Here is a 144,179-nt window from a genome sequence, read left to right as displayed (position 1 = left end):
CCTCTCAATTCTGGCCCCTCTCCCTAGGATTGACTCATTTCACACAAAGGAAGCCAGGCAGCAAGCAGCAGCAAAGGGCGGGTTGGGGTGTGGGGACTCCATGGCCTCTGGAGGTCCAGACCTAGGGGCTTTGACAGGTACTGTTCTTTCTGCCTAGAATGCTCCTCCACCCTCTCCCCACCTGACCTACTTCAGTTCTCCTGCAGGTGTGCCTGAGCTTCTTGGCTAATGTTCACCCTGATCCCCTCCCCGTCAGAGGTGTCCACTGGACTCCCATCCTGTGCTCACCAGCCCCAGCTCCTATTTCATTGAATTACACTCCTGCAGGATTAAATGTCTCTAAACACGGAGCACTTCTAGTAGCAAGCAGAGTGTTCACTAAACTTTAGCTAAGATTTGTAAGATCCTGAGCCTTCCTGGCTCTGAAGAGACACTGAGGGGCAGTTACCAGGGCCCCCCATGTAACCTTGTCAAATCCTGGTGATGGCTTTAGTCTAACCAAAAAAAAGTTTCAGATGGTCTGTACCAGCAACCCCCTTCCCGTGGGGACAAGGGCAGTTATGAGGGGACAGCTACGGGGTGTAGGAGACCGTTCTGCGTGGTGTGGGCCCAGCTCCCACTCTGAGATGCACAGGACCCATGCTCACAGATAGGTTCTCCCATGGGGAATCAGTCCTGCAATGTACCTACGCCGCTTTGACTCTTGCTCTTGCTAAAAAACTCCCTCACCCTGAATTGAGGACATTTACTGCAAAGTAACTTCCTAAAATCCTTCCAAGGATGAGTGTAACTGGTTCAACCACTTTAGCCTTTTCATTTGCAAATATCCCTTTTCAGCATTGGCTCCTTTGTTTTCTGTAAAAGGTAACCACCTAAAGTGAACCTGTGCATAGTAAATGAGGACCATCATGTAATGGGCAGAGAAACCCAATAAAGGCCTGTCATGGCAAGGGCCAAGGCTTTTGCTCCCCTTGAGAGAAAAGCCATGCTGTCCCTTGTCCTCCACCAGACTCGGTTGTCCGTGTGAATGTCTCATTTCATCCATAATGACTCAGACACTGCGGGCCGGTGTCTGCATCAATGGGGCACCTATGACAGCTCTGGCTTCCATTCCATGCCTCCACAGCTTTGTATTTGCCCAGGACATTACCCCAGGTGGGGCTGACACCCCCCTCTGGTGAGGGCACTGAGTGCTCTAACCCATTCAGCTCCTGGTGTTCCCTGACCTGGACTTGTGACCTCAGACAGCCAGGTCAAAGCAAAGGCCAGGACTTTGGAATACGATGGAGAGGAAAGAAGCCCCTTCTGAGTGAGCTGCATGAATCTCATGAATCTGAACACAAGAGTGGAACAGTCACAAAGGAAGCCAGATGACCCAGTTAGAACTCAGATGGAGAGAATCCCAGAGAAACGGCCAGAATCCTGATCAACCTCTGGTCCACCTAAGCCAACCTGCTCCATCCAGAGGTTTAGATACATGAGCTAATAAGGAGTCTGTTTTTTAAGCTGGTTTGAGTTGAGTTTTCCTGTTATTCATCACTAAAAGCATCCTGACAAATATGCATACTTGGACTCCCTTTTCCTCATTGTGAAAAGTGATCGGAGGCAGCCTGACTTGATGACAGGATGACTCAGAAGCTGAGTGTGAGCAGAAACCATGTTTGTGTTGCTCACTCTGCTCTCTCGGGTGCCTAGAATGGCACCTGGCACACAGGAGGCACTCAGTGCGTGTCTACGGAGTGACTGAATGCATGAACAAACAAGTGGTGTTAGAAAACTGAACCCCATCCTGGCTCTGCCACTTCCTCTGCAGTGTAACTTCAGGCAAATAACTTCCCATCTGTGCCTTGGTTTCTGCATCTGTAAGTGAGGCTGACTCATAGGAAGCACTGCTGTCCCCTCACAGGCCTGGGGTCTCTGTGGGAGGGAGGACCAATGGGTGGGAGAGCACAACTCACTAGGAAGTGGCAGGCGTGTTGTTTGAAATGGCTCTGCTGGGGGACAGTTTTCTAAGCCTAAGAAGTGAGGCCACTTCTTGGGTGAGGGGGGCCTGGGGGTGGAATAATTTCATTTGGAGTTCTGAGAACAAGGCCAGAGCTTTCTGTTCCTTCCTGGAAGCTGCCTTCCCCTGGGGTGCCCTGGGGAGAAGAGGCTGCACTCCCCTTCCTCTCTGGCCTTCTCAGGTATCCGAGCAATGCAGCTATACACCCAGGCTTCGGGGCTGGCTGACTCAGAGGAGGGCAGCCAGGCAGGGGCTGGGGCAGTATCTCCAGGTCATTAGGGTTCTTGGACTTCCTGCTCCTTCCTCCTCACTGCACTGGCCTTACTGCCTCCTGCCACGTGAGGGCAGCCATGCTCCAGACCTCTGGGCTCAGGTCACGGTGGGCTGGCCAAGGCAGTGGGACACCAGGGACAAAACCTTTCCCAGAAGAGCCCAGCATGTTCTCCTTCTGTCTCAATGTGTGCTCACCCCTGATGTGGACCATGGGTCTCTGTCCCTGAGATAAAGGGATTGCCACCTGATCCCTGTGGGCAGAAGGGAAGAGGGGAAACCCTGTGCCTCCTCCCCCAGGCCACACACGTAGGTGAGGTGCCCGAAGCCTGGGAGGGCAGATGTCCACCAGGGCAGGTTCTGAGGAACACATTCAGCATTCCACACCCCTGGCTGTGGCTCAGGGGCAGGCCTTCTGCTGGGGCTGGCACCCTGTTGCAGCACACCCGTTCCCAAGCCACACAGTTTTATGTGTCAGTCAATGGAGAAACTCAGGTCTACGATGAAACTGCACAAGGTATCATCAGAGGGGTCCTCTCCCATCGGTTCCGGTGACATCCTTCATGCTCCTTAGCATGGGTGAACAGCTTGGTCACTGCTGTAGCTCCATTCCCTGCCCTCGCCCAGTTGGGTGCATGATTACCATTTACGGCTGGGGCCTTCAAGATTGTCATGGTTCCAACATAGGCTGTCACGCCCCCTCTGGACTTGAGTTTTGTCATCTTTAATATGTGGCAGTAGCAGTTCCAACACTACAAGGCTGTTGTGAGCAGTTAATGCCTGTCAGTTGCTTACCTTGGTGCCTGGCACACTTAGCTATTCTTGCAGTGACACATCAAGGCATGGTCCAAGCACCCTTCCTCATGAACCCCTTCAGGTGACTGACTCTGTCTCCCTCAGTGCTTTTCACACTGTTTTTGCTCAGGACCACAATGATATATATAGTGACCTAGTACAAACCTCTGTCTGTATCTGAAACATAAGTATTGTGAAACAATACTTTCTTAGTACATGTAATACACAATCTGTTATTTTCTTGTTTCATTTTTTTAAAAAAATGCGTCATGACCTACTAAATTGATTTTTACAACCACTAATGGGCTTTGTCGATTTGAAAAACACTGCTCTAGATCATTCTTCCTTTTCTGGGCTGACCTAGTGTATTAGTTTCCCATTGCTGTTGTAGTGATTGCCACAAAGAGGGCTGCTGTAAGCGACACAAATGGATTGTCACAGCTATGGCCAGAAGTCTACAACTTGTCTCAGCGGGCAGGTGGCATTCCCTCTGGAAGCGACAGAGAACTTGTTTCCGTGCCTTTCCCAGCTTATACAGAGGCCCCCTGCATTCTTGGATCCGTGGCCTTGTGGCCCTCCAACCTACGATTCCATCATTACATCTCTGATCCTCCTGCCCCCCTCTTGTAAGGATCCTTGTGATCATATTGGGCACCCTGGATCACCTGGGATACTCTCCCCATCACATCTTTAATTTAATCCCATCTGAAAAATTCACAGGTTCTGGGAATTAGGACGTGGACATCTTTGGGGGGAGGGATTATTCCACCTACCACACTTCATATAAATTATGCACTGACAATAACTTAAATAACATAACCTTATGATTCATACTGATCTGTACTGACTATTCCACATGGGGTAGCTCTCACACACCTGGGGGAACCCTGGGACTTCACATCATTGCCTCCAGAGTTGGGGCACACGGTAACTACTCCACTGGTAATGGGTGTTGGGCAAACTGAAGAGTTATGCCTAAGCAATTGGGTTCTGAGGTCCCCAGTTTTCTAAGCAAAGTATTCTGGAAAGAACTAGTCCATTTTTTTTTTTTGTTAGCAAAATCCTTCATACACTGTTCCCAGGCCTACTAAGGGTCTCCAGGCCTATTATAGGGCCAGTGCTAAGCCTGAAAGCAAACCCGGGCTTTACTATCTAATGGGAATTACTAATCCTGTATCACCACTTTATGGGTAGGGAGGCTGAGGTTCAGAGATGTTAACGATCGCTCAAGGTCACACAACTTGGCAGAACTATAATTTGACATGAAATCCCACAGCTTCGAATCAAAGGGCTTTGGTGGTCACCTGGAAGCCCTCCAGATGGGCAGTCATTGTGGACCCAGGCCTGGCCTGAATCTCAAAGGTAGGGTGAGAGGAGGGCGCTTCCACAGTTTTAAGACCCTAGCTGCCAGACTGGGATGGGAGTCCTCCCATGGCTGAGAAATGACCCAGGTTTACAGAAAGAAAAATACTCTGTGGCTATGAAGTTCTTGGTAACAAAGTTCATAAATTACACTTTTTATTGCTGTTGTTTCTTTAATGGAATAAACTGTTTCTCTAAGAACCTCTGGGCTTGCTAATTTGTAATTTTGGTTTGCCTTTGTCTTTCCTCTCTCTTGAGGACAGCCTTGCTGGTGCATGGGGGCGGGGGGGGGGTGGGGCATGCATACACGAAGGACCTCCTGCCATCAGGTCGAGAGAGAACACAACAGCAAACAGGGAGAGGCAGGCCCACCGAGCTGGTACCTCAGGAGCTGGATTCTCTCCTGGAGGGGAGTAATGTGTTCACGAGTCACCAAAAGGGCAGCATAACTCTTCAGAGAATATCATGACGTCCTCTGAGAAGCACTGTTACCAGTGTCCTAAAACTCGAGTTGGGTTTCATTCACTGCTCTACTTCTCCTGGGCCAGTGAGGTCAAGAACATGGCCATGCTCGAGGGGCTACTCTGTATTTCTTCACTTTGTTATTCATTTATATTTGCATCTCTCAAGAGTCTCAGCCTTGGAATGTCAAACTCCATGTTTAATTATGATGAAAATAACCTAGCTTGGGCACAGTAATCACTACACCAAAATGATAATGTGTTCCTTTCCTCTTCCTACCACACACACTCTCCTTGCAGTATGTGCCTAGAGGTGCCTGTTTCTGTGGTTATTCCTGCTGTGGGCCCAGGGCCCAGGCCATGGGGTCTACGAGTAGCTCCCATTTGGGCTTGGCTGCTTAATGGGGTGGGTATCTTTGTTTCCTCATGTGCAATGTGGGGACAGTACATCTGCTTTGCGAAAGTACTGCAATGCCAAAGATAGCATTCAATAAATTGTTCTTTTGGCTGAAGAAAAAACACTTGTATTCAATTTAAGAAACTAATAATCTAAGATTTTATCTAAAAAAACTGTCTAAAGAAGAGCTGGCCCAGTTTTTCTACTAAAAACAGAAATATTTTAAGGAAACAAAACCAAACACATTCAGTATTTTTATTTCATTTTTTTTTAGCAATTTACATATCTCTCCACCTTTTTTTTTAAGTTAGTGTGACAATTTGCCATAATAAACTACTAAAAGAGAAACTTTGGTCAAAAAAGGAATGAAATAGCAAAAACAAAAACCAAAAAAATAAACAGACAAAAAACCAAAAAACAAACAAAACCCAGTCACTGCTTTTAAAAAACCAACACTTTCACCAATTATATTCAAACAAAACCACACAAACAACATTTTCGAGATATGTGTCTTCAGTGTTTCCTTGTGGCTGGCTCTCCTCACCATCATGCAAATGGTGGAGCTGCCGTGGGCAGTTTGTCAGTTTGTCCCGCTGAATCGGGGAGGCTCCCTCAGCTTCACATTATCCGAAGGCCCTGGATGGAAGACTCTAAGGTCTTGACAATGGCAGGAAGAACACTAATGGTTACTGAGGGTTGTCCATCCTGGCATTTTCCCTATAGTGCCATACCACTCCCCCTCCCCTCCTCAGCTGAGGTGCAGGCTCCTTGACCCTCCCCCCGCCACCCCAAATCTGAGACCCACTCTCCCAGGACTCTGTCCAGCAGAGATTCTCTAGGACGGCTGGCTGTTCCAGGCCATGCATTCCCTGTCCCCACCACCCCAGCCCACAGGCTCTAGGCACACTCCTCTGTGTTCCTGGGACACACACCTCCTTATCTATGTCATTGGTCTTTAATGATTAGGGCCATCTGTGCACACATCCCTTGCCTCTTCACCATACTCTATATGCCCCAATGGCAGGAACTTCTATGTTTCTGTAGGCCACACAGCAGCCAGCTGGCTGCACAACACAGCAGGTGCTCAAAGGAGGATGGATTGAAGAGAAAACTGCACTGGGACTTGCTAGCTTACACAAGTGCATCAAGAGAGAAAAGGACATGGCCTGAGGGATCAAAGAATAAAGGGCAGAGCTGTAACCACCCACGTGGTGGGAACTACACAGGAGCCACAATGCCTAGGGCTTAAAGCGTATGAAGGTAAAAAGTGGGTGAAGAGACTTTTAGAGAAAGGCAGTTTGTTTCTCCAGAATATTCTGGAAGCTTTTCCATACTATGTATTTGACCCAAGGAGGGGGAAAAAATATAAAACATCATGGAAATGCACAACAGCAATATTCTGTAAAGCTGGAACATACAGAGTCCTCCTGGATTTATCACTACCCCCTTCTATCAGGCCTCCTCTCTCTCCAGTCCAGAGCTTCCTGGCTACAACCCCTACCACAGCTGCAGTTCATATCCTCATCACTTGTTTTCTGGACTCAACAGCCTTTGCCTGGAGCCCTCAGTTTCCTAGGCCACTCGTGCCTTATAGCCGGGTGCTTTTACTTTGACTCTGGAGACGCTCCTAGCTGTCTGCAGACAAAGCCCAGCTTCCTCTCCCTGACCATGCCACAGCTCTCTTTTTCTAGTCCCACCTTCTGCTTCTGTAGGACTCACACCACAATCCAAACCCCTGGCAGTGCCTTTTACTCAGTGTGCACACTCTGAGCTCTGGGCCTGACCTGCACAGGCTGCTCTTGCAGCTTGCAATGCTTGTGCACTCCCTTCGTCCCCAACCATGTGTCCTGAAATCCCACTGCATCTAGAGATGTGGCTTTCCCCTGCAGCACTGGCAGCCCATGCATCCTCCAAAATCCCACGATGCAAAAAGGGAGGCACTGAATTCTCTGCTGGAGCTCCACTCAATCCCTTCACCTTCCTCTCTCTCATACCAGACAAGCCCCTAAGGGACTCCATCTCAATATCCTCAGTGCCTCGCACCATGCCTCACACACAGAGGGCACTGGATCAATGTTTATTAGATTATTTAGTGTAAACCATGAAAATATATCTATATAGTGAAACTCAGACTGGTGCCCAACACAGCCTGCTACAGAAACAGCACGTAATACTTCCTCCGTGAGTAGATGGGCATCTAGCAGAGTATGTATTCTATCTCATTGGGAAAGTGTGGTTTCCTCCTGCTAATGACTTTTAGGTTTTTAAAGACAACTACAGTCTACTGTCCTACATTTCTGATTTGCATTGGCTTTGATATTTTGTTTCAAGAAATGAAAAACATTTTTCTCACAGGAAGAGTTTTAACATGAACAAGATTTGTTGTAAAAGGCAGAAAATACCTTGAAATCCCAAATAGTCATGGCTCCATCGATGCCAGTAGTGCAAAACTTGCGACAATCTTGCTTGTCCACCTCATAAATAGATACTTGACTGAAGAAAGGCAAAAACAAGAGATTGTAAGGTATGATTGTAAGGAGTGTAAGAGATTGTATGTGGTAGAACTGAGCCCCAGCCTTCCTAATAGTGTAAGGGCATTTTAAGGAAACTGTCTATTAACTCCTGAATACTAAGTTTCTGTTAATATTAGGCTGCAGAAATCTGACTTAGAAAATATGCATATGGCTTTTGATTTCATTTGATTCCAATGAAATCAAAGTTGTATACATGAGGCAGGGAAGTCGGTGCCACATCTGTCCTGGCCCCAAGATCACCCCTTCCCTGGGCCTGTCTCCAAAAAAGGCTGGTGATGATATCATCAAAGCAACCAGTGATTAGAAGGGTCTGAAGATTACAGTGAAACTGGCCATTTGGAACAGACAGGTCGAGATTGAGGTGGTGCCTTCTGACTGTGCCCTGATCATCAAAGCCTTCAAAGAAAAACATTAAGTACAATAGAAATACCACTACTGATGAGATTGTTAACACTGCCTGACCGATGTGGCACCAATCTTTAGCCAGAGAACTCTGTGGAACCATTACAGATCCTGGGGACTGTGGGCTGATATGTTGATGGCTGCCACCTTCACGGCACCACAGATGATGTCAACATGGTGCAGTGGAATGCCCGGCTAGTTAAGAACTACAAAGGAAAATATTTAAAGATCATTTACCCACCAAAGGAAAAAAAATGAAATACACAAGTGTATTTTATTACCAGGTGCCCAGAAAAGACTGAAATGAGGGTAAAGTTAGGAACCTGCATTAATTAGTGACATGGAGAAAAGACAATCCAGAGCATGCAAACTGCCCAGGAGTGGGGGTGGGGATTGGGGTGGGCAGGATCACAGCTATGATTGAAATGGAAACTAATTTAAAAAAATTGTAGAGGCAGGATGAATTACAACCAAAATCCAACTGGTGTCAAACAAAAACTCCCAAATCACTCTCCAACAGTCAGGGCACATAAGCCAACAGCTCTCCTTGCATTTGAAATTAATCATTATAAATGTTAGCAATAGTCAGACAAGCTGTAAGATTCCAACCAGGCAAAGCAGAGGAACAGATAAATGAAACAACTTGTCTCAGTCTAGTTATCTGAAAGACTTCCAAGAAAATCAATTCTATAGCTTAGACAATATTTTTTTTCTCCTCTTAAATGACTAGAACATTCCCTCTAGGAAGGGGTGGCAAATGGCAAATCATCTGTTTCTGTACAGCCTGAGGTAAGAATGGATTTTACAATCTGAAATGACTGGGGAAAAATCACTATTATTTCATGACACATGAATATTATATGAAATTCAAATTTCAGGTCCATAGCGTTTTACTGATATACAGCCACTCTCATTTATTTACACATTGTCCATAACAGCTTTTGTACCACACTGGAAGAGTTGAGGAGACTGTCTAGCCCCAAAGAGCCTGAAATATTTACTATCTGGTTCCTTACAGAAAAAGCGTGCTAACCTGCTCTAGGGCAAAGAGGACTTAGTACCTGCAAATAAAAGTAAACATGTCAATCTACAAGGGTCTATCATCTTATTTTTGCCTTAAAGTATCAGAGAGGCAATGAGAGCTGTTTCCTTTCTGATACACAGTCTGCAGAGGAGCATAAGAAAAATTCACAAGAAAGAACTTTGAAAGTCATTCGAGACAGAGAAGCTTGAAAATGTGAAGAAAGTTTTGCTATTTCTTCAAGTTACTACTTTTCAGTAGGGCAGACATATTCAGCCTACTTTAGGTCCAGTGGTCCCTTCCACTGAACATGATGAAAAGCAAAACCTGAATTGATAATTCTCTCAAAGAGAAAGTGTAGAGGTTCCCATTATTCTTCCTGCCATCATCACCACATTAAAAGTCTCTCAATATAAAAAGTCTAGTCAAAAAGAGAATATCCTATGGTACCTCACTGGCCTGTGAACCAAAAAGTCACCGGTTCAATCCCCGTCGGGGCACATGCCTAGGGTGCGGGCCAAGTCCGCAGTTAGGGGCATGTGAAAGGCAACCAGTTGTACATCGATGTTTCTCTCCCTCCCTTCCCTTCTCTTTAAAAATATGTAAATAAAATCTTTTAAAAAAGAATATATTGCATTTCCTGACTAGGTTTAAAAAATTTAAGCTTTTTGGACAAAACCCAGTTCTATTGTCTTATATAACCACATGTCCCTGATGAAAACTAAGACACTCTTCAGCTTGTCATAATGATGCTAAGAAATTCTGTTTCTCTAATTAAAATATCTTACTTCTATATATCACTTGAAATTCATGGTTGAAATGGTAGCTAGAATTACCTTTTCAAACAGGATGTAACTAACCTTCCTGTTATTTTCACTACCAGAGAAATGTGACATTCAGAAAGGTCTTTCATTCTCTTTTTGAAAATTTTTTATTGAATTTATTGGGGTGACATTGGTTAATAAAATTATATAGGTTTCAAGTATATAATTCTATAACATGCTATCCGTATATTATATTGTATGTTCACGGTCCAAAGACAAGTTTCCTTCCTTCACTGTTTATTCCCCTCCGTACCCTCTTCCACCTCCTCCCACTCCCCTTTCCCTCTGGCAGTCAGTCACCATGCTGCTGTCTGTGTCTATGAGATTTTTTTTGTGGCTTAATCCCTTCACCTTTTTCACCCAGCCCCTCAACCCCCTTTGCTTCTGACAGCTGTCAGTCTGTTCTTTGTATCTATGAATCTGTTTCTATTTTATTCATTAGATTTCTTTTATTCTCAATCAAGTTTCTGAGAAAGCAAGCTCTGGGAAGAGACTGTACCGACAGCCCACACCAGCTCACACTCCTCCCATGGATGCCTTGTGCTGTTTGCATCTTGAAGGACAGAATGACTAGGTGGGTATAGTTCACTCCCTATCATGAGCTGAAAATAAAGAGCCTAAATTTGGGAAGCTACAAACTTCTTGCTCTCATTCCTGAAAGGATGTCTGGGCATGCAGTATACAGAACTTTCAGAGAGATCCAGTCAGGAAACAGAGGGAAAGAAGGGCATCTTGGTCCCTAAACACTTCTTTCCAGATGGCCAGGGCCCTGACTACAGGTGACATCCAGGAAATCAGATCCCAGCCCATGGGGCCCCAGGTAGCTGGTGGCACCTACGTGATGCTATTCTGGTGCAGCGTCTCCAAGGCTGTATTGCGGTCCTCGGTTGTGGCCCTCTTGTCCATGTTGCGGAAGCGTTCCATGGCAGACATATTGCGCTGGATGCTCTGTTTTGGAATATCTAGCTTGGAGACGAAAGTCAAGCAGCCACGGTCATCATAGTTAAAGAGCATTGGGCAGCAGTCATGGCCCTGAAACAAGATATTAGTCAGTCTCTGGAGAGTACACTGCCTACCTACCAACCCCTCAGCAGAACGTTCACCACCACAGCCATCTCTTACTCCTAAAGGCTAGCTCTGTTTCTTCTAAGACGCTATTCCACTTTGTGCTAGTGCTAGAGAACACACTGCTCCTGTTCTGGAGAATTATATACAGTGTATTACAAGGAGAGATGAAGGGAAATACTTACAGCAGCTACGACGCTGTTCTCTGAGACAAATGACACACTCAGGAGGGGCAGGAACTCTGTTTTCAGAGTTGAGACCCTGAACACAAGAACACTTGTTAAATGGAGCTAGAATAAACCATTCAGTTTCTTTATAGGTACAGAAGATGACAAAAGACCCATTCTCACAGGGACATTGGCAGTATAAACGACTACTTATGTTTAAAAGGAGCCCTATGTCCTAGTCTTTCAGGAATCTCAGGCATGAGATGGCCCTGAGGTAACCTGCAGGAACTGAGGCCTTCCGCTCTCTTTATCTTTAGCCTATGCTCCCCTCCTCTCTAATGCCCCCCAGTCACAACAAACTGGTCTACAGCTTGGTCCCCCGCAGGCCCTTGTTCTACCCTATCTCTACCTTTGCTCCCACACCCCTTTACCACATGTTTCTCTGCTCCTCTTGGTTATCCGAAGTCCACCCCAGTCTCTGAAGCTCAGCTCTGATTTGATCACCTCCATGAAGCTTTCCTGGGCCATATCAGTCTAAAATGGCTTCTCCTTTATCTGACCTCCTAAAGTTCTTATTGTCACTCATGACTGAATGCCTTATTCTGCTGTTTTATCCTCGCCTGTGCTCACTGTGGGTTCCAAGAGGGCTGGGACCACAAACGGTTATGAATGCCTATACTCTTTCTTCTGCCAGGCACTGGGTTAAGAGCTAGGGCTACTGATGAACAAGACGAAGAGTCTTAGTCAGCCAGGAACATGCATACAAGAGGTGTGTGTATTGACATACATGCAAACTTAGTACAAGTACTCAGTATATAATTTAGTAATCTGCTCCAGTAACCCGCCAAAAGGTTATACAGATATGGCAGGAAAACACACTGGTTGATGAATTAGGATCATATAACTTCATGTAAAAGATGATGCATTTTGGAAACTATGTCTCAAGAGACGACCTCTCTACCTCATATACCACTGATATTGGATCAAAATCTTAACACCTTGTCTTAAGGCCTCACTGTGGCATACCTGCCTTTTACTATGTGAAATATTTACATTTGAGAAAGGGAAGGATGGAAGACTTAATCTGACTTGCAGGACCATAAAAGCCAAATATAAATCAATACAAGGGTAGACAGGGGCTTGTAAGAAGCAGCTTATTAGGCATTATAATAAATTATACACAAATTAAATAACTATAACATGAAAATATTATTGAATGACAAAAGGCAAATTACTGTACAGAATGTATAGCATAATTCCATTCATGTTAAAAATCAAAAGCTGTATAACTATCTATACATGTATAGAAATCTTCTAGAAGATTGTCATTTATAATGAGGGGGTATTTTAAAGAAACATAAAATTTAAAAATACAATTAAATCCGTTATGAAAAAATATTCTTTCTTAAGTGTCACTTTGTTGTCACTGGACAGCAGAGGGAGCCAGAGTCACCTGATGTAACTGGTTCTCAGTATACAGGTTAAGTCAGGAGACTTTTTAAAAAAATACTCAACCGAGGAATGTGTTTATTAATTTTAGAGAGAGAGGACGAGGGAGAGAGAGGAAGGGGGGGAGAGAGAGAGGAGGGGGGAGAGGAATGGGGAGAGGGAAGGAGGAGGGAGAGAGAGAGAGAGAGGAAGGGGGAGACAGAAAGACATAAATGTGAGAGGGAAACATCAGTCGATTGCCTCCCCTATGTGCCTCGACCGAGGATTGAACCTGCAACCTAGGTATGTGCCCTGATTAAACCTGCGACCTTTGGGTGTATGGTACGATGTTCTAACCAGTCGAGCCACCTAACCAGGGAAAGTCAGGAGACCTTTAAAAGTAGGTTACCTTTGGCTGTAAATGGAAAAGGATGTGTGAAGAAAGGAGATTTTCCCTCCAACATGTGAACAAATATGAATTCTGATGTCTAACAAGGTATCTACTGCTCTCCTTAAGGCTGAGCAGGCACAAAGGAATCATCACAATTCCAGTTCTTCTAGACTGTTATCAGAGGAATTGGCTTCACAGTTTTAGTATTACTGAATAAAGTCCCAAACTAATGGAGTCATTATTCACCGACTACACAGAGCAAGAACACATAATCTATTTAAGGAACCATTATCAGCATTTCCATTAAGAATTTGTTTATGGAAGTGAGACCTAACTCTTTAAAATTTCTCTGAATGGACAATCGAACTGTGTGTCTGTGACTTTAAAGGCCTCCTTGCAGTTCTCTGTCAGATTTTTATGCTTGCATCCAGCATAAGTACCCAGGGAAGGGCAGCCTTAGTCCAGCTGATGAGAGATTCTATCCCATTTCCTAACTCAAAACAAAAGGTGAATACTCACTGCACACTTTTTGAGGCATCAGCAACGGACACGGTGCTGTCATGGCTGACCCAGGCCAGGCGGCTCCCACTGGCCGAGAAGCTGACGCCATGCACCCAGCCACCAGTGCCACTGCCACCAAACTCTGACATCAGCTGACCAAAAGGCATTTTGCTGCCCCAGGGCGTACTGGCTGGCTTCTCATCCACTTCTTTAATGTATGCAGAAAACACTCTGTAGTTTAAGGGGCAGGGAGAGAATGAAAAAGTAAATGAAAATACACGTATATAGAAATAGGCCACAGGCAGCTGCCATAAGGTGTCCCAGGATACAAACAGCAAAATATGATGGACAGGTTCAGGTACACAGATGTCTTATGACACAGAATGGTTCCAGGTTGCCTACAGGCCAATCCAAGTTTGGTAAATCCATACTCAATCGATGTGTATTCACAGAGTACTTATGATGCCTCAAAAGAAGTAATGAATACCCAAAGCCCTTCCCTCTGGGAGTGTACATTCTGGGGGAGGATTGTGCTGTCCTGCCCTTTGCCCCTGGGATATCTGGCTAAATGAGCACAGCACTCTTTCCTGTCTGTCTACTTCACCATCATTTTCGACACAGTAGCCCAGGAAGCCCACACAGTCAAATGGTAGGAGAAAGGAAACTAGTTGCCACTCTGTGATAAACCAATGGTATAAACCCATTTAAAGGGACATCCAAAGAGAAAGCCAAGGGAGGCTGTCGGAAGAGCAAGCAGGCTTTCCCTAGTGCTGTCAGGCAGAGGGCTGTGCTCACTTGACTGAGGCCTACTGTCCAGCCTTTGTGGCAGGTGTAGTCTGAGATGAACGGGGTTCCTTTACAGCTTGCTCATCAGTCTCTTTCTCTAATTCCTTGAGGTGGGAAGCAAAAGGGATGAAGAACAGCTAGGAATCTATCCTTTTATTCCTGTTTGCTCTATCTACTTTGTAAAGTTTCTCTTAAAAATTTCTGACCTTAAAGACTCCCTAAATGATCCAGAATATTTCCCCCCAAAATGACAATGGCAGCAGCAGATTTGGAAGAGTCAGGGCATGAAAGAGGAGAAGGGTGTAGTGAGCTATCTGTAAGTTTGATGATGTGACCATTTTAGAATCACTGTGCTTTACGTCAGCATCACAGTGGCTACTATGTTAGTCATCTGAGTCCAGGAAAGAACAGGTGGTTCTCAGCTGCAAACTCAAGAGTGTGAACTGAACAGACCCATTCTCAAAGGAGCACAAGTCAAAGCAAAGTTTATTTCTGGAAATTATTGTTAACAAAGGAATTGTAACCTATTTTCACAACAGATTTTTAGACACAGCCAAATGACTCAGGTGGTATGGATCATTAACACTTAGCTGTCCTCTAAGGGACCTAGAATGACTCGGGGTAACCTGACAAAAACAGAACTTTTAAATATGAAAAACTCTAGAGAATATTTATGTATCTTTTCTGTTACACTGGTTCTTTGGTAGAAGAACCAATATTTTTCTAAAAAGTGCCTTGACACTACTGAATCCCCTTTCCACAGTCAAACTGCCACATACATTAAAAAAAAAAAAACCAAAACAATCCAAAACAAAAAATTCTTGGGTGTTCATGGATATAAATGACTAGCTAGGTTTTTGGGATATTCTCCATACTGCCTATTAAAGAAAGATGCATCCCATCTCCCAACCCACCACAGAGTCAACATGAAGCAGCATTTATTTGCTTTCCTTTTGGCTAAAGGGGGAAAAAAAGCCTTGCTGATAAAGAATAACTTTAAAAAAAGCAATTACTTGTATGATCCTTAAAGCTCTTAGCCAAGTGGCTGTGTTTCTTTTAGCCTCATGCTACTAACAAAAAGCTTTAACTGAAAATGAATAGCACAATAACAGCTCAGCAGTATACTGTTCAGCTATGTTTTGTTAATTTTACTTTCATACTGGCATTTGCAGAGTCTGCTGCCTGCGTTATAAAATGAGAAATAACATTGTAGTTGAGGCAGGGGGAGAGGAGAACACTGCCCCCATTCCAAACCATGGATGTTTTGCTTAAGGAAAACCTCCTTGTCCCCACCCTTGCATCTCCCTTCTACCAAACTTCCAAGTCTACTTCTTTCTACGTCAGTGATTTATGCACTTGCTTTAAGTTCCTCTTCTAGATTATAAGCTCCTTTCATATCTCTGAGTCCCTCATGGTGCTTGGTAGAGTACCTTGCAAAAAGGGACCTTAAAAATATTTGTTCAGAGATGAATCATGAACAGCTTAAGTGTATCTGTTCAATTCTCATGTTCCCACCTGCATTTGAAATCACATGATCCTGCTGCCAGCAAAACATTGTTGGGATGCCAATCCAAGCTGAGGACCGTGGAGCGAATCGGCTTTTTAATGTGCTTGCTTACCCACCTACAAAAGGAGAAAATCCATTTTAGTTTATCCACAAATCAAACAATCCCCAAATGACCTACAAATATGTCAAGTAAAAAACACCAATGCACCCTGGCTGGTGTGGCTCAGTGGACTGAGCACCAGCCTGTGAACCGAAGGGTAGCTCGTTCAATTCCCAGTCAGGGCACATGCCTGGGTTGAGGGCCAGGCCCCCACTAGGGGGCACAAGAGAGGCAACCACACATTGATGTTTCTCTCTCTCTCTCTCTCTCTCTCCCCCTCTCCCTTTCCCTCTCTCTAAAAATAAATAAACAAAACAAAACACCAATGCATGGTTCTTATGTGGCTACCATGTCTCCTGCCAGAAAGAAGGTGCATTTATAGAGGAAGAGAGGAAGAATCACAGATAGTCCCTTCCATTTTCCTGTCTTTTAGGTTTCGACATTCTCATCAGGGAAACCAGTTCTGAACTTTTCCAGTTACCAGGGGATCCTCTTTAGTAAGCTTATTTATGGATAAACTCCCATACTGCTCCATGGAGTTTCAGATTTTGTGAGACTTTAACCATTTTTTTTTAAAGAGAAGCGGGAAGAAGGGGTGGGAGAGAGGGAGAGAAACACTGATGTGGGAGAGAAACGATCGGTTGCCTCTTGCATGCCCCCAACTGGAGTTCTGGCCCACAACCCCGGCATGTGCCCTGACCAGGAATCAAACCAGAGACCTTTCAGCTTACAGGACAACATTCCAAACAACTGAGCAACACTGGCCAGGGCAGAAATTACTTGAATTTTTATTATACATATTCAGTTATTTGTTATTTCATTTTAGGTTAAGTTTGGGTTGTAAGATAGTTTAATTTCCTAAGTTTCCAATGTTAACTACAATAAACTTCCTGAAGCTGCAATTTTTTTTTAACTTTTTTTTCACAGAGAAAACACAACCAAGAAATCAGCAGAACCTCTTTTTGGAGGTTAACCTGTAATTCTCTAGCTTCATTTAAAGAGTTTATTTATGTCTAAAACCAGTCATTATTCTGGCATAAGTAAATCAATTTCTGCCCTTAAATTGCTGCTTAAAAAATCAGTCATGTTCTGTTGTTCAAGAGGAGAGACTTAATATTGTACCAAATACCCTTTCTTGAAAGCTTTTTTTCTATAGAATCTTTTTGTTAGGAACCCATCTGAAAAATTTCATTCTGAAAAACAGACAATATTCTAACTTATTTAATAATAGTTATTTTAAATTGAAGACTTAGAGGTTGTTTATTTTTAAAATTCTCACCCAAGGACATTTTTTTCATTGCTTATTTTTATAAGAAAATTCTATTTATTGCTTTTAGTTCTTTCTTTATTGTTGTTCAAGTTGTTTCTATTCCCCCCACCACCATTACCCCCAGCCCCAGCCATCCCCACTTCCTACTTTTTCATTGCTTTTAGAGAGAGGGGAAGGAAGGGAGAGAGGTAGGGAAGCAGGGAGGGAGGGAGAGGGAACAGTGGGGGCAGGGAGACAAAAAGAGAAAGAGAGAGAGAGAGAGAAATATTGAATGGCTGCCTTCTTGTACATACTCCAACCAGGGATGGAATCCACAACCTGGGTATGAACCCTGACCAGGAATCAAACCCATGACCTTTTGGTCTACAGGATGACTCTCCAACTAACTGAGCTACACCAGCCAGATAGAGGTAGTTTTAAAGTAGTCACATCATACCAGTAAAATATTGTTCCCTAGCTGAAAAACTCACCTGACAGCTTGTTCATATGATGACACTGTGTACTACAGTAAAGCCCAATTTACCTATATTTGATACTACTTTTTAATGAATAAAAGTGTAAACAATCACTGACATTGGTTACTTAGAAAGAAAAATTGTTTCTTACCTATTTGTTATAGTGAACTTTCTAAATGATTTTTAGCAGGCAATATTTTGTTAACCTTAATTTTATACATGCTTGAAAGAAAAATGCGTATCTTAAATTCATAATTCAATGTTGCAGCAAATTCAGACTTTCTGTTCAAAGAATCAACATTTCCAAGGTTTTACTAAGTTACAAAGTGTAATATGATAATCCCTTTTCAGCAGAAGGCAATCAGTAACACTAACACAGACAGTAATGTGTACTCTGCTATTTTTAGTACAAATCCACACTACCAGTTTTGTACTGACAGTTCCACATAGAAGGGTGGTAACTACCCTTTCTGAATGCATGTCAGGCAGAGCAGTGTTGTTTTCTTATTAAAGTAAGCAGGAAGGAGTAAAGTAAGTTACTTAACCATAACACAAGCCTCTGCATTTTGACTGGCTTAGCTACATGTAATTTATAAAAAAATGCACAAAAGGCTGATTATATTTCCAAGGTCCTGGCCAATTTTTACTTCCATAGCTTAAACAAGTAAATCATTATACCAAGGAACAGATTTGGTTAGGAAATAAACTTTAAAGAAAGGAGAACACTGTTGTTTGTAAGAATTCTAGATATTTTAAGTGAACAGAGATAAAAAAAATTGTATCTCAGGATACTAAGAATCTTTCAAGTTTATGATTTATACATCAGAGTAAGAAAACACCAATATAGACAGCAGAGAGTTAGAAAAGTAGTAATAGCTTACAGAACAAACAATTTAGGGGATCAGAACATGGAAACCACAGCTCTCTATGAGAAAGATGGAGATTTGACTCAAAGTGCATATAAGAAGGAAAAATGCTCAATTAGAGAGAATGGAAAAGTTTAGAGGAAAAAAATCCTCTAGGTGAAGTAAAACTGAAGTTATCCCCTTTACCCAGTGTCTCAAAACGTCACCAAGAACATAGCAGTCTAAATGTATGATTGTATAGAGAAATAAAAAAACACTCAGATGTTGCTCACCAGTCATTTTCAGACTCAAAGTAACAAACCGAAATGAGTCGTGCTCCACTTCCCACAGCAAATTTGTTCTCTAGTGGGGACCACTTGACAAAAGTCGCTGCACGATTAATTCTCAGGATCACCAGGGTTGGCTTCCAGACACCATCTTTCTGACTCCAGACATAGGCATTGCGGTCTGCTCCACAAGTGACGATGCGGTCGCTCTTGGGAGCCCAGTCAATACCTGAAAGTGAGACATGGCATCATCTGCTTTGCCTGGGTCAATGAAAACTGACATGGCACAGGCGGGTCGGCACTGGTATGGCTGGGACCAATGTGATCATCACATCACAAGGGCAAGGATGTTTCTCTGCAAAGTTCTCTAACTTGAGATCCTCCATGAGGCTAGGCAGAACAGAACCGTTTTATAACTGCAGAGGTTGCAAAACTAAGCAGGGGCATTCTTTCCACCCATTCACAGGTCTAAAGATATCTGGTCTGAGGACCTTGATCTTTCCTCTAAGATCTTTTTCTTTTGTCTGAAAGTATCTTTATTATTCATTAACACACCTAATTCAGTAACATTAACTGAAAGTCTGCTATATGACATCCAAATAAAACAACATACAGAATAAAAATACTTTTTAGTTTTTAGAGGGACAAATATATGTTGTGTTTCATTATATATTCTTCTGAAGGTCTCTGTCATTTAAAAGAACCTAAATACATTTTCTGTATGATACAGGTTGTATGAAAGAATCCTTGAGTATCTTTGTATCTAAAACTAGGAAGAGACCTACATATATATCTAAATGTAAAGTTTATATTTCTTTTTTGACTAGACTTTTACTTACTTGGTACTTCTGTGAAGGATCCCAGAATCAGTCAGTTTGTAATATATCAAGAGTAAAAGCTGCTATGATTCAGTCATTTTATAGCTACTGATGAGGTATTTTCTATAAATATAATTTCACACTGAAGTTATATAAATATTAATAATAAATTTTTATTACAGATATCTCCCTAAAAATAATTAACATTCTTAACATTTATATGGGAACAGGTAAGGTGAATATAAATAAAAATCTCCATTAGTCATATATTGACTTAGTAGTATGAACAGTTTATTTATTCATCTACAGGAAATGCCAGCACAGTTATCTGCACCATTGAAGGGAAAAAGACATGGAGGAGTGTGCTCTGAGTGATGTGTATTTTCATTATAAATCCATTCATTGCAGGACAGTTTCACAGCCCTCTTTATTAGATTTAAAAGTTTATTTTTAACTACAAAAGCAAAACCCATACATTGTTATGAAACAATCACAATGGAACATTCAGAAAATCAATAAAGCCCTGCCCCTGTTCTTTATGTCCCATACATTCCGCCAATATTAATATGTTGGCAAATATATTCTCTTGCTTTTTACAAATTAGCAGTGATTATTCATCATTTCAGAACACTGATCTTATCATAATAATTTCCCCAAAGATCCCACAGTTGAACATTTTGCTAGTTTCCAATCACTTATTAAGATAGATAAAATAGGAATAAACATTTAGGCACATATCTTTTTGCTCTGGTTAAAATTATCCCTGTATGATAAAAATCCCAGAAGCGTGACTCAAAATGTTATTATTTTTATGAATGTATTGTTTCCCTAACTTGATTATAAGCTTCTTGACCACAGGAAGCCAGACTTTGAAACTACTATGGTAGGCAGACCATAGGGTGGTCCCCGTGACCTTGCCTGCTGGTGGGTGTTCATGCCTCTCTGCAGTCCCCTCTCCACATGTGTGGGCAGGACTTGTAACTTGGTTTTAATCAACAGAATTTAGAAGAGGTGATAAGATGTACATGATTACTGTATAAGATTACATAAGGATGTGCCCCCGCTCAAAAAACCACCCCCCAAAACACAATGTGCCACCCCTCTGGCTAGAGATACTCACACTCATTCTCCATTGTTGACTTTTGAAGAAGTAAGCTGCCATGAATCTTACAGTTGCAAGGAAATGAACTGTTCTATCAACAACCTGAAGGAGCTTGGAAGTGGACCCCTCCCTGACTGAGCCTTTGAGGAGAAATCACCCCTGATTGACATCTTATTTATAGCTTGTGAGACCTAAAGCAGAGTCCCAGAGAAGCCAGGCCCTCACTTTCTTTTTTTTTTTGTAACTTTTTAGAGAAACATTGTTGTTGCCTCTTGCACACACCCTGACCAGGGAACAAACCCACAACCCAGGCATGTGCTCTGAGCACGAATTGAACCCCCAACCTTTTGAGGCATGGGACAATGCTGCAAACAACTGAGCCACACTGGTCAGGCCAGGCCCTGCCTCTTGACCCACAAAAACTGAGAGATGATAAATGTATGACTTAAGCAGCTAAATCTATAGTATTTGTTACACAGCAATTAAAAACCTAATATATCCTCTAGTATCCAGAATATTGCCTTGTAAGAGAAAGCTTATTGATTTTGCCAATCTCAAATTTCACCCCTTATTCCATATGACCACCACTCTAATTAAACACATATGTGTTTGATAAGAATTACTGAGGTGCTTAAACATGAGGTACTTAATTAAAAAAATCAGTATACCCTTACTATTTCAGAAAATTATAAGGAACTGCCTTCTGCTGGGTTTTATCGTTCCAAGTCTACTGCTATAGCCACATCTTTCATTTGAATTTGAAAGCTGTAAAAACAGTCATAGCCTCGAATTGTCATATTTTAGATGAGAATTGCCTTTAGCTCTTTAAATACACATTTGTTAAAGAGATGTGAAGAGCAAATATTCAGTAAAAGGCAAATTTTCATCTTACTGATTTAGCTTTGCATCTTTTTTTCCGTTTTCCTGCTATTAGAAGACTTGAAAGAAAAGGAGGGAAATCAAGCATCTATCCTGTCTTTCCTATACTAACTACATCTCAGGCTAACTAAACAGTAGATGAGATAGCATTTTTCATAAATGTATTCCAGCTGATAGAAAAGAAATGATAGTTTTAGAATATTATTAAGTTGCAGCCATTACTAAATTAATAGATATGGCACTGATCATCAATAGTTCCTAACATCACAGAAAGAAAGACAACTAAACACTGTGTACCTCCTTGATGGAAGAACCTACCATCATCTGACTCAACTAGCAATTTATAGGAAATATAGAGGACAGAGAATCTGTAAACCACCATGGGGTTGCAATCAGTAGAATCTAGGCTGTGGAGAACACTATATAGGACAAACAATCTGATTTTCAATTTTGTTAACAAATAAATTGCAAAGGAAAAGAAAGAAAGGGAACCTATAAACAAAAGACAGATAAATCAACTAATCACAACCATGTCTGTATCTTCTTAGGATCCCAATCAAAACAAAATATTGTATTGGTTATTATTGAAGAGTCCTTATCTTTTAGAGATACAAACTGAAATATGAAATGATACAATGTCTGGGATGTGCTTCAAAATAGTACAGGAAGGGAGTTGAGAACAAGCCTGGCTGTGAGTTAATAATTGTTGAATCTGGGCGATGAGTATACATGGGCTCATTACAACTGTTGCCTATTTTTGTTATCTGTTTAAAACTGTTCATGGCAAAATGGTGGTGGTGTTTTTTTTTAAGAGAGTGATTAAACATTTAACACAAAAGAATAAACCCACGGAAAAAAACACTAGGACTCTGATATCCCTTTGATGTTTGTCATACTCTTTTTCTCTACAGTACCGACTAGTCTTTTCTTCTAGAAAGCTTTAGGAGATAGTTTTTCTTTTTCTGTAGTTAACTGTCTTTCTGAGGAAATAAGTTTGACCCTTGGTCTCCCGCCACAGAATTATATTTAGATTTTTCCAACAACATTTTTTTGTGTGACCTAAAAAGAGTATCATTTGAGCATTTAGACAGAAAACAGGGCCAAGTTCAAAGGATTCCAAAAATGAAGCAGGGAAAAAAGGACACAACTAAATATTTCATTTTTTTTTTTTTTGGCTATCTCTTTGGTCACTGGCAAAAAGACTAGTGAAAATAGGCCAAACCAAATAGAAATAAAGATGTGGGAAAGCAATAGCAACAAAAATAGAAATTATGTCTTTGGTGCTGGTTTGGTAATATAAAATCAGCCAGCTCAGCATGCTTACTAGCATTACATATAAATTCTGGTAAAAGCAAAAAGGGATGGTCACAAGTTTTCGCTGGGAACAAACGATCCAGGTACACCAACGTAGAGCTCAGAACAATGGGGAATGTAAAAGCAAGCTGCAAGAGTTATATGATATGATGTTATTTTGGTAGCATTTAGAAATACTAGCCAATAGTACTATAGATTGCTTATGAACACACACACACGTATATAAAAGTATTAAACATGGGACAATGTCATACTAAATTATAGGCTACCTTCTTTTTTTTAAGTGTATTTTACTGATTATGCTATTAAAGTTGTTTGTTTTTTTCCTCTCCTTTATCCTCTTCCGCCCTGCACCCCTACTCCCTCCAGCATATCCCTCCCCCTTAGTTCATGTTCATGGGTCATACATATACATTCTTTGGCTTCTTTATTTCCTATACTATTCTTAACTTCCTCCTGTCTATTTTCCACCTATCATGTATGCTTCTTATTCCCTGTACCTTTTCCCTCTATTCTTCCCTTCCTCCTCTCCACTGATAACCCTTCATGCAATCTCCATTTCTGTGATTCTGCTCCTGTTCTAGTTGTTTACTTAGGGTTTTATTTTTTAGGTTCCATTGTTGACAGTTTTGAAATTGTTGTTATTTTACTGTTCATAGTTTTTATCTTCTTTTTCTTAGATAAATCCCTTTAACATTTCATATAATAAAGGTTTGGTGATGATAAACTCCTTAACTTGACCTTATCTGGGAAGCACTTTATCTGCCCTTCCATTCTAAATGATAGCTTTGCGGGATAGAGTAATCTTGGTTGTAGGTCCTTGCTTTTCATGACTTCAAATACTTCTTTCCAGCCCCTTGTTGCCTGTAAAGTTTCTTTTGAGAAATCAGCTGATAGTCTTATGGAAACTCCTTTGTAGGTACATGTCTCCTTTTCTCTTGCAGTTTTTAAGATTCTCTCTTTATCTTGAATCTTGGGTAATTTAATTGTGATGTGTCTTGGTGTGTTTCTCCTCAGATCCAGTTTCTTTGAGACTCTCTGGGCTTCCTGGACTTGAATGTCTAGTTCCTTCGCTAGACTGGGGAAATTTTCCTTATTTTTTCAAATAAGTTTTCAATTTCTTGCTCTTCCTCTTCTTCTGGCACCCCTATGACTCAGATGTTGAAATGTTTAAAGTTGTCCCAGAGGTTCCTCTCCTCATTTTTTTTTTGAATTCTTGTTTCTGTATTCTGTTCCAGTTGACTGTTTATTTCTTCCTTCTGGTCCAAACCATTGATCTGAGTCCCGGTTTCCTTCTCTTCACTATTGGTTTCCTGTGTATCTTGCTTTATTTCACTTTGCATAGCCTGCACTTCTCCCTCTATTTTGAGATCCAGCTCAATCAGTTCTGTGAACATCCTGATTACCAGTGTTTTGAACTGTACATCTGATAGGTTGGCTATCTCCTCAATGCTTAGTTCTTTTTCTGGGGCTTTGATCTGCTATTTCATTTGGACCGTATTTCTTTGTCTCGCCACACCTGTTACGTTGTAAGGGGCAAAGCCTTAGGTATTCGCAAGGGCGGCGCAAACCACTTCAGTGTGCTGTGGCCCTGTATGTGGGAGAGGGGTCAGAAAGGGAACAATTCTGCTTGCTTAGCTCTCGCCCTGCTTTCAGTCACTTCCCCTGCTACCCACAAGTGGATCTGCCTTTTTAGGTGCTGATTCCCATGTCGGTGGGTACATTCTAGTATCCCATGGCCCCCTCCAGTGGACCTTCCTGTGAGACTGGGAGTTTCTCCCGCTGCCGCAACCCCTACAGATTTTACAGCCAGAGGTTTTGAGGTTTTAGTTTCTTGCACTGGAACCCTGGTTTGAACAGTCTGTCTCACTCCCTAGTTGTTCCTTCCAGCTTATCTCCATGCTAATATGGGATATCTGAGTCTGCTATCTGCTGCTTTGCCTGCCCTTGTCCACCAGCTGCACCCTTGTTGGGCATCCTCATTGCCCTGGCTTCCCGTCTCCACCCCTCCTACCAGTCTGGGTGATTGTTTCTTTAACTCCTTGGTTGTCAGACTTCCGGACAGTTTGATATTCTGGCAGTTCTGTTTTTTTTTTCTTTTAAATTGGTTGTTATCCTTCTTTTGATTGTGCAAGGAAGTGAAGCATATCTACCTATGCCTCCATCTTGGCCAGAAGTTTATATGATCTACAGGCTACCTTCTGAGGGACAGGAACAGGAGTGGTAGTGAGATGGGACTTTACCATTATCTAAAAATAATATTCGTTGTTATTAAATCTTTGTTTCCTAAGTTCTCTGGCACAGGAAAAAAGACAGTTATCTTTTTTGCTGTTAATTCTGGGTGGCAGAAAATGGGTGTTTGTTATATTATTATTCTTTGTCCTTTTCAGTATTTTGGAATATCTTCCTTGCCCCTAAAACAACACAGAAGAAACTTGTGGAAAACACTGCATTCCTGCAGCAGCTGGGAACACAGTTTGGCTTACATTTTCACACAGCTGACATGCTCTCCAGTTTTCACTTTCATGCCCCATCTCCTAATCTAAGCTCTTAGTCCTGATACTAGGTTCAGTGTTTTCCACAACACTAATAGAGTGCTGTGTACCAACTAGACTAAAATAAGCATGTAAAAACTGAGATCACTCTTATGCTATTTTCTCAAAATTTCTAAGGAAAATTCAGCAGATGCTGTACAACTTTGAATATTATGGCAGATTTACTTATTAGGCTCTTTATTAAACAAAAGAGTGCTAAATTTCAAAATACTGTGCTAAATTCACAGTTCTCTTCTTTTACCTGTGATATGTCCGTTGTGCTCCTTAAGTTCATGAGCTTTCACCCACTGGCTCCCGTTCTTCTTATAAATGTGGACTTCATGATTGTTGGGGCTAAGGGCAATCTCTAGAGAGCAAAGTCAATAGTTAACAGCTGAACTTGAAACTGTTACACAAAAAAGGGATACATTACAATTGGCATTTAAAAAACAGAGTGAAGAAATAGAAAAGTTGTTTTAAAACATGGTTCTCAATATTCACCCCTGAAGAATTCCTTTTATTATTTTTACCTTTACTTGGACCCCATAATTTAAAATGTTTTGTAGGAAAGCTAAACTTAAATACTCATTCAATCAGAGACATATACAACTGGCAATTAAAGATTCTAACTAGTAAGAAATCAATAATGTTGCTATACTTAGCTGATATACAGTTGACTCTATAACAATACAGGTTTGAATTATGTACGTCCGGTTATATGTGCATTTTTTCCCCAATATATACAGTCATCCTCCGTATCCACAAGTTTCACATCCATGGATTTAACTGACTGCTGACTGAAAACACTATTTTTCATCTGCAGATGTGGAGGGCTGATGGTATGTATTGTTCCACACCCTTTTAGATAAAGACTTAAGCATCCTCGGATTTGGGTATTCAAGGTGGGTGCTGGAACCACCTCCCCTTCCATACCAAGGGTTAACTGAAGTTATGTCTTTGGGGGTCAAAACTCATACATGAATTTTCAGTTGCATTGTCAGGGGGGTCAGTGTCCCAACCCCTGCATCGTTCAAGGGAACGATGTAGTTTTACAGGGAAAACTGTAATTTTAGTTCATGGTAAAGATATTTGACATTTTAGCTCCCCTGTACAACATTATTTATAATAACAATTTATTTTCTGTTAGATTTTCAGAAATGCTGAAAATAGATCATAGGCTTTCATTACTGCTATCACAGACCCATGTTGGTACCACCATAGTTTGTCAAAAAAACTTGATTCTGCTGATAAACTATATCAAAGCTTTCCTTTAAATAAAGACAATATAAATCACAAAACAAAAACATGTTTTCAAGAGAAATCTCTTAGACCAATCCAAAATATTAAGAATACATATATGTATATGAATTTTTAAATTTATTTTGATATTTTCCCTTTCTAGTTGATCCATTAAAAAATTATTTCTTAAAATTAAAATTAAGATCTATGACTAAAATTTTAGGTTATTCTTTAAATAGTTTCCCCATCTATTATGTTACCTACCCACCCCTCCTTAGGAAAGCTACTGTTTTACAGATGAACTGTGGAGCTAGATAAATATCTAGCTCTAAAATCCTAAGACTTTCAATGCTTTCTAGAAAATAGCTATATATTTCTAAGATGCATACAGAGATTTCAAAAGTCAAATCCAAAGTTAAACCTGGTAAACATTATAAATTTCAAATTATAATGTGGCATAACAAAAAATAATGTTAATGACTTAATATATTGAGTTTATTAAGTAGTTTAAATGAGGGCAATAACAACTTGCATTCTTATTAAAAACTGGAACTATTTAAAAAACCTATTTTTAGACGGGAAAGTGGAGATAGAAGATACAGGAAACTCAATTAGGAAGCTCTGAATTCATCATCTTGCATGTAACATATTTTCAAATACTTAATACACAGGCTCATATCTAGATTTTCACTCGACAATACCCTGCTGTGTACTGTTTATGTACCAAAGATTTATTTAAAAATATGAGAAACATGTCTGAACTATCTTTTAAAAGGATAGTGACTCTACAGATTCAAAATCCAAGCTGGCTTCTTTGCAGAAACTAATAAGCTGATCCTAACATTCATATGGGAATGCAAGGGACCCAGAAGAGCCAAAACAATTGAGAAAGAAGTATAAAGTTGAAATTTATACTTCCCAACTTCAAAACTTACTACACAAGGCTATAGGAAGCAAGACAGTGTGGTTCTAGCATTAGGATAAACATAAAGATCAATGGAACAAAATCGAGAGTCCAATAAACTTACATTCAATTGACTATTGACAAGGGTAACAAGATAATTGCATGGGGAGAAAATAGTAACAAATGGAGCTGGGACAACTGTTTATCTATATGTAAAAGGATGAATGAAGTTGGGTTGCTACCTTACAAAAGTAAGGGTTGCTATCATATACAAAAATTAACACAAGTGGATCCAAGACCTAAATGTAAGAGCTAAAACTATGAGGCTCTTAGAAGGAAACACAAGTATACCTCTTTGTGACCTCAAGTTAGGCAGTGGTTGATTAGATATAATAGTAAATGTATAAGCAACAGAAGAAAAAAATTGGATATTTTTAAAATTAAACACTTTGTACTTCAAAGAACACTATAAAAAAAGTGGAGACATTCTACAGAATAGAAGATTCTGCAAATCATATATCTGATAAGGAACTTGTATCCAGAACATATACATATAATAAAGATTATATATTAAAAAAAAACTCTTACAACTTAACAATAAAAAGACAACCCAATTTTAAAAATGGGCAAAGGATGTGAACATATATTTCTCCCAAGAAGATATACAAAAAACCAGTAAGAGGGTATACTACTTTATATCCACTAGGATAATAATAGGTATAGGACTATAATCAAAAACAGATAATAACAAGCGTTGATGAGGATGTGGAGAAACTGGAACCCTCTACTAATAAGAATGTAAATTGTTGTGGTCACTTTGGAAAATAGTTTGGCAGTTCTTCAAAGTGTTCAATATAATTACCATATAACCCAGCAATTCAACTCCTAGGTATACACTCAAGAGAAGTGAAAATATATGTCAACATAAAAACTTGTATGTGAATGTTCATATTAGCAATATTCACAACAGCAAAAAAGTACAAACAATTCAAATATCCACTAACTGATAAACAAAATGAGGTTATGTCTATATATTACTCAGCCATAAAAAGGAATAAAGCTGCAACATGGATGAACTTTAAAAACATTATGCTCAGTGAAAGAAGCCAGATGCAAAAAGCCACATATTTTATGATCCCATTTATACAAAATATCCACAATAGGCAAATCCATGAAAACAGAAAGTAGATTAATAGTTGCCTCTGACTGGAAGTTTTGAGAACTGAAGTGACCACTAATGGGTACCACTTTTTAGAATGATAAAAATATTCTGAAACTAGACAGTGATGATTGTTGTGTAACTGTGAATATACAAAAAAAAAAAAATCACTTAATTGTATACTTTAAAAAAAGGATGGATTTTATGTTAGGTGAACTGTATCTTAATAAAGCTATTCTTTAAAAAGCAGAATGAATATAATTCAAACTTTTAAAAATAACTCATGGGTCTAACACTACACTTGTTTCTAGATTTTTTTTTTTTAGACCTTCTCCTTGTCATATTATCTGTCACTTTGCCTACTATGCCTACTTCTAAGAGTCTTCTCCATCCGCTTCTAGTTTGCTGGCACTAGACAACTAAAACTCAAGCTTCTTATGAGTAACAGTAAATACCAGTTACTACTGCTCTTAGTACCTCAAGAATAAACCATATTCTCTGAAACAGCTTATTTTTATGTCCTAGAATTCTGACTAAATGCTGGGTTAGTGGGGTATTGCAGAAACCACTGCAGACACTGGATTCTTAGGGCAATGAAAGATGTCTCTGATATAAACTGTCTATTAGTAGTATAGAAAAAGAAGTGGACAAGGAGCCAGAAGGCTTGAGTGCTAGCAATGGCTTTGACATAACTAGGTATATAGCCACTGGAAAGTCCTCCTAATATTCGAGGCCTCAGTTTGTTTTTTTTTTAAGATTTTATTTATTTATTTTTAGAGAGAGGGAAGGGAAGGAGAGAGGGAAAGAAACATTAGTATGTGGTTGCCTCTCACATGCCCACTACTGGGGACCTGGCCTGCAACCCAGGCATGTGTCCTGACTGGGCATCGAACCAGTGACCCTTTGGTTTGCAGGCTGGCACGCAATCCATTGAGCCACAACAGCCAGGGCTACATAAAATTTCTTGTACCATAATATGTTAAAAAATAAATGCTAAAATTCCTTTATAATACAAAAAAAGTATTTAAATATAAATAAAAAATTGAATTAAAGAATTAAAAGATTTTTCTCAAAAAGTTTGGGCCAAAAATGTGGGTGTGCATTATACATGGCAAGATACAGTATGCAATCCTTAAAAGTGCCTATATCTAAAAGTACTGTAAGTACTAAAATAAAGGTGCAAAATTAATAGCATACTTACGGGTACGATCCCTGTTCCAGGCATGACAGGTGATTGGCTCAAGTAAAAATTGATGCAGGGACATTATTCTTAGTGTTTTCAAAGGATAGAAATCTGCAATGAGCAACAAAAAGCACTTAATATGGCAGGTAACCAATATTTAAGTTGTCTGGGGATCTTGACATGTTTGGGGATAAATAAAAGATTATTTTCCTATAATAACCAAATCAATCTCAATATCTTAACTTAATCAAAACTTAATTATTTAAATACAACTAGCATTCTAACCATCAATATATAATTTACTCTGTCAAGGGTCATCAAGGGACTCTAAAACCATGGGTTAAAGATTGTTGGGTACAGGATATTCAGTTTCAAGTGTTCATCCTACAGATCACCTATTAATTACAAAAGGAAAAACATATCTTCACAATAAAAAAAATCTGGCAGTCACCACATTAATTGAGCGATCAAACTTGGTATCATAAACAGTGGAACAATATAATCTGAGGGGCCTCCTGATGGGAGGCAACATGAAGCGTACATCATCATTTATAAGTAGTGACCACTTAATTTATCAATTTTTAAGAGTGCAAAAAGGGGCACTATTAATAATTATGCTGTGACAATAGGTCACAGGACTATCCTGAAGTAAACTGGTAACACGGCCAACCTAGCTATTAAGTATTTATGCCAAACATATTTAAATACAGACAAGATCCAGGCCCAATTTCCAGCTTATAGGAAGTATGGGAATTAAAGAACACGAAAGGGAAATAATTAAAACCATAATGTATGCCATACTATAAAACAATTGGCCTGGACTATTCAAAAAAGGCAAGTTGGGGGTGGGGACTGTTCTAGATTAAAAGAACTATGAAGATCAATTTTGCTATAAGAACCTTGATTGTAATCTGTATTTTATTTACTGATTTTTAAAAATTTTATTTATTTATTTTTAGAGTGAGGGGAAAGGAAGGAGAAAGGGAGAGAAATATCGATGTGAGAGAGAAACACTGATTGGACCAGGGATGTGGCCCGCAACCCAGGTACACGATCTCACTGGGAATCAAACTGGTGACCTTTTGGTTCACAGGTTGGTACACATTCCACTGAGCCACACCAGCCAGGGCTGTAGTCTGTATTTATAAAATGGCCATACAAAATACATTCTATACAATAGGGAAAATTTGAATTTGGGCTGCATATTATGTAACGATATGGAATTATTTTCAATTTCTTAACTATGATGGCTTGCACTTAGGTAGGAGAATGGCCTAACTCTTAGGCAATAAAGATGATGAAGTGTTTAGGGGTGAAGTATCATGATGTCATCTGTAACTTCTTTTCAATTCTTTAGAACAAAGAAATATAAAAGAGCAAATGTGGCAAAATGTTACCTGGTAAATCCAGGCTAAGAGTATACAAGCGTTTGTTATATTACTCTTTAGACTTTGAAGCAGGAATCTGTGAAACATCACTGACTTAAAAAATCAAATAAAATCCTCTATTTTATAGGTACCCAAATCTATATCCATTGAAAAAGCAATCATTACTGTAAATAGGAGAACATTTTTCAAAAAGCACGCCATTTTATCATTTCCAAGAGGCACACTCACAACTCCCTGAAGTTTCAATACACTTAAGTACAAGTCATGTTAACCTAGGGTGGAGACTGAAATGTGAGACAGGAATTCTGATGTAAGCAGGAAATGAATGGAAGGGCCACCAGAAAGTTGTGATGTGAACAAAGTTCAGCAGACAAAGCAGAAGTCAACCTTAGTGGAAAGCAGGAAAAATGTCTCTGCTAATTGTTATAAAAGGAATCCAAAGGTCAAAGGGAGATAAGTGAATTAAACATCTGATATCTTGACCTAGCCAAGAAATGTCAGTGTTTCACATTTTATCCTAAGGGTGAAGACGTTTAGGTCATTCATTTTTTACTTTTATATGTTCTAGAAAGCAAACTGCAACTCACAAAGAAAAAGATTGAAAAAATTTTTAAAAATTTTAAATAAATTCAAATAAGACTGCTAATTTGTTGTGTTTTTTAAAAATAAACTTTCAGACTTACTGCATGATTATCTTTGATATCAATACTTACCCATTACAACAGGTTTTGCTTACAGTAACTCAAAATAACATATAATGTCACAAATATCTCAATTAAAAGCAATTTAGTTCAAAAGCCACATTTTATAAGCTCATTTGTTAACTGAAATAAAATTGGCCTGCAAATGAATAATTCAATGTGAAATCTATATGCAATAAAAGCACATATTTCACATATACATAACAGAGGAGAACTGCAGACACAGGTTTTCTCATTCTTCAACTTAGTTTTATAAGCTATGTGACAAAGCCTTTAAAAGAGGTAAACATTTACACAATGGCATAATTATTTCTAAAATTGCATTTTTAATTTTGTTATTATTATTCAAGCCCCATATTTGGACACATACTCACACCTATTCTTTCACAGTCATGTGGCTATTTCAAGTCTGTAGGCCAAAACAACACTCATATTTTTGTCAAAAATATAAGACACTCAGTGAACATAGCCTGTATTCATGAAACTCAGTGAGTGAATAATAACAGCTTGATTCTTATATCAAAAACATACTCTCTGTCACAGAGTGAGAATTATAATTTCTAAACTGTGATTAATATTTAAGTGAAATCTGAAAACCTCTGTTTTAATGGGGGTAGAGAGGAAAGAAGGGACAAAAAGGTGACATTAAATTTAACAAGCTTCTACTAATGACCTTTTATTGTCCAGCACAGAGAGAAAGAGAGATGATTTATATAGCATAGCATGATTCCAGGAATTCTTCCTCTTTTCCAAACTCCTTTCTTTACCTGTCACTTTGAGTACAGAATCATTCTGATGTTTGGTTTGCCATGGGCTCTGGAGCCAAGGGAACCTAGGTTTGAATCTTGGCTTTGACACACACTAGCTAGGAGATCTTGGGAAAGTCACTTAATAAACCTAAATCTCACTTTTTTATCTGTAAAATGGTCACATCAGACATATCACTGACATCCCAAAGCTGTTGGTACAAGGATTAAATAACATGTGAAGGAATGTGGTATAAAGCCTAACTCAAAATAGATGCTCCATGAGTTAGATCCCTTTCTTCCTTTACCAGGTGCTTTTGAATCATCCCAAGAAGTTACACCAGTTAATATCCTCTGAAGCACATTCCAGTTGGTATCCATCTCCTGAACCTGGCCCTGGAGCTTGTAAGTATTTGTACAAGTGGGAATTTCAGTTCCGTATTTAGAGTCAGTTTTCAAGGCTGTGATTCACCCTGTTTCTAATTGCTCTCATTACCCAACCCGGCAATACCAGGTACTCCAATAAGGTCACCACACCCTCCACAAGTTCAGAGACAGGTTCCAACTCCTGGCACCAGCCTTACCAGCAGAGCATTCTGAACTTCTTTATGCAGAATCTGTCTCAGCATAGGATTAGTCAATAGATCAAAATACTGCCACTCTCTCTCTAAGCAGTTTTAATTTTTCCAAGATGATCCCCTCCTTAAATTGTGATAAGTAGGTAAATTAACCTCAGAAATTCTCTGAATCCTTTCTGTCAGGAAGGAGCCATTTACACTCACTCCCTAACTGGGCAAAACCACCCTCCTGATATCCTCTCTTTTGTTTTACATACCTGAAAAAACCAGTGCCTACATGAAACCAAAAGGTTAGATAAAATTGATAAAAGAGGACAGAACTAGGATAATTTACGCAATGAGTTGAGATAGTCAAAAGAAGGCTCCAAAGTCATGGTATGAGAACAGATGGCTTTATAATCAGAGTCTAGGCCACAATTTTTTAAGTGCCTACATGTTCCTTCCCAGCAGTGTACTAAATACCAGTTTGGGGCCAAAAACTTAAGTCTATCTGACACTTTTCTGGTCTTCAAGTGAGGAGAGAGGGCGGTTTAGGAGAGGAAGCGAAGATTAATATGAGGGAATGCCCAGAAGCAGTAATAATAGCTAATATTTATAGCTAATAATTTCTGGTCCAGAGCACCTACTGATTCTCCAGAAAGCCCTAAAATGTTCTTACTGCAGTCTTCCCAGGGTCATCCAAACGAAGTGGTGGTGCCAGGATTAGAATTTTGGCAGTCTGTCTGGAGGATTGAAATGTGACAGGTGCTGCTACATCAAGGTCCACGGAACCAATATGAGCAACTTTGATCTAGGGGACAGGGGCACTTGAGAGGGGGAATCTTAAGCAACTCGGGAAAAGGTTTTCCTCTAGTTTAGAAGGGTCCTCAATAACTGAGGGATTGAGGGCTACCCTAGATAGAAGTTAGATGTTCCACAAACGCTGTGTGCAGGGACCTATTCCAGAAGCTAATGAAAGAAACGAACGGTCCCTAGAGACACCCAATTAGGATGAGATTATTCCATTCACCAGTTTTACAGACTGATAAATGGCCACAATAGAGGGGAATACAGGGCTATGGAAGTTCAGGAGAAGGAGCCGTTAATTCTGGCAATGGAAGGCTCTTTGCGCTCGAAAATTTTGAGAGAAACAATCTTTACGGGGACCCAGGGGCTCGGCGGGTCCTATAGAGAGTGAGGATCCCCCGCCCCTCAGGAGGCCAGCCAGGGGTACGCGGCCCCCACTCAGCCTCTGGGCCCCGCGGCCTAAGCCCTCGCCTCAATGTCACTGCAGGTTTAAGGCCAGACCCACAGGGTCAGAAGCTCGCTCCCACTTCCTCTTACCTGGGTTCGGGGTGGTGGGACAGGCTCGGAGCGGAGAATTCGCGGACTCTGGTCAGTCGACGCGAACAGGCTCCAGCGGGCGCTGGCGGAGGACCCGAAGCCCAGAGGGAGCGGCTGACAGATCCCGGAAATGGTCACGGCGCCTGCGCAGGGTGGCTGCGCGGATAGTCCGCGCTTGCGCAAAGCTTGGGTGCCCGGCGGGTCCGGAGCTGCTGCGTCCGGGTAGTGTTCATCTTGAGTCGCTGTGTCAGTCCTTTAGAAGGGGCGTCGCAAAGCAGTTAGAAGGTGGTGACAAAGCAGCGTAGACGTCTTACTCCTTTCCTAGAAAACTTCAGACTTGCAGACTGAAAGAGTGGGTCCTTGTGGGTTTCACAAGAGCTTCTGTCAGGCAATTACTGAGATTTGGGGCCTTTCCAGCCACAGAGACCCAAGGAACGACTGTTTCTCTCGGTTTAGAGAGCCTCTCACCAACAACCCCGCCAGTTTCCTCTGGAAAGCAGCGGAAGCCGGTCCTGGATCAGAACCACTTGTTCCCTGCTCCCAAGATGGCATCTTGGGACGGGGAAATTGGGGGAATTCAGCGACCCTCCTCCCCTTCACGGAAGACAGTGCTTGTTGTGCAGGTGCTTCCTCAACTTTGAAGAAAAAGGGACGCTGTAGTAGACAAGAGAAGTTCAGGAGGCTACTTGGCAGGCCTAGCAAGCTCAGTGCCAGAAAGTAACCACACAAGATGGTATAATAATAAATCCTAACGGGGCAGGTCATGGTGGATAAGCATGTCCCAGGCCTATAGCTTTCTTAACAAAGGTCAATTTTTAAGTGAGTCCTGTGCATTGCTCTTACGCACCTAGGATAACATACCTTTGAAATGTCAGAGTAAATTTCTTTTTCAGAACCCTGGAAAGCACAACTTGCAGCACCAGAACACGACACTACCAAACTTAACTGTTGTCTTGTTTCCTGCATACCATAGCTATGTGCTATAACTATCCTGTACCCATTAATGTAAAAGAAGTATGTACTCCAGTTTGCTTTTTATCCAATCTCAGACATTTCTCTGCTTTGCTTTCTCCTGCTCCCTTAATCTACCACCAATGGATTTCCTGTAATCTTCCTTACATTTCCCCCTTTGATTTTAAATATATAAACTGAGATGCAAAACTGCCCTTCTCTGGAGCATTTTCTCAATCTATTGAGATTCATTTTCCAGGCATGTCCCCAAAATTTTTGCCCAAATGCATATAAAGTTTTTCTATAGGTTCAGACATGCTTGCCTCAACATACAAATGCCCTGGACTTCTATCTAGACTTGCTTTCTTTGAACTAAAAAATTTAGGAGCAGCACTCCCATTCTCCAAGTCACTGCAAATTGCTAATCTGCTGCCTATTTTGCTCCTTCTAGTGATTTGTGAATTTGACCCTAATTCTTGGCTTTAAGGTGATGTTCACAGAAATGAACTTGTCAATTTCACAATTTCAGAGCCACACTGTGTTCTCTGGGGTTAGTTAATCCAGTTGATCATGGAGCACTAATGTACTAGAAGTAATTGGTTTTACTCTGTCTCATGGCTACAAAGTCTTTGGTCCTAGGGATTTTGAGGACAGACTGAGAGAGTGGAACGATCATGTTAAAGTAATTCCTCCCTCCTAGAAACAATCTTGGCAAAGGGAGCATAGCATGTGAAAGCAAGGATTCCTGTGCCTGCAAGTTACCTGAACCAACTGGAAGTATGTAGAATTGGTACCCAGAGTCAAAATACCAACAGTGTTTTATTTAGATCCCACCTGTTTACAAAGAATAGTTCATTCTTTGAAGTTTATCATCTGGGTAGATGAGACTAACACATACAACTCAATGAGATCAGATTCTTTATAATAAATGACAAAAAAAGAAATAACTTAGCCTCATAAAAGTAACAGGCACTTAATCTCTGGTTCTATCTTTCAAGTTAGTATTTTGCATTTTAGCTACCATTTGATTCATTTCATTTCATTTCATTTCATTTTTACAAGTTATTCCTGATGGTAGCACCTCAGTTCTAAAGGGAGCCCTTTAAGCGAATCCACCTTATGCTGTAACTGAGGAAACAGGACCTGAGAATGCCAGTGGCAGGTCTGGCATCTTGATGTCTAGTCTAGAGCATTTTTCATTATCCCAACATGCCCTTGTATAAGAGCCACTGGAGTTCCAAAGAGGAACACTTTTTAGTGTTTGTTTTTTAGACTTGTATAATGACACTGATCTAGTATCTAAAATGAGGACTCCGTCTTACAAAAATTAGTTCAAGGGAAAGTGGTACTTAGAATGGTAAATGGGAGGAAGAGAAGGGTTGAACACTGCCTTTGGATGATTTTGTTGGTTTTATTGATTTGACTGGAATTGGAATAGGATTGAATTAGAATTTGGCCAAGCTTCAAGTTGTCAGATATTTAGGGAGTACTCACCAAGTACCAACAATAAGCCATTTTGTGCAGTGTACATAAGAGTTGAGTAAGATCCCTCGGTCCTCAAGGAACTTAGAGACTGGGATAAGATCTGTTCACAAATAATTTTAAATATACAGTCAAACCTCAGTTCTTGAATGTCTCCCCCCTCAAACCAAGTTGTTCATAATAAAAATTTCTCAGTTGTTGAACCAAACTTCAGTTCTCGACCTGATACCCCTTTTATGCTGATACATGTATGATCAGTCATGCGTCTCTCAGGTGACAAAGAAGTTTCGGTTTTTGAACAAATTGCTTTTCAAACATCCCTGAGAGTAAATTAAGTTCCAGAACCAAGGTTCCACTGTAGGGAAATGCACAGTGCCTCAAACCAGGAAGGGTCAAGTTAATGTTTGGTAAATGATACTATGAGTGAATGAAGGACATAGTCTAGGATTGCAAAAAATGCAGAGGTTGCCACCAGTTGCTAATTGGTGTGGGAGCTTGTACAGATACATCAGAATATAACCAATCATAGGTTGGAAAGATTACATATTTTCAAAGGCCTAATGATTTCCTTCTGATCAGGAGAGCTTTGATTTAGTATGTAGAAAGTGGAGACTAAGAAGATTGGTTCTAATTTGTGCCAGTGAACACTTACTGCCAGTCTCCCATTTCTGTTTCTTTCATGGATTAATGCTTGCCACCTACTTATCACAAATCTGTTGGAAATGTCATTGAATCAATGCTTATGAAATCTGGAAGCAAACAAAAGAACAAAAACATAAATGATAATGCTTAATAATCCTTGTGTTTTAGTTATTGTCCTAATTGTTATAGTATGGTCCAATGAGGAAAAGATTCCTCTAGAAAGGATCCAGTACAATTCAGTGCCAGAGGAACTGAAAAATGCTATGGATATTTCCACTCTAGGCTGCCAACCCAGTTCATTTCCATAGCATGGAGATAAGATCAGTGTATGGGGTATGTAGGGGCATAAGGTAGTCACAGATGGTATATAGATAGCATACTATCACAAAAACCATACTTACAAGGCAAGCACTCAAACATACTTTTGAATACCGGGTATTGTTTTCCTAATTTGATAAGTGAAATCTGTAGTCCTCTAGGCTATAAATCTTTTGGAGGTCAGGGCCCCTTCTTACTACACATTTTGTTTCTAACACATTTTTCCGTGCTGTTATGCAATCTTCGATTATGTTCTAAAATTTATTTTTATTTTTGGTTTTAGAGGGGGGAAATGAGCGAGAAGGAGAGGGAGAGAAACACTGATTTGAGAGAAAAATATCGGCTGCCTTCTGTACATGCCCCAACTGGGGACCAAACCTGCAGCCTAGGCATGTGCCCTGACTGGGAGTTAGCCAGTGATCTTTCCATTTGCGGGATGATGCCCAACCAACTGAGCCACACTGGCTGGGATGGATTTTACCACTGTTTTAATAAAAATATGATGGAGTGCTTAGGAAAGTTTATTGACTTTGGTAATAAATCGAACTGAGTTCAAATTCTGACTCTGAAGCTTACTAACTTTGGGCAAGCCAGTCAACTTTTTTTTTCCAGTCAACTTTTCTAAGTTTATCTGTCAAATGAGGATAATAGTTCACACATCTTAGGGTTTTTCTAAGGATTAAGATAGACAATGTGCAATCCGCTTCTGGCTAAGATGGAGGCATAGATAGATACACTGTGCCTCCTTGCACAACCAAAAGAAGGGAAACAACAAATTTAAAACAAAAAATAACCAGAACTGACAGAAAATCAAACTGTATGGAAGTCTGACAACCAAAGAGTTAAAGAAAAAACATTCATCCAGACTGGTAGGAGGGGTGGAGATGAGCAGCCAGGTGGAGAGGACTAGCAGCAAGGTGGGGCTGGTGGACTGGGCAGTCCCCTATTTGCATGTGGATAAACTGGGAGGAACAACTGGAGAGTGAGACAGATTGCGCAACCCAGGGTCTCAGTGCAGGGAAGTAAAGCCTCAAAACCTCTGATTGTAAAACTCTGTGGGGGTTGAGGTGGTGGGAGAAATTCCCAGCCTCACAGGAGAGTTCATTGGAGAGACTCACAGGGTCTTAGAATGTACAAAAACCCATTCTTGGACCTTCTGGTCCAAACCAGAAGGAAGAAATAAACATTCAACCAGAACAGAATGGAGAAACAAGAATTCAAAAAAAAAAAAAATGAGGAGAATCTTAGGAACCTCTGCAATAACTTTAAATGTTCCAACATCTGAATCATAGGGGTGCCAGAAGGAGAAGAGGAAGAGCAAGAAATCAAAAGTTATTTGAAAAAATAATGAAGGAAATCTTCCCCAATCTGGTGAAGATAATAGACTTCCAGGAAGTCTAGGAAGCTTAGAGGGTCCCAAAGAAGTTGGACCCAAGGAAGCACACACCAAGATACATCATGACTACACTAGCCAAGATGAAAGATAAGGAGAGAATCTTAAAAGCAGCAAGAGAAAAGGAGACAGTTACCTACAAAGGAGTGCCCATAAGACTATCAGCTGATTTCTCAAAAGAAACCTTACAGGCAAGAAGGGGCTGGAAAGAAGTATTCAAAGTCAAGAAGGGCAAAGACCTATATCCAAGATTACTCTATCCTGCAAAGCTATCATTTAAAATGGTAGGGCAGATAAAATGCTTCCCAGAGAAGGTAAAGTTAAAGGAATTCATCACCAAGCCCTTATTATATGAAATGTTACAGGGTTTTATTTAAGAAAAAGAAGAAGATAAAAACTATGAACAGTAAAATGACAACAAACTCACAACTATCAACAACTGAACCTAAAAAGAAAAAACAAACAAAAAACAAAAAAATAAACAAACTAAGCAAACAAGTAGAACAGGAACAGAATCACAGAAGTAGAGATTACACGGAGGGTTAACAGTGGGGAAGGGGAGGTAGGAATGGGGGAGAAGATACAGAGTTTAGTAGCATAAATGGCAGGTAGAAAATAGACAGGGGGAGGTTAAGAATAGTATAGGAAATGTAGAAGCCAAAGAATTTATATGTATGAACCATGGACATGAGCTAAGGGGATAGAGGATGCGGGTGGGAGAGGGTGTGCAGGGTGGAGGGGAATAAAGGGGGGGGAATGGGAGAACTGCAATAGTATAATCAATAAAAATATTAAAAAATAAAATAGACAATGCAAATAAAGTGCTAGACAGTTCTTGACATATTAAAAGCACTCTGTAAATTGTAGCAATTATTATTTGAACATATTATACCAAATTGATTTTTATAATTTATTACAGGCATACCTCATTTCATTATGCTTTGCTTTATTGCACTTTCCAGATACTTCATTTTTATCAACAATGAGGCAAGGCACTCCACCAGCAAAAAGATTACAAGTCTCTAAATGCTCTTGGATAATGGTATTTTATTGGCAATAAAGTATTTTTTAGTTAAAATGTACATTGTTTTTTTTAGACATAATGCTATTGCACATTTGATAGACTACAGTATAATGTAAACATCACTTTATTTCAGCATTTGCTTTACTGCAGTGGTCTGGAGCAGAACCTGCAATATTTCCAAAGTAGGCCTGTATTTCCCAAATATTTTCTCCCAGTCTGTGGCTTCTCTTCATTTTCTTAATGTGTTTCAAAGAGCAGAAGTTATTAATTTTGAGGAAGTCCACTTATCTGGTGTCATGTTCAAGAAATATTTGCCTAATTCAAGGTTATATAGATTTTTTCCTATTTTTTTCTAGAAGTTTTATAGTTTTTACATTGACTGATTTTAGAATGGTAAACTAATCTTGCATTGGTAGGAAAAGGCCTATTTGGTCTTGATGTATTATTCTTTTTATACATTATTGTGTTCAGTGGCTAAAATTTTGTTAAGAATTTAACAATTTAAAATCTAATGTAAAATCTTTGCATATGAAGGGTTTGTTTTGTAGTTTACTTCTCATAATTTCTTTTCTAGTTTTGGTATCAGTAATTCTAGCTTCATGAAATGTATTCAGAGGTATTTCTTTCTCTTCAATTTTCTGGAAGAGTTTGTATAGAGTCAGCATTTCTTAATTTCTAAACATGGAATTCTAAGTTATATTTTTGTCATTAATTTCTCCCTTGATTGCATAATTTCCAGTTTACTTACCAATTTGTTTTTGCTTGCTTATTCTTTTAGTTACTAAGAAAGGTGTTAATATCTACCAAATGATTATGGATTTGTCTATTTCTACTCTAACTCTGTCATTTTTTCTTTATATATTATGGCGTTATAGGTACCTCTATATTGTAGAATTATTTTGTCTTTTGATGAATTGAATGTTCATTATAAAATGTTCCTTTTAATAGTGCTTTTTGTCTTAATGTTTACTTCTCTGATATTAATATAGCTACACCAGCTTTCTTTTGGTGTTTGACTAGTATATCTTTCTCTTCTTATTTTAAACTTCTGTATTAGCTTATGTTCTTAGATGTGTTGTTCATAAAATGTATGGTTACATTTTATATTCATAGTATGCTTATCTTTTAACTTAAATATCCAGATCATTTACATTTTAAGTAATTAGTGATATATTTGAGTTTAACTGTATCATGTTATTGTATGGTTCATTTTTGTCCTGATTATGCTATTTCTTTTTCTCTCCTTTCTTGCCTTCTTTTGGATTGATTATGTTTTATGATTTTGTTTTCAAGAACTAATTTAGAGATGTGCTGGAGCTGTCTTATACTGGCTCAGAAGAGCTGACTGTGCCCATCTCTTCACAACTCCATGTTCAGTAACCTCCTGTTGGTAGCTTGAAATCAGCCATGGTGAGAGCATTTACATGATAGAGAGTAGCAAAGGCTACAGAGCAGGGCTTTTGTCCTTTGAAGAAATATTTACCGGACCAGCAATGATCAGTATTTTCTCTTTATGGATAATACAGAGGCCTTAGAGTACCTTAACTCTATTATTATCTTTCTCCCTAGTTATATTGTTTTCTTGTCATGCATTTTAATTCTATAGTAAATATAATGTATTTGCCATTTTTATGAAGTTTCTGTGGGTTATGTCTATTACCAACATGTCATTATGACTGGTTCTCATTTATCTTTTTGTCCTCTCATATGCTTGGTTATCAGTGTTGTGTTAACACCTAAGAAAGGTGTTAATATCTATCAAATGATTATGGATTTGTCTATTTCTACTCTAACTCTGTCATTTTTTCTGAAAAGATATTTTTTATCTTTTATTTATTAAAAGATATTTTATTAAAATATATTTTTATTTATTTTTAGAGAGAGGGGAAGGGAGGGAGAAAGGTATAGAAATATCAATGTGAACCCCTGGCTGGCGTAGCTCAGTGGATTGAGCGCGGGCTGCGAACCAAACTGTCGCAGGTTTGATTCCCAGTCAGGGCACCTGCCTGGGTTGCAGGCCACGGCCCCCAGCAACCACACATTAATGTTTCTCTCTCTCTTTCTCCTTCCCTTCCCTCTCTAAAAATAAATAAATAAATAAAAATTAAAAAAAAGAAATATCAATGTGAGAGAGAAACATCAATTGGCTGTCTTCAGTATGCACCTGGACTAGGGACTGAACCCAAACCCAGGCATGTACCCTAACAGGGAATTGAACCGGTGACCTTCTGGTTTGTGGGATGATGCTCAACCAACAGAGCCACAATGGCCAGGGTGTGTCTAACTTTTATTTCTAGAATTATATAGAAATAATTTGAGAACTAAAATGATTGCATCTTTGCCCAGGTAAGATTTTCATTTTTATTTTTCCAGGTTCCTGAGGGTGTCAGCAATCTGGGATCACCTTAATTTAATTTTAGAATTTAAGATTTTACCAGGCCATTCAGATGACTCACAGTTGGGCTCTAGTACTTGGGAAGAATGTTCATCTTCTAATTCATCCTTACAACTAGAGTCCTAACCCCAAGCACAGGTGTGATGGTTAATTTTATTTGTCAACTTGACTGAGCCATGGGATGCCAAGATATTTGGTCAAACATTTCTGGATGTTTCTGTGAGGGTATTTTTGGATGAGATATTGGCATTTTAATTGGTAGACTAAGTAAAGCAGATACCCTCCATAATGTGGGTGGTCCTCTTCTAATCAGTTGAAGAACCAAATAGAACACAGGCTGATGTCCCCCAAGTAAGAGAGAATTCCTCCTGCCTACCTTGGAACTGGAACATTGGCTCTGCTAATATCTCATTTGTCAGCCTACATAATCATGCACAGCAATTACTTATAATCTCTCTTTATAGCTACTTGTATATCTCTCTGTCTCTAACTCTCTAATCCCCTATTGGTTCTGTTTCTCTGGAGAACCCTGATTAATACAACAGACATTTACCAGGACTTTTATTCTTGGAGGGCCCTGGGAAAATTTTGTCTCTGTAGTTTAAGGCTGTTAAAAGTACTGCTTGGGCTCTGAACAACCTGTTCTGGAATCAGGAAATAGCCCTGGGGGTAAGGTAGCCCTAAAATGCTGGGCTCACTCTCTGATGTTCTCTTTTCTCTTAAATATTGACATGGTATTCACTACCTTATTAGTTCTCTCTTATCTTTGAGTAGTTGTTTTGTATGATTTGTCCTCTTTTCTAGTTATCATTGGTGGGATACTTATTTGTCTGTTGCCCTAGTCTTTCATTACCAGAATCATTTGCTAAGTAACAAGAATAATATAAAAGTCACAAGAATAATATAATGAATATCAATATATGCATTTATGCAGATTCACCAACTATTAATATTTTGTTTCTATCTCTCATATATGTAATAACAATAATAATTATTATTGTTTGTTGAACCATCTGTAAGTCACAGACATTATGCTTCTTTACCCCTAAATATTTTACTATGTGTGACTGAAGAACGAGAATCTTCTCTCACATAATCATAAGACAAGGATCAAATTTAGGATATTTAACATTAATTCCATATTATTTACTATAATAATTAATTATAAAACTTAATTATATAACATAATTACACATGTAAGTTCATATACAAATTTTCCTGGTTGTTCAAATAATGTCATTTCTAGCAATTTTTTCTTGATCCCAGAGCCAGTTCAAGACCATTTATTGCACTGAGTTGTTGTGTCTCTTGATTCTGATCTGAAACAGTTCCTCAGGCTGTTTTTCTTTGCCTTTCATGGCATTGATAGTTTTAAAGAGCCCATACCAGTTATTTTATAGACCGATCTTCAGTTCGGGTAGACATCACCATAAATGACTGATTAAAATTAACATCACAAATTATGGCACAAATTGACATCATGTTCTTTTGGTGTGATGCAGTGGGTCCAAAATGCATAACCTTAATAGATTCATGACAAACCTCTTTTGCCCTCTCTCAATGGTCTATGCTCCATAATAAATCATCCAGGTCTCTCATGCTGTCAATTTCATCTCTTACCATGTCCTCTGTGTGTAATCTGGCTATCCTCACATCACCTTTCCTACCTTGGCTCCCCTACTTTTGTTCAGGTGGCTCTTGAGGAGGCAGGGCCCTTCCAGGGAATGAACCACAATTGGTCCATGCCTTATATGCCAACCCCATTGCTACATGCTACTAGTTGGTTTAGGGATGTGTGTGTGACCCATTTTTGCTAATCAGGACTGAAGAAGAGGTCTCCTAGAGAGCTTTTGGGGAAAAAATATGCTCCATGATAAAAAAGATGCTGAGAAAGTCTTTATATTTTTCCTGTCTTGAATGTGGTTGTGAGAAGATATGATGATTAGAGCTGTGGAAACTGTCTTTACAGACCCAGGGTAAAGTGGTATGAAAAGGTAGAGAGCTAGGTCCTTCACATTGCACTAATTCTGAAGCTGTGACTGCAGGGGTTGATGTGTAAAATCATTAAATTTCTCTGTAGCACCACTATTGGCTCATGTGCTGCTAATTGTCACTAAGCATGCTCTTAGCTGGTCCTCCCTCCTCTGGCCTTTCATCTAGTATGCTCTCCGCCACTTTATGCCTGTTACTTAATTTCCTCTGGAACAGCTTCTTTTATCTTCCAAGACTGGGCTGAATTCCTCTCCTGTAGCATTCTGCACTTACCCCCCAGAGGCCTTCCTAATCCCTAATCTAATTCTCATAATACAACTTTCCCCTTGGTCTACATGTCTGGTTACTATTTTTTGCCTATATTTAAAAGTTGGCTTTTTAAATGTAAAGAAAAGTTTTATGGAATCACTGCCTCAAAGCCACAGGATACATTTTTGTCTAGCCTAATTCAGAGTTCAGGAAGTAGAGGGAAGAATAGTTCCTTATGGTAGCCAGTAGGTTACCCCCCAGTCTTGTGATTCTGTCATAACTAAAGGTTGACTTTTTCACAATGGATCTCTAGTCCCAATTTCTGGTAGCTTGTGGGTGGAAGGGTTGGGGTCTTTGTCATGGTTTTGTGATTTCTGGAAACACTTAATGATAAGCTCCATGGGAAAGACCCAGAACCTGTTGGGTTCCCTACAAAGATCCAGGGTTGTTTCACATGTGAAAGAAGGGAGTAGGTAATTGGTGTTTTCAAATGTACCCAATATTTGTTTTAATAGGGTATGGTAAGACACACAGACATGGAAATGATGGTCACAAAGGAAGAACTCTTTATATTCACAGACACATCCCTAGAAGCAGGAGGCACAGTATGGCATGACAGTGCCACATGGGAAAGCATTGGGTTCATCAGGAGACAGGAGTGAGGGGAGAGCATGGGCATGAACCTTTATTGTTGGTTTCTGTGGGGAGGACTGGATGAGGCAGGTTTAGGATTTGGCTAGTTTGACTAATTTCAGTGGGTTCTGTGGCATAGGGGCTATCTCCAGTTGTCTGGTACCTTGCTTTGTGAGCAGGGAAGGGAAATATTGCCTCCTAGAGTATAAGAGCTAGGTAGAAGAGGTGGTTCAGAGTATGAGCTGTGGATTGGGTTAGTCTGTGTATCAAAGTTGTTTGCTATCTCCAAGAACTGACAGTGTCTCCTCAGTCAGGGAGGCCCCAGATGCTGGAGCATGAAGAATATAAAAAATAAGAAGATATAGTTAATACAATCAGTGATATAAAATTTAGCAGCTTTGAAACTTAGCCCAAAACATATGGCAAAACTATTTAAATGGTCTTAGCTCCATTTACTCTGGAGAGCTTGGTGCAAGTGCCCTGATATTAATTGTTGTGGATACCAACTAATGTGTTATTTTGAAAGACTGTAATTATATCATGCTAGTCCTTCAAACTATTCTGAAATTATATGTCCTTAGGCAAAAACAGAATATATGACTAAGTGAAGTCCATTTTCCTACAAATATTGGGTCAGAAACCTCACCTCATCTCATGCGACAAAGAATTTGTAGCTCTGCCATTAGCTGAATGGTCTTGGGCAAGCCACTGAGTTGCTTACATCTCCTTCTGCCCCTCCCCTCCCCCAAATAAGGAGCTGCACTGGAATTCTGTGAGTGTGGGGGACTACAGGGTGGACTAACCTTCAGAAAACAATGATGAAGTCTTAAAACCTCATGGAATACTATGCAGCAGAAAGAAAGAAGGGACTCCTACCCTTTGCAACAGCATGGATGGAACTGGAGAGCATTATCTTAAGTGAAATAAGCCAGGCAGTGAAAGACAAATAAATACGATATGATCTCACGTATAAGTAGAACCTAATCAACAAAACAAACAAATGAACAAAAAATAACCAGAGACATGGAAACAAAGAACAAACTGGCAGTGACCAGAGGGGAGGGGTGAGGGAGTAATGGGGGAAAGAAGTCGAAGGGTCAAGTCAAGGAACATGTACAAAGGACCCATGGACAAGGACAATGGGGTGGGGATTGTCTTTGGGAGCAGGGCTTGGATGAGGCAGGGGAGAGCAATGGGAGGAAAAATGGGGGCAACTGTAAGTGAACAACAATACAAAAATTTAAAAACTCATGGAATGCCCCTTGCATTTTTCTAGCAAGACACCTGCTTCTGTCAGCCCAGCCAAGCCTCTCTTTGGAGGTCCAGTGTTGCAGTCCTATGGAATGCTAGACGAAACTTGGCGAAAGTCCAAGTGTCATGCACAGTAGGCTCTCTGCCAAGTTATCTTGTTTAGATTTCACATTCCTATGAGGCAAATGCTGTATTATTCCTTGTTTAATAGTTGAGAAAACAGGAGGTGAGGTAGGTTAAACTGCCTGAAGTCATACTACTGGGAAAGGTGAAACCCATATCTGTCTGACTTTAAAGTATAGGAATGAGCCTTAATTACAGAGGTGAATTCTAGATAAAAATAAGGGCAAAATAGAGGGAGACATACTCTAGTTTAATATTAGGTGGGACTTTTGACCCATGGTTGTTGGTCAAAATTGCAGTAGACTACATTTTTTTCACTGGAAGAGTTCAGGTGCAAATTGGATTACCCTTGTTTTGGAGATGTTATGGAGGGGAATCCCCAACTGCCTGAGAGTTGGACCAGACACCCTCTGAATGTACCTTTGAACCCTAAAATTCTAACATAATGCTTAAGATTCTGTGAGTTGGTGTCTCCCAGGAAATTCACACACAGCAATTAAAGATATCACCACTAGAGGGCAGTGGCTTCACACTTGGTCCATTTTTCACAGAAGGAACCAAACAATGTTCTTTTCTGGAACTTCCTAGAAAACAACAAATTCGGACCCATTGTAAGAGTGATATGGGTCCATATGAATACAGAAAGGGACCCACCAATAAAGTACTACTATCCCTTCTTCTAGCAGCCCAAACTGTGATTTCTGTCTGCCAGTGGATTAGAGAAAGGTCAAAGCAGTAATTGTCAATGGGGAGACACCATTTCCAGACAGCTGAGGAAAGGTGCATTCTGAGGGCTGTGAACCGGCAAGGAGCCCTCAGAGTGTTGCCCCCTCCACCCCTGCACACTGAAGGCTGGGAAACTGAGGAGAGGAACAGGGTCGAACAGTGTTAGAAGGTGACAGCAGAAACTCTGTTACACTTGGAATGGTTGAAGGACCCAGGAATATTCAGCCTGGAGAAGAGAAAACCTGGAGGGATCATGAAAACTGTTTTGCATTAAGATTGTTCTGCAGGGTCCTAGGTATCAAAACCAGGGTTAGCAAGGGGATACCACCAGGAAGCAGGTCTCAGCTTGATTTAAGGAAGAACTTTCTGGCCAAAGTCTGGAAGGACTACCTTGGAGGCAACTTGTTCTCCATCCTTTATTCGCTTCCCATGTATTTACTGAGTCCCTATCCCATACCTGGTGATCTCTAGCTGCTCAGGATATAGCAGTGAGTAAAACACACACAACTACCTGCCTCCATGGAGCTGACCTGCCTGTGTCTGAACGTTCTGGAAGATGCTGAGGTGGATCACTAGGAAGCCTTGTGGGTTATTGGCCTGGATGGATCTTAACATCCCTTCAGTGGATTCCATAACTTCCTGGACTTTATAAAACCTAGGTTTTCTTCATATCTCTGAGAATACTCTTTCAAAATTTGCAAAGAATTGCACTAAGACTGCATCGTTTTCATGGTTTCTATAGAAACAAGTCTGTGAATTAGGATATAGAGACACAACAGAACTCTGATATATTGTAAAAATTGTCTTTGGATTTGGAAATCTTAGAAAAATAAAATTTCTTTACTTAAAAGCAATCTCCAGTCAGTCTGTTTTTCATATTTATTTTATTTAAGCTGCATTGGGACAAGGCATTAAAATTGTCCACATGAAGAATTATTTCTAGGGAACAGCCAAGTCACACGGGCTTTACATATTCCGTCCTTGACATGAACATGTACGATCTCAACAGAAACAGACCCACTGTTATTGTTTCCCAAGGGCTTACACAGCTTGATGCAGTCTCAGAGAAGCCATGCTAATTTTAATCCCTCTAGTGGCTGGGTATTCACTTCCTGAACCCATTTCCCCCACAGCTATCATTATTCTTTAGCACCTGTCTCTTTCTGGCTTGCACTTTCCTTTGTGTAGTAAACATTCTCAGGAAGACCTAGTTTTCCATTTTCATATATTTTTCCTCTCAGTGGTCTGCTGTTGGGATCTGTATTACCCTAGAAGGCAAAAGAGAGAGAGGGTGAGACAATCCTTGTGGGCCAGAGCTGAGAGTTCTGACATTTTTGCCCTTTCTTGCTAGAAAAATGCCAGGGCTGCTTCTATAGGCTTTCTTCCTTGTAATGGACACCATTGGGTCATAACTGGCTCATTCTGTGTAAGGTTGTGATGGTTTAGGGGAATTTTCTTTGGGCTTAGTGTGCTCAAGCAGGTCTGAACTCTACGTAGGCCATTGAAAGACCAGAGAGCAGTCTCTGGGATACAGTGCTCACCATGAGCTTGCCTGTGTTGTCTCATGAGGGCCCAAGAGGCTTGTTTTGCTGTTGTGATGTGTCTTCCCAAGAAAGAAAAGTTACTGCTCACTACATGCCACAAATGGATTTTGAAAATTAGCAAGATTTCCTTATGTAGATTATAGAATACTTGCAAGCAACAGAGCCTTTCACAGCCTCACCCATGCCTGTCCCTCTAGCTCCATCTCCCACACTGGTCATCACTCTTGCCTCATCATGAGGACCTCTTCCCCAGTCATGACACACCCTTGTGTGAATCCCACCCCTGCACTGCTGCATCTGTCGGGCCTTTTGTCTGGAGTTCCCTTCTTCCCTTCTCTACCTGGTATGGCATCAGTTTTATTTATTTTTAATTTCCATTAAATGTTTTTTCATTTTCATTTATTTTTATATCAGAGACATACACTTATAAAATACACTGATCATGGCCTTGGATGTCATGTAGCCTCAACTGCTATAAAAATTTCTAAAAACTTCCTCTCCGTTTCTGTACTTTGTTGTCTTGGAAGGTAAAAAACAGGCCCTGCCCAGTGAGTGGCATGCTCTAGATTCTTGTACAGGTCACATCCACCCAGCCTCCCCACGTTAAACCAGTCACTTTTTCCCTGTGATCCCTTCCCATGAGATGCAAACACCACATCACAGAACATTTGCTCACAACTTTATGGTAAGTGATGTGTGTGTCTACCTCTCTACTGGATTCTGAGCTCCACAAGGGAGGATGGTCTTTCTTATTCATCTCAGTATTCCATAGTACAGGCCTAGCCCATATTCACAGCTTCATAGATATTTGTGGGACTGAATATAATGCCACTTTGGAAAACCAGACTCTGTGGCATCTTGACTCAGTGCTGACCCATGTACTAGTTTGCTTAGGACATCTCATGGCTACAGATGGCATATCTGGCCCTATGACCAACAAGGGAAAATGGGATGGGAGAGTACAGATGAATTAAGACATGGAGAACAGACCCCAGGTATCCCAGCTTTATAACCTCTGCATGCTGTTGGCATAATCATGTGGAGAGAGAGCAATTGGACCAGTTCCAGCAGACCGCAGGAATAAACAATCACCAACCCAAGGCAGGGGTTGTACCTTACAAGGTGTCTAATTCTAGAGGCTAAGCTTTAACAGGTGGAAGGAGCTGAAATGCCTCCTGACTCTGTTCCGTGCAGGAAGCCTTATGAGTAACCCTTGCCAAGGTGAGAAATTCACAAGAGGAACTCTTTTCAGGTTTTTTTTTTCCTGAAAGGAGATGGTTACACATTAATAGTAGACTCATCCAGAGGCCAGCCTCTGGTTTAACTTAATTTCCTGGACTAACCATTATTTAAGAGTTAGAAAATTAACAGAAAGATTCTGTATACAATTTTTTTGTTTCCTCCCTACGCAGATGGGAAGAGCAGGCTCAGCTTGAAATCAGATGTCAATGGGGTTGCGGCTTTTGGCTAAAACCCAAATTGACCCAGTCCTGCAAGTCTGCTATAAGTGAGTGAGGAATCTTACTCTTATTGAGGGCTAATTCCACCTGATGCTTGAACACAAGTCCAGAAAAAATTCCCAGAATCCATGGAGATTGAACATCGTTGACACATCAGCACTGAGACTCCAGCCCCCTGCCTCTCCCAACCTCACTCAAGTCCTTGATCTTGAGTTGTCCTGATTAATCCTAAACAGAGAACAGCTTTTTTAATCTTCACAGCAATTAAGACAATTTGCCTTTCCATAGCACAGGGCTTGGATGACCACGAGCAAGCCACTGAACATCTATGAACTTCTTTATTCTTTTCCTCACTTGAAAGAGATATACCTACTTCACAGGGTAAATAAGACTAAAAATATATATACCATGTGCCTGGCTCCTGTAAAAGTAGGCAAAACCTCTGTTCCCTGCCTCAATATTTTTCTAAGGGACAATTTCTGCCATAGTACTTGGTTCTCAAACTTGATCATACATCTGAATCACCTGGAGGGCTGGTTAAACCACATGTGCTGGGTCTTCCTCTCGAACTTCTAATTCAGTAGGTCTGAGTGAAGCCCCAGAATTTGCATTTTTAACAACTCCCCAGTGATGCTTATGTTGATGCTTGTCCAAAGGACTACATTTTGTGGACCATTGTTCTGGAATAATGTTTGCCTCTCTCCTCACCTTTCCCTTTCTTCTCTTCTGGGAAGAGGAATGATTTATCTTATATTTGGAAGAAGGAACCAGGAAGTCAGGAGTGAAACCCATCCAGTCTCTTCTTTTGGATCTACCTGAAGGGCTGATGAATTCTGTTTATCCCTCCCCTTGGAATGTGGGCTGCTCCCCAAGGAGCAGGGCTGTGGTTCTTAAGTTCTTAAGTCCTGCAGGTACCTTCAATTCTGGGGGTGAAGTACAAGAATGTGCATGATGCACACCCATTAAATTCTCAATCTAGAACCATAGCATAAAAGCTTTTACATATTTGTCTCCTGCATTCTTTTTAAATGGCTCTGAATTAAGGAAGATAAGAATGAACTATTTTAAATTGTCCCCTAAAACCCTGCCTACACCTAGTGCTCAAGAAGTGGTGCTGTGATTATTATTTCCTTAATGTTAGAAATCTAAATTCAACCAGTATTGACAAAATCTTCAAGAACAATGACATTGTGGGGGATATGAAAGGTGAATATACATTGCTTATAAGCTTGCGAATATCTCTGTGATCATCCAGTGAAAACAAGCTGGTATTTAGCACCTATTCGCCAGGCCTACTGTCATGTGGCATCATCAGACATGGAGCCCATTTTCAATGAGCTTCCCCTCAGATGGGGATGCATGATGACTACCAGCACCTGTGGTACAGGTAGACAGCATCACATCTGAGAGCTTTCAGATTCTAGAGAGGGAGTGTTGCAGATGAAGGGACAGAGGAAACTTTGGGGTTCCCAGTGTGTGTGATCAGGGCATGGCAGGCTGGAAGCCAGGAAGCACAGAAGTCCGAAGGAGCAAAGCAGGAGCAGGAAAGGTGAACTAGGAAAATGATCATCGTGAGTGGAATCCACACCTACCGGCTGTGGGCTGGAACGTGGATAACTTCATTCCTCAGAAAGGGTTTTGGAGGAGCCTGTCTTGGACACCTGGATGATTTCCACGGAGGTGATGCCTTTGCCAGCCACACGGTGTCTGGTGCGCAGTTTGTTCAGAGCAGTCTCCGCCATGCCAGCCCGCTCCTCAGCATCATCTAGCTCATGCACAGTCTTCCTGTAGCGAGCCAAGGTCTGGTTGGCCTGCTCCTCCTGTGACAAAGACACAGAGGAAATGGGTGTGAACCTGGCTTTTTCTGGTTAATGGACCCATTCTACAGTGTCATCTAAGAATGTAATTGTTGTATAAGGCTTGTTACAAAACATAGCAGTCCTGGGTTGGCGTCATCCTCCAGTTTACCACAGACAACCATCTTCAACAGTCTTAGTTGATTCTTTTTGGCTTAATATCCATATTTCTAAACCAGATGTGCTCTGTTGTGGCTTCTGTCCTTTGTGGTTTTAAGCAATAGTCATTGGGCCCCCCTTTGAAGTTGTGGGTTTAGTGCTTCTCCTAGCCCTTGCTGTACATTTCCCATCTCCTCGTCTTCCCAGTAGAGTCATAGTTGTTTTGTTTAGACCATATCTACTATATGCCTGGACTTTATCAAGCATTGGGGAAGGGCATTGGGTGGATGGGTGGCTGACTGATTCAATGTGGTGGCTTCAGAACATGCAGGAAATGACAGCAGAGTCCAATATCTATGTCTTGGGTGATGGTGGTATAGGATTGAGAACTGAAGCCACCATTTGCTAACCATTTGACTTTGACTTGAACATTGAATAAGATAGCATAAATACCCCACAGTGGGCTGTTTACTCACCTGTGAAATGTACTAAAAATATCAGCTTTCCTGTCCCGCATCAAGAGGATTAAATAAGGGTGGGTCCTTGTGTTTAACAGTGTGACCAGGAGGGAAAGGTTATCTTGGCAGAGGCCACAGGGGCAGTGGAAGCAGGACAAAGGAAATTAAGACCTTCCCCAGTTTTAGAGCACACCCTGCAGAGGGCACTTCAATTAACACAGGTGTTCTTAAAGGATAAGTTGGTTTTTACATGTTCTTATTGCCAGTCCACTTTCAACATGATATTGAGGATGCAGTGCCATGGACATGGAACTCATGGGAGTTGTCTTGTGGCCAATACTTTATTCCTTCCCTGTGGTTAATTCTAATCAAGCCTAGAGACCTGGGCTGGGAAGGGAGGGGGAATTAGGGACACGTGGGAACCACCTACCGCCTCTTCAATCTGCCGCTTGTAGACTTTCAGCTTGTTCTGCAGCTTCTCCACCAGCTCCTGCATGCGCTGGTTAGTCTTGTGGTCCTCCTCTGTCTGGAAGACCAGCTCTTTGAGGCGACGCTCATTCTTGCGCAGCGTCTTGACCGTCTCCACATGCCGTTTCTGCTCACCATCCAATTCTGTCTCTAGTTCCTTGATCTGAGGAAGGAAGAGAGGAATGTGACTAAGGGAATGTATGTTTTTGAACTTCAGAGGTCAATGACGTTGAATAGCGGTGTTGTGGCTACATCGTCCACTTCCTTCTCAGAGGTGAGCAGATGAGCCCTGGACAGGTGGGTAGGGCCCTGATGTAGCTGTCAGATGATGACCGTTCCCTGAGCCTCAGGTTTCCTCCTCTGGGAAATGGAGGAGGCAGGGGTCAGGAAATGTGACTGAACCTCTTGGGCTCTTCCAGCTCTTAACATTCCATGAAGTAAATACTAAGGTCTGTGCTCTGACTGAGAGAGCTCAGTTGGTTGGGTGTTGTTCCACAAAGCAAAAGGTCATGGGTTTGATTCCCGGTCATGACACATGCCTGGGTTGCAGGTTCAGCCCCTAGTTGGGGTGAGTATGAGAGACAACTGATCGATGTTTCTCTCTCTCTCTCTCTCTCTCTCTCTCTCTCTCTCTCTTTCTTCCCCCTTTCCCCTCTGTCTAAAAATAAATACATAAATAAAATCTTAAAAAAAGACTTGTTTTAAGTAAGTAATAAGAGAGGAGTAATGTTGGAAACTGAGACTGGGAACAAAGAAGGAGGAAGACTATTGGAAACTGCTCTGCTTGGGGCCTAAGGACATTCTGAGGGAAAGATGACAGGGAGAGGAGACCTTCGTATAAATAAATGAAAGCTGTGTCTCAATTTCCTTTCCTTTCCTAGCTCTGGAATGACCCAGTTCCTCATCAAATGCTGGGCACATGTTTGTGGGGAAAGACCTCCTCCCTCCTCCAGGCTGGCCACGTCTCCCGTCTCTCTCTCCTGGCTCAGCGCTGTGCTGCCCTCACCCTGGTTTCCAGCTTCATGATTGTGCGCTTCCCTCCTTTTAGAGCCAGCTGCTCGGCCTCCTCCATCTTGGCCTGCAAGTCTTTGATGGTGATCTCATAGTTCTTCTTGATCTTCTCCAGGTGCATGCAGTGGTCCTGCTCCTGTCGGAGCTCTTCTGCCATGCGGGCGGCCTGTGGGAGACGAGGAGAAGAGCACAAACTGAAGCTGGGTCTCCATGCAGGCTCCTAGCACCTTTGAGTGACAAGGGACCTTGTCTCCCAGTCTCTAGGAAACCAAGTGGCTGACTTGTAGAACCTCACTGACACACTGCTGGGGTTTGGTAGAAGGGTGCTCCATGCTCCCATATCCTTCCAAGTGCATGGGGTGGAGGCAGGCTCCTGCATTCACAACTAGGCCTTCCAGTCCTGTAGACTCCACCAGCCTTATCATGTGTAGTGTGTAAGTATTCCCCCAGATGTTGGGCTCCTCAGAGCAGGGGCCATGTTCCCACTGGCAGGGCGCCATGACTCCACAGTGACTCATGGGGCGGGGGCTGGCCTTCCCTGCCTATGGTAGCTGGGTCCCCAGCAAGTGGCCTGGCGTGCCCAGGCCCCTCCCACCAGCAGCAGACAGTGCACACACTTACATCTGTCATGGCTTTCTTGGCTCTCTCATCGGCTGATCGGAACTCACTGATGAGCTCCTCGTGCTCGTTGGAGATGCGCTGGACATCTGATTCCAGCTTGCGCTTGACCACCAGGAGGCTTTGGTTCTGGAGAGGGAAATGAAGGAATCACTGTGAGACAGGAGTCCACACAGCCCTTTTGCTTCCAGGAAAGAAACTGACTATCTCCCAGATAGGCTTGCCAGACCCCCTAACAGGTGATAGTTCTGGGACCCTGCTTGGGGTGAGGATCTCTCCCCTGTATTCTCTGAGTTTTAGAGTGGAACATGCATCATGAGGAGCCCAGGAATGACATTATTTAGGCCTGGGGAGGATGGAAGCTGCAGAACAATCCTGAACTCAGAGGTGCAAAAACTCAGGTTCAAGGTTGGCTACTTCCACCTATGTGGATAAGTTCCTTACCTCTAGGCTTCAGTTTACTTGTCTCTAAATGGGATAATTCCTATATGTCCCATGTACACTTTTTTTCTTTTGGTGAATTCAAATGAGATCATGAGTAAGAATTAAGCCATGCCCGCAAAGGACTGCACTGTGAGTAGTAGTAAGCTGTACTGGTGTTATCACTAGTAGCCAACAGGTGTCCCCATGTCGACAATGGATAAACCACTCAACTCTATGGGCCATGTTTTTTCATTTGTAAAGGAATGTGAGACTTTGGAATATTTTTGATCCTTTTTAGTTCTGAAGTTCTAGCCTCAGCTATACTGGGGGTTCTTAAAATTGGCTTAATAATCAGAATCTTCTGAGAAGTTTCTAAAAGTTTAGCCTTCTGGGGTCCTACCATAGACCCACTGGCTCAGAATCTCCAGGGAAGACTCTGAGAGTCTGTCTTTATAAGCTCTACACAACAGTGTACATGTAGTTAACACACTGTGCTGTACACTGAAAAATGGCTAAGATGGTACAGTTTATGTTATTATTATTATTTACCGTAACAAAAACAAGTGAAAAAAAGCTCTGCAGGTGAGTTCTGAGGCCTTGACGAATGAGGACACTAGCTGCCCCTGAGTTCTGAGGGGAGCCCGTTAGGTTTGGGCACCATTCTCGGCCCAGTGTGGGTTTGCATGGCACTGCCCAGGGAGCCACTGTCTTACCTGGACATTGACCTCGTTGTGTCGCTCTGTGATCTCCACCACCTCCTGCTCCAGCAGCTTGCGAGAGCGCTCGCTGCCCTCCAGGGCTGAGCGCACCTCGTCCAGCTCCGTCTGCAGCAGGCTCAGGCGCCTCTCCTGCAGGTTGTACTGCTCCCGCAGCTCCTCGTGCTGCCTGGCATCCTCGTCCATCTGGACCTGCAAGTCCTGGGGGGGCAAGAGGACACGACCTCAGTCCATCTCACAGCCTGGGGATGGCCAGGATTGAGGTGCTATGCCCTTCACAGAGCTGGCTCAGGAGGGTGCCAGGACTGGGGTGGTAGGGAAGTGGAGGCCACAGAGGAAGAGTGTGAGTGTGAGGTATAGACCTGCCCTTGGGGAGTTCTCAGCCTAGTTGAGGTGTAGCTGGGTCATGGTACAGGTGACCAGAGGATTTGTCCAGCAGGGAGTCAGCATGAGGTCAAGGCTTTACTGATAACAGAACATCTGGTGTTTACAGCAGGACCTTCTCAATGAGGCCTTTCTCAATGACCTTTGACAATTACACCCTCCCTTGGCTAATCACCATCTTCCTTTCCCTGTTTTATTATCTCTCCATAGCACTTACCATTTTTTAATACTGCAGTTTTATTTATGTGTTGCTTATTGTTTATCTGCTGAGATAGTTTTTGTTTTGTCCATTCTCCTGCTCCTAGCACTTAATACAGCACCTGGGCAGGGGAGGTCTCCAATAAACACGTTTTGAATGTGTGGCTTCAGGTATGCATGCTTTAAAGACCAGCCTGATGACAAAGAGTGACAAAGGATCTCAACTCTATTTGTGTTTATTTCTGAAGGTGAGTAAGTGGTGGGTGCATGGGTATTTATATTTTTTATTTTTCTATGTCTGAAATCATTGATAGTAAATAAAAAATTATTTAAAAAATCAAGACAGGTCCAACTTTTGTTTTCCTCCTTTTTTCTCCTATTCCAGTGGTCCAGGATATGGACTTCATATCCTGGGGGTTCTTAAAATTGGCTTAAGAACCTCTCATTTACACAGTCTCCAATCTCCGGCTCCCTGGATTGCCAGCCACCCCACATTCTCACTCTCATGCCTTTATCCTGGCTGAAGACATGCATGATGTTAGCTTCCTACAAGTCTGTGGGCTTGGGGTTGGCTTGATTTGTGATTAGTTCTTCCCCCTCCCAGATCACTACCTTGATTTGCTGTTGTAGCCTTTTCAGTGTCTTCACAAGTTCGCTGTTGTTCTTGTTGGCATGGTCCAGCTGGATTTCCATCTCATTTAGGTCAGTCTCCATCTTCTTCTTAAGCCGAAGTGCTTCTGCCCGGCCCTTGGCTTCCGCCTCCAGGCTGGCCTGCAAAGACTCGATAGCCCGTTGGTGGTTCTTCCTGCAAGTCCAAGCAGAGAAGGTGTTGGTGTACTGGACCAGTTCAGTCTATGCTATATATATCTCTCTTCAAAACAACAGTCATTGTGATTGTATTTATTTACATATTAATTTTGTTGTAATCAACATAACAAACATTTCCATAAAGCCCTCGTATAAGCTGTATTAATCTCCTTTTATAGGAGGGGACCAGAGGAGATAATTTATATGTAAAAAAAATTTGTCTCATTGAGGCAAATAAATGATTAGCATGTTAAGATCCTGTCCCCTGCCCCACACTGTTTTCATCTCCACTGCACCCACGAACACCCACTATGTTCACTCACATTGCTGGATTTGCAGCCCCTTGAGGTGTATTCAATTTCCAGATATGGGCAAGGGTATCATGATATTCTCAAAAGTGAACAAAATCAGGATTAACTTTGACTTAAGAATAAATACAAGCAAAACCCAAAAACGTGTTGAAAAAATCAAAGAAGATCTAAATAAATAGAAAGACATTCATGTCTTAATATTGTTAATATGGGATTCAATGCATCCAGTGACAAAGGACCACATATTATAGTATTCTGTTTTTATGAAATGTCCAGAATAGGCAAATCTAAAGAAACAGGAAGTACATTAGTTGTTGCCTAGGGCTGGGGATAGTGGTGGTAGTGGGGAGAAGGGGGGTATTACTGCTAAATTGATGTGAGATTTCTTTGGGGAGGGGATGAAAATGTTTCAAAGTTGTAGTGATAGTTGAACAACTAAAAACCATTTAATTTTTTCCTTAACATGGGTAAATTGTAGAGTATGTGAATTATATATTTTTTAAAGATTTTATTTATTTATTTTTATAGAGGGGAAGGGATGGAGAAAGAGAGGGAGAGAAACATCCATGTGCAGATGCCTCTTTGGTATGCCCCACTGGGGCCCTGGCCTGCAACCCAGGCATGTGCCCTGACTGGGAATCGAACCGGTGGCCCTTTGATTCACAGGCCAGTGCTAAATCCACTGAGCCATGCCAGCCAGGGTGGTATGTGAATTATGTCTTAATAAAACTGTTGCACACATGCACAAATATCCCATTTTACACGCACACACATGCCACATAGTGGCATAGCTAGAAATTTAGGATGAGGTTCAGGTTTAGCCTACTGGCTATAGAGTCATCAGGCTTCTCCTCACAATATACTTTCATACATATACTTTCATTTAATCTTTATGACATATCTCACAGATTTTTTTTCTGATTTTTTTACTGTGGCAAAGTACACATATCAAAAGTTACTATCCTAACTATTTTTAAGTGTACAGTTCAGTGGTATTAAATACATCCATAATGCTGTGTACCACCACAAACCATCTCTAGAACTCTTTCCATCTTATAAAACTGAAACTCTATACCCATTAGACCATTACTCCCTCATTTCCTCCCTCCCACCAGCTCTCAGCAAACACCATTCTACATTCTGCCTCTATGATTTTGACTACTCTAAGAACTTCGTATAAATAGAATCACACAATATTTGTCCTCTTAATAAATGGTTTATTTCATTCAACATAATGCCTTCAAAGTTCATCTATATTGTATGATATATTAGAATCCCCTTCCTTTTCAAGGCCAAATAATATTCCATTATATGTATATATCACATTTTGTTTACTGATTTGTCAATGGACATTTGGGTTGCTTCCCACACTTTAGCAGTTATGATCAATGCTGCCATGAATGTGGGTGTACAAATATCTCTTTTAGACCCTGCTTTAAATTATTTCGGTATATATCCAGAAGTAGAATTGCTAGATCATATGGCAATTCTATTTTAAATTCTTTGAGATATGTCTATTCAAGTCCTTTGCCCACTTTTGAATCCCCTTACTGTTATCCACAGCAGCTGTACCATTTTACATTTCCACTACAGAGTCCAAGGGCTCCAGTTTCTCCACATCCTCACCGACACTTGTTATTTTCTATTTTTTGGACAGTAGCCTCTGTAATGGGTGTGAGTTGGTATCTACTGCATTTTGCCATATATAATGTGCATTTTTTTTTGCCCAAAATTTTTAGGGAAATGTAAGGATACCCATTATACATGGGTATAATGATTACATACCATGGGTATAATAATGGCTATAATAATCCCATGTATAATGCACATAAAAATGTGGGTGCTCATTATACATGGAAAAATACAGCAATTAGAGTTTTGATTTGAACTTTTCTAATAACTAGTGATCTTGAGCATCTTTCCACATGCTTAGTGGCCACCTGTATATCTTCTTTGGAGAAATGTTTGTTCAAGTCCTTTGCTCATTTTTGAAATGGATTATTATCTCATGGAGTTTTGTGATGAATCACTAACATACAACATTTCAAAGTGTTTGTAAACCCCATCTGCATAATTACTATTTAACAGATGCAGAAACTGAGGTTCAACTAAATTGCCCAAGGTCACATGACTAGTAGGTGGCAGAGACCAGGTTTCTGGGCTCTGCTCCATTATGCTACCAAAGTCAGCCTCCCATCCTTTCAGTGTCATACCTTGTAGCTTCAAATTCTTCTTCTTTCTCATGAATTCTTCGGTCGATGTCAGCTTTAACCTGAGCCAGTTCCAGCTGAATTCGAATCACCTTGCTTTCTTCAACCTGCCAGGAATGTAAACATCAGTCTTTCTGGCTAAGCATGTGTGTGGTCCCTGGCCAAATATTCAGCCCCCAAAGATCCCCAAACAGCTACGAGGTTACCTCTAGGGAAGACTCAGCTTCCTCCAGGGCCACTTGGAGTTCTTCCTTTTCAATCTCCAATTTTTTCTTCAACTTCTGCAGCTCATGTACACTCCTTCCTCCCTCACCCAGCTGATCAATCAGCTCCTTTATCTCCTCTGAGAAAAAAATATTCTTGTTAATAAGGCACATGAGGACCACGAGCAGCCCAGGGTCGTGGCATGTGGCACAGACATTTCTACACTGGGGCCAGAAGCAGGCACTCCTAGCCTCACTCTATCAAAAGAGAAGCCATACACTTCAAGTCCTAGATTCATGGAGTATCAGGGCTTGAACATTGGAGAACAGTGGATCCAAGCTCCTCTTTTTATAGATGAGAGGCTGAAGCCCAGAGAAGAGTAAACAAGCACGGAGTAGCTTTAGGGCCAGTGCCTAGGACTCCCAGGGTGTGTCAGTTCTATGTGCAAGGCCTTCCTTTCTTAGAGACACTCTCCACACAGTACCCCCACATCTCAAATTCCAGCCCAAAACTCATACGTAATAAATAATATGCATATGTATATTATTTACGTATGACAGATGTCAGGGCTCAAATAAAATTTATTGAGCTCTTATTTGTGCCAGCTACTCTGCTACATGAAGACTTGACATATTTCATCATATTTCATAGGCACAACAACCTTACAAGGAAGGCAGTATTACTCTCCCATCTTACCGAGGAGGAAACTAAGGCACAGAAAACTTAAGTAACTCACCTGCCTGAAGTTATATTACTGAATGCACAAGTGCTTCTACGAAGTGCATGCCAGACAGTTAACAAACATTTATTGTGCATCTACTATGTGCCAAGTGCTAACCCATGATGTGCTCTTTTGGGGGGAGGAAGCAGACCCTGCCTGTAGGTTTGCACCTGCAGGCCCACCCGCCTGCCCTTAGATTCACCCTGTAGAGTCTTGTTCTCCTTCTTCACTGACTCAAGGTGCTCCAGGGACTCCTCATAGGCTGTCTTGATCTTGAAACTCTCAGTCATGTACATGCGGCACTCTTTCTGGGAACTGTCCAGCTCCACCTGCAGCTCCTCGCACTTCTGCTGCCACTCAGCCAGCATCTTGTCAAAGACCCGCTGCTTCTTGTCCAGGGCGGCAGCTGCAGCATTGGCCTAGGGAGAGGTAGGGATAATCTCTGAGCGTCTGACTTTTTTTCTGCCCCTTTCCCCTCCTTCTGCCCCCTCCCATCTTTGCTCTTCTTCCCCAGGGACTCTGATGGCCACAGACTTCTTGGGTGCTGGGATGTAATTCAACATTTCTGGCACAAACACAGACTAGGGAGACAGGAAAGAGCTACATGCCAGTTCTGAAACTTCTGCTACTAGATGTGGCCTCAGGTGGTCTACCTTATCTTCCTAGACTAGAATTTTTTTCAGGTATAGAATGAGGAATCTGGGCCACAACATCCCTGCCCGATTTATGGCATTCACCCAATTCCCTGCAATGTGTTTCTCTCTCAGCCCCTCACAGCTGGCATGAAGCAATGGTCCTGTCTGGACCCAGACCAGGTTGGTGTGTGCACTGAAAATCTTAGTTCGGCTGGAGACAGGCAAATCAGTCAGAATCAGGGATGCAAAGAGAAATATTTAGCCATACAAACTGTGTGAGATGTGGTTCTGTGAGAGAAAAGGGAACAGGGAATATATGTTACATGACTTACTGAGACTGTTTTATCCTTGTCATGGATCTGTTTAAATAGTGGCTTGTTGAGTGTTAAGATCTTAGAATTATGAGTATATATAAACACATACTCAAGCAGGAGCCTGTGTCTAGTGAGCCTGTATACAAACCCTGTGTTTCATCCTCTTGGGCCACTGTTTCTTCCTGATCACCCCAGACACGTGCTAAGTCTCATCCAAATCCCTGTGGGCCCTTGCACCTGACAAATAGGCAGCCTTTGAACTTTTGACCCTCTGACCTTTTCCAAGTCAATGGTGAGGTCCTCAACTTCTGCCTGGAGTCTCTGTTTATTTTTCTCAAGGGACGCGGCCCTTGCCTGGGCAGCTTCGGCTGTCTCTTCTGCTTCCTGGAGCCTGGCGGCCAGTTTCCTCCTGCAAATGAGGGCAAGAGGGGCTATCAAGGAAACATAGGAGCCCACAGGCAGGGGGGCCCGGGGTGTGGCGCTGAGATCTGGTGTCACGATGGAAAAGATGCAGACAGAATGTAGAGTGTTTAGAGGAAGCAACCACTGTCCATTCATTATTTCAACAAATACTTCTGTGCCAACTATTGTTCTAGGCCACAGGTGGCAAACACAAGGCCCGTAGGCCAAATCTGACCCTTCACCTTGTTTTATCCAGCCTGGCACCTTGTTTCGACCTGGCAGCAGCTCTGAGCTCCTTGCCCCTAGTTAAGGACTAGTTACGTTTATAAGTCCTAAAATTACATTTGACCCTTTAAAGGCATCCGTGATGTTGATGTGGCCCCTGGTGAAAATGAGTTTGACACCCCTGTGCTAGGCACTAGGGAAGTAGCAGTGAATAAAAGACTCCAAGATCTCTGTCCTTATGTTAATTCTGTTCCAGACTGAGACAGGCAGTACACAGGGTGTGGACATAGTACTATGGAGAAAATAAAGCAGGGAAGGGGACACGTGAGCAAAGAGGGAGGGAGGACAATGGCCCTGTGTGTGTGTGTTTGGGGAAGAAGTACCAGACAGAGCGAGATGAGGGACGGAGATTTAGGTTTAGCCCAGAGTGAGAGCAGGCAGCTTGCAATAGAAAGTAGAAAAGGGCTAGAAGGCAGGAGGTGGGAGCTATAGGAAGGCAGATTTAAGCTCAATATATGAAGAGATTTTAGATAGAAGATTTGCGTCAGCTGGAAGGCACTGTGGTTATTGCTGTCCTGTCACCACGAATTCCAGTGAGTGGAAGGCACAGCAAGCAGGCTGGGGTCCCCTTCGTGCCTGGCACAGGGTGGCTCACACATAGGGCTTCCCTGGGTGTGTGGGCCCCTGGGCACCCAAGCAGCCTCTTCTTATGCAAGAGGGCAGCTGAGGGCCACATTCACAGCATGTCCACTTTTATTTCCTCAGGCCCGTCAAGCAGAGTGTCCACTTCTCTAGTTTGTGGATGAGGAAGAAAGCCCAAAGGACTTGAAGACATTTACCACAGAGCTGAGGGAAGGCAGAGTGGAAACCTTTGCCACTGAGTGTGGTCTGTGTACTGCCGGTATCACAGAGAGTCCACCTCCCGCACCCACAGGGGACTGTGGAGGGTTCCTACACATTTCAGAGGCAGGGAAGCCCTGCCCGGACCAGAAGCCCCTGCTTCTGACTTCTCTGTCTGAGCCTGAGCACTTCAAGGCAGAGAATGTAGGTGAGAGAGCCCTTGAAGATGGTACCCGAAGGCTGGCAGTGTAGGCAGTGGGCTCCCCTGTCCAGACACTCATCCCCCCTTTAAGAGGAGCCAGTGAACAGCCTTCTCCTGGGCACAGCCCTGGCCTCAGCTGTGGCTGATGGTGAGGTCCCCAGCACCCACCCACCCACTTGGCCTTCCCCCTGTCCTGGCACAGGGTGAGCTCACTTGGTCTCTTCCAGCTCCTCGGTCCTTTGGATGGCATCAGTCTCATACTTGGTCCTCCAGGTGGTCACCTCAGTGTTGAGTTTGGACACGAGGCGCTGCAGCTCCGACTTGCCTCCCTGCTCCTCCTCCAGCTGTTCCTTCAGCAGGTCCAGGTCGTGCTTGGTGTTTGCGAGACTCACCACAGCTGCGCTGCGAGACTGTGGGCACCACATGAGCCCGTCAGAGGCCCACTGATCTCTCCATGCCCCTGCCCACCCCCGGGCCAGCACTTAGATGTTTGCAATGCTGGCTCAACAGTGCAGCAAGTAAAGGGGAAAAGACACATGATTCCATAACCCTAGTAGTCATCAGGGGGTTTACTTTCCTTGTCTTTTTCCAATTACCATCCACAAGATATATCATTTCACTTTGTCATACACATAGCATACTTCTGTTTCGTAGTTAACTTTTTTACTTGCTAGTGGATCAAATATTTTTTATGTTCCTTCTATATCTTCATAATCGATAACCTTCTCCAAGGAGGCAGCTCCCCCACCCACACCCCCAAACAAACCTTGGACTCTTCATCCAGCTGCCTCTTGTAATCATCCACCTGCGATGTCAGCGAGGTCTTCATCCGCAGGATTTGATTGAGTCGGCTCTGCGATTCTTCATATTCCCGGCTCAGCTCACTGTTTTCAGCTAGGTGAGAAGAAAATGGGAGAAATATTGGATGAAGGTCTGGCTCCCCAGCCCAGATGCTAGGGTCCTCCAGGGCAGTGCCCCCGAAGTACCCAGTAAGTATGGCAATGTGGCTGACTGAGCTGGAATGGGGAGCTCAGTGACCACCACACCAGCCACCCTAATTAAATCATCCCAGGAGTGGAGCAAGTTCCCCAGAGTTGCCAGCATCCTAGTGACTTGCATGGGGTAAAAGGCTTCTTTTAATGAAGACCTGATCCCTGGCTGGAGATACAGCAGAGTTTGGAGAAGACAGTGGGGTAGAGTGTGTACTTTCTAAACTGTATTTGTCACAGTCCCAGAGCCTGCCACACTCCTGTCATTTGTGGGCTGATCGCTGGGGCCAGAGGCCAGGAAGAGGTGCATGAGTCAGAAAGGAAGATCAGGGCTTCTGGTTCTGCTCTGCAAGTCATTAGTTTTGTCACTTCATCTCACTGAGCTTCACTTTTCTCATCTGTCCAGTGGGGATATTGATTTTCACATGTGTTCAGGATGTGGGAAAGGAGGCTGAAGGATGCCCGCAGGTTCTCTGCTGTCACAGTGGAGCTCGTCTAACTGGCTCCCCCAAGGAGCGTTAACTTCTCTCAGGGAGTGCACCTTGGTTTGACTTACTGTTCATGCTGGTCAAAGCCAGCCTCTGCAAAGTTAAGTATAGTGGCAAGTTCCAAATTATTTGAGTCCCAGAGATGTGAAAGATTTCTTCTAATAGAAAACCAAAACCAAAACCAAAACCAAACCCAGAGGTTGCAGTATTGTTGTCCTGTAGGACATTGACCAGTTTTGTATCTAACTTAGCCAAGTTTCTTTAGTCTTCCTCTCCCTGCTGACTATGTATCAGGAAACCTCAGCCCCTTGTGCTCTTCAAAGGCAACATTGTTCTTCTGGTTCCCTGATTAGTTACACATGTTTGCTTTACATTAGTAAGAGGGTCATGTTTTAAAACGTTTATAAAGTGTCAGTATGGCTGCTTCTCCTGCTGATCTCATAGGATGCTTGGGAAAGGATACCCTATTTTACCCTGCTTGGTTCCCTGTCTTCCCCTGCCTTTGGTTCCCTATCTTCCCCTGCTTGGGAGAACTGCTTTGGTTCTCTATTTTACCCTGTCGAACCGTGACTTGGGACACTCAGAGGGTAAAATAAAATCTCCTCGTCTCATCAAAGAGGATGTGAGTTTTCCAAAACCAAGAAAGCTCTGGGGAGATGACATAGGTATTCTTTCAGTTTGCTTGCAGATCTCTCTTCCATTCCTTGCACTCTTCCTCAGGAAGCGGCAGTGGGGACTGGACTCACCTTGGAGGCGGGTCCTGATGGCATTGATTTCTGCCTGGTTTCTCTCCAGCTCAGCCACCTTGGCATTGGCTTCTGATAAACTGTCTTCCAACTTTCGGACATGGGCCTCGGCGTTCATCTGCTCAGGAAGAGTGCATTTGGTGGGGAAATGGGGCCAGGCACCATGTGCTAGGGGAACCCAGGCCAAGCTCTCCCTGCTTAGTTCCCCTAGTGCAGCCTCCTAGGTTTCCAGCTCCTTGAGGATATATTCATAGTAATGTAATGGTAATCTTAATAGTGTACATATATTGAGTTTTTCTTATGTGCCAAGAATTTTTATAGCCCTCCCAACAGTGCTATGAGGTAGGAATTATTATTATCCCCATTTTACATAAGAGGAAACTGAGGTAAAATTAGATTATGTGACTTGGCCAAGGTTATAAACACAGTCGGTGGGGGTCTGTGATGGGTTCACCTTGGTTCTGACTAAAACATGACTGGGACCTGCTAGGAGCTCAGGAAATATCTGTGCAGGAGCCAATGCCTGGGCACCTTCCTATGGCTCTGGGGGCGGGGCTTCCCTCACCTTGGACTTCTGCACAGTCTCCATGCTGGCATTGAGGTCGTCGATCTCCGCCTTCATGACCTGCTTGTCCTTCTCCAGCTTGGACTTGACCCTCTGCAGGTTCTCCACGTGCTCCGTCAGCTCGGCCATGGAGTCCGTGTGCTTCTTGCGCAGTGTGGAGGCCGTTGCCTCGCTCTGCAGGGCCGCCTCCTCCAGCTCCCGCCGCAGTTTCAGCAGCTCTGCCTCTCGCTTGCGGTTCTGTTCAATCTGGTGTAGAGCGGTAATAAGGCTTAGCAGGACTGGCTGGCACTGGTCTCCTTGGGGTGGATACTGCCTACCTGATCAATGGTCCTCTGACATTCTTGCACCCCATTAATGAGATATTCTGATTGAAATATCAATCCTAAGCTTCTAGGTGGGCTGCCCATAGGATTTTAGATAGTGTTGTGTGTTGAAGATATGTTCAAATCTCAACCCCAATAACTTATGTGACCTTATTTGGGAACAGGGTCTTTGCAGATGCAAACCAGTTGAAATGTCGTACTGGATTAGGGTGGGCCCTAATCTGATGACTGGTTGTCTTTACAATAAAAGGGAAATTTGGACCCACAGAGACACACAAGGTAAAGGCCATGTGACCACAGAGGCAGAAACTGGATGATACAGCGACAAGCAAGCAGCAGCAAAGATCGACTGCAAACCCTCAGGATCTGGGGGAGAGGCCTAGAACAGTTCTGTCTCAGAGCCTTTGGAAGGAACCCACCAGGCAGCCCCTCATCCACAGCTTTTGCTCTCAAGGCTCCCTGTTGTGCTCTTAACTCCCCGCGCTGCTAGAGGTAGTCCCTTTGTTAAAGCCCCTCATTCAAACTATCTGGCACGACTTTGTTTTCTGCCAGGATCCAACCACAGCTGGCTACCTGATTCAGACCAGCTCCCAAAGGAGCTGACTGTGGCTAGGATGGTGATGGTGCAGGACGTGGAATCCAGGGGCCCAAGGAAAAGATGATCAGCCTCCCAGTGATGAGACTCTATTTCTGCTCTCTGCTCTGACCCAGGGTCCACATTTGCAAGATAGCTGACTATATGAAACTAGGAGAGTATCATGTGGCTTCTGCTGGTCCCCATGATGCCTTCGTGTGATTGGAGGAACATACATTCCCCTCCAGGAGGCACGGTCCAGATTCCACCCCCCATTTGCCTGTTGGTGGGTGCTCTTGGAGGAGACACCCATTAGTAATAAAGAGTAGGCAAGAGAGGGGCTGGTTTGGTCCACTTCCTTTTGGGGCTGCAAAAGTGCTGGGTGATGAATTGCTGGCCTCAGGAATTCAACAAAAACTGGCTGGTCTTTATCCCACTATTCATCACCCAGCACTTTTTTCCCTGTAGGCAGACAGGAATTGGGGTTCCTGGGGCCCCCAAGGATGGTACCTGAGCAGATGTGGCTCCCCCAGCCTCTTCTAGCCTGTCGCTGAGGTCTTCCAGGTCCCGGGACAGGTCGCTGCGTTGTTTCTCCACCTGGGGTGAGAGTGAATGACATGGGCTGAAGCCATCCATGAGCCCCTTTTCCTGCATGTGTCTGTGACGCCAGGGGCCTGCACTAGGGGGAGCTCCGCACTCTCTCTGCCACCTACAGGCTCAGTGAAGGAGGCTGTCCGTCCTTCTCCCTGCACTGGGTGGACCTTCTTGCCCATCCCACCCCCCAGCCCAGTTTGGCTGAATCTGGAGTTTAGGTGTCTTATGATTTTTTTCCCACCAGCTTTCTGACCTCATTACTGTAGGATCTGTGCCCTCAACCCTCCCTCCACTCTTTGATTTTCCTTTTACATCTTTGTACCTGTGCAGGTAGGTGGTATTTCATCCCCTCTTCCTAGAAAACCCCCTTGCCTCAGTCTGTTGAATTCAATCTTCGAGTCCTCAGGCTAATGTTGCCTCCTCTACCTGCCCCAGGCAGAACCAGCCTCCTCTCCTTGGTCTCACATCACATGTTATAATCAATGTCCATGTGTAGCACAGTGCCTGGCACACAGTAGGTGCTCAATAAACAATGAAGCCTTTCAACTGGAAACCTGTCCTCTCTGTTTTTGCTTATGGTTGGATTGTAGCTGACTTTAGGTCCTTTGACTCAAGAAAGGTAGAAGAAGCATATTTCTTACCTTGGCTCTCATTGCCCTTTCAGCTTCCAGTTCTTCCTCCAGTTCCTCAATTCGGGCCTACCAGGCAAATAAACAGAAGAAGAGCGTTGAGGGGGATCATCTTTCCCTGTGAAGGGAGACACTTAGCCACTTGACCTTTTATTTATTTATTTATTTTAAGATTTTATTTATTTTTAGAGAATGGAAGGGAGGGGGAAAGAGAGGGAGAGAAACATCAATGTGTGGTTACCTCTCACATGCCCCCTACTGAGGATCTGGCCCGCAACCCAGGCATGTGCCCTGACTGGGAATTGAACCAGTGACCCTTTGGTTCACAGGCTGGCACTCAATCCACTGAGCCACATGAGCCAGGGCCCACTTGGGCTTTTAAAATGGAGGTAATGAAAGGGAGATAAACATATAATGGACACTGTCAAAAGCAGAGGGAACCAACGGCCCCAAAGCAGGAGGGAGGCATGTGTGAGTCCCCTCAAGGAGCCAGCATGGTGTGGGGAATGGTGGGTGATGAGGTCAGTGAAGGAGCAGGGGCTAGATTGTGGACAGCCTTGTAACCATTGCAAGGACTTTGAGTTTAACCCTGAGTGAGGTGAACATGGGTCATTTTCCGAGGACTCTCTGTGGCAGTCGTGCTCCTCAGGAGAGCATGGCAGGTGATCAGCTGATGAGAGCAAAGGGGACAGGGAAGCAAAGCTCAAACGGTGAGTTCAGTCTTCTCTGTCCTGTGCACACCTGGTGTTCCTTTAGTTTCCGCTGCAGTGTGGAATTCAGAGACTGCTCATCCTCGTATTTAGAGTTGACAGAGTTGATTTCCATGTCCCTCCTGCAAAAGAAAGTTTTACCTCCTGAGGAAAAAAGGGCCTGGAGGATAGACTGGCAAGCTGGCCAGTGAACAAAGACGGGGCTGCTAGAGGAGGTCTTAAACTTGCTGAAACTACTTGCCCCCTAACCCCTAGCATTTGGGGGTCACAGAAGGTCTTGTCCTATAGGGTCCCACAATCTATTCCATGAGCTTTTCATTCACTTATTATTTCACTCATGCATTTATTAATTTGATATATGTTTATGTCAGTGAACAAATTAGACAGAAATCACTGCTTTGGTGCAGTTTACATTCTAGAGGCTCCAGAACCACATTAATGCTTTGCCTTTTTAGGGGAAATTTTCCTCCAAAACCTTTCCACAAAAGGCTTTTTCCTTCTGAGGTGTGAGTTCCATGTGTCAAGGAGCCACATATGAACACTTAAGAGGACAGACTAAGTGGGTGCGGAGGGTGGTCAAGGTCACATGCACCTTCTGGGGATGCCCAGAAGAAACGTGCTGAGATGCAGATTTTGTTGCATTTGTGCCTCATGGTGGTCTGTGACCCTTTAAAACTGCCTTAGAAAAATATACTTCGAAGATGCATTGTCCAAATTCTACTCCTTTTTCCTTACCTGACTCCTTGTCTCCATCCTCTCAGCCTCTTACTTAGTTCAAGTTTATGGCTGGACTACTGCAGTAGCTTTCCCATTGTTTTCCTGATTTTAGTTTTTCTCCACTCCACCTTTCCTCCATGCTATTGCCAGAGCGATATTGGTAAAATATCCCCTTAACTTGTGATCTTTGAGAACCCAGCATATAGATTTCTACAAACTTTCTACCCTCTGGGGTGCATGCATTGCTTCATAACAGTCTCCTTTTCATCATCCAATGGGCCCTGTCTGAGGCTGGGTGCTCCCTGCAGACAGGCCAGCACCTACCCCTTTCTCCCTATGTCCTCCATGCTGGGCACACTGCCTGGCACATAGCAGGTGCTGGTGACAGGCACGGATACCTGTGAAGCCCTCAGGACAGTGCCTGGTGCCTGGCACCATCTACAAAGTGCTAGATATTGCCACTGTTGTCACAGATGAAATGAATGACTACATGGGCATACTTTTTCACCACCTCCTCGAGATCTAGCTTGGACCGCTCCATCTCATTGAGATTGTCAATGGTCATCTTCAAGTCACTCTCAGCTTTCCGACGAGCCTTTTCCACCTCTGCCCGGATTTTCTTTTCCTGTTCCCAGTTATCCTCCAGCTGTGGAAATAAGAAACGCAAGAGAAAGTAGAGCAGGGGGGAGTCTCAGGTCAGAACACAAGAAGGAATGAGCCTGGGCCTGGTTCCTTAGCTGTGGCATCAGAAAGGCCCACACTTCTGGCAGGGGAGGGCAGGGACATGTCAGTCCAGTTCCCAAAATGTATGTGAGGACCCTGTGCTCCCATATGGACTTGGCCCTTAAGCTGTTGGCCCAGCTGGGGCATTACCTCGTGGATCTGGGTGTTGAGCTTGCTGTTGCTCTTGGTCAGGTGGTTCACCTTGTCCTCCTCAGCTTGCAGGTCGTCGAGGGTTTTCTGGAAGTAAAGATATGGATGTGTGTCCCATGATGCAGGAGCAGCTGAGCAGACCTAGTTCTCTGCCATCACTTCTGAGCTGAGCTGAGGGGACTGCAGTGACTAGCTACTGAGCACCTGCTCCCGGGTGCTGGGTGAGGCCAGGGCAGACCCGAGCACCCGTCAGTAGCAGGTAGGCCCTCGGGTCAGTAGCAGGGCTCTGGTTCTCCACAGGCCATATGAAAATCTGGGTGGGGGGCCTGCTGGTTGTCGCAGTGACTGGGGACCACACTGGCCCTAGTGAGTAGTTCTAGGCACGCTGGACATTTTGCCTTGCTCTGGACAATCCAGCACCACGAAGAATAATCCAGCAGCCCACATGCCTGACGTCCCACCTAGGCTTTCATGTAAATAAAACAACCATTTATCCTTTTCTGAACCTGAACCCACCACCACTTATTACCTATAACTCTAAAAGCTTTTTCATTTAGTATACACTATATTCTTACAGAACGACATACCATGAAAACTGAAAAAGGATTTATGTGCTGTTACCAAATGTCCCCCAGAGTTATTCACCATTTGGTTAAACTGCATGAATGACAGCAGGCACACTTTGCCATCTGGGTCACCGGCACCCCCTCCAGAGCCGGGCACAGACGGGCTCCAGCAGACAAGCCACTGCTCATATTTTCTTCTGCTTGAATCTGCCTGACCTTTCACACATGTTCAACCCCATTATTTATCATACATTATTTTCCATTTATTTCTCCTTTATATTAAAGGGTAGGCACTCTATTGATTATTTGAAGTTATGTATTATTTATATCATTATAATTTTTATTTCGGGATAGTAAGAGAGCCTTCCAAAATAGTTGATCTTATTATTTGTGGATTATCTACCTGCCAGTTTACCTACTTGCTAAAATTTATTTGTAGTCCCGAAATCAATACTCATGGTGCTTTCACAGTCATTCACAGACATGAGCAGATTGGTGAAAAATTTGAGTCACCTGCGGTTTTCAGCTGAGGCCAAACGACATGACACACTGCCTTCTTGTTCCAGCTCATGCTGCCAACACGTGTTCCTTTCAGTCTACCTAGTATCATGTTTTTCATGTTTGTGCTTTTTGGGGTGATTTCACTGTTTAAAATGGCACCCCAAAATAGTGCTGTCTAGTGTTTCTAAGCACGAGAGCTTTGATGTGCCTTACAGAGAAAACTGTGTATTAGATAAGCTTCATTCAGGCTTGAGATGGAGTATAGCTGACTGAGGGTTCAATGTTAAGAAATCAACAACGGGCACTGAACAAAGCATCTTTAAACAGACACATACACAACAACCTAATGTATTGATTATATTGTACAGGTATGTATTGATTGGTTGGCAAAGTGTTGTGATCAGAGGCTTGCAGGAACCGAACAAACATCAGTATTTGCTAATTTGGTGTATGTGATGTGTTTATAGAATGTAACTCCCTCAAACAATGAGAAATGGGTGTATTTGTTATAGAAAGAGGCTCTGGGTTTGATGGAGGCGAGAATCACAGTCTAAGAGCAGGTATTTCCAGAGGACGTGTTGTGGATTCAGGAGTCAGCAAACATGGAGATGAGGGTCCACTGTCTGGTTCTGAGCTTCAACTCGCTCTTCGCCCCTGTGTTTCCGGAGCTAGGAGGCCCCCTGTGCCACAGTCAGTGCTGGTGCTGGTCAGAGCTGGCTCTGTGTTTAGGAGCCTGAGCCCATAGCAGTCGGTGGGTCTCCCCATGACCTCAAGACCTCATGCATGTTGTTGCAGCAATATGTCAGGGTTCACTGGTGCTTTAGAGCTCAAGGACACTTCCACATGCTTGATTTCACGAGTTCATCCTCGTGACTCTGGGGATCACACCTCCCAGTGTGCCTGGGGCCATCCTGACTCCTGCCTGCTGCCCGCCTTCTACTCTCAAAACTGTCTTAGTTTCGGTGATAAATTATATGGTTGTGCCACTTACATAAAACCTGGAAGAAAGGCACCAACATGTGACCATGCCCACTGCACTGATGAGGGAACTGAGATTTAGGGAGTCTGTAAATTCCCTGAGGGCCTCTAGCTGAGGGGTGGCAAAGCTGGGATTTGAACCAGGGTCTCCAGTCTCTGAGCTCTGCCTGCTTTGCCAAGGGGAGGAGTGGGCAGTGCTTACCTGATGCAGCTCCTCCAGGGCCCTTTTTTCCTTCTGGAGCTTGGCGATGGAGTCTTCTCGGAGTGAGAGGTCCCCGGTCAAGGTGCGGACCTTGTGATCTAGGGCCTGGAAACCCGGGTGGGGGAGAGACAGGTCTTTAAGGATGGGAACACCCTCTGGTGGGGGGAGGCTCTTGTTCTGAGACAGGGTGCTTGGCTTGCTATACTCTAGAGTCACCTGGGAGCCTGAGAAATGCCAACACCCAGGGCACACCCCATCCAACCAAGTCAGAATCTTGGGGTTGAGGAGGAGAGCAGTGAGAACTGCCAGTTCATGCTTTTGCTACTCAGAGCCCTGTCCTTGGATGTCAGCTGTGGCATTGACCAAGAGTGTGTTAGAAATGTGGATCCTGGGGCCCTGCCAGACCTACCAACCCAGAACCTGCATCTTATCAGGATCCCGATGGTTTGAGTACACATCAGAGCTGAAGAGGCATGGGTTTGATCACGTCTACCTCCCTCTGTTCACAGACCCCACCCACCTACAAGGGTAGGAAGTGGGCCTGGGGGCCAAGGGCCAGCCAGATGGTATCAGGAGCCAGAGGCTCCCCCTGGAGCCACTTGGAGGGGCAGCAACTGCTTGTCTGGGCAGAAATCCAGCAGCAGCAGGTGGCCCCACTATACTGATAGGGTTGCTTCTGGGAAGGTAGGAGGGGTGAACATGGTGCTGTAGGACATTCTGTGAGGGCCCAGGGAGGCCATGTGGGCAGCAGGCTAATGCAGATGCCTGGAGTCCCGGGCTTGAGGAGAATAAATCAGGGCTGAGTCTGGATGGCACCATGACAGGAAGAGTTCTCAGACTCCTTAGCTTCTCTGTCTAGCTTCTCTTTCTATAACAATGGACATTTTCTCAGTTTGCTTCATCCAACAAGGTAGCACTGGCCATGTGTAGCTGATGAGTACTCAAAATGCAGCTACGTTGACTAGCCACATTTTGAGGAACCACATTTTACATTATATTCAATTAAGTTAAAATAACCCCATGTGGCTAGGGTCCCGGGAAGCACTGCTGTGCAGGCTCCAGTGCGGCCCCTGCAGGTTGAGTGGACTGGGGGTTCCTTGGCCCTGAGAGGAGCATGGTTGCACCCAGGGCTTCCTCACCTGCCTCTCCTTCTCTGTCTTGGCCAGTGTGGTCTCAAGGCCCTCCATGTCGCGCTTCAGGTCACTCAGCTCCCCCTCCAGCTTGCGCTTGGTGGCACTCAGGGAGGCAGCTGTGCCTTCCTCTTCCTCCAGCCGCTCCCGCATGTCCGAGATCTGGCTCTCTAGGTCCATTTTGGTCTTCATCATCTGGGTCAGGCGTTCCTCAGCATCCATTAGGTTCTCTTGTTCCTGATGAAAGAAAGAGCCCCATTTGAAGTCAGGGGTCTAGGCACCTGCAGGGGACCAAGATGGCGGACAATCTTTGGCCTGACAGGCCCCAAACAAATGTGTCCTGGGGCTGTGCTGGGCCAGCTCTGAGCTCCTCCGTGAGGTGTACGACAGAGAGTAGTGTAGGAGTGCAATCCCTAAACCAGCTACAGCCCCTGAGAACCGGTGAGGATGCAAATCTTCTGAGATCTGCCTGCATCTGAATCTGCATTTTAACAAGATCCCAGGTGATCAGATGAACCTTAAGGTTTTAGCAGAGGTGGAGCTGTCAAAAGTCACATAGGCAATATGTGGCAGAGGAGGGACAACCTGGGTGTATACTAGGTTCTCCTAGTACAGATGGGGTCAGTGGTATAAAACAGCAACTGGCCACAGAGGCAGAAGACCAGACTAGTCGTGTGACTTTTGGTTCACAGCACAACTTTACTGAAATTCACATCTTTGTCTGCAAAATAAGGGAAACAATCACTGTGAGGTGTAAAGGGATAGGGCACTGAGGTGCTTCTGTAAATGGCAGGTTCTTTTATTATTGCAGTTTTACTCAGTCCCAGTCTTCCCAAACATAAGATAAGGGTCTTGGCTTGAGAAACCTCTCAGGGGTGTCAAGAGGATGTGAAGAAACAATGTTGAGGAGGAAGGACCCAAGACAGAATTGGATCCCTCCCAGTTGTGGGTTTTCTGCTGATGGGCTCGGACCTCGATGAAGTCTCTAAATGTTGGTCAAACTGAGTTTTCTACCCTGCAGGATACATGTGAAAATGGGGCACCTTAAGGGGTGGTTGTGAGGGTAAAATCGGTGAAGGGCCCTTGGTGAACTGTTCATGGAAGTGACTGCAGGCACCATGTTGGGATGCAGGGGTGAAGGAGCGTTGAGTCAGGCACCCGTGGAAACTGGGTCATTTGTTCTCCCTGCCGTTCTTTTACTTGACAGGCAAGGAAAAGGAGGGAAAGAGGGCAAGTTCCCACAGTCCCTCGGCAGAGCCATGCTCACTGCGGGGCCTCTTCCCACCGCATGTTGTGGCCCCAGGTCTGGACAATCCCCGCAGGCCCAGCGTGTCTGTGTGTGCACAGTCGGCTGCTGTGGGCAAATAAGAATTTAATGGAGACTTTTTGGTAGTTGGGACAAGGGTGACATTACAATGAAGAAAAGAGAGGCTGGGAATTTCCTGTAGTCTGGAGGCCCGTAATTCTCAGAAGGCTCTTTCTCCCTCCAACTCTGGGGATCTGGACAGTTGCCAAGACCCCCAGCTCCCATCCTTCCCCCAAGGCCCCACATACGGCCTGAAGCTGGATGTTGAGGTCGTTCTTCTCCTGGCTGAGTGTGGCCATCTTCTCCTCCATCTCCTTGACCTTGTTTAGCAGCTCCTGTGTCTTAGACATGGCATTCCTCAGCTCCTCTTCTTTGGCCTTCATCTCTTCCTCTTGCCGGGCCACATTCAAGAGCGGCTTGACCTGGGTGGTGAGCAACACCATAGAGTGTTAGGGGGGTGGGCTTTGCTAGGGGGCTGGGAGGTGGGCTGTGGGTGCTCTGACAGACTGGTCTTATATCCCCAGTGGGGTCTGGTTGCAGCTGTGAGGAGGAGCCCTTCTCCACAGAGGTCAAAGCATCTCTGGCCTTCACAGAGAAGGCTCATCCTTGCTTAGGATCAGTCCCCAGGATGTTCTTTGATCCCAGGAGTTAGATTGATCACAAAGTTAGATTGCCTTCAGCAACTAGGTGCACCCAGTGTTTATATGAGTTCTATAAGTTGTGTGTGTGTGTGTGTGTTGTGTAAGTTGTGTGTATGTGTGTTCTGTAAGCTGTGTGTGCTTGGAGCCCTGGCTACACTCACAACCTGCTTTCCCTCAGCTTTCTCCCTGATTGAGCATATTCTTTCTCTCTGTCTCTGTCTCTGCCTCTGTCTCTCTGTCTCTATATTTATCTCTCTCTTCCTCTTCCTGTCCCCACCTCTCTGTTTCTCTATCTTTTTATGTTTCTTTGTCTCTCTTGTTCCTGTTCTCCAAAGTGGCAAAGTTCTAAAAGGGTTCTAGTAAGCATCACAACTTGAAACTACATCACACTTTTTATTCAGTGAAAGCCTACTAAAAAGTGTGTTTTTCTCCATGGACTCATCCTACCTGGCTTTGTTAAATAAGACTAGCATTTAGTCTTTATACTAAGAGTGAAGGATTTTTATTGTATGTTATTACTCATTGGAATAGGACCTTGCCCTGCACGTTTAATTAGAGAAGTTTTACTTTCTAGTAAAGAACAGGGCAGTCTCCAGGTTCTGTGTCCTTGTCATCTGTAGTCACTCGTGTTCTGCATGAAGGGACCATAAGCGCTGTTGGTCTGGGATCTCCCGAACAGTAATGAGTACACAAAGGGGGCAGGTGAGAAGGATTCAAGCACTGCACTGAAACCCTTTGATTTCTATTGTTACATAATTACTTTGAAAACAGTTTTAACAATAATAATTTATAAACAATTTTGAAAAAAATTTGTTGAATGAAAAAGAACTTAAATCCATAATTTTATGGATAACTTTTTCTTAGGATGAGATTAAAGCAGGTTAAAGAAATGAAGTTTCCTTTTAAAATAAAAATTTCTAAATAAAAAAGTGAATTGATGTAAAGAATAAAGGTTAGTCATAGAACAGGTGCGGAAAGTGTCGGTGCTGACTGAGAAATACTCACCTAGAGCCCTCTGCAGTCTCAGACCCTTGAGAGGACTGGCCTTTGTGTGGGAAAATTTGGGGATGCAGAACTCACTACTGTCCCTTTAAATCTATTGTCAGCACCAGTTGTTAGAAAATTCTTTATCTATGGGAGGGGAAAGAAGCTTCTGCGTAAGCTGTGGGGGCCCAGAGCTACCAGGGATGACCTGGAGCCTGTCCTAATCCCCCACATGGTTGCCCCCTGAGACAACCATTCTCCTGTCTCCTGAATGTGGCATCCCTGCATCCAGCCTCCTGTCATGCCCCTTGGTGTTTCCCTCTCAATGTGGGCCTCCATGGGATGCCATGACCCTGTGTGATTCAACCTGCATGCAGTAGGATGGTTCATGGCCTCCTGCATTTGTGGAGGGCAGCCTGGCTGCTTGGGGCGCCTGCAGTCCCATCACCTGGCTGACTCACACTGCCCTCACTGCTATCTTGGAAGAGTCTGGGAAATGAGACGTCAGATCTCATGATTTCCTGAGGTCACTCCAGCTCTGAACCCAAGGACTTCACTAACTTCACTAAAGGAGTTGAAGATGCCTCCATCCCCAGGGGTGAGACACTGATAGCCAAGCCTACTTTTTGCAGGGGCAGGGGGCCCTCTCCATTCTAAGTGCATTTTATTTTGAGGAATGAAATGAAAGGTGGGAAGACACACTATGATTTTTCTGAGGGAGTAATTAGTGCATCTGGAAGGAAGCTAGACTCCTCTGTCTCCAAGGCAGTCTCATTTTTAGACCGCCCCTGCAGCAACCCATGGCTTTCCACCCACAAGAGGCACCTCTGTCTGCCTAGGACTGAGGTTCCCAACCCGCAGACAGCAGCAGTCCTGGCTGGCTGGGCTCTTAGCTCTCACCTTGTTGTAGAGCTTCCACCAGCCCCAGAAACGCAGCTCCAGGAACTTGCGTGTGTTGCGCTGGATGACTTTCAGGCCAATTCTGCAGAAGGGAATTTGGGGTTGCGTGGGTTAAAGTGCAGGTGTCAGGATGGTTCCTCCCAGACAGAACGAGGCTGAGACAGACTGCTCATTCTCCTGCATTTCCCCTCCTTCTGTCCCCTCACTAGAAATCACCCATTCATCCCTAAATCCCACATATCAGTAGTCTTTGGAATCAACTCTTTCTTGTCTCTTGCAGTTCCCTTTGTTTGTCATTGACTGATGACTTCCTGTGCACCAGGCCCTGGGCAGGCTTGTGTCGCCATCCACCACCCAGCCCCTAACTGATGACCCTGTCCTCAGCTGGGGTCACAGAGGGCCTGCTGCTGGATATAAAAACTTCACTACTGTTTTTATTTATCTATTATTATTATTATTATTATTATTATTATTACAATTCTATGACTACAAGAGTTAGCCACAGGTCTAGCAGGGAATCCTGAACTACTTTCTAGTTGCTATTTTAGGGAGATGGCTGAAAAACAGGATTCTGAGGGCAGGGGTTTGGAATGAGGATTTCTGGGTTCTAATCCTGACTCTGCATAAACCTGCCCCAGTTCCTTAACTCTTCTGACCTCAGTTTTCACATCTGTAAAACAGGGATACTGGCCCTTCCCCACCCCTTTACAGCATCATCATTATATGGATCAAGTAAGGGGACAGCTGTGAAAGTGGTTTATATACTGTAGAGAGAAAGGTTTATATTTGGTGGTCCCTGTTATGAGTTCAATTGTGTCTCATCCCAAAAGATATGCTGAAGTCCTAACCCCAGTGCCTGTGAATAAATATGACCTTATTTGGAAGTAGGGTCTTCACAGATGTAAAATTGCTGATTTTAAGATGAAGGAATAGAGTGGGGCCCTAACGCAAGATGACTGGTATCCTTACAAAAAGAAAGAAGATGATCTGAAGACACACAAACGGATAAGAAGACCTTATGAAGATGGAGGCAGAGATTGGAGTGATGCAGCCACAAGCCAAGGAATGCCTGGGGCTACCATGGTTGGAAGAGGCAAAAAAAGTTCCTCCTCTAGATCCTTCAGAGGGAGCATGGCCCACCAAAACCTTGATTTCAGACTGTTCACCTCCACAACTATGCAAATATAAGCTACTGTTGTTTTAAGGCATCCAGTTTGTGGTGCATCCTTATAGCAGCCCTAGGGGACTAGTATAGCCCCCAAACAGGGTTTTTTGGGCCAGCAGAGACTTTGGCTCCTTCTCCTCATCTCACTGCACCATGTCACTAATGAAGCTGGCCACTGTGCGTGTGGTGGGTTCCCTGGTCATTCTGTGTGGATGTGTGCGGCCTCTGGTCATGTCCCATTGGTGTTCGTGTTCGCTACCTTCGTTCCAGCATCTTCTTGAACTCAACTCTCATGAGGAAACCCCGGAGCCGACACTGTAACATGGTCATGATTTTGGCTAGACGTTCATCCCGCATGTCCTCAAGCTTGGCCAGGATGCCTGCTCGGAAGAATACCTGTAGGAAAGGCATGCTTATCTGAAAATAGCCCAGCTGTCATCAATAGCAGCCACTTGGTGGGTGGGGTGGGGGGGACAATAAAATCAAAGCACTAGAGGTTCAGAAGGGTTTTTCTGAAAAGGGTTAAGAGACACAGTCTGGTGTTGGTGTTTGAGGCCCCTCAGAATCAGCAGGCCCCAGCATGGTACAGTCAAGGTTGGGAATTTGTTCTAGAGAAAAGGCTACATAGGACCATGATGTATAAGGATGTATCTAGTAGCATGGAAGGGATGACTGTGGTGTAGCCAACTGAGGCAGTATGATTTGGCAGTGACAGTGAGTGGATGTCACATACCAACCAACAAGGATAAGTCTTAGAAACATGATTAAATGATAAAAGCATGTCACACAAGAATATATCAAGTATGATACCTTCGTGGAGCTCAAACCAGGCAAAATTTGGGGCCATATTGAGTATGTGATCAAATTATTTTTTAAAAGGCAAAGGGATAGTTAACATTCAGAACAAGGGTTACTCCTGGGGGTGGGGAGGAAGGAGGTGAAAGAGATCAAAGATTAAGTTTTGGATTTTTAAGTGGGCTCAGGGGTGGGGCCACTTTATTAGTGTGTTTCATAATGTAACATCTTTTTTTTTTAAATATTTTATTTATTTATTTTTAGAGAGAGGGTAAAGGAGAAAGAGAGGGAGAGAAACATCAATGTGTGGTTGCCTGTCACACACCCCCTACTGAGGACTTGGCCTGCAACCCAGGCATGTGCCCTGACTGGGAATTGAACCAGTGACACTTTGGTTCACAGGGCAGTATTTAATCCACTGAGCCACACCTGCCAGGGCTTGTAATGTAACATCTTTTTATAGGCTTCTAATAGGACATGATAGAAACTTCTAGAAGGATAGAAGGAGCCAGGAGACCTGCATTTGGCCTCAGCCTGCCTTGGATGCCCATGTAACCTTGGTTAAGTCACTGTCCTTTTGTGGGGACAGGGGGCTCAGTCTCTTCTCTTGTGCTATAGGAGTATAGGACCCTAAGTCCCAGATTGGAGAGTCTGTGATTCTATATGTGGGAGAAGGGAGTAGAGCCCCCAACTAGCTCCTTTACATGGATACTATGGGCACTGACAGGAAAAGAATAGAAAAGAATAGCTCCTTCAACTCCCCAGCCTCCCAAAAAACCCAGGGAGCTAACCATCATGGGGTAAAATATTTGATATTTCAAAATTAATTGGCATCAAGGTTTGGTCTTTGAAGGGCAGTGGAGGTGAGCCTGTGCCTGGGGGAGGGGTGTGGGGCACAGGTGGGTCAACACTGGGGATAAGGATGCGGTTAGCAGGCAGAAGCACCCTGTTCTCTGTTCTGCCTCAGCCACCAGAGCCTGCCTGGTCCTCAGGGAACAAAGCTGTCCCCCCAAGCCTGGGCCTTTACCTGGACCTGAGATGCCCAGTGCAACCCTTGAACAATAGCACGATGCAGTCTGTTTGCCCAGGTGGTATCTGTGTCAGACTGGGTGATACTGGTGAAGTCAGCCCTATTTTTGAAGGTCACATGACCCACAGTCATAGAGTCTGAGGCCTGTTCTGTCCCATCTGGTTCTACGAAACTGGTCATGTCACCTCCATTCCACCCTCAAGCTTTCTTATGTTTCCCATCTGTCAAAGGTAGGGTGGGGGAAGGAGCTTGTCTTTGAGGTTCTCTCCAGCTCAAGTACTTAATGATTCTGTGACAAAACTTGGAGTGTTCCTGAAGTCAATTTAGCTACACCTAACACATATCAATTGTGAAGCTAACAGTACTAGCTAACAGTACTAGCAGATTCTAGAGCAGTGTCAAAATTCTGCTAGCACCTGCTGCTACAAAGCAAGCTCCAGGGAGCTAGGAACACATGTTCAGTTCATTGGTTTAACTCTAGAGTTGAGAATCATGCCTGGGACACAGGGGGCACTCACTGAGCATTTGCTGAGTGACCAGATGTGTTGGATGCACACACATGTTGGAGCTTTCACATGCATCGAGCCACCCTAGGTCCATGGAGAAGCTGCACTCATCTGTACCATCCAGGAGACCTGGAGAGGCAAATGACCTGCTCCAGGCTACACAGAGGCACTCTTGACTATAAAGCCAGTGCTCCTCCCATGTTGGGATGCAGTTTGGTGGTAGCTATAGATGGACACCTTGCATTGTCAGCCTGGCCAGCCCTAACTTTTTTGACAGTATTCTGTGGGGCCAGGGAGTGGGACAGACAAAGGACAGCCCAGGCCTCTTGAGTCAAGATCAGGTGGCTGCTCCATCTGAGTCAACCCTGACTTACTGGCCACTCAGGGCTGAGGCCCTTGGTGTGAGTGGGCTAGGATTATGGTGCTTAACCTGAAGACTCCAACCATACATGTACTGCCATGCCCTAGTCAAACCCAGGGCCTTGATTCTGATGGACTACTTTTATTTTTAGAAATATGGGACACATACATTCCTATGAAATATCCACCATTTGTTGAGCAGTGTTCTGTCTGAGTTGGATTCTCGTGTATGTTACTGTTAATCATCCCAGAGTCCCACAAGCTTGACCTTATGAGTCCTGATTTTTTGGAGGAGGAAACTGGGGGTCTTGTTAGCTGAGAGGCTTGTCCAAGACAGGCAACTGGCCAGTGGTGAATCTGGAGTTCACACCCTGGGCCTCACCTTCTTAAAACAAGGCTGAGTGTTGTAGGGAGGGAGCATAACAGGAAGACCCTACCTTGGTATGTCCGATTTTGTATTCATTTACATCCAGGTCGATGGATGCAAGCAGCAGCTCTGAGGCCTTCTTGTTGTCTACGAACCCCTGAGGAATCACGTTGGGGTTTAGCACTTGGTACCTGTCAGGAGAGAGTGGATGACAACTGTCATGCAGTCATCGTCATGTCCAAGCTGGCAGCATGAAAGAATGTCCATGTAGTTTTCCCTTGACCTATCCCTCAAGTCAGGGAACAGGCTTCTTTTACAGAGGCCCCAGGAGGCAGAGGGATGGGTCTGACAGGGGACTTTAGGGACTGAATGTCATTGCAGGTGGGGGTTAGGGGACAAGTGTTCATAAAAATGCAGACACCAAACTCTTTCTGTTCTCCCAGGCATAGGAGAACCATTTTTTTCCTGATCTGCCAGCAATCCCCTTTGTGATCTTGGACAAATGCTTTCCCAGTTAGGGACTTCAGGTGACTTGGACAAGATGACCTCACGTGATCCTTCCTACTCCATCAATCTGTGGTCACATGGTCTAGAGAGGGGCTAGAAGTAAAATACTCCCAAATGATGGGACTTGCTTTGGGTTCTCCCAGAAATAAACCCTGAGACCAGGATTCAAGTGTATGTAGTTAGTTGGGAGGTGGTAGAATTGGGAAGTGGGGTGGGAAGCAAGTAAAAGGCATGTTATCAAGCCAGTTATCACAACAGGCAACTGGGTCTTAATCCTGCTGGGGACTCAGGAGCAGTGGTGAGCTGGAACCTCCTCCTGCTGGCTTGCAAGAAGGAATAGTGTGCATCTCTTTCCAACATCACATTCAGTGAGTGAAGACACATTGGTAGCTTGAAATCAGCCATGGTGGGAGTATTTAAGCCATAAAACAGGCCTTCCTTTTTTTTTTTAAATAACCTGGAGAGCCTGTGGTTAAACATTTATTAGCATGCTGCTATCTGATCTGACAGCCAGTATAGGACACCCTTCAGCATCAGCCCACCAGAAGGGTGAGGGAGCTGAAATATTTGTATGCCAATTGTCCTTAGTCATTGGTTGAGAGCTGCATCTAGGGAGGCATTAATTCCTGATACTTTCAGCCTGCCAAGTAGCCAAGCCGCCAGAGAAAGCCCTCAGGCAAAGAAACACAGGTGTTGGCAGTTAAAAGTTGGGCCAAGGTAGTGAAATACTGAAGTAGTGACAGTGAGGCTAAAAACATCATCATACCCATAGTGTCTGTGACAATGGGATATTTATCCATTGTCAGTCCTTGGAAATAGAAAAGTGTATTCAAGGTTTCAGGAAGACATTACTCACCTCTGTTTGAACTCGGGGTATTGCAGCCTGTTTGGAAAGCCCTTCCTGCAAATACGGATACCTTCCAGGACTCCATTGCAAGCCAGCTGGTGCATGATTAGGTGGGCATCCACCACACCTGCCAAGAGGGAGGGCACAGGATGGGGAGTCTCTACCCTGTGGTGGGACAGGCTACTTCTCACTACTCATGGAGGCTGAACTGACTATCCACGATGCCAACCCCAGTCTTCTCTCATCACTGACCAGGTATCTCCGGTCCCTCACAATTCAGTAAAGACCCAAAGGCTCTCCTGCATGTGACTTCTGTGTGGGTGGGCACCATTCTGCTTTACAAAGCAACTAGAACACAATTTTTGGATGATCCATTGTTGAGGACTCTTTCATACCCTGTTTAGCCCCAATCATCCCTGGTTATTGAAAATGGACTTAATTTGGAGCAAACACCAAATTCACAGATCCTGAGAACTGCCAGCAGGGAGACATGTCCTCATGATGTACCTGATTGCTTGAACTCATTGGGGACGATACAGCGGACAAAATGGGGGGCGGTGCTGTGGAGGGTGGTCATCAGCTTGTTCAACTGCTCCTGAGGTTGGAGGAAAAAGAAAAATAGTGAGCAAAGCATGGTGTTGGTGTTGCAGGATATCCATGCCCAGGAGAGGTATTTAGTTAGAGTTTAATTAATTAAATTAAAATTAAAATTCAGTTCTTTCAATCACAGCAGCCACTTTTGAAGTATTCGCTAACTATGTATTGCTCGTGACTACCATACTGGACAGCATATTGAATAGTGGTTGCCATCTTGGAAGGAAGAGAACATTTCTGTCATTGTGGAAAGTTCTGTTGGGTGGCAGTACTCTTTGAGGTCCACTGACTTGCTTAACGTGACATGATTTACAAGAAGCAGGATCCTTTCTGATTCAGTGTTGGATCATTGTAGAATCTTGGTAGTGGAGGGAGCCATAGTGCTTATGTGTGGACAAACCCCTGTCCGTTGTTAACCTCCCTACTAAACGGTCCCTTCTGTTCCACTTGGATACCTCCAATGAGGCAACTCACTTTGCCTTAGGACAGCTGATCCTTGGGAAATATCAAAATTTTTCTTTGTGTAACATCTCCCCATGGGCTGTGTTTCTGCATGTTGGAACATTTCCAGTAAAGCCCAAGGTTTGTGAAAGATGTGCTGACTAACTCTAGGGCACTAGAGCTTAGCCATTGATATCTCTCCATTTGTCATGTTGGGCAAGTCTCATCACTCTCTGGGTCTCAGTCTGAAATGACACAGTTGGACCGGACCATCTCTTAGGGTCATTTCTGCTCTATGGTCATATGGTTCCGTGACCCCTTCAGAAAGAAACAGACTCCTCGAATGTAAGAGGCAACCATAGTCATAGAAGTGAAACCATCCTGTCCTTGGTTGTAAGGTGGCAGCCAGACCACCATACCATTGAAAAGAGGGGATAGGTGCACTGAATGGAAGGTGGCCTCTGAGGCAGCCCCTACTCACCCTGTAGAAATTGGAGACTGTCATGAAGGAGGACCCTCTCTTCTGCTTCTTGCCTCCAGCTGAGGAAGAGAGACAAACATGTTTCCCTTCTGCACGCAGCATGGGTGGGGGGCTGTCTCAAGGACATGCATTCTCTGGTTTTAAAAGAGGTTTTTAGGGCGAGTTAAAGCAGGGCCCTCCCACCAGGAAAATAAGATGTACCAGGGAGTGGGCCAGTAGGCCCATTGTGGCATGATCCCCAAAAGGAGTGCTGTGCTCCCTGGAGAGGGTGTAGCCCTTCGTGATTTTAGTCTGGCACAAGGGCATGAACTTCTTCTATCGCTTAGGGAGGAGGAAGAGCCCACAGCTTATCTGGAGAATTGCATGTTGGTGGTGAAAACATCCCTGAGCCAAAGGAGATTTACAGTGCTTGCCCCACTGAGTGGTAACTCCAACAGGCAGCTCTCACCCAGGGTGTTTCCCTATGGGCCACACATCCTGGCCTGTGTGGGAGGCAAGGCTGGACTTGGCATTTGTCTCAGATAAAGGAGAGCAGGGAGCAGAAAATAAGCACAGAGAGCTTATTTTGGGCATCAACTTTTCCCCAGCAGTATTGTTATGCCTAGAGGTGATATGGGCTTAGTGATCAGTTCAGTTGTTGCATCTGCATCCCTTTATGGCAATATCCTCTATGGTCTACCTCAAGCAACATGTCATCCATCCATCCATCCATCCATCCATCCATCCATCCATCTATCCATCCAACGAGAGTTGAATAAAATATTTTGTTTCAGTGTCGCAGGTTCGATTCCCAGTCTGGGTACATGCCTGGGTTGCAGGCCATAACCCCCAGCAACCGCACATCTGCACAGTGATGTTTCTCTCCCTCTCTCTCTCTCTCTCTCTTTCTCTCTCTTTCCCTTCCTTCCCTCTCTAAAAATAAATAAATAAAATCTTTAAAAAAAAACAACAAAAAAACATTTTGTTTCTTTCCATATTGGCCACTGAAGGGCATCAGCACAGGGAGACTAGACGCAACAAGGGTTCAGTCATACCTGGAGCCTCCTCTTCTTTGAAGAGAAGGGCCAGGATCGACAGTGTTGATTTCTGGAACAAGCCCACCACTGTTTCATTCAAGGGGTCTTTGTTCTTCTCCAGCCATCCCGTGATGTTATAACCCACCTGGAAAGGAACAAATACTATTGAGTACATTCCTTCCTACAGCTCTATCTGCTTTCAGTTCCCAAGATCAATCTCCCATCCCCTGGTGCTTCCATTCTTGTCCTGATGACTTGCCTGGAGTCCTGGGATGTCCCAGGTAGGGGCCCCATCATCTGGTTTCTTAGTCATTTGCAATTTACTTTTTAGGGTACCCCACCTCTGGGCTTTTCCCACAAACCAGGACTCCCAGCTACTCTCTGTTGGTCTATGACTTTCTCTTGCATGCCATGTTTTGCTGGACACTCTGAGACTCCCTAGCCCTTGGATCTTCTACTCAGGCGAGCTGAGCTTGCTGTCAGTGACTGGACTTGACCAATGGACAACTCCCTGCAAGGGCATTTGGTTTCTCCTTGCTGAGAAGCACATATACCCCAGGCCATTGCCTCGTGGAATTGGTGAGGGGAGGTGCTCCATTCTCCACAACTGGGGTCTCCATGTGTCTATGTAATTGGACACCCACAAATTTCTGTTTCCCATTTGCCCTGTGGTGCCAGCTGGAGAGGTGAAGATGAAGCAGCCTTTCAGATCCTTCCATTGAGTACCGAGAATTGAGGGAGCAGATGGGAAGCTCAATCCTTTGGGTTTCTCATCTCTTCTATAGCACATATATGCTTGTCATTTCTGGGCTTTATTTTGAGCCTTGTTGGAAGTGCAGATCCCCCATTTTACTTTTAACAGTCTATTGCTATAAATATTCCGTTGCTTCTCATAGTGTGGGAGATGAAGTGGAGAGCTGCAATTTGGCCCCAAGCCTGCTATTTGCTGTAGGTGTCAGTACTATTCGTTTTTGCAAGTAACTGGCATTGCTATGGTTGATGAGATGATAAAATCTTGGTCCTGATGCCTAATTGGACAGCAGCTTTCCTGAATGCTCTGTGCTAAGGCTGCTGTTTCCTTGTATTTAAACCCAAGGAGGGTCAATAAACTCTAGTAGTAACAGCAACACTGGCATTTATGGCAATACTGAACTCCCAAGGAAGTCAAACATGTTTTTATAAGCTGGATGGATGAATGTTGTCGCCCCAATCAGTTATTCAAATAGAACCTGAGCCCTGTATGCACTTAATTTCCCCCTTCCCTGAGGACTGAGTTTGTCATGAGTTAAAAGCAACTTCATAGATGTCACCTTGCTGGTTTGGTGGTCACAAGCTGCCAGAGAGAGGGGTTAATCATTTTGAGGCTGGTTAATGGGCTCAGGGAATTTTTTTAAAGTGTTCTCATTCTGACCAAGATTGAAGTTCAGCTGTCAAACCATGGGCTATAGACGATGGTGTAGCCCTGGCTGTTCTGAGGGCACAAACTATTGGTCACTCCCTGGCAGGCATCCTTGGCTGGATAGCTTTTGAATTCTCAGATAAAGAAATGATGAGGGAGAATGAGCTGAAGTTCATTTCAATGAGCTGATCACCTTGTGCTATTGTGGCTGTACTAGTTGGAGGCTGGAAGCTTCCAGAAGGGTGTGTCAGGGTGAACCCCTAATAGCAGGAGGGAATAGCAGCCAGCAGGTGGCCACAGGGTAATACTTACGGTGCCCGCATAGTGGACGAGCTCAAAGTGGGCCTCGGGCACCTTGCCCTTTCCTCCTCCCTTGGGTTTGAGGAAGTTGCTGGACTTGCCCAGGTGGTTGTCGTACAGGGCTGCCTTGAATGTGGCATCGGTGGCCTTGGGGAAGACACACTGTTCCTCCAAGATGGAGAAGATGCCCATGGGCTAGAAGAGAAGAAGAGTGGGTAGCATTAGAGGAGGCCACAGGATCCCAAAGAAGGCACTTTGATGTTGGCCAAGGGTTGGTGGGATGGGTGCCCATACACCCACATGGCCAGGAAGCAGAACTCTGGGAATGGTGCCTGGTGCTCCATGTCTGGTCTTCAAATGCCATGGCCATTTAGACTTGAAAGAGACTAGAATTCCTGAAGTCCAGAAGAAGGGAAGACTGAAGTCTGAAGTGGGCAAATAGCTCTCCAAGTCTTAACGCCTCCCAAACAGTGGTGCCAGGCAGGTTTGGCCCTCAGGAAAAGGGTGAGATCAATAACTCCTGACCTCTCTGTGTTTGATTTATCTGCTTATATCTACTCCTCCTCCTTAATGACATTCCTGGTTACTGTGGGCCCTCATGTTCTAGGTCTCCACTCGCACAAAAAAGTGGAGCTCATAAATGCTATTAGGGCCTTAATATTCCCTCTTCCATGAAGGGTCTGGATTTTTAAAGAAGACTTCTGGAAGAGGGTACTGCTTAACCCCAAATTTTGAGCATGAGAATGTTCCAGGCTCTGTGACAGCTGGACAGGGATATATTTGTAGGTGTTGGTGGGTGGGTGAATCATGCACACAGCCTGATTTTGGGGACAGTTTTCCTGGGGAGTTAAAACTGAGCCCACATCAGAGACCCCTGGCTATTTTGATGATAGATTTTCAATGAGAGGCCAAAGAAGGAGCCTATGACAGCAATTTTCAACCTTTTCTATCTCATGGCACACATAAACTAATTACTAAAATTCTGTGGCACACCAAAAATACAGTTTTTTTCCAATCTGAAAGAAAAATAAATATAATTTTGATTCATTCACACCGGATGGCTATTGTTATGTTGGCTGTTGTCATTTTCACTTGACAATCTAAGGAAAAAGACATCAGTGCCCATGACTAAATTGTCAGATACTGCATGTTTTAAATGTTCTTGTGGCATACTGGTTAAAAATTGCTGGCCGAGGAGACAAGATATGTTCTTTCTTTTTAAATTTTTTTATATCTTAACTTTTCACTTTGATACAATTTCAGACTTCCAAAAATCACGTGAAGCATTCCTGTATACCCTTCTTCCAACTTCTCCAAATGTTAATATATTTTACTCTGTACAATAATAAAACCCAGGTGTAATACTATGAATATACTTTATTCAAATTTGGTCATCTGTCCTATAAATATCCCTTTTCTATTACTTTTCTGCATGTAGTCAAACCATGTCTATTCTTGAACTAGGCCATTGGCTAAAACACCAAAATCCCTATGGTGTGATTACAGGGGAGACTATCAGATCGCTTGGGTTAGAGCCTGACTCTGTCACTCACAGGCTGTGTGACCTTGGACAAGTGACATTCCTTCTCTGTTCCTCAATGTTTCCATCTCTGAAATGGTTATACTAATTTATTCCCCACATATGGCAGCTTGTGATGATTCAATGAATTAAGGTATTCAACAGCCCAACTAACTGTGGTCACTACAGTCACTGTTGTACCCATTTTGCAGAGAAGAAGCTAGAGGTCAGATAAACCAAGGTCATCAGCAGTGTTGCTGAATGCCCCGAATTCAGGTGCCGCCTCCCTGCAGACCCAAGAGAAATTCCCTCCTGACGTGAGCACTGGTCAGGGTCCCAGCCTCTCTCCAAGCCCCTCCTTTGGGAAGCAGGTTACCTTTTCCAGGAGGTCAATGCAGGCCTGTAGGTCAAGGCCAAAGTCTATGAAGACCCATTCGATGCCCTCCCTCTTGTACTCCTCCTGCTCCAGCACGAACATGTGGTGGTTGAAGAACTGCTGCAGCTTCTCGTTGGTGAAGTTGATGCACAGTTGCTCAAAGCTGTTGAACTGTGGCAGGAGGACAGAAAGAGGGGTCTCAGCCCAGGCACTGACAGAGCCTCTCCCAGGACCAAATGATAAGCCACAGCAGAGCTAAAATCGCTGATGGCCAACCCATGTCAGACACTGTCCCAAATGACTTAACACCGACCACCTCACCAGTGGCCCCCTCAGCCCTGTGAGAAGCCCTTCTCCATTACCCTCCCTGCAAAGACAGAGCAGCTGGAGCACATGCCCCAGCCACACAGTACTGCTTCCGGGACTGAGACCTTGGCAGCCAGACTCTGGCCCTGTGTGGTTAACAAAAATCTTCATGGAAAGAACTATTTTCTTGCCAGATATGGAAATTATCTTAGATGTTTTATGGATCTGACCCCTGTTGTGCCTTTGGACTGTTCTCTGTGTAGTTTTTCTCATTTCTCATCTGTAGAATGAAGGGGTTTGAGGGATTTATATGACCCCCTTTTTTAAGTCAGAGACTACTTTCTCTGAACGAAACCCCATGCTGAAGCCTCATGTGAAAAATAGGTCGAGGTGCCACTGAAATCACAGAGCAATACTCATGGAGCACGTGCACACATCTGACCCTGGGCTAGGCTGCATCTGTTCAAAAACCTTATAAGGCAAAAATGGTTAGTGTTCCCATTTATATGTGGGGGACAGAGGCCCACACAGCTTGGAAATGGCTGAGCTGGGATTTGATCTCTGTCTGTTTGTTGCACAAACTCTGCTATTGGCACAAGGCATCCTCCTCCTTCCCTAGTTCCCCTCCTGCTGACTGTCGCTGGCTGCCTAGGACTCCATGGAGCACAGTTTGGAAACTCTAAGGCTCCTTCTACCTATAGAATTAAACTATTGTATTACAGAGAGCAGCCAAACTAGCCTTTTATAACCTGAAAGGAACTGGGCTGAGCTGTTTAAACAAATCCATCTGTGGCTAGTAGAAATCTTAGAATAAGAGGACAGCAGAGCTGAAATGCACTTTAGAGATCATCTCCTCCAGCCTGTTCATTTTAGAGTTGAGAAGACTGAGGCTCAGACAGGGGTAGGCAACTAGTTGGTGGCCAGACTGAGTCCAGAACCAGTCTATTGACTCTTAGTCATGCTGCTTCCAATTGTCAAGGTAAAACCTTCCTGACCCAGAACACTAGTCTTGTGATTAGAGCAGAATCTCTTTTCTGTGGGCAAGAAGTGGGAGGCCACCAGTATATGCTGGTAAGTCAGCTCTCTCTTTCCCTCTCAAAAAAGAAAAGCCTGATATGTAGTGTTGGCCACTTTCCATGGTATAAATACTCATACCAGGGCCATGTATCAATGTGATGTCAGCTGGCTCACGAAATTCCAGAAAATTTAACAATCAGCTCTTGTGAGCCAGTACAGGTCAGGTCCAGCACACAATAACTCTATCCAGTATCATTCTTTATGACTAGGGAAATGAAGGTGACTCTCTGGAGGCCAAAAGTCAGACACCCAGGAGCAAACTAAAATTGGCCTATCCCGGGTCCAAGGTAAGAAACAAGAGGACCGTGGTGAAAAGTAATTTGTAAAGGGAGGATGGCCAGCCCAAAGCAGAAATGAAAGGCAAGGTCAGGCACACCTCAAAGATCTCGAAGCCAGCAATGTCTAGCACCCCGATGAAGAACTGCCTCTGCATCTTGGTGTCCAAGGTCTTGTTGATCCTGACCACCAGCCACTTGAACATCTTGTCGTAGACAGCCTTGCCCAGCGCCCCAATGGAGTTTTGGCATTGTTCCATGTTCTGGCCCTTTTGCACAAACTCATTGCCTACTTTGACCCGAGGCCTGGTGATGCCCTTCTGGAGTTCCCCGGAATTGAGACCCATGAGATGGGCGACTTTGTCAGCCACTGAACAGGGATGAAAAGAAAAGCAGGTGAGTGAAAGAAAATGGTGTCCTGAGAAACTTAGCATGGTCTCCTAGGTGATGTGAGGGTGGAGGGAAGATCCCATGTAACCAGTGAGACAAAAGAGGTCTGAGATGGTTTCCGCACTCCCTTAAGGTCAAGTGGCAAAGTAGAGTATAGAAACCAAAATCATGTCTCCCTGAGAATATCATTGTCTGGACATTCCAGGAACATCCTTGATTTACAGCATGTCTCTGAAATGTGCACGAAGCCCTGGAGAGCCCTGCCACTGGCTGCCTCCTCCCTGGTCGGCCCCAGCCCAACACCTACCCTCGGTGGTGTCCACTTCAGCTTGCTCCTCTCGGGGCTTCTGCTTGAACTTCATGTTGCCAAAGTGCATGATGCCCCCAGTCAGCTTATAAACGCCCATCTTCTCCTCAGCGCTGAAGCCCAACACGTCAAAGGCAACCTGCAAGGCCACAGGGAGGGGAAAGCCAAGAACTTTCAGGCTTCACATTCCCGAATGGAGGCCACAACATCACCACTGCACCATGGTGTGGACTTTGGAGATCAGACACACCCTGATTAGGGAGGTCTGTTTTTCTCCAAGGGGCCCAGACCAGATGCTCTGAAATACAGTCACTGTATTTGTTTAACCTCTCTGGCCTTTGTTTTGTCTTTGGCAAAATGGCAATAGTAGATGGTCATAAGGATACATCAGAATGATGAATAAATGTTTAGTCTAGTGCTTGACCCATAATAAAAACTGAGGAGTAGTATCATTATTATCATCTTTATTATTGTTAAGTCTTCATGCTAGGTATTGGAAGAAGAGAAGGCAAAGATGCATCAAGAATCAATTGTGTTGTCAAACAAGAGAGTTTACACAAATACTCCTAACAGAAGTCACAGGTGCTTAGTGCCATAAAAGCAGAAGAAAGGGAGGGTGTAATAGGAATGCCTGGCTGGACTGGAAAGGGGAAACAAATGTATGGAGTAGCCCTGGCAGGTGTGGCTCAGTTTGTTGGAGCATTGTCCCATAAACTGAAAGATTGTGGGTTCGATTCCTGGTCAGGGCACATGCCTAGGTTGCAGGTTTAGTTCCCTGTCAGGGTGCATATTAGAGGCAACTGATCCATGTTTCTCTCATTACGATGTTTCTCTCTCTCTCCCCGCCCTCTTCCTCCCTCCCTCCCTCCCTCCCTCCCTCCCTTTCTGTTTCCCTTTCCCTCTCTCTTTCCCTTTCTCTAAAATCAATAAGTATGCCTTGGAGGAGGATTAAAAAAATCCATGACATACATGGCCTCCTTAAGTGCCTACAGAATTTTAGTTCATGGTGGAATCTTTGGGGTTGTCTATGCAATTCTAGTTCAATACTGCAAAGAGAAACTCTGCATGCTATGACAGGCTTGGGAGAAACACTAACTGCAACCCCAGAAAAATCCAGGGAAGAATCTGGGCTGCTGCTTGACAACCCTTAGGGGCTCTCCCCGACCCCAATTCTGATGGTAGTGCATGCAGGCCCCCAAAGTTCCCCTTTTGACTCTCTTTGTCTTTCACTAGCCATCCCCACCCACTTACATCTGTGATCATCAGCTCCTCCCCGTCGTCCATGTTCTCCACCATGGTGACGCCCTGGCTCACCCAGTGGTACTCTTTAGGGTTGGGGACCAGCAGCAAACTCTCTGCCAAGAGCAGGAAAGGGAGTTAATGGCTTGGTGACACATGTCCTTCTTCCCTTTCATTTTTAACCAATATCTCTAAATGCCTCTCGTGTGCCAGGTGTGATGGTGGACATTGTGGGGGTTACAGAGCTGAACAAGACGTGACCCCCTCGTCTTGAATCTGGGATCACCCAGAGTCATGGAGGGTCTTGAACAAGGTCACAGGAGTTTGAGAGTGGCAAGAGAGTCTCAGGGACCTGTGTCCTCTGTCACTTGGCCCAGTACCTGGCATCTAGTAGGCATCTAGTAGATATTTTTGGAATAAGTGAATTCACATCTTTCTTCTTCCCCTCTCCTATAAAGAGCAGGTCAGACTCTAAGGCAGCAGATAACACATGATAGCAGTGGGCAGTGATAATCATTTCTATAGTATGTATGGAACATTGCTGCTTCCACAAAGAAATACCCTCACTTTTATTTTTCTTCAAATGTGTGTCCTTCTTAGTCTTTTTTCCTTTTTTTTTTAACCTTTGGAAGAGACATCAGTGTAAGAAATACTTACCTTTCCTTTCATCTCTACTATTGAGAAAAACTACAGCTCCAGAATGAAGATAAATGGAGGCTGCCACACTGCACCAGAAAGGCAATAGAGCTTGGTGGGGAGTGTGGTAAAAAGGAGAGCCTTAGCTCCATCTAGAGGGGCCACCATCATTCAGCTGCCCTGATTAGTACCACATGGGAGAACAAGCCCATAGCTACCAGATGATCTGCTACTTCGGAGAAACTAGGAAATTGGTTTTCATTAATTAAAAATACACTGTGTTGAACACAAATAAAGCCCACCTATGAGTGGGAATGGTGTCCAATGCCCTAGTCTCTGGCTGGGTCAGGAGGTGTGTATATGGAAGATTGAGTCTTCATCCCCACACCCCCTGACCTGACATCCTGTGCAGGCCTGCCAAGGACAGCTGAACAGGTTGGTGTCTGCCCAAGGGCATCTGGCTGAGAGGATGACTGCACTCTGCTGGCTGAGCAGTGCCCTCAGTGTGAGCTGTCACCCCGGAGTGCAGCCTGCTGTTATTGCCCTGGCAACACTGGCAGGGCTAACTTCTCTGCTGCTGTCTGAGCATCAGGCCCAGAGGCAGCAGGTACAAGACACAAGAGAGCTAAGCTCCACATCCTAGGGCTACGTCTTAGCCACGAGTTGCAGGCATCCCAAAGCCCCATCTGTGAAATGGGCCAACAGTGGAGTTAAGCCTCATAAGGCTCTTGTGAATATGAGATGGGAGTAGAACTTTGAGAAGGTTTCCTGTAACCTACTCACAAAACTGTAAACTAAAGGAATTCAGGCAGAACCACAGGCTCTGCACAAGGGACTTTTTTTTGTTGTTATTGAAAAAAGAGGAAAAGTGAGTTCAGGGGCAGGCAGACAAACAAAGATCTTTACCAACAAGTTCAGCCTTCTTGTTAGAGAGGATCTGGTAAAAAATGTGGTAGCCCCTCTCAGCTGCTTGCTGGGAGATGACACGAGATTTCTCTAAGAGATCTGGAAGAGAATAAGCAAAATGTCTGTCAGCTCAGCCCATTCTGCCTGGAGTGCAGGGTTCCTCTCCACCAGGCCCAGTGCCAAAGCCAGTCCTGGGTTTATTCTTCCCTCTCCCCCAGACACACAGCTCTAGGGGGCCCTGGCTGTGGATGGTGGCAGACAGGCTACGCTCAGGAGCCCCCCTGCACTTGACAGAATGTTCCTCCGTTGCTATTTTGAAATTACTAATACTTTTTCAACAGGGGGCCCCGCCCTGTCACTTTGCACAGAGTCCCACACATTATGGAACTGGGCCTGCCTGGAAGAACCCCCCGAAAGGGCTGACTCACAGCTCTCAATGTCAGCTCCAGCCAGTTTGCCTGTAGTTCCGAAGTGGATCCGGATGAACTTGCCCTGAGCAGGGAGGAGAGGGGAGGGTCATGAGGGAGTGTGTGTGTAGTTCTAGAGCAACACATGGCTCAGGTTTGGCCATCGTCACTCGTTGGCAGTCCCCCTGAATTCATAGAGCACTTCGGGAATGTAACTGGGCCAGGCATGGCTTATTCTGAGTCATGGATGTCCCATGCAGATGGGCAGGGGAGGTGGATAGATTTTGGAGCTCAGTCTTGGGTCTGTGAGGTAACCTGTAGGATTGGGGAGAGGGTCCACAGCTTCCAGACATTGCAAATCTCTGGCTCCCCTGTCTGACTTTGCAGCCCCAACACCACCGCACTCCCAAGTTTCTGTGTTTAGGCCCCTTGATTTAGGTACTGATGTGAGCTCTGTTTGATATAGATCCTGACATACAAATCTCTGGGGAGGGAATGCCGGGACTTGCCTAACCCCATTGGTATGTGTAAATTGGCCCCAATTCACTTACCTGGAATGGGGTGAGGATACCCATCCCACCTCCCCCAGGGCCCACCTTCCTCAAGACCCACCTCCCCCAGGGCCCACTGCTGCCGCTGCTGCTCACACTTACAAAGCGAGAGGAGTTGTTGTTCCTGGTGGTCTTGGCATTTCCAAAAGCCTCCAGCACGGGGTTTGCCTGGATGATTTGATCCTCCAGGGACCCCTGCCCCAGACAGAAAGACCAGATGGGGTGGCTTGTGCGCTACTGCCTGGGGACCCAGGGCTTTCAAGTGACAGTGGCTTATGTGCCAGAACCAGGAGGGGAACAGATTTGGGAGGCTAGGAAATTGGGGTGGGAGGGGACCTGGGAGGAGGGCCATTGTATGATGACTGTCCCTCTGCAGCCTCCAGTGTTGGAGGGGCACCTAGCTGATGATAGGCCTTCATTCTTAGCTGTTGTTTCCTCACTTTGCTCTTGGTGGACACCCCTGAGCAAGCTGAACATGCTCCCTGGGCATCCCTGGTCTCTCTCCCAACCCCCTTTTCTTTGTTGGCATTTGATGGTGCCACTGGCATAGCTAATACTCTGTGCCCCAGCGCCTGAATGTTAGATGTGGCCTGGGCAGCAGAATTCATCCTGTGGGAGAAGACCACCTTCTCCCTGTGTGACCCCAACCAAGTCACTTCTCTCCAAGCCTCAGTCTTCTTGTCTGTGAAATGGCCCTAATCCATGGACCAGCTGTGAGGGTCACAAAGGTGCTGCCCCATGGGCCCAAAGATGGAGCAGGCCAAGGATGCAGACCTGAGCCTGCGCAGTCAGCCCTACCTTCGTATCCGTGGACTGTTTGCCAGTTCCTCCGATATTGGCAAAGTACTGGATGACCTTCTTTGTGTTCTCAGTCTTGCCAGCACCAGATTCTCCACTGTGGGTGGAAAATGGGAGCAGACAAGTGAAGCACCGACAGGGGAGTGGCCGCAGAGGAGTGGAGCGATAAAGTTCAGGCCGAGTGTGATCACCTTTCACCCTTCAGCTGTGACAGGCAGGTGGGGGGCTTACGGACATGGGGGCTCCCCTTAGTTTAGCAGGTGCAGATTTACTAATTGTGCTAAGCTCACTTGCTGCCCACAGATTTCTATACAAGGTCCCACCAGTTAATTTAAGAGGGCATATTTACACACGTAAGACTCAGGCTTGATTATATGTGTATAGACCGAAGGACAGAAGGGACACTTACGTGATTAGCATAGACTGATTTTCACGATCTGCAGGGACGAAAACAGCAATTGGAAAATGTAACTAGGAAACACTCAGAAACTAGACATTTGACATCATCTTTGCCAAACAGTCTGCATTTGCCTGCATCCCACCCAACTTGGGGAGTGGCCAGGAAGCCAGGTGGGTCTGAAAACCCTGGGCCCTGTGGGGTCTGTGGTAACATGCCAGCCTCTGCATCAAACTTTGCAGAAAGGGCCAAGAACTGACTATCCACCCTGTTTCTATTAGTCTGTCCCATAAAGCTACCCAATCATAAGCAAAATAAAGAGAAATGATAATAAAAAAGTCACTTCATGGGGCCCCTGTACTGTGTGGCAGAGATCATACAAGGAATGGTTAAAAGTTGACTTGAGTTCTGGGCAAGCTACTTAACTTGGCACCCTGGCTTTTGTGATGCTTAAATGAGATGGGCCCAAGGTAGGGCTGGTACTTAGCAAGTGCACTCATTGAGCACTGACTGGTGCCTGGTGTTAAAATCACATTCTGTTGCTGCTCAACATTTAGCAAAAAACTGCAACAGGTGGTGCAGGGTCAGGGTTGGGATTGGGTTGCACATGGTTCTCATGCATTTGGAGCAACAGTGGCAAAGGAGCACCTGTCATCCACCATGAGAGCCCCAGTAGGCCCCACCCCACTCACCCATGAGCATGTCATGGTAGGCATTGTCTGAGATGGAGAAGAGGTGGGGTGGCATCTCTGTGCGCTTCTTGCCTTTGTACATGTTGGCCACTCGGGCCCCGTAGATGGGCAGCCACCTGTAAGGGTTGACTGTCACGCAGAATAAGCCCGAGTAGGTCTGGTGGGAGGAAAGGAAGATGGTTAGCTGGCCCTTCCTTCTGCTGCCTCCCTCCCTCTGGGCTCCAGGCTGTCATAGAGCAGCCTGGCTGGAGTCACTGCCAGCCTGGAGAGATAGAATGGTGTCCTCTCTGGGGGCAAAATCTATGTCTGAGTCTTCATTCAGTATGAAAAACAAGTCTTCTCCTTAATATATATGTTTCATTTTCCTTTGGTTTAATTATCTGAATAGATAACACAGTCACCGTATGGACAAACATGTAGTAAAAAGTTCCCCTAACTGCACAGTGCCTGCCCCCTCCTCCCACAGGTAAGTGCTTTCTAATATCTACATCCATGGTTTCTGATGCATATACAAACAAATTCAGAGACATGTTCTGATGCCCCACCTTGTTTTTAAAACTAAGGATAGTAGTATTTTATAATACTGTTTTATGTATTTCTTTCTCCACTTAATATATCTGGGAGATTTTTCCATAAGAGTTCACAGAGATTTCTGGGGTGTTTTAACAGCTGTGCAGTGCTCACTGTGTGGGCACAATCCCATACCGGTGGGCAGTTGGGTTTGATTTACTCTTAAAAAGAAATGTCAGCTTCTCTTTTCATCCCAAGGCAATTTTGTAAGAAAATCATCCCATAAAAAGAACCAGAAAAACCAATGAGGTAGTACAAGAAATTATCTGAACAGAGAATAAGTGAGGGCAAGAAATAGCCAAATCCATGGGTGCCCATCTGTGGCTTCCAGACTCTTTCTTTTCCTTGTTGGACACTCATATTGATCTGCTGTTTCCATTCTGTGCCTCTTTGTAGTTCAACTTTAAGACTTTCCACTTTGGTCCAAGTGGGACTACTGCCCCCCCATGATCTTCCCCAGCCCCTGTCTATCCCAGCTTCTCCTTAATATAGCAGTGATATATTAAGTTTTACAAGGAATCCTATTGAATTGTAAGTATGATATGCAGTGTCTCATCCTGGGACTCCAGTCATTTAATCACTCTTCCCCTCTAGCCCTATATCAGTGGGGGTGGTGGGTAGTGTAGACAGTGGCCTGGAAACCAGTTATATCCCTGTTTTTGCCAGAAAGAAAGGACAGGTTCCCCATCTTCCCTTACAGGAGGGTGTGAAAGGGAAGCAGTTGCAGCTGTGGAGCATCCCCTGCCTGTCAGAGATGTTCAACCAGCAACGGAGGTGTCTTAAGAGGAGACTCCTTGCCTTGGGCCCTTAGGCCATATTCCACAGAGCCTACAGTCCCTTAGCCCAAAGACATGGTGTGGCTATGCAAGGTGAGCAAGGGCTTGGCTGCAGAGTGACTCTGAGTAGGCTGCACCCCTGAGCTTGGCCATCAAGCCCACACAGACATTCTCAGTCCAAGCTCCAGGCTCAGCTAAGGAGAATGTGGTTCTTTCCAGACCTGAGGTCCAGTGGTGTCCTCACTAGTCTCCAAACCCAGCAAATATTTCCAAGAGCTTTGTAGTGGTCTATCAGCATGGCCTGGGGCTATGGTGCTCCTGGGGCCTTGAAGGTGGAACTAAAGTAGTATTGAAGTAGGTTGAGGGAAGGAAGCATGCAGCAGCCATCTTGGCTATCACCACAAGCGACCAGAAATCCCCAGGGGCTCCTGACCTTGAAGGCAGGACCCACCTCATCTATCCCTACCAGATAAGCATCTTTCTGTTTTAGTAAAGACATCCAGAGGGGCAAACACCAAAACTTCCTGACGTCCCATGCTGAATGTAGCCACCAGCACTTTCAGGAAATCATATTTCTGTCTTGGGATTTCCAAGATGGTCAGGGGACTGATGGTAAACCACTTTGCTCATTCCAGCATAGTGCACAATGTTTGTTGAATGAGTAATTAGATGGATGGATAGAATGAAGAAAGATGAGGAAGAAAGGAAGAAAACAAGGAAAGAAGGAAGGATAGATAAATGAATGATTGGATAGATGGATGGATGGGGGCAGGGAGGGACTTCTAATCAAGCCATATAAAGTCACTAAAGAGAAAATGATATTTTGATTGTGGAGTTTGCAGGGGTGGGGTAGGATGATGCTGGGAACTGCCCTGCCTGGTTTCAGAAACTGTAAACCCCCATGGCTAAGGCTGAGTGAGAGACCTTGGGACCCTAAGTCACTGAGGAGATGAAGCTTATCTCCCTGACAGAAACACCACCTCTGTCCACTTTACTTCACCCTGCCTGGCCCCCAGTGCATGATCGGTTAGCCAGTGATGGGTAAGATTCCTCAAGGGAGGGACGACCTAAGACAAGCACAATCACAAGGTGGCCCTCAGGGAAAGACTTTGGGGGCTATAGAAAAAGGGGGTGATAAAAGGGGGTGAAAGGGGGTGATATAGAGAAAGGGGTGACCCTCACCCCTCAGCTTTGGCATAGCCTGAGTCCTCATTCTGTTTGCAAGAAGTCTCCTAATTTCTTGGCTGCCTTATTTCCCCTGCTCACCCTAAGCCTGAAACAATGCTGGAGGTGGGTGTGGCCCTGTGCTGGAAAGGGTGGGTTCCCAGGGGAGATCAGGCCTAAGAAAGAAAGCATAAAATCCTGTGAAACCTGCTTTGCTAATACCCTCAATTTAAACAATGAGGGTCTAAGCCTGAAATAAGTTTGTTTCCCCGAAGTTTTATGACCCTTTAGCTATTTGACCCTGTCGCTAAATAAACCTTCATAGTTCTTTGAATGTTATTCATTTGATCATTACTGCCTGACAATGACTGATGGGCTTAATTTGAGAATGTGGGTCTTTGGAGCCGCTGGTTGCTTACTGATTATAACGATGCTCTGTGTACTTTGACATACTTGCAAATTATTTTCCCAGGGTTGTGTGAGAGACCAGCAAGTAGCAAGCTTTGTGGGATCTATAGTGGCCCTAACTAAAAACAAGGGGGGAAATATAGGAGACCACTCTGCGTGACATGGGCCCAGCTCCCACTCAGAGATGCATAGGACCCACACCCACAGATAGGTTCTCCCATGGGGAATTAGGCCTGCATTGTACCTAGACAGCTGTGAGACTTGCTTTTGCTAAAACTGCCTCACCCTGAATTGAGGTGGCAGGTGCTTACTGTAATTTCCTAAAGTCTGTGCTAAACCCCCCCAGTATGTAGTATAACCGGTTCAACCGCTTTTGCCCTTGGTCTGCAACATCCTTCTCTTTGAAATAATTAGCATCATTCTTTCCTTTGTTTTCTGTAAAAGGTAACCACCTAAAGTGAACCTGTGCATAGTAAATGAGGACCCTCCTCAATGTAATGTGCCCAGAAGAGCAATTAAAGCTTGTCAAGGCAAGGGCAGAGGTGCTCTCCCCTTGAGAGAATGGCTGTGAAATCTCTTTTCCTCCACAGGACTTGGTAGTCCATGTGAATTTGTCTTGTGTCTCATCCACAATGCAGCGGACACTGCTTGCTGGTGACTGTATCAGGGTAGGGAGGAAGACTTCTGGGTGACAGCTTCAACGAAATGTATTTCAGTTGCCTGTGGGAGATGGTGCCATCACTGAGATGTTGAAAGCTTGGAGAAGATGTTCTAATGGGTCAGAAACACAGTCTCTGTGCCCTTGTCTGTGTCATAATGTGCATTGGTTGCTGGGGAAGGTAGAGTAGCTGCCCCCTTCCATCAGGAGAGGGGCAGAAGACCTGCAGTGCCCACTTCCTTCTCTCCCCCAGCCCCAGGCACTCACATAGATCCTCATGTTGACGTAGCGTTGGCGCAGATTGTTCAGGACACTGGCCTCATTCAAGAAGGTCATGTCTGCCATGTCATTGGCCTGGTAGAATTTGGGTGGGTTCATCTGCTGGATATCATCCTTCTTCACGGTGAGAGTCTGAGGGAGATGTCAAGACATAGCACACAAATTAGGGAACAGTACCGCCATAGCCACAGCAGTATCTGGCACGGGTTACTACACACACACTGTCCTGGAAGGAGCTGGAGTCAGGTGTTCAGTGGGCCCAGCTCCTGGTCCAGCCATACCCCTGTGCAGTGTGGGAAGGGGAGGAACTTCAGAGGTCACATGAGCCCTAACAAGTAGGGGTGACAATAGCCTCCATGGCTGGTTTCTGGGAAAATTATATGACCTTAAGTGAGATTATGGAAAAATGATTTGTAAGATATGAATTTCCCTCCCTACATTCAGAACACCTCTGGCCTATGCTTCTTTTCCCACCAAGTCCATTCTGGTAGTTGATCAGACCTTCCTCATTGATCCCAGTGACACTTTGCAGAGATGTGACTCTTGGCTCTCTGCCTTGGGAATTAGTGGTGGTTTCTAAATAGTAATAAACTTTTTCATTAAAAAAGAGACATTCTCATGCTCCCACCAAACCAATGGGAAAGATAAAATTGAAAACAAGCAAGCAAATGAGAGAAAGAAAAAGAAGAGAACGATGGATGTTGGGCAGTAGATGTACAGCATTCAGAGTCAGAGTTCCTGTGCATGGCAGGCAAATTCTGCCCCCTTGTGCACACTGGTTTTTTATCTGTAAATGCAGACTAGCACCAACTCTTAAATTTCATCATTTGAGGCCAAAGCTTAAGACCTGTGATCCAGAAAATAAAAAATCTTTGAACTGCCTATAGCCTGAGATGTGAGGCTTAAACACACATTTGAATTTTGAAACTTTTAATAATTTATGAGTCCAATAGGCAGATAATTTGATACCTTGACAGTTCTGGAAAATTCACCCAGTAATGGTCACCATACCCCTAGTAAGTCAAGCTAGGTTTTATTCAGAGTCCATTTCCAGTAGTTTCTGGATCTCAGGGATTCATCCATAGGCAAAGACTTATTTCTCAGCTCCAGCCTTTATCTTAGGGACCAAGTGAGTCAGTCTCTTCTGTCCCAAATCTGGCTGGATGGTGTGTCCATTGCAGAAGCTCAGAGAAGTATTGTCCTTAAATTGCATCCAGACTGGGGCCTCTGGGGCTACACTCTTATCATCCATCATTTCTTACAACACTATAATGCTCTGCCCTTCTGAAAAGTATGTTCCTCCTGAGAATTAGGCTGACTTTTATGTTCAAATCCACTTTAATCCAACTATAGCCTCATTTCTCTCAAGTCACTTCCCTAGAAGGGTGATGCAAAGTACAGCTCAACTATTGCAAATTCTCATTATGGAAGGTCCCTGGCTTCTCTTATGCATGAAATTAACCAAGCTCTGACCTCACACTCCCCCTTTGCAGCCACCATGGAGAGATGGCATGGTGAAGTAGAGGGAACACAGGTGTTTGAGCCAGATGCTCTAACTTTGAGTGAGTTCATCACTGTGACCATGGACAAGTCACCTAAAGTCTTCTTGATCCTACTGAAAAATAGGATCAATAAATCCTACTACATAAGGTTATTGACAGGATTGAATACATTGTTCAGTGCCTCACTGGGAGTCTGCAGCAGGGTAGGGATTTAATAAAATGAATTTTTTATTCACTTTCTCACGTCACCCCTCAGAGTTAGACAGTGTAGATTAGCAGAGAGAGTGGTGTGCTGGTTAACCCTTTGTATGGGGAAAAAAATCTCTGATTTCTACCATTTGTCAATTCCCACCGTGTAGATACTGCCATCATTGCTGACATCAAGATGCCAAAGGTTTAACAACTGGATGCAAGTCTTGAATGTTGAGTGTTTGGCCCTTGCAATTAAGGACAAGCCAGCTCCAGCACACCACCACCAGGCAGCAAGGGGCTCAGAGCCACCATCTGTTGTCTGTGGAACTAAAGAGCTCACCCAAGCTGGCCAGAGTGCTCCAGGCCCTGTCTCACATTCCTTATGCTGTCATGGGCTCATAGTGCATCCATTGATGGGTGGGAGGCTCCCTTTCCCTCTTAGAAAACAGATTCCACAGGAGAACTGTTTGGGACTTTAAAGATGAGTAACTCATGATAATCTCTTGTACATATGTATTGTTTCAGAGCATGCAAAGTACTTTCCTATGTCCTATCATGTTGGAATCTCTATTGTGAGAGAGCCAAAGCTCAGAGCGGAAAAGTATCTTTCCCAGGACCACACAGCTTGAATGTCATTGTGCCTGAACTTGAACCCAGCACATGGGGCTCAGAGGCATCTGCTCTTTCTGCTACTCTGCCTCTTGAGCAGAAGCATGGACACAGAGTCTGAGTGTCTGCCACTTCCAAAGCTCAGTTTCACGCTGGAGATTATTCCCCACTCACCTGGTTGGTGACCGTCTTCACGGTGACTTGGTCCCCCTGTTCAGACTGGATCTCTCCGGCGACGAAGCCCTCCTTCTCATCTTTGACCCAGCAGGACTTCTTGATGTCATAGGGCTTGTTCATGGCTTCGATTCTCTCCTTCTCAGGAGGTGCCAGGAAGGGCATTGGGTCCACATCGTCCCCACATTCGCCTTTATATCCACCGGGCATTGTGGCTTGGCTGAGGGAGAAGCCAGAAGGAACAAAGGGCGGGAACCAGGACTTCCCTAGGTGCTGTAGGGGAGAGAGAGCAAGGGCAGTTTGTCAGGACTGATGTATGGGCTGAGGCGAAGACCCCAAGAGAGACAGGGGGTTGCTTCTCATGTCACTTTTGATGTCTTGGTAATATTAGGTCTTAATTACTTATAATAAGCTAATAACTCCTCAGAATTGTTTACACCTAAGAAAAAAAATGCTTCTGCATTTTTTGTCTGATGTATCATTTACATTCAGGCTATGAGGTAAGGCTGGATCATTTTGTGGAGGAGAAGACTAGAGCCAGGAGGGGTTAAAGCAAGGACTTTCAACAATAAAATAGACAAAAAAAGGATCACCACTTGGTTTTCACTTTCCCTTAAGGTATGAGCAGAGGCCACAAGCCATGGTAGTACCAGAACTGCTGTGGCTTGTCCCCAACAGATACCACAGCTACTTTCCTTTCAGTGTGGTTGCAGACATCTCAGAATAGTATTTACCATATTTTTTGGACCATAAGACGCATCTAGGTTTTAGAAGAGGAAAATAGGAAAAAAATTTTGAAGCAAAAACATGGGTAAAATATTTAATAACACAAATAACATAATATTTCACTAATGTAAATGTAAACAGAACTCAACAGCAGAATTAACAACCATTATTCCCCTCAAATTGGGAGGGTGCATCTTATAGTCTAAAGAAACACAGTACCGTCACCTCAACTTTGAAATTCTGTCTTATTAGACCCTCAGTTGGAGGTTATTAAAATCCACTAACAAAGCAGCACACTGTTAATTACTATACCACACATTGATTTTTTAACATTTTGATAACTGTAGTTTAATACCATCAGTTTCCTTTGTAACCCTATATAGTTTATTTTATGCATTTTAAAACACTAATCTGATCAGAGGTCCACAGGAATTACCAGATGCTAAGTGAGACCTGGTTACAATTAATTGCCCGGGTTCAGTGATTACCTCTCTTAAGATGAGGCCAGCCTGGGCCTCTTAGTTTCCAGACCCAAGCAATTTCACCAAACCACCAGGAAGGAGAACTGGGTGTCTCAGATTGTCTTGGGAGAGAAGAAACTTATTGAAGTTTGTGGGGGGTTGTGATTCTGAGCTCCTTTGCTCACATTGCAGTTCTTGAGGCCGAGTCCAGCGTCCACCTTTAAATAACCCAGCTGGAGATGGGGGGTCTCACTACTGTGCCCCTGGACCCCTGCTGCACCACGCTGTCCCAGGAGGGGCCCTGGGAGGTGTCCTGGTGTTTCCAAAAGAGGCTGAGCCAGGACAGGCAAGCAGTGGAGGCAAAGCCAGACTCTTCCTCCTCTTCTTGTCTCCCTTGGGGTCCAGCTTAGTGAGTTCTAGCTGGAGCCTGTGTTCCCCAACCCCAGAGTTGGTCCATTCTATAGAAACTACAAATGAGAGGAAGACAGTGGGGGGTCTTGTGCCATCTGGTGATATCTGCAGTTCCATTGGATAAAATGTTTTAAATTCAGGTAATAAAATATACAGGGTCACCCAGAAGACAAAGGGCATTAAAATATAATTAACAAAATATTAAACATGTATGATATGGTAATACGTGCTTCCTTACTAACAAATCAAGCAACACAATCTAACAGCAGGTCTAATAGCCACAATTCTGAAGCAACGATGGGAATTAACAATCTTTTGAGCTTTTTGCAACAGTTGTAACATGATATGACAGTATCAGTGACTTGTTGATGACAAAGTCACAGGTACAGTTAATATGACTTCGATTTGTTGCCTGTATTAAAAGGGGAGGAAATGGTATATTTCAGGTGAAGGCAGTGAAAATCACAACAGGATGGTTTTCCCAAGGAAGATGCCTGAGCCCAGGATAAGAGCCCTGCCTAATCCCTCCTGAGTCCCATCACTGAGGAGCCCTGGACAGGGAGTCCTTGGTTCCTGCCAGTGGCCTTGAGCAGTCTTCATCCAGCACCCAGGAGACTTGTGTCTCACTCAGCTGTGCCACAGGTCACCTTGGTCATCATTAAAACAAAAGAACTGCTTCTGAGGGCCAGGTTCCTTTTCAATTGTTCTAATGGCGGAGGGTTAGAAACCCTCCTTTGTTCATTATAATATGGCTCCTTATACTTTTTTAATGGTGGTTTTTGCTGTGAACCACCAGCCGATGTGTTATTGCTGTTGTCCCGGCCTGGTGGCCTGGGACCAATCATACCTGAGGGCTGTACAGGCCTCTGACACCAGACTCCACCCCTCTCAGTGGCTACCAGCCTCCTTCTCAGTTAGGACCCCAACTCCAAGTGCCCCCTGTATCCAAACGACTCCTGTCCTCCCCTCCTCCTGGACAATGGCTCTTTCCAGGCATCTTTGATACCCAAGACCCATTTTTAAAAAATGAAGAACCACAAAACATAAAAATTTAGCTCACTGAATGAAAAACTAAAAGGGTCCTTAGGTGGAAGAGATACATTGCAAAGCATGGAAAAGGCAGGGCTGGGATTGAACCCAGCCTCAATCCAGCGCCCCTCGGCCCCGCCATTCCCCGCCCCCTGCCCCCATACGTTGGGCAGTGAATGGGGCTGATCTGGGTTTGAATCCCAGATGCTCCTGCCTCATTGTGGAATGTAGCCCAAGTCCTGTAGGTCCAAGTCTCTTGGAACATTGAATGAGGTCCCCACTCTGCAACCCCTGGGTCAGGCAGGTGCTCAAGAAATGCTTATCCCCTGCTTCCACTTGCTCATCTCTCTTCATTTCATCTACTTACCTCAGGTGGCTCCTCTAGGAACCCAAGCCCCATTTCCCATCTCTCCACCACCCCCTATGATACCCACCTGAGACCACAATGGAAGAGACTGGGTGTCCAGCAGAGGCTGGCCCTTCCCTTTTATACCTGCCCAACAGGTCTGAGCCAGCAAAACCTTAAAAAAGAAAAGAACCCCTCAGGGCTCCAGTGGGCCAGCTGGCCTCACCTTCCAGGGCCTGACTGGATACTCGTGGGTCCCTCAGGGGGGATCAGTGAATGCCCTAATTCTAGGACATTTGCCTTCCTCCCATTGCCCCTCTAGGGAAACTGATGACCTCAGCCCAGGGATGCAGGCTGTGGGCAGAAATAGAACAGCTAGCTAATGGGTTTTCCTCTTAAAGCTGTAACTGCACTCACAGAGGGGGCTGACTCTCAAGGAGGAAGACCTGCATTGACTCATCCAAAGCCTTTGGCAAGGATGAGCCCAGATGGTCAATTGGTGATGTCTTTGTCCCTTTCACACACTCAGGCTGGAAGGCCCATGTGAGCTTGGACTTCACTCATCTATTATGGCCATGGGTCTCCTCCAGCCCACCATGGTCAGCAGAGGTCATGTGGCATCATGGTGCAGGGCCAGCTCTGTGTTCTAAAGCCAGCTTTGAGCTCAAAATGCTTCTGGAGCATTTCATGGCCCTGAGCAAGTCCTTGTCCTTTCTGGGCCCCCCTTTCCCATCTGTAAAATGCAATGAAAGAAGGCAAGGATTCCTTTGTGTCCTTCTCAAGCAGGGTGTTTTCTTCTGGGTCTGCGGGGAGAAACTGCTTGGGGGACTTTCTTCCTGGAATCTGCCATCATTCTCTGTTCCCAAGTCCTTAATTCACTTTTTTTTAAAGTTGAGAAAAAGTTAACATAACAAAACTAACCATTTTGAGCAAATAACTCAATGACATTTAGTATATTCACAATGTTGTACAACTCCCACCTCTATCTAGTTTCAAAACATTTTCGTTGGCCCAAAAGGAAGCCCACTACCCCTTAAACTGTTTCTCCCCCAGCCCCTGGCAACTAACAGTCTGCTTTCCGTCTCTATGGTTTTATCTATTCTACGTATTTCATACAGATGGAATCATATAACATATGATCTTTTGTGCCTGGCTTCTTTCATTTGGTATAATGTTTCCAAAATTCATCCATGCTGTAGGTATTTAGCAGTTCATTTCTTTTTATGGCTGAATAATATTCTGCTGCATGTATATTCTACAGTTTCTTTACCTACTCTTTCATTAAGGAACACTTGGGTTGTTACCACTTTCTGGCTATTGTGAGCAGTGCTGCTGTGGACACACATGTACCTATATTTGTTTGAGCACCTGTTTTCAATTCTTTTAGATATTTACCTAGGAATAGAATTGCTGGATAATCTGGTAATTCTATGTCTAGTTTTTGAGAAACTTTTTAACTGTTTTTCTTTTATATTCCCACCGGTAATTCACAATTACCGGTGGGAATATAATTCACAATTCCAATTTCTCCTCATTCTCACCACTTGCTATTTTTCTTTCTTTTTCTTTTTTATCATGGTCATCCTGCTGGGTGTGAAGTCGCATCTCATTGTGGTTTTAATTTACATTTCCCTAATGACTAACAACACTGAGCATCTTTTCATGTGCTTGGTGGTCATTTGTGTGTTTTTGGAAATATATCTTTACAAGTCCTTTGCCCATTTTAATTGGGTTGTCTTTCTATTTTTAAGTTGGAAGAGTTCTTTATATATTTTAGATACTAGCCCCTTATGAAATATATAATTTGCAAATATTTTCTCCCCTTTGGTATACTTTTTTTAGTTTCTTAATGCCCTTTGATGCACAAAAGTTATTTTTAAATTATTTTAAAATTATTTTATTGTTGTTCAATTACAGTTGTCTGCATTTAGTCCCCATCACTCCCCACCAAAAGTTAATTTTAATGATGCCCAATTTATCTGTTTTTTTTCTTTTGTTGCCTATGCTTGTGGTGTCATATTTAAGAAAGCTACTGCCAAATTCAAGGTCATGAAGATTTATCCCTGTGTTTTCTTCTAAGAGTTGTATGGCTTTAGCTTCTATATTCAGGTTGTTGAAGCCTCAATTCACTGTTAGAAGGAAAAGGAACCCACCTTAGCACAGAGCTGATTTCCCTTTTTGTCTCTGGACTCAGAACTGGGAAGCAGCTACTTGAAACCCTAAGAACCTTTTATTTAGTATGTATTAATGTTTTTTGGATGCTTTCTGTTAGCATATAACCCCTACAGCATGTTATTGTACTCTGACAAATGGAATTAGCAATGAAGAATCATATTGATAAGTACTTATACCATTGACCTCTATGAGCACCTACCCTGCCTGAATACTTCACATCCAAGGACCTCGCTTCTCCCATGCTGGACTTTGGTTTCCCCAAAGGTAACATGAGATTTTGGCTAAGATGCTTCTAATCATGACTGTTGTCAAATGCGGCTGAGGTGCCATTCTCACCAACCTGCTGCTCCCCAATTCTGATGACTGATGGGGTTGTTTTTATTTCCTTCAGCAGAAGAACTTTTAATGGGCAGATTCTTGTGTGGAAGTCTGGGTTGTAAACAGATAAAAATGGGGCTTCTCTGGGTGCAGCAGGTGAGATGGCCTTTGAAAGCAGTGTCCAGGTATCCAGGATAGGTAGGCTGTAGGGAGAGCCCTCCCCTGGTAGCCAGGCCGGGAGTCCATCCTTGGAATGCTCCACCCAAAGCTTGGGCACCGACTTTCTCTCACATGATCTTCATCCTGTGGCTAATGACAGCCGGGGCCTGTGAGAAGAAATGGGGTGCTGCCCCACGGTGATTCTGGGAGGACATACCCCTGGCCACAGGTTTTCTGTCTGGGCCCCAGCAGGAAAGAACATGCTCCAATGTGATCCCTGCCTAGTGTTTAATCAGGCAGGGTTAAGGAAAACCAACAGGGATGGTGAGGCACCCTCCACCCCTGGAGAGGTGACAGGAAAGCCACCACATCTCAGAAGTGGCTGTAGGAAAAGTGCAGCCCTCAGGGGGACAGCTCAGCTATTGCCCCACCAGACACAGCTGAGGCTCCATTATCTCTCCTGCCCACTCACCCCTCTCCTCCCCTTCTCTTCTTTGGCCAAACCCAGCAGAAGTGAGAGAGCAGGGACCTGCAAGGTAGCTGGTGGAGGTCAGCATCCTGGGAAAGTAAGATGGGGTGTTAAAGGGCAGCAAATGGATCTGGAGCAAATGTTGGATATCCAGCATCTGCCCCCTGGTCTCTCATGGTCTGAGCTTCTTACAGGGGAGATTTTAATGGTCAGCAGTCCAGATAGTTCCATTTCAGTAAGTGTGCTTGGTCTGGGGAAGGCCCTTAAAGTAACAGTCAGGTGACTACTACTTCTCAAGAGTAGGTGGGCACAAACAGAAGCGTCTGCCTTTAAAAATGCAGCAAGAATCACACTGGACTTGGAATCATCTGGCTCATAAAAATGGGAAAGTTTAGTGATACCTTTCTACAGAAAGCAAGCTGACTCAAATCCCCTAGAGGAAAAACTTCCCTGGAGTCATGGGTTGGTGTTGGTACACAAAAATGAAAACAAAGGGTTCCTGTGCCCACTAGCTTATTTTGATCCTTCCAACAACCTGGGCTGGGAGGTAGGTCCGATGAGTTCTGACTTGCTTTTAGCAGATGAGGAAACAGGTTCAGAGGGGTGAAGCAATTTGCCCAAAGACACACAGCAAGTCAGCCTCTGTGGCATGGCTTTGTTTTCCTTTCTAGCACTTATCACTATTTAACAATGCTCTTTCCCTCATAGAATGTAACCATGGTGAGGGCAGAGGCTTGGCCTGATCTGTTCACTGGGAGGCAGTAGAACGTGGTGGTTAAGAACTTGGACTCTGAAGCCAGATTCTCTGGGTTTGCCCCTTAATAGCTCTGTGAAAGTTTTGTGTCTCAATTCTCTTGTCTGTAAATCGGGACAACAGTGGCACTTACCACATAGGCTAGTTAAGAGTATTAAATGAGTTCATATATATAAAGTGCCTGGCATCTATCAGAGGATCAGTTAATATTTGTTGAACAATGAAAGCCAGAGCCCTGTGATGAAAACAATGACTCCAAGCACAGTACTCGCTTCAGGTGGTAGTTGAGATGGGAATTATTCTCAGCATCTACACCCAGAAACTCCTGGACTTGGCACAGTACACAGGGCTAGTCCCTGCCTCCAAACAGGTGGCTTAGGCCTGCTAGCACTTCTGTGTGTGTCGGTCTCTCCCTGCCCCTCCTTCTCTTCCTTCCTTTCCCATGTTCCTTGAACTCTGTGCCAAGTTCTTTGTTAGACCCTAGTGAAGATATACAATTAACACTTTCTCTGCCTTCCAGGACTTTGCAGCATTGCCTGGTGGCCTTTGGTGGGGAAATGCTGTGCTGAGCACTATAATGAGAGAGTGACTGGGAAGGGCCGAGGAGATCCAGGAGAAAAGGGTGGAAGGGTGGCACCACGGTCAATCCTGTGTTCTCTCTTCTTCCTGCCAGCCCGAGGACCCCCACACTTAGTGCCCTTGGAGAGGCCCCTAGGACCAAGATCAGGGCCCAGAGCCTCAGATGAAATCAAATTTAGTCAAGGTATGTCAAAGTACAATACATCGGACCCCTGTTCAGATTCAGGGCCAGAAGCTAAAGCTACAGATTTTCTTGCTCTCTGCCAGGACCTTGACTTGAACCAGCTGCTCCTAGAACAGGCCCCCTTTCTATAAAGCAGAGCACTAGCTGTGAAAGGTCCACAGGACAGGCCTTACCCAGCCTGTGGGAGCTCCTGCTATTGGATACTCAATAGTCCCTCGCTCCACACCTCCCTGGGCACCGTAGGGGCAGGCCCTGCTCTAGGTCCTGCCGCTTATAAGGCTGGTCAGGATGGTGAGGGCTATGTGGGTGGCATGTGGTCTTCTCTTCTTGCTAAAATGAGAAGTGTGGCCTTGACCAATTGGATGCTAAATGTTGGCATCTAGAACATTCTTAGAATCCAGAAATCTCCCAAGGGGAAGAAGTTCCTTGATTTTGAATCTCTGTTCTGACCTTGGGCAAGTCACTTAAACTCCATGAGTCTCATTTTTTTCACTGTAAAATGGTAACAACAACAACTTACCTCACAGAATTGATGAAATGATCAAGTGGGATTATGGACTTGAAAATACTTTTAAAAACTTCGGACTAATCACCATCAACCAATGATGTTGAGCACCTTTTCACATGTTTATTTGTCACCCACATATCCTCTTTGGAGAAATGTCTGTTTAGTTCTTTTTGTCCATCTTTAATCATCCGGTAGTTAGTTTTCTTATTATTAATTTTTGAGAGTTCTCTTTATATTCTGGATACAAGACTATTATTGGATATGTGCTTTGTAAGTATTTTCTCCTAGTTTGTGGCTTGTCTTGAAAAGGCTTTGAAGTGGTAATAGGCTGCCTACATGTTAAAGTTCTCCCTGAATGACTCAGAGTGGAGATCCCAAGAAATTCCACCTTCATTGACTTGTGCTTATCCCCTTGGCTGCTTCCCTGGACCATGACGGGCTCCTCTGAGCAAGGTCAAGTGTTGGAACCATGAGTTCTGATAACTTGGTTCAGGGCTGGTGGTGGGAGGGGAGGGAACAGAATCCAAATATGTTTATCAGGCCTTGGTGTTCCTCGGCTGGTGTCTGCAGGTAACTACAGGGTTGTGTCCCCAGCAGCCCTGCCCCTTATGGGAGCATTTCCTTGCTGCCTCTTTGACTATCCCAGCTCCTCATTTCACATAGCGTGGATGTGTAGATTACTGTTAGCTGCTGGGGCAGGGACAGGCTGGACCCACACCTCCAGGCTATATTCAGGCTCTGGAACTCGCTGACCTGGAGGAGGGCACCTGAGACAAGCCTGAGGCTTCTGTCTCCTAGCTCTACCTTGTAACCCCAGGCTCCTTCCTGCCTTATCTCCTTCGGGAAGCTTATTGTTTTATTTATTTATCTCATCCAAGGACATTTTTTTCATTGCTTTGAGTCAGAGAGTGAGAAAGAAAGTGTTGTGAGAGAGAAACATGGATCAGTTGCCTCACGTATGTACCCCGACTGTGATCGAACCCACAACCTAGTAATGTGCCCTGACTGGAAATCAAACCCCTAACCTTTTGGTTCACAGGGCAACAATCCAACCAACTGAGCCACACTGGCCAGGGCTTGGGGATGCTTTATAGAAGCCCAAAGGCAATCCTTCCTCTCTCTCTCCCTTCCTCCTTCAGGCAGCTCTGAGCTGGCTTTCTATAGAAGGGAGCCGAAGGGGAAATTCTGCAGAAAACAGCTGTTGGGGAGGTCAAACAAATTGTGAGAATAAAAAGTTGGAAACAACCTAAATGTCCATCCATAGGGTATTAGTTAATACAGTAAAATATAAATAAAGTTAAATAAAAGTACATGGATATTTTTTAAATTGGAAATTCATATTCCTTGGTATAGAGGAAGGCCCATTACACACTGTTGGGTTTTAAATAAAAAAGGTTGTAGAACAGCTCAAGCCCTCTTTTTGCAAAATGGCATCTGTGTGAACACATGTAACAAGAGCTTATCTGAAAGGGTGTTTGTCCAGGTGACCATACACACTAGTTCTGGGAGGTGGAATTTCAGGTGATTTTTTTTGGGGGGGTGGGGTTAAATCCCTTCTTTAAATGTATCACTATTGCCTGGAGTTTTTTTTTTCAATGAGAAGAATTATTTTTAGGAACTGAAATTATTTTTTAGGGAAAAAAGGAAACGAGTGTCAGTTGGGTGTTCTCCAGAGACTCCCTTTGGTTTTTCATGCCAGGGTGGTTGTTGGAGGGTGTTGCAGAAGCTGCATTCCCAGCTGTTGTTTGCCGCCTTGGAGGAAGGGGGGGATCAGTGCCCTCCCAGGAGGGTTTCAGGATGAAGTCTTGGCAGGTGAGAGAAAGTTCACAATGTGCTCCTTGAAGACCAAACATGGACACGGAGCCTGAGCCCAGAAATAGCCCCTTACTCCAGAGACTCTTGGAATTTTGCAGGGTCATCTTGAGGACTGGAGAGACTGTGCAGGCCCCTGCCGGAAGCCTCCTCACGGTCTCTGAAGTGGAAGATGGGAACTAACACAAGCTCCTCTGAACACACACATACTCTGGAACTGGGGCAGAGACAACATGGGACTTAGACAAGGAGTTCTCCAAACTCAGGCCAGCTTGAAACATCTCTGGTTCCAAGCCAACTGGAGATTTCCTAATTAATCATGATTTCTATGGGATCTCAGAAATACTGTGGTCAAGGCTGCTGAAGATCTATTTCTCCAGCTGCATTTCTTTCTTTTTCATACTGCATTTAGACTTATATCTCAATTTGATAGTACTTGGCACCAAGGGCCATTTTTTATTTTACCTTGAAAATATCTAAAAATCTTTTCAACTTTCATCTTCCCACCCCCACACTATTCCTCTTGATGAAGAAATATTTTTTCTTATTTTTCCAAAGGAGAGAGTCTCTTTACTTTCTGTCACTCTCCCAAGGTCAAATAAAGCACTGTGTCTGAGGAGCCCAGGTGGATTCAAACCTCAACTCAGCTAGGTAATCTCTCATTCATTCATTTAACCCATGCTTCCATAAGCCATACATTATCCATCCATGCATCCATCCATTCAACTACCTATCATCCACTCATCCATCCCTTCATCATCTGTCATCTGTTCATTCATCTGTCTGTCCATCCAGTCATGCATCATCATCATCCATTCATCCATCCACCCATCTAGCACATACTTATAGTGCTCCCTCTTGTGCCAGGGACCCAGCTGGAGTAAACCTTGACTGTATTCTTTCTATGAGGACAGTGTCCCCCCGCCCCCCACCTTGGTGTCATTGCAGAGAGGAGGGAGCATCTTATTGGACACACAGTAGGTAATCAGCCTTTGAATACCTACCTCACTTCCTTATCTGGGATGATAATAACATCTACTTCACCAGGCTGTTAAACAAGTGAGGGGTTAATGTGGACAAAAAGGCTCTATATGATGATAAGAGCCTAGGTACTCAAGTAATGGCAGCTCTGAGTTCCAAGTTTCTTAAGCAGCAGGGACCCTGCCTGGTTCACTCCTGAACCTCACAGAGGCTGGCAGAGAGTAGGTACCCAGGTTTTCCTGGGTGGAGCCTTGTCCATAGCCCACATTCTGAGATCAGATGGTATCAGGAGAAAGCTGGACATAACCCTGACTCTGGGTACAATTTGTGCTTCTGATATTCAGAGGCTCCAAGGAGGAGAAAATTCTGTAGACTGCTCCCACATCCCTAGAAAAGAAAGCTCTTAAGACAATCAGGTGGATGAAAAGCTTGGGAATGATGGTGTTGAACCAGCCCATAAAACAGAATACACTTTTAGGAAGTAAGTACTGCACTGAGGGATTCAGGTTCTGATTTTACCAGGGAGCCCCCAGACCTAATAAACTTCAGTTTCTTTTTCTGTCTTTGCACCTGCCTTTTTGTGCCCTTAATACTTGCTTTCCTCCTCATCTCCTGGTTCTGGGCTAAGAGTCTAAAATTAACTTCCTAAGTGTCAGTATCTGGGAAGTTAAAGTCCTCCAGATCCTGGGGACTTTCTGACACATGTGAGCACACACAGACAGATACACACACAGACACATACACCCCCCCCCCCCACAAGCTTGCACATGCAAAGGCCAAAGGTTCAACAGCTGCATTAGTCAGGGGCCAGTGGATTCCCAAAGACTGACCTCAAGCACAAAAACCTTCCCTGAATTCCCTGAGGAACTGTGACATAAACTCTCCAGTTCTGGGGTTCTTTTTCTTTTTAAAACTCTTTTTATATTAATAATAGAACAAGTAGGTATTTATAAATAACCAGTGATATACCAAGTTGGTGGGAACGGTTGGCCAGGGACATAGGCATAGAGTCCAGAAATAAACCCACACAGAGGTGTGGAAGGCTGGGGTGTGGGTGGGGAGAGTGGTGGGGGAAAATGGAGACAACTGTACTTGAACAACAATAAAAAAAAATCCCCAGTTGTAAAATAAAATAAAATAAACCCACACCTTTATAGTAAGTTACTATTCAACAGAGGAAGCAAGCACATACAATGGGCTAGAGATAATTTGTTCAGTAACTGGTGTTGGTAAAATTGCGAGATATGTACAGAAAAATGAAACTAGACCACCTTCTTATATCACACACAAGAATAGATTCAAAATGGATTAAAGACTTAAATGTTTTATCTGAAACTATAAAAATCATAGAAGAAAACAGGCAGCAAAATCTTGGACAGTGCTTGTAGCAATATTTAATTGGATATATCTCCCCAGGCAAGAGAAAGAAAAAAGAATAGACTAATGGAACTACATCAAACTAAAACATTTTGCACAGCAAAGGAAAACATTAAAACCCACGGAATGAACATATTCACTGATACATCTGATAAAGGGTTAATACCCAAAATTTATAAAGAACTCACAAAACTCAATGCCAAAAAGCCAAATGACCCAATTAAAAATGGGTAAAGACCTGAACAGATACTTCTCCGAAGAGGACATGCGGATGGCCAATAGACCTATGAAAAGATGCTCAACATCACTAACCATCAGAGAAATGCAAAGTAAAACCACAATGAGATACCACCTCATACCTATCAGAATGGCTATCATCAATAAATCAATAAACAACAAGTGCTAGCTGGGAGTTGGAGAAAGGGGAACGTTTTTGTACTGTTGGTAGAAATGCAGATTGATGTAGCCACCATGGAAAGCATTATGGAAATACCTCAAAAAATTAAAAATGGATTTGCCTTTTGACACAACAAAGGAACTCAAGACAGTGATTAGAAAGAACATAGGCACCCCTATGTTCATTGAAGCATTATTTACAATCACCAAGATATGGAAGCAGCCTAAGAGTCTATCAGTTGATGAGTGGATAAAGCAACTATGGGATTTACACAATGGAATACTACTGGGCCATAAAAAAAAAATTACCCTTTGTGACAGTATGGATGGACCTGGAAAACATTACGTTAAGTGAAAAAAGCCAGTCAGAGAAAGACAAATGCCATGTGATTTCACTCATATGTCGAATCTAATGAGCAAACTGAACTAACAAGGAAAATAGAGACAGACTCAGAGAGAGAGAGAGCAGGATGACAGCTAAGGGGGTGGGGGATAGACAGGCACAGAGATTTTGAGCAGAAAGGAAAAAGGACTCATGGACATGGACAACAGTGTGGGGATTGCTGGGGGAGAGGGTATAAAGGCAATAAATGGTAATGGAAAAATACAATAAAAAATAAAAAGAATTTTATTAATATCATGTATTATATAATTCCATTGTTATATTTTTTATATTTCCACCTAAATATATGCAATAGGTTAATATTTGATATAATTGTGCTCTCTTCTTTGTACTTTCATTTTATTTAAGTTTTATAATGAGCATATGCCATTTCTATAAAAAATTAAGTCTTAAATTATATCTACATCATAATTAAGCATTTATCCTTATCATTATCACTGTTATTATGCTATCAATAAGATAATGATATTATAAACAAAATGATCTCACCAAACTAATACATTTTATAGAGCAATTGACAGTTACAAAGATTTATAAAATTATTATTATTAAATGTTCATTTTTGGGTAATATGGATAACATCTTATTAATCAATGGAAAGAAAGCTAAGGAAAACACAATGGAAGATTAGGAACATGAATGTCTTGAATTTACTAAAAACAGCCATTTTATAAAAATATATAATTACTCATTAAATATTCAATCAATTATCCAAATTCCTTGATTAAAAAACTCTGGAAAACTAATATTTACCATTACAGGGCTTCTGAATTTTTATGTGACTAGTTTAACTTTGCAAAGTAAAATTTCAGAAGTAATTTTCAGACTATGAAAATACATGAATCATTAGTGTTGAATCTTAACAAAGTCCCAAGTGTTTGCACGATGGTTGGTAAATTGAAACAACTGCTGAACTGAACAGACTCCCTGGTGTAGACCTTTGACACAGGTGACAAGGCTCAAGTTAACCGTGTCTAACTATATGCTTTATGTTTTATTTATTTTGCTGGATGGAGAGGATTCTGAAATCAAGACAGGTGATTATCATCTCAATACATCTTAAAGTAGAATTTTTCAACATTTAAAATATTTTCAAAAATTATATTTTCTGGCATAAGTATGCTATACTCACATATATACCAGGTTGGCAAAAGTAGGTTTACAGTTGTGAGTACACGAAACAGCTCATTCTTGTATTATTATTTATTAATTGTTGTATTATTTTCCGTATGAACAACTGTGAGCCTACTTTTGCCCACCCCAGCCGGTATTTGCGTGCTGCTCTGTGTAATGTAGGTACATACACATGTGCACACAAGTTATGTTACGTGGCAGACAGCTTTTGTGGCATTCGAAGAATTGAAATATTCACACTGCAATTATACTCCTTACTAAAGAATTCTAAAGCCTCCTCATCCCCTTTTATCAGTTTTCTATTGTTGCTGTAAAAGTTACCACAAACTTGATGGCTTAAAAAGAACACAAACCTGCAATTTCATAGTTCTGGAGGTCAGAAGTCTGAAAGAGGTCTCACTGGGCTAAAATCAGGGTGTCAGTGAAACCTCACTCCTTTCTGGGGTCTCCAAGGAGGTGTGGCTCCTTGTCTTCTCCAGTTTCTAGCCACCTGCGTTCCTCAGCTTGTGGCTTCTTCCTCCATCTTCAAAGTCAGTAGCATCTTTACATCTCTCTGTGACTCTGACACTCAGTCTCCTGCCTCCCTCTTTCATTTTGGAGGACTCCTGTGATTACTCGGGGTCCACCTGGATAGTCCAGGATCACCTCCCCATCCCAGCATCATTCATTTAAACACAGTACAAAACCACTGGGCCAAGGGAACATTTACAGGTTCCAAGGACTAGGACATGGATGTTTTGGGGGCCGTGGTTCTGCCTACTGCACACTTCATTCAGGTTCACGTTTCTGCTTGCATTTTCAGGCAAATTTTAAAGTAAGGATTTTGTTTGTGTGATTGTTTTAGAAGAGGAGGGAACACAAGAGGCGGATTGCTCTTTGTAGGAGTTCTTAGAGTATGCTAAGGCAGAGTTTTAACCAGAGTAATTCTTCCCATAGTTCTCTGTAAGCAAGGTTTCTAATTTGAATGTGCAAGGGGAAGATGCTTAGAGTGCAGTGGAGATAAACCATGTTTCTGAGGTGAGTATTCTTGGGAAGAGAGAGGCATCAGATGAGCTGGGCAGACAGGCCAGTTAGACAGGCAGGAGAGAGATGTATGGGGCTGATGAACCCAGCACCCGAACTGAACCCAGGCTACCAACTGAAATCTTTCTTGAAACTAAAACTTAAAAAAATTTCCCAGTGAGGGACTAGAAAACATGGTTTCATAGGAGAGGCAGCTTTGGATTGGATATAAGGGGGAAAGGAACTGAATTCATTAAAAAAGTTATCTTTCTTGACCTCTTATGTAAACATAGGGACAAAGCAATGCTTGAAAGTCTGAAATTAGACTTCATTTGCTTGCGGAAAGCAATAGCATGCATGGGGAATATGATTAAGTGGTTGGTAATGACAAGATTTACCTTTTCCCTTCATGCCCGGATTGTGGAAGGGCAGAATCTGAAAAATCTGCAGTGAGCTAGCACAGTGGCTCAAAGTAGGTCAGAAACCAACCACAAAGACAGCTCACAGATGGAGGTCCGGACACCTCTGTCTTCTTAAACGACTAGCCCATGAGTGTGCTGTTCGAGCCTGCAGGCTGCAATAAAGCAAGAATAATATGTATTTTGATTCTTTTAATATTTTTATATGGAAACATCATGAGATGAGCCCTCAATTTTATTTTTATTTTTTATTTTTTTGCCAAAAGATGAGTGCTTACTTAGTGCTTTAATATTAGAAAGAAACATACTTAAAAACCTTTAAAATGTTAAGAATTTAGGACATTGTCTTGACTTACTGCTAAGTGAGAAACGCCTATAAAGTAAGTGGAAACTTATTTTTACATCCACATATGCATTAAGCTGAGCTACTACGTACAAGTTAGTAACAGGATAAAAGCCCCCTTGTCAGGCCCTCTTTGCCAGAACTAGCTGTACCCCATAAAGCAGGGCTGAGTCTTGTTTTACGAGCCTCTATGCTCACGACTGGAAAATTACTGGAAGCACCCTGAAGGTGCAGGGGCTCCTAGACCTTATGAAACAGGATGCACCAGACTGCAAAGACTGGACCCTGCACCCAAAGATCATACTGAAACAAGCTACAGCCTATATGAGACCAACCGAAACATCCTGCTCTACGACCACACCAATCACCTCATAAAAGCTCAAAGCCTCCACTCCTCAGTGCTGGCTCGCATCTCTGCACCTAGCCCTTCTCACTTGGGAAGTAAAATGAAAACTCTGCTCTCTGTGAATTCTTTCACAGCTTGCGTCACCAACCACCCTAACAGTTATAAGTAGGGAAATGTGCTATCCAAGACTGACATAGATCTAGGAACTATAGACACATAGTGAAAATGGAAAACTTTTCTGAGCCTCCAGAAATGCAGTTACTGAGGAAAATCATGCATCAGAGGTAGGAGGAAGGGATGGATGAACGGCCTGTGAAATTCAGTCAACCGCCCAAGGGCCCTATTTGGGTCTGCGTGGGGTCACTCTTGCTGAGCCTGATCAAGCATCCCTTAAAAGGAACAGGAAAATTTCTTATCAGGTCAGGAGAAAAAATATGTCTCAGAGTCTTTTCAAATTTAAATACAGCCCCCTGTTTGTACGATGCCCAGGAGTATCCCACATGGCACCCACAGCTCCTGTATTCTTTCTTCTCCTTTGTCAGTGACTTGGCTCAATAGTTACATTAAGTTCCAAGAATGGTGAAAATGTTCCTTACAGCCAAATCTTGTTCTCTGGGAGAAGAGACCACAGGCAGGTGGGCTCTAGGTTATAGAAGGGCTATATTTTAAGTGTTTCTTGGAATATAAATAGTTTAGTCCTTGAAATTTATTCTCATAGAAAACATGCTGTGAAGGAGATTTATTCCCTTTGCAAGTTTTTGAAAGTTTGTAGAAGCATGGTTTCAGTGACACCATTTTAATTACATTGATCTCCTTAACTGTTTTTTTGAGTATCAGTATTTTTGTTTCACAGAGTATCTACAATGATTTTCCCCATCTTGCTAACAGACCATTGCCAAGGAGGATGACCTCAAGAAATAAATATACCTACATCTATACTAACCTAAATCTATTGATCTAGATATGAAGAATTCAAGACTCTAGAAACACATACATACGCAAGGCCACGTCCAACCCCACGTTTCCGCTGCTCCTCCTTAGCAATGACAGTTTATGGGCACAATGGGACAGACACCCCCAGACACTATAAACTTTGTGCTGCGCTGCAGCTCTACAACCACGTGAAAGAAAATAACTTGATCAGCTCTCTTGTCCAGAGGTCCCATCAAGCTGGAAGTCGGAAGAGGAATTACAACATGGTACTTTATAAGAGCTATATAGCATTTAAAAATATCTTGAATTAATGATTGACATTTACAAATTAGAATTATCTTATATACAAATCCAGATGTCTGTCTTCTCTTAATAAACTGAAGGTAGGCGAGATCAGGTCACATGCTGAATGTTCTTTAATGGCTGAATGGCTATTTCACAATTACAGAATTATTTCACAACCACTGAATGGCTGCTGTGCTTTTCTGTGGCGGTAACCTCCTCAGGGTGCCACCCTCCCCACTGTGCCTCCTCATTCTACAGCAGGCAATGTTCCCCACATTTATATTAAAAGATTGTTATACTTTGAAAAGTTGGGTTTTTTTTTTTAGGAAATTAAAGAAAACTTGCAAGTGGTTATATCTACCCCCAAACATGGTTTGAGGTGGCATTAGGCCCCCATCACACCTCCAGAGCCAATGCTCTAAGCCATGAAAATGTGTTTGCTAGGGAAACACAGATCCAGCAGAAGCCTCCTGCATGTACATCTTCAAAACAGATCAGCGTCCTAAGACTTTCACATACAGAAGTTCTGGAGCCTCCCCTTTAAATGATATCTGAACAATCCGAATGAAAGTAAGTTTTCCTCTCAGACACACCCCCAGTTCTCCTGCAAGGCAAACACTACTACCGTACTCTTTCTACCTTTCTTGAAGCTTTTAAAAATTATTAAAAACAGGGTCAAGAAATTACTGGCACAACAACTCAGACATTAAAACTGTAGTTTCTATTTGTAGCTGATGTAATACTCCCTTATACATTTTTACCAGCTAGATATTAAGGAAAAACAAATTTACTCTAAACTGGGTTTTCCGGTCGACTACCCTAGTTTTAACAGTCTCTTCCAGTACCTGAGACTATTGAGTATAAGGTGATCTGTTAGCTCTCCTGCCCTTGCCCTTGGCTTCCCCAAGATGTTTTCTGAGTGTTCTCACAACTGCAAGGGAAAGTTGTCTCCCGTGTGTGTTCTCAAACTGGAGACGCTGAAATATCTCTAGCCCTCTTTACCCATGTGGCTATTGCCATCTGCTGCTGTGTGATTCTTCCCATAGGCTCCAATGGACTCATCATGTAGATATTACTAAGTGCATGTCATACACCAGGCACTTCCGCAGGCACTGGCCCGAAGTGGTATACAAAACCAAAATTCTGACTTTTAGAATGTACATTCTAGCCACACAATAAACAAATAAATAAAATAGATCATTTGACTTTTGTGAGTACAATAGAAGAGCAAAAAGTAGATAAGGGCGTGGGGGAGGGTACTATCATTAAAAGGCCAGCAAGGAAGGGCCTCTCGAGAAGGCGACGTAACAACGAAGACGTGGGGCCGCGCACCTCCACCCGTTACCGTTTGGACATCCCCGGTGCTGAAAATGGTGTTCACATCTCTAATTATTGAAAAATATTAAAGGAATATTTTGTGCCACATGAAAATCATATAAAAAGTTGAATATCAGTGTAAAGAACGTTTTCTTAAAACACAGCCATGTCCCTTAGTTCCCTTTGTGTGTGGTCTCTGGGTGCTTTCACACCACAGTTGCAAAGTTCAGTAGCTGTCACAGAGCCCTGGCCTGCACACATTGGAAATACTATCTCTTTGGCCCTTTACAGAAAAAGCTTGCTGACCTTTAAACCCAGAGGAAGCGTATTCCAGGTCTTTTTTTGAGTATCTACAGACTTCCAAGTTAGATCTTTATATAGATTTTATCCTGTTCTATTTACCTATATTAATCTAATCTAAGGTTTTGCTTTGATTTAGAACTTTCCTGATATTAATATTATGATCCATAATTTAGTTTTGGTTCATTTAACTGGTATGTCTTTGTCCATCCTAACTTTTATCCTTTCTAATTTAGGTGTTAGTGCCCTTCTGCAAAAGAGACCAGGAACTTACCTATAGTTAAACAAAGTGTGGTTAACAACTTGCTGGAATGGGGTAGCCCACACACATGAGAAACCGTGGAGTACCCTAGTAAGAGGGTGTTATAGAATTTGGGTCTGTGTTAGGTGATTTGGAAGAGGGCTCAGGGAAGTAGGGGTTGGCTAGGGATTAGATAATGTCATGAAGTATGGGAAATTTATGATTATGTCTTAAAAATCTATGAAATGCAAAGAATTAAACAAGACTAACCTATAATTGGTAAAGCCCAGCAGTCACTCATATTAACCAAATTAACCAATAACTGAGCATTTTTGTGGTTTGGGAAGTCTTGTTTTTCTTATCTGTGTTCAGAGGTGACTACAGAGTGGCTTTGTTTGCCTCAATCCAGCATGGTGACAGAGTGACTTTATGATGCTGGTGTTCTGTGCAGTTGTTAACGCTCAAGAGAAAAATACTGTGGACTGCCTGTGAGATAGACCAGATCCTCCTAGCAGTACAGAGGCCTAGATGATGGAGAAAAGAAGGTAATCAAGAATTGTTTACTTAAACTAGTCTTCAGAAATGAAGGAGAACTAGAGATGTTTCCAAAAAATCAAGGACTGAGGGAAGTCATTGCTAGCAAACCTGTCTTACAAAAAATACTAAAGAAAATCCTTCAGGCAAAAATGAAATAACATCACACAATAACTTAAATCCACATGAAGAAATAAAGAGTACCAGTAAAGGTAATTACTTAAATCTAAAAAAGTATGAAAATATTTTTCTTTTTTCTCTTGAATGATATAAAAGAAAAGTACATAAAGCAATCATAAAGCTATTTTATAACTTTAGTTAAATAATATTTAAGGATATAATATATATGACAATGATGGCATAAAGAGGGGGGAAGGAGCCAAATTAAAACAAAGTCTATTTTATTGGAATTAAATTAACATTAATCTGAAGTGGATTATTTTAAATTAAAACATATATTGCAATCTCTTAGGAACTATTGAAACAATCACTCCAAAATATTTTAAAGGAATTAAAATAATACCATAAGATCTATCTAAAGCTAAATGAGGCAGTAAAGATGACAGCTGGGGGCTGGGGGAGGTGCTAGGGGAGGAGGGGGAGGGGTTGAGCAAAAAGGAAAAAGGATTCATGGACAACAGTGTAGTGATTGTTGGGGGGAAGGGAGTATAAGGGGACTAAACAGTAATGGGAAAAAATAAAATAAAGATAAAGAAAAACATAAAAATAACAAAGGCAGTAAAGGAGGAACAATAACTAGCTGATATAAGTCCCATCATATCAATAATTATATTAATGAAAATGGATTAATAAACACTGATTAAAAATAGAGGTTGGAAAAATTATGTACACATACAAATGATACAACCATATTCGATCCATAAGGAACTTCAGTTTTAATGACACAAAGAAGCTGAAAGTAAAAGAACAGAGAAAGCCACACCTGGCAAACAGTAACCCTAAGAAAGCTGAAAAGGCTATTCCAGTATCAGGAAAAAAATACACTTTCAGCTATACCCAACAATGATAAAATGGCCAACTCAATAGAAAAATATAAAATACATAAATATATGGGTACTTGACAACATAAGCCCCAGATATATGATTTTTAAAGAAAAGACAGAATTGAAGGGATTAATAGAGATTTCAATAATAATAATTGGAGATTTCACTCTATACTCTCAATAATAAAAAGAGCAACTGGACAGGGAACCAGCAGGGATGCAGGGGACTGAATGATGCTGTAAACCAATCCGACCTAACCAATATCTTGTGACCACCTCACGCACCACACAGCAGCACACACATTCTCTGCAAGTACAGGTGGAACATTCTCCACAGCACACTGTACCTTAGGCCATAGATATTACTCCAAAAATTTAAAAAGATTGAAATCATACAAAGCACATAATAACAAATCAGCAACAAAAGGAAATTTGGGGAATTTGTGAATTACAAATTAAACAAACCTCTAAATTAAACATACCTCTAAATAACCCATTCTGTTTCTATTCACATGGAATACTCAGAAAAGGTGACTCTGGAGTGGTAGGGTGCACCCGTACATAAGTGGTCGCCTGGGGCTGGGAGTGAGACCGGGGTTTACTGCCCTGTTTCCACCCTTAAAACAACATAAGGCGGAACAGTTATTACCCAATTTTACTTACAATGTTATTTAAATAGATTAAACTATAGGGTTTGGCACAAATAAAGCCCCATTTTTACTACAAAATCATAAGCATGTGATTCTGTAACTTAACAATATCACACCCAAGCATACCATATGACATTTTAGGTGAAATGTTCCGATTAAAACTATAAATTATTACACCCATGTTATTTTCCTATCAGCCACACTCAAGCAGAATTTACTCCTGCAGGACCTTGTATTTTTCCCAAGTGATAAGGCCAACAAGCATTACAACTGGCATCTGGAGTCAAATTTTCTGAATCACAACCCAATATTCTGACATATTCGAATGTTGCTGTATTTGCAGCCAATAATTTATTCACAACTGCTTATTTTGAGATCTGAGGGTACATTTGTTAAACAGCGCTACCACCTGCTGGTAGGTTTTCCAATAATTCCCATGATAGCAAATCCCAAAATGGCAAAACAAACAAACAAAAATACGTATAGTGTAATAATAAACTGGCTATTCTTTTATCTACTACACTTTAGTTGTACTTCCTATTGTCTCCTTTATAAAGCAGCAAATGAATCTTGGGAGATTAAATGTCTAAACTTTTCATTTTTTTTCAAGAATTTATAATTACATTAATTTCCTTTACTTTCTAGAATGTGCGTATCTGGAATAATGTTTTACCAAACTTCTATGAACTTCTATACACTATGATATCAAATTTGTACCTACCAGTAATGTAAACCAGTAATCCTGTATTTTGTGTGCAACTGAAGATTCATCTGGTGAGGTTACTTAAAATGATACATTTCTAGGTGTCAAGATCAATTTTATGTGTCAACTAAAATGGTTCATGGAGTGCTGAGATAAACATTGTTTCTAGGTGTTCCTGTAAATTTGTTTCCAGATGAGATTAGCATTTGAATCAGAGGACTCAGTAGATAACCCTTGCAGAAGTGGTTGGGCATCACTAATCCATTGAGGATCTCAATAGAACAAAAGACTGGAGGAGGAAGAATTCCCTTCCCTTTTTCCTTCCTCACAAATTGAGCAGAGACGCTGCACCTCATCTTCTGTGACCCTCAGGCTCGGATTTACAGCATCAGCTGATCTGGTTCTCAGGCCTTCAGACTTGGACTAAATTACACCACGAGGTTTCCTGGTTTTCCAGCTTGCAGATGGTAGATTGGGAACCGTCAGCCTCCATAGTCACAGGAGCCAATTTCTCATAATAAATTTCCACATATATACGTACATCCTTTCCCCTTCACCTCCACTTACATACCCTATTAGTTTTGTTTCTCTGGAGAACCTCAATACACTGGATTTCTCTCCTGAATGTTCTAATTATGCCATTTCTGGGATGCAGTCGGGGAAACAGAAATGTTATTTTTAATGAGCCCCCAAGTGATTCTCATGAGCAAAGTTGTGACTTAAGCAAATGATTTATCCTGTTTTTGCTCATAGCTGGCTCTGATCTAGGTCAAAGAACCAGAGAGTCTGATCAGGTCAAAAAACTTTCTAAAACTCAGTTTTTCATAAGAGAAATATGGGAACTGCAGAAGAATCCGATCACTAGATAGTCTGTAAGAAGTTTACATTGTGGACAACCTCTTTCCAAAATTAAAACATTTGAATAGCCATAAAATTGATCTATGGAAGACAGACCCATATGTGGTAACTGAATTTTCACAGATGGGATAATTAGAAAAAGCTCGTTTTGGTATTTAGTCAGTAATGTTGTACTTCCAATTAATTATCCCATTGTACCATGAAAGAGTTGCTAAAAAAAAAAAAGAGTTAACCTTAAAAAATAAAGGGGAGAAGGGGAAAAATTGTCAATACTACTGAGTTTAGGAAAGTGAGAATTAAAGTGGTTTTGAACTAGATGTTTGTCATAATCCCTTACCCACTTGGAGCCTAACTGAACAAGTTGGAGCAGAAGGCCAATGTCTAGGAGAAACTGTTAAGAGATTCCTGGCTGTACCTGCATTAGCTTACAGCCTCCAGAGGCTGAAATCTGATTTACCACAATTAGGAAAAAATTAGTGAAAATTTAGCCTCCCTGGGGGGAGTGTTGGACAAGTACATGAAGGATGTTAGAAGGAAGTGGAGGCTAGGATTCTAGGACACACTGACCTGGGGAAAGCCATTAGGTGCCTTACAATTCTCTATCCCATCGTTAACTTGTAAAACAAATGCTGGCATCACACAAGAGGCCTCTGGCGGGTGAAACAATTTATGACTCATTAAAATAAAGACAAAAAATACAGAAGTTCTCCCTGACCAGTGTGGCTCAGTTCACTGGGCATCCTCCAGCAAAGTGAAGGGTCCTGGGTTCGGTTCCCAGTTAGGGCACATGCCTGGGTTGTGGGTCTGGTGCTAGGCCAGGGTATATATGACAGACAACCAGTCAATGTTTCTCTCCCTCTCTTTCTCTCTCCTTCCCTTCCCTGCCTTAAAAACAAAACCAAAAACCAGAAGTTCTATGAATCCTGCTCCCCACTCCTTTGTCCTCAGACTCACTAGCACTTAGTATCAGATGTAGAGCTAAACTTTCCATGTGGTAAACAGGGAGACTGGTCAGAAATGGGCTGCTTAGGACTGAGTTAGCTGGTCAGGGATTGGCTTTGCCAGCTCTCGATTAAGAGTTTTTGATTTGCAGACATGCCTTCATCTGGTCTTTAAGTCCTCTTCCTCATCCTCCATTATGGTTAAACATCTCCAGCTGTTGATGTATGGCTGCAAAGGTAGCTTTCAGTCTAGCCAGATTTAACCTATGAAAGAATGTGAAACCGGATCTGATTGTCTCACACACCAGCTGGCAGTCCAATCATTATTCTGTTGACTGAAGGACTCCACTGAACTGCTCTAGGCAAAGTGACAACCGAGAGTAGTCTACTTGGAACCTGACTGTGTTCCAACTGGAACATCAAACTGCTGTCCAAATGGGAGTGGTTCCTTGGGTGCATAACACCAAACTCAGGGAGTTACTTTTATTGATTGGTCCCAAATACTAAAATTAAAAAACAATATCTCTATTTGGACCACAGAAGAAAAAAATATCAATCTTTTATTCCATATTCCTGCCAAACACATTAAGTACCTGAATTTAGAAATAATAGGCACTTCCAGTCAAGATGGAGGTATAGGTTACAACTAGACTACAAAACAAATACTACCCAGAGTCATCAGAAAATCAGAAAAGCTGTATGGAAGTCCGACAACCAAGGAATTAAAGAAGTCATGTTAATCCAGATGAATAGGAAGGGCAGAGATGTGGAGACGCAGAATGGGCAGCCCCACACCCACATATGGTGGATAAAAACTGTGACAGATACCTCCGAGTGAGGGATCCCAGCCCCACATGAGATTACCCAGCCCTGGGTTCCAGTGCCAGGAAGGTAAGTCCCCATAACTTTGGGCTGTAAAAATCAGTGGGGGTGGGGGCAGTGGAAGAAACTGCAGGATTCTCAGGAGTTTTCTCCTAAAGGGCCCACAATAGACTCAGGACTTAGGCACTCACTCCCCCTGGGCTTCAGCATCAGGGCAGCAGCTGGAAGGACACCAGCAGCATACAGGAAGAAATTGAAGTGTTCATCACCAGGGCAAGTTCCTCCCAGACAAAACTCCAGAGGCCAGACAGTGGGAGTGTCCCCTTTTTAAGCCCTCCCCCACACAGAACTACAGAGAAGCCATACCAGACCCATCAACCTGGCTCACATGGGTTGCCCTACCCTAGTGATACCTGAAAGCTCCACTCCATCCAACCTACTGGTGAGCTTTTCTACAATAGGCCACACTATTAAGACAGGGAGTCAAAGCAGCTCTACCCAATATATAGAAGCAAACATAGGGAGTCTGCCAAAATGAGGAGACAAAGAAATATGGCCCAAATGAAAGAATAGAACAAAACTCCAGAAAAAAGAACTAAACAATGAATAGAATGAATCTATCAGATACAGAGTTTAAAACACTGGTTATTAGGATGCTCAAGGAACTCATTGGGTACTTCAACAGTATGAAAAAGACCCAGGCAGAAGTGAAGCTTACACTAAGTGAGATAAAGAAAAATCTACAGGGAACCAACAATGGAGTGGATGAAGCTGAGAATCACATTAATGATTTGCAACACAAGGGAGAAAAAACAACCAATCAGGACAGCAGGAAGGAAAAAGAAGCCCCCCCAAAACCACGGATAGGCTAAGGAGCCTCTGGGACAACTTCCAATGTACCAACATTCAAATCATAGAGGTGCCAGAGAAAGAAGAGAAGGAGCAAGAAATTGTAAATTTATTTGAAAAAATAATGAAAGAAAACACCCATTATTTGGTAAAGGAATAGACATACAAATCCAGGAAGCACAGAGCCCCAAACAACATGGACCCAATGAGGACCACATCCAGACACATAATCAAAATGCCAAAGGTTAAAGATAAAGAGAAAATCTTAAAAGCAGCAAGAGAAAAGCAGATAGTTACCTCTAAAGCAGTTCCGATAAGACTGTCAGCTGATTTCTCAAAAGAAACTTTGCAGGGTAGAAGGGACTGGTAAGAAGTATTCAAAGTGATGAAAAGCAAGGACCTGCAAACTAGATTACTCTATCCAGCAAAGCTATCATTTAGAATGGAAGGGCAGATAAAGCACTTCCCAAATAAGGTAAAGCTAAAGGAGTTCATCATCACTAAACCATTATTATATGAAATGTTAAAGGCACTTATTTTTTTTAAAGATTTCATTTATGTATTTTTAGAGAGGGGAAGGAAGGGAGAAGGAGGGGGAGAGAAACATCAATGTGTGGTTGCCTCTCATATGGCCCTCACTGGGGGCCTGGTCTGCAACCCAGGCATGTGCCCTGACTGGGAATCGAACCAGTGACCCTTTGGTTTGCAGCTGCATTCAATCCACTGAGCTATGCCAGTCAGGGCAAGGCACTTATTTAAGAAAAAGAAGATAAAAACTATGAACTTTAAAATGGCAATAAATTCACAGCTGTCAACAACTGAATCTAAAAAACAAACTAAGCAAACTAGCAGATCAGAAACAGAATCATAGATGTGGAGATCATTTGGAGGGTTATCAGCTGGGACTGAGAAAGAGGAGAATGGGGAGAAAGGTGCAGGGATTAAGAAGCACAAATTGGTAGGTACAGAATAGACAGGGGGATGTTAAGAGCAGTATAGGAAATGGAGAAGCCTAAGAACTTACATGCATGACCATGGACATGAACTAAGGGTGGGAATTGCCAGAGGGAATGGGGGATGTCTGGTGGAGGGAGGCAAGAGGAGAACCTTGGGAACACTGTTAATAGCATAATCAATAAAATATATTAAAATAGGAATAACAGGCAGGCATTTCTAATTTTATAGTGAAAAATAACACTTTTATATTGGTTGCCTGCTTACAAATCCTTCCACAGATCTCTATCACCCTGAGTAGCAATAAATTTGACCAAACCAGGAACCTAGGAATCTGAAATCTTGTTAATTCTTCTGTTTTCTCTCTCACTTCCAAAGACATTCTATTTTTCAAATTCTCTATTTTTATTTACTAAATAATTTTGGATCTTCTTAGTTCCCTCTATCCTTAGTGCCATCTAGTAGCCTAAATTCATCATATTTGACCAGGATTACTAAAACAGCCTAAGAAATCTTGAATTTAATCTTGCCCCTCTCCAGTTAATCTTGTATTCTGATATCATAGCCATCTTTCTAGATCACAACATATTGATCGTATTTTATGCTTTGACTAAAATTCCTCAAATCATTACGAGTTCCCTTAGGAGCTTCCTAGTTTAAGTATGCTCTACAGCCCTGCAGCATCAGCACACAGGATATTAGAAATGCATGAAAGTAAGCTCTGCTCTAAACCTAATGAATAAGTCTATGCTTTGTAATTAGAGTCATAATTGGTTTGAATGCACATTAATGTTTAAGAACCACTGCATTAGCATAAAATCCGAACTCCTTTATGTGGCCCTTCACAAGGCCCTTCATGAAGTAGTCTCTCTTACCTTTCCTGAAACTTCTCTTAACAATTGCCATCCATCCAACCTATAAAGGTGCTCTGAGGTCTCTTCCAACTAGATTTTCAAATGTCTGTACTTTTCCTGAATCCTCTTTTTCATAAAATACCCAACTCCTTTCTTGTTGATCACCATTCATTCTGTAATTATTCTCCCAAGAAACCTTCCCTGGTAGACTGAGACAGGTGTTTCAATGAGGCACTACAGTGACACTCTCTACTTCCTCACGATAGAACTTCTCTCACTATTGTAATGGCCACATCCTCCAGAACACTATAAGCACTCTGGAAATAGAAAGCTAGTTTAATGTGTTTGTTGTTGTATACCAAGCACACACACACAAAAGCACATATTAAACATACAGTAGATATTTGTTCAGTAAATGTAGGCAAAAAAGATAGCTGGTATCTTAGTTGGGTTTTTTTCCCCTGGCCAAGCTATGTAGAAATACACATGGTCTGTATGGAAAAAGTCCAGCCATTATTAACATAGTGAGAACAGTTTGTGTTATATTGATATAAGTTGGCAGCCAAGGAGAGTGGACTGGAATGCACATGTGTGAACAATGATGACTTCACTGTACTAGTCAGTGGGGGTGGTAGACACCATTGGGTGAGCATGTGTATTGTGTGGCCATCACATTCAAAATGACTGAGTGAGTAGAGCAATGAATCTGCATCAAATTTTGCATTAAGCTTGAACATTCCTGCATGGAAACTATTTGGGTAATTCAGAAGGCCGCCGATATGGGCTATGGTGATTGGCAGCTTCATCACAATAATGTACCCACACATGCATCATGTCTCATGCAGAGTTCTTTTGTGAAACATCAAATCACTCTCATGACTCAGCCCCCATAGAGCCCAGATTGGGTGCCCTGTGACTTCTGGCTTTTCCCAATACTAAAATCACCTTTGAAAGAGCAGAGATTTCAGACTGTCATGAAATTCAGGAAAATATGATGGGGCCACTCATGGCAACTGCAGGAACTGTGTGAGGTCCCAAGTTGCTTACCTTGAAGGGGACAGAGGTGTCATTGTCCTATGTACAGTGTTTCTTGTATCTTGTATCTTCTTCAATAAATGTCTCTATTTTTCATCTTACATGGCTGGATACCTTGTGGACAGACCTAGTATATATATTTTAATTCCATAAAACCTAATTCTGGAGACCTAGGTGGAATGTGGTAGAATGATGTACTCAGTCACTTGAGTGCTGTTAGGGGAGGGAAGACAATCAGAAGGCAGAATTTCAGAAAGATAACTCCAAAGCCCAGTGAACCATCTAGGAAGTTATTAATCTGAAAGTGAGTTGTCAACATGGGAGATTTAGGTACGTGTCAGTGAGGGAGACACTTAGTAAAGCGAATGAGAGCAAGATGGTTTGAAGTGGGACATACATTATGGGAAAATTCACCGAGTCAAAGAATAGCCTGTAAAGATAAGTCTGCAACTTTAGGAATAAATAATTCATGAAATAAAGACCCAGCTATTTAGATTGTTATGATTTTTTGTTATTTTTTCAAGGATATTTTTCTTCCCTCTCTCATTTCTTTCATCTATAAATAATTTCTACTACTTAATGCACAGGAGGATTTTACCCTCCAAGGGATGGCATTTGCATTTTAAAAATGCTGTTATACTCTATATAGCTGCAATGTGGATACCTGGAGATCAGTGACAGTAAACCAAGTAATTATAAAAGCCTGGACAGAGATTATGGCAGCGAAGTTGGAGAGGACAGGATACAGTTGAGTGATATTAAAGAGACAGGGTTGATGAAATGGATTATGAACTGAACTGTAACCTCACTGGCTGTCTTTTTAGTACCTTAATATCTCATTATATCCAATACATTGCTGAAAAAATTGTAAAAATAACGTTCTCTTCATAGGCCGGTGCTCCACAAGGAGGACATAGTCAGTTATAGCATGAAGATGGTGAAGCCCAGTGGCAAAAAGCCAGGTAAGTTGTAGTCCAGCATCTCTTAGGCTCTCCTGGAGCAGGAGATGAATTTGTGTCTGAAGGCTGAGCTTGAGGGAGCTGAATAGGACAGCAGCCAAGGAAATTGAAGTTGATGGAGGTCAGAAAGTTATTACGACTTTGTTCTCATTCCTCAACTGAAATGTTTCCAGAAAACCAAGTCTGGTAAGTAAGTACTTGGGTTGCAGAAAAAGTTCAGGGGGAAGCACATTGTCTCTAATTCTCAGAGGAGAATTCTGCCTAAGCCAACTAAAAAAGCTACACAAAAAACATAAGCAAAAGTGTCCCAGAAACCACACTCTGGCAGCTGTGCACATGTGATCAGGGACTACTTGGTCTCCCCAAGAGAAACTGTGGGCAAAAGAATCCCAGTGAATCTGGATGCCACCCAGCTCACAAAGGCTTATTTGAATAAAGCACCACAGAACATGTGAAACGTGAGGCTGAAACTTTTTCTGGTTTAAGAAGCTTGTTGTCAAGCTTGTTAATTTTAAATTCCTGGAGTTTTAGTTGTAAACAAAAAATGAATAAATAAAATACCATTCACCAAAAAATTTTTTTAATAAAGTAAATGTCATCATCTAATTTCAAAGACATTCTAGAAATAAAAGGAGCTTTTTGCAGGATAATGGATACAGTCCCAACAAACTAAAGCACAGCCAACCTACAAAGGCTCTTCCAGAACATACCACAGAGGTCAGGTTACCCAAAACTACTTATTACCTAAGACAGAGAATTGCAAATATTTTGATTAGAGTTTACATCATTTTACTTTATTGTTTTTACACTGTCAGGAAAATGTCAGTAGAGAGATCTTATTAACGCCTCCTTAATACCTCCTTAATACCATGTACATTCAGCACAGATCAAAAGCTAACTTTGGGTACAAGGACAAAGCCCTAAAGTAAGGTGACTTTAAACCTACCCTAAAACAAATTAAAACCAAGTCCTAAAATATCAGCGAGGAGGAAATAATTTGAAGATTGACTTTATAAGTAAGAGGTGTTTGAGAAACACCCTGGACTTTCCAGAGAGTCTAACAAAGCATAATTTCACACCCACACAAGTCCAATGTGATTAATTAGTAATTTGACTGTCTGGTAAAAGAAAAAGTAATCCAGAGTTTTTACAATTTTTTTTAATAATGAGCAACATGAAGAAATATTAGACATACAAACACTAAAACACTGTGATATGTAGTAAAGTGAAAAGCAGTCAGTAAAAATCAACCCTAAAGTGCCCAAGATGGTGAATTCAGCAGACAAAAATTTAACACAGATATTATAAATATGTTCAAAGAACTAAAGGAAAACCATTACAATGGATGAATATATATGGAATCTGAGCTGAAAAAGTATAAAAACTAGCAAGGCAAATTCTACTCTGTTCATGAATAATTAAACATGACAGGAATTTCACTTCCTCCAGAAGTAGAAAACTCAACAAAATATATTAAACAACTGATTACAGACATTATGCAAGAGACAGAAAATAACTCTCATCCCTTAGAGAAGGGAAACAAAGCAAGTTACGCACTGCTTTGTTATTGCCAGAGAGCACTGCACAGAGGGATTTGTCACATCACAGAGAGGGGAAACCCCATCGAGGCCTGCTATTTTTTATGAGAATTCAGGGAGACAACACAACTAGAATTTGTGGCATAGAGGGGGAAAGTAAGCAGCAGAGTGAGACAACTTTAGAGACCTGCAGAATGGTCCCTTCCAATATTTGGCTGAGTACTAATCTATACATGTATGATATAAACTATCTAAGCTCAGGAGAGAAAAATCACAGAGACCAGTAGGTCTAACAATTCCTACAGCTCACAAGGGCCTAGAGGCAGTGTATGATGCCACCAGCCAGAGTGTAAAGACTCTGTGATACATTGGATAGAATCCACCAATGGGTATCAACTTATTGGTGGGACTATGATGATCTAGGCTTATGCTAAATAAATAATCTAAAAAACAAGCCTCAAAAGTCTAAAATTCATATGAAACCAGGAGAATGAGAGAGAAAGAGGGAGAGAGAGACACTCTATGTCCTAGCATGATCAGGGACCACACCTGGGTCAGACAGTGGCAGGCTTCAGCCAGTGTGACCATGAGAGACTTCTGAATTTTTGTGCCTGGAGAACCAGAGAGTGACTTGGTACTGTTGGGGGGGTGGTGCACAGAGAGACTTTTTAAATGGGGAGCTGAATGGTGCTGTGCAGGGACTGGGTGCTCAGCTGTGCTACCAGCAAAGGCACAAGACTGAAAATGCAGTTTGCTCCCACTGAGTACAGCCAGGCAGGGAGATCAGAAAGTTGCACAGCAAAGGGATTTCAGGGCCCCAACCCACCACAGCTAGCAAGCTGGGGCCTGTGCAAAACAGAGAGTTTGGGACTGTGTCTACTGCTAGGGCAGTGGGCTGGGAATTAAATGCGTGAGAGTTGAGTGCCTGAGATTATTCACAGCCAGGCAGAACCCCCTCCCCTGCACAGTTCAAACCTCTGGGAAGGGAAGGACATACCCAAGCCCCCACCTTTTGCAGGATTGCAAGCACCACATCCAACAGGGAAACTCTACAGAATAGTCAGGACAGGCTCAAGAAACCCCTGCAGGGTACATAACCACAGAAGGAAGAGAGGAAGAGCAACTTCAAAAGGTGAACTTCTCTCAGGGAGACAAAAATACTCTGGTTCCTAGAGCCCTATTCCACTGAGGCCATCAGGGCTGGGAGATCAGAAATCGGTGCAGCAAAGGGGAATCAGGGCCCTGCCCAGCCTCAGCTCTCACACAGAGCTGCCACCAGGACCAAACAGGAAAGAGCTGACCTACTTATATAGATTGGCCCCTCCCTTGAAACAAACAGGTAGTTTATTAGAAACTGTACATTACTGGAAATAAGCTGGAACAGACCAAGACAGGTGGCACAGGGGCAGGGGAACACACCCACAATTTTTCTAGAAGACTGAACAGTATCTCCGAGGGGAGACCCAGAGGTCCCACCCTCCCAATCAAAATAGAAGCACACCGCCCTTGGGGCAGGTGAAGGCGGTACATTCAGTGCTGCCAGAAGCTGGATGACCCAGCTCTGGACCTTGAGCTGATAAAAAGCCAGAGGAGGATCCAGGAGACAGAAGGCAAACAAACTGCTGAGATGAACTCCATCTTGCTCTTCTTCAGTATTTACATTATTTTTTTCTCTCAAATAGTCTTTAAACATTTTTCTTTTTCTTCAATTGTATTTCAACTAATTCACTATTTTTGTCTTTTATTTTTTATTCTTTTAATTTATATTTTTATTATTTTATTTTATTTTATTTCAAATCTCACATTATTCCCTTCACTTGTCTTATTCCATTTTGCCTTCTTCCTTCCCTTTCTTATTTTCATTTAAAATTTTATTTCTATGCCTTGTTCTTGTTCCATACTTTTACTATTTCTATTTCCTGTATCCTCTCGAAATAGTTTTTCTTTCCTTTAGTCAGTTTACATTCTTTTTTCCTTTCTTATAATATTCTTATTTTCTTTCTACCTTTATTAATCGTTGCTTGTTAGGCATTGATATTGCAGTTATTGCTGTTTTTCTTCAATTTTATTACTATTTGTTTACTATTTTTAAAATTTCAAATCTCATAGGTTACTCTCCCTGTCTTACTCCATTTTGCCTTCCTCTTGCCTTTGCTTATTTGAGTTTTGAATTTTATTTTTTCCCTTTCTTAGCCTGGATTCTATTCCTTACTTTTATTATTTCTCTTCCCTCTATCCTCTCAAAATAATTTTTCTTTACTGTAGACAACACATATTCTCTTTTCTCTTTCTTATAATATTCTTATTCTCTTTCCACCTTTATTAAACTTTGCTCTTCTGTCATTGTTATTGACCCTGTTGGGTTTTTCTTCAATTTTGTTCATATTGGTTCACTACTTTTTAAAATTTTATTTCAAACCTCATATTATACTCTCCCCCTTTTTACTCCATTTTGCCATCTCCCTTCCCACTTTTACTTATTCTTTAAATTTTATTTTCTCCCAGTCTTTGTCTTGTTTCTATTCCCCATTCTTATTATTTCTTTTCCCTCTTCCCTCTCAAAATAATTTTTTTCTTTAGTCATCTCATATTCTTTTTCCTATCTTATGATATTCTTAACCTCTTTCTGCCTTTATTGACCTTTGCTCATTTTCTGTTGGTACTGCTGATGTGGTAGGGGGTATTTTTGCTGCTGTGGGTTTGGTTTTCCAAATGGTTTTGCTTTGTTCTGCCAGAACCTGCACAATAACATACAAGACATGGTGGGGGTTATGACTGCCAGTCAGCCAGCTGGAGAGGAGACCTCACCAACAAAAGAGCCATCAATAATAAGACCCCAAGTACAACAAGAGAGCCCACATAAATTGAATAAAGGACATGCCTAGAGCACTTAACTCAGGAGATCAAAGAGACTGTACCACTGAGTCCCACAGAACTCCTACCACAAAGGCAGGGAGTCAAAGCAGAGCAATCTGAGATGCAGAAAAAAAAAAGAGCCACTAAAATGGGAGACAAAGAAACAACCTCCAGTAAAAAAGAAAGGTGGAATCCTCAGAAAAAGGACTAATTTAAATTAGATTGAGGCAAGCAATCTATCAGACAGAGTTTAACATAATGGTTATAAGGATGCTCAAGAAACACAGTGAGAACTACAGGAAACTTTATGGGAGCTATAAGGAACTTAGTGGGAACTATGTCATAAAAAAGGACCTAGAAACTAAGAATAAAAACCAGGAGGAAATTAAGAATTCAATATCTCTAATGAAGAACAAATGAGAAGGAATTAGAAACAGGCTAGATGAAGCAGAGGACCAAATCAGTGAGCTAAAAGATAAGGTAGAAAAAAACACCCAGTCAGAGCAACAATCCAAAAACACTCAAAAAGAATGAGGACAGTTTAAGGGAGGTTCAGGAAAACATGAAATGTAGCAATGTCTGCATTGTAGGAATACAGGGAGGAGAAGAAAAGGAGCAAGGGATAGAAAACCTGTTTGAAAAAATAATGACAGAAAAATTCCCTAATTTGATGAGGGAAAAAGTCATGCAAGTTCAGAAAGCACAGAGGGTCCCAATCAAGATGAACCCAAAGAGGCCCACACCAAGACACATCATAATTAAAATGGCAAAATTCAAAGACAAAGAGAGGATCTCAAAGGCATCAAAAGAGAAACAGCTAGTAACATACAAGGGACCTCCAATAAGGCCATCAGCTGATTTCTCAACAGAAACACTACAAGCCAGAAGGGACTGGCAGAAAATATTCCAAGTAGTGAAAAGCAAGGACCTGCCACCAAGATGACTCTACCCAGAAAGTCTCTCATGTAAAATAGAAGGCAAAATAAAGAGCTACCCAGACAAAAGGAGGCTAGAAGAGTATATCTGCACCAAGCCAACATTGCAAGAGATGCTAAAGGGACTGCTTTAAGGAAAAGAGAGAGGAACATAGGTACAAAGGTAATAAATGACAATGAACAAGTACCTATCAATAATAACCTTAAATGTAAATGGATTAAATACTCCAATCAAAAGGCATAGGGTAGCTGAGTGGATAAGAAAATACAATCCACATATATACTGTCTACAAGAGACCCACCTCAGGACAAATATCTACACAGGCTGAAAGTGAAGGTATGGGAAAAATATTCCAAGCAAATGGATATGAAATAGAAGCTGGGGTAGCAATATTTATATCAGACAAAATAGACTTCAGAAGAGAGGCCATAACAAGAAACAAAGAATGTCACTACATAGTACTTAAGTGAGTGGTACAAGAAGAGGATAACCCTTGTAAACATATATGCACCCACCTCAGGAACACCTAAATGCATAGGAAAATCTTGCAGCACTTTAAGAAAGAGATAGACAGCAATACAGTCATGGTAGGGGGTTTTAATACCCTACTGCCAACAATGGATAGATCTTCCAAACAAAGACTCAACAAGGATGGACTTCATAGATATTTATAGAACAATTTACCCTAAAGAAGCAAAGTATACATTGTTTTCAAATGCACATGGACCATTTCCAAAGACCACATGGTAGGGCACAAAGCCTTAACTAATCCAAGAAAACTGAAATAATGTCAAATATCTTCTTAGATCACAATGTATTGAAACTATAAATCAATCTCAAGGAAAAAACTCAAAAACATTCAAATACATGGAGGCAGAATAACATGTTATTAAATAACAAATTGGTTAACAATGAGATCAAGAAAGAAATTAAAAAGTACCTGGAAACAAATGAAAATGAATATACAACAATCCAAAACCTATGGGACACAGCAAACGCAGTCCTGAGAGGGAAGTTCATAGCAATACAGGCCTACTTAAAGAAGGCAAAAACATTTCAAATAACCTAACTTTACATCTAAAAGAACTAAAGGAAAAACAACAAAGCCCAGTGTGAGTAGAAGGAAGGAAATAATCAAGATCAGAGTAGAATTAAATGACATAGAGACTAAAAAACAATCCAAAGAATCAATAAATCCAGAAGTTAGTTCTTTGAAAAGATATACAAATTTGACAAGGAAGGGGAAGGGATTAGTCAAAGAATGTGTATGAATGAGTCATGGACATGGACAACAGAGATGGCATCAACTGTGGACAAGAGGGGTGGGCTGCGTGGAGAGGTGCAAAAGGGGAAAATTGGGATATCTGTAATAGAATAAACAATAAAAAATGAATTCTTAAATATTAAAAAAGAAAAATATCCCATTATCCTTATTTATTCATTTAACAACTATTTGTTGAACACCTACAACATCCTAGGCACTATTGTTGATGCTTGGGATTTATCAATGAAAAAGACAGATAATGATTTCACCTGCATGGGGTTTATATTTAAGCAAGGAGAGGAAGAGATGAAGAATAAACACAAGTTGGCAAGCTATCTAATATGTTAGAAGTTAATAAGTACCTTAGGGGCGGGGGAAAAAATGTAAACCAGAGTGAGATCCAGACTGCCAGACTTGTGAGTGTGAAACCCTCATACCTAAACACTCAAGTGTATTTATTTTCCCATCACACTAACATTTTAATGAAACAGTTTATAGTGCAAAAGAGATCCTATGTTATGAATGCAAGATTTATAGTACTCTCTGGCCCAAGGCTTATTACAGAATAAGCATTCCTTTGAATTGCCAATTTCTCTGGAACCCCTTTGAGTTAATTTCCATTGATTTCTTCATAACCAAAATAGTCATGAGAACAGTTCACTTCAAAAATAAGAGGACATTTTTTACTTTTATTTTCCTGTGAACATTTTTTCAGGTAAAACAGTTGAGTTAAAATTTTACCACCATTTATTTCTCTGTTCAAGAAACCAGAAAATTATATTATCCAGTGCAAGTTTATAAGGGAAAGATTAACCTTGCACTGGAAATTTAATTATAATTTACAGTCATGATTTATGAGTATAAATCTTTCTGATTTCTGATTATGATTTATCTTAAATACATTCATTAATTATGGCAAATTTAGAATGGTCAACAGATCAAGTTTAACACCTTAATTTTTAACAGCACTCAGTAATATTCTATAGCAAAACTGAGTAGACTTTAAAGTGGCTCAGGCATAGCTGTCCCTGCTTCAAGGTTAGTACTTATTCACTGACCCCAAACAGCCAAGAACAGGTGTGTATGAAGGCTCCCAGGATATGGTATCTGTCCTAAGTCAGCTTCAGTAGCTTCAGTTACCAGAGAAGAAGCCCATTCACTCTGAGAAGAAGCTGTTGTGACTGAAAGTGAGAATTCAGTGGAATGTTCACACAGTAGACTATAGGCCAGAGGGCACCTGACTCGCAACATCACGGGTCTGCAGAGGAAAAACAAACCGTGCCCCAGTGTTTCCTGCTCTCCACAGCTCAGAGCAGCCACATGGCTCCAAGTTTTCAGCACCAGTGATTTTAGAGAAAAATTTTTTTTAAAAAAGGAGTTTTCACAACACATGAAAAGACTACAGTCTTACAAAATTTCTATTAAAATTCCTGGAATTTAATAATGGAACCATTGAGGAGAACAAAAAATGTTAGAATAAATACATAGGATATAAAAAAAGCTAAAAGCTGGGCATCTCCACAAATAACCAGCTGAAAATGTGACCTTCTCCTCCTTTGTTGCACCCACAGCTCATCCCACTCCCTCCAGGTCTTTATGCTCGTTTACTTAGTTTTAATTTGGCCCTCTTTTACACCTGTACCCAACGATCGTGAAACCTGACTGCAGTGAGAGTGAACAGGCCATCAGGAAAGCAGAAGACACTGAAGTATAATGGGACAGAAAGTTTTGTGTAGCTAGCAAACTTAGGGTGTGCCTTTGAAAGTGGTTAACAAAATGACATCTTTCTTAAGATCTTGGTCACAGGACACTTCCATGTTCATCACTCTCCTGTCACTTTTAACTTCATGGTAAGTGAATTTGAGGTTAACTTGTCAACTCAAGTTAAAAATCTAAGTGCTTTTGTCAAAATCATGAATTTTAATTATCTTCATGTTCAGTTCAAGAATTCCTTTAAAAATACATGATACAAATGCTGGCAAGGATGTGGAGAAAGGGGAACTCTTTTGCACTGCTGGTGGGAATGCAGACTGATGTAGCCACTGTGGAAAGTAGTTTGGGGTTACCTCAAAAATTAAAAATGGAACTCTCTTTTGACCCAGTAATTTCACTTCTGGGACTTTATCTGAAGAAACTTGAAACACTAATTGGAAAGAATATAAGCACCCCTGTGTTCACTGTAGTGTTATTTACAATAGCCAAGATTTGGAAGCAGCCCAAGTGTCCATCAGTAGATAAGTGGATAACACTATGGCACATTTACACAGAATATTACTTGAATACTACAGAATACTATTTACCCTTTGTGACAGCATGGATGGACCTGGACAACATCGTGGTAAGTGAAATAAGCCAATCAGAAAAAGACAAATGCCATATGACTTCACTCATATGTGGAATTTAATGAACAAACTGAACTAACAAGCAAAATAGAGACAGACTCTGGGGTGGGAGTTGCAGGGTAGAGGGATTGAGCAAAAAAAAAAAAAAAAAAGACTCATGGACAAGGACAACATTGTGGGGGGAGGGTGTGGGTGGAGGTGGAAGAATGTATAAGGGGAACAAATGATAATGGGCAAAATACAATAAAAAATTTCTATATAAATATAAAAATTATATACACAAATATAAAATTTTATATTTACATATATAAAATTGTAAATATGTAAATTTATAAAATCAACAAAATTATAAATTTACATATATAAAATATGTAAATATGAAATGATATATATATGTAAATCATATACATATGATGCACTCTTGGCTGACTGGCAAAGGCATTCATTGTCTTGCCCACAAAGTACAAAAACTTTAAGATCTATCTAATCCTCTACATCCTGTGACCAGTTAAACAGGATTTCCAGATGTACAAATTTAGTTCTTTAGAATTAATTGTACAGGGCAGAAAACTTAGGATGGAAACATGACTAGAAGTTGGTTGGGTGGAAGAAGATAAGAGAAATGTGGTACTCTCCTTTTCCTCCTCCCCAAGCTGGAGAAGGCTACTAAGAGAGGGGCACAGGTTGGTATCACTACAAATGGAATTAATGGGGCCTCTCTCTCATTGTTTCCATGGAAGTTTGTACCTCTACAGGGTACTTTTGTTTTACCTCATAGTTAGTCCTTCTTGTTTCTTCTACTAAACTGTAATCAGCTTAAACTGAAGGATAATATTAAATTATCTCCATAACTCTTGCCGCCAACACAGTGCTTTGCATAGGGAAGACAGTAAATAAAATTTTGAATAAAAATGCTTGTTTATATGACCCTGACCCAAGTAGACCTCCAAATGCTCCCATACTGCTTTTAAAAGTCTGATGCTAATCTTCTTCAGAACAGATAAAATGCCAGTTGTTTTATTACTAAAAATATATATTTAACACCTTGCCTTGGTATCATCATAAGACACCAAACATATAGCACTTGAATGTTATAAAACTCCATGAAATGTATAAGGCTCTCTTGGCCTAAGTATGTGGTCTGTGGAGGTCACTTAAAATTGTATTGATTACCAGTAGTATCCTAAAGGTATTCTTCTCAAATGTGCATACACACT

At 42.9% G+C, this 144,179-nt stretch overlaps 2 protein-coding genes and 1 pseudogene across 2 annotated transcripts; 1 reads left to right on the top strand and 2 right to left on the bottom strand.

Moving 5' to 3' along the window:
- Positions 1-5,528: 5,528 nt before the first annotated feature.
- On the bottom strand, positions 5,529-34,874 carry ARPC1A (actin related protein 2/3 complex subunit 1A). The gene is made up of 10 exons (XM_045838090.1): positions 34,739-34,874; positions 30,021-30,113; positions 25,780-25,884; positions 18,877-19,099; positions 15,922-16,029; positions 13,639-13,851; positions 11,319-11,394; positions 10,907-11,100; positions 7,690-7,780; positions 5,529-5,944 (listed from the first exon to the last, which is right to left on the bottom strand). Exons 2-10 carry the CDS (start codon positions 30,082-30,084, stop codon positions 5,906-5,908), a joined length of 1,113 nt encoding a protein of 370 aa, XP_045694046.1. The 5' UTR covers positions 30,085-30,113; positions 34,739-34,874; the 3' UTR covers positions 5,529-5,905.
- Positions 34,875-52,540: 17,666 nt separating this feature from the next.
- Positions 52,541-104,665, bottom strand: LOC123818099 (myosin-16). Its single transcript, XM_045837999.1, has 42 exons — positions 104,456-104,665; positions 101,967-102,110; positions 98,124-98,280; positions 97,444-97,471; positions 97,035-97,131; positions 96,339-96,431; positions 95,707-95,770; positions 95,279-95,377; positions 93,749-93,852; positions 92,498-92,636; positions 91,902-92,170; positions 90,143-90,313; positions 88,260-88,442; positions 86,567-86,693; positions 85,533-85,591; positions 84,524-84,611; positions 84,026-84,143; positions 82,733-82,853; positions 79,864-80,000; positions 78,440-78,521; positions 76,163-76,336; positions 74,618-74,845; positions 73,479-73,583; positions 71,232-71,318; positions 70,859-71,004; positions 69,673-69,763; positions 68,944-69,000; positions 68,219-68,305; positions 66,812-67,057; positions 66,247-66,364; positions 64,790-64,917; positions 64,237-64,433; positions 62,631-62,763; positions 61,608-61,824; positions 60,687-60,823; positions 60,484-60,587; positions 57,765-57,957; positions 56,568-56,771; positions 55,435-55,560; positions 54,809-54,979; positions 53,765-53,965; positions 52,541-52,741 (listed from the first exon to the last, which is right to left on the bottom strand). The coding sequence occupies exons 1-42, from the start codon at positions 104,663-104,665 to the stop codon at positions 52,541-52,543; spliced, it is 5,841 nt and encodes a 1,946-aa protein (XP_045693955.1).
- A 16,347-nt stretch (positions 104,666-121,012) lies between these two features.
- On the top strand, positions 121,013-134,557 carry LOC123818072 (annotated as a pseudogene).
- Positions 134,558-144,179: the final 9,622 nt, after the last annotated feature.

This window comes from Phyllostomus hastatus, unplaced genomic scaffold, assembly GCF_019186645.2.
Source record: "Phyllostomus hastatus isolate PE091 unplaced genomic scaffold, TTU_PhHast_1.1 phas_contig_254, whole genome shotgun sequence".
In the NCBI taxonomy this organism is placed as follows: domain Eukaryota; kingdom Metazoa; phylum Chordata; class Mammalia; order Chiroptera; family Phyllostomidae; genus Phyllostomus; species Phyllostomus hastatus.
Note: the sequence above shows the minus strand (reverse complement) of the source record. Positions and strands in the feature narration are given on the sequence as shown.

Coding starts and splice junctions, on each gene's coding strand:
- ARPC1A (XM_045838090.1), bottom strand. CDS start 30,084: ATGTCCCTGCATCAATTTTTACTTGAGCCAATCACCTGTCATGCCTGG. Junction 25,885..30,020: donor CTGGAACAGGGATCGTACCC/GTAAGTATGCTA, acceptor TTTGCTCTCTAG/AGATTGCCCTTAGCCCCAAC. Junction 11,101..11,318: donor AGAACAGCGTCGTAGCTGCT/GTAAGTATTTCC, acceptor ATCTTGTTTCAG/GGCCATGACTGCTGCCCAAT.
- LOC123818099 (XM_045837999.1), bottom strand. CDS start 104,665: ATGCCCGGTGGATATAAAGGCGAATGTGGGGACGATGTGGACCCAATG. Junction 78,522..79,863: donor AAGAAGATGCTGGAACGAAG/GTAGCGAACACG, acceptor TCCCTTCTGCAG/AATTGGCCTGAAAGTCATCC. Junction 52,742..53,764: donor AGCGGCAGATTGAAGAGGCG/GTAGGTGGTTCC, acceptor TCTTTGTCACAG/GAGGAGCAGGCCAACCAGAC.